This window comes from Trichomycterus rosablanca, chromosome 1, assembly GCF_030014385.1.
Source record: "Trichomycterus rosablanca isolate fTriRos1 chromosome 1, fTriRos1.hap1, whole genome shotgun sequence".
Taxonomy (NCBI): Eukaryota; Metazoa; Chordata; class Actinopteri; order Siluriformes; family Trichomycteridae; genus Trichomycterus; species Trichomycterus rosablanca.
The window spans coordinates 79,693,116-79,813,706 of record NC_085988.1 but is presented as its reverse complement, the minus strand read 5'-3'; the positions used below and the strand labels follow the sequence as shown (position 1 = coordinate 79,813,706).

The following is a 120,591-nucleotide window of genomic DNA, read 5'->3' as shown; positions in this document are numbered from 1 at the left end:
ACAAAGATATGTTAAGAGACCAGCAGCGTCAAGGGATTCATCATTGATTTATTAAAAAACCCTCAAATGTTGAACAGCCTTCCAGAGGACCATGTGAATAAAAAAGCCACGTTGAGACAGCACTCAGATATTGATCCACAATAAAACATGATTTCAAACCAGACTCTTTTCAGTTCAGCCTGCAGTAATTGCAAATCAAAAGAAACATGGTTTTGAAAATTGGAAAAAAATAAAATATGATAAATAATAATTAAAAAACATGAAACAACTTAGTAACTTTTCTGGGTTTCTGCATATACAGTATATATACTGTATATATATATATATATATATATATATATATATATATATATATATATATATATATATACAGAAACCCAGATATGGGTGTAGATATACAGTATATATAGATCAGTATATATATGTACTGATCAGCCATCACCCTGTTCTTCAATGGTCAGGACCCCCACAGGAATTATTTGGGTGGTGGATCATTCTCAGCACTGCAGTTACACTGACGTGGTGGTGGTGTGTTAGTGTGTGTTGTGCTGGTATGAGTGGATCAGACACAGCAGCGCTGCTGTAGTTTTTAAATACCGTGTCCACTTACTGTCCACTCTATTAGACACTCCTACCTCGTTGGTCCACCTTGTAGATGTAAAGTCAGAGACGATTGCTCATCTATTGCTGCTGTTTAAGTTGGTCATCTTCTAGACCTTCATCAGTGGTCACAGATGGACTACCTCTGTGTGGGTTTCCTCCAGGAGCTCTGGTTTCCTCCTACAGTCCAAAGACGTGCAAGTGAGGTGAATTGGCGATACAAAATTGTCCATGACTGTGTTTGACATTTAACTTGTGATGAATCTTGTGTGTAAAACATGTGTAAAACATGACGTTAAAATCCTAATAAATAAATAATAATAAAAGTGTCTCTGAGACTCTGGTTTTGGTAAACTACATCAATAAAGACTAATGGCTTTTTGGTTCCTGTAGCTGCCATGGCCCTTCTTCAGTTTTGAGTTTTTCCATGCTGTCTTGTTTATATGCTGAGCATTTGTGTTGTGACCCAAGTGATCTCTTCTTTCTTCTTTACTCTCTGCCCTTATTTAATGTGTTTTCTTGGTGATTGTATTTTGTGAAGTGCACTGTTGCTGCTCCACTAAAACGGTTACCTATTTTTTCTGTTCTGGGTTTAATATCTATTAATATCTATTATCTCAGTGTGGAAACACCTGGTGCCTCTCTGTAACAAAGTTCTCACCACCCCCATGACAATGCCCTGCACATTTTTTCTTATTCTAACACACCTATTTCAACCCTAATGAGGTTTATTAATTATGTATAGCTGAATCAGGTCTCCTGAGAGCTGGGAGAACACTAAAAACTCCTGACAACATTCTGTCCTTAAAGCATTGTCACACAGAAAAGCATTTTAACAAAAATGTAAATATAAAATAACAAAATAGTAATCTGTTGATGCATGCTCAATAATCCAGGTACACAAATCCACAAAGTTGAATCAGTTCATCTGGACACAAGTTTGTTGTAGAGAAACGTTTCGTCACTCAATCCGAATGACTTCTTTAGTCTCATAAGAAGAACAAAATAGTAAGTTTTTTTTATTTAATGTCTGTGCACACCTCTCCAACTCACCACAATAAACAATCAACCGCACAAGAAGTGTCTTCCAGATTTATTCTATAATTCATGACAAAAAACCACAGACGTCTTGTTAACCCAAAATCATCAGATTGGAGATTAATATCCAGTGGTAGCTCACTGGTAAAGGTACTGGACTGGGGATCAGAAGGTCTCTGGTTAAAGTCCCTTCACCATTAAGTTGCAGCTGTTAGGCTCTTGAGCAAGGCCCTTAACCTAAAACATAAAAAAATGTTTTACATTATATTTAGGGTGGCTCAGTGGGTAGCACTGTCACCTCACAGCAAGAAGGTCCTGGGTTCGATCCCCAGGCGGGGCGGTCCGCGTCCTTTCTGTGCAGAGTTTGCATGTTCTCCCCTTGTCTGCGTGGGTTTCCTCCGGGAGCTCCAGTTTCCACTTACAGTCCAAAAACATGCAGTCAAGTTAATTGCCCTATAGGAGAATTGGTGTGTGTATGTGTCTGCCCTGCGATGGACTGGTGCCCCATCCAGGGTGTTACTGTGTGCCTTGCGCCCATCGAAAAGCTGGGATAGGCTCCAGCACCCGCCGCGACCCTGATTGTATAAGCGGTTAAGACAATGAGTGAGAGAAACATTGTATTCAGTAACAAGCTGCTTTGGATAAAATTGCCTCCTAGCATCAGCTTTAATGTTCTAAGTAGTCTTTATACAAGATTTTGAAAGCTTTCTGTGAGAATGTGTGCCCATTTAGTCAAAGCACATATATGGGGTCAGTCATTGATGCCTAGTTTGGCAATCATCAATTTAATTCATCCCAAAGGTGTTCAGTGGAAATGAGGTCAGGGCTGTTCAGGCCACTGAAGCTTTATACACATAAAAACATAGCTTGTTTTTGCGCAAAAATTTAAACTCAACAGTTTAAAAACACTTGGAAGGAACGTGTTTGCCAGCCAGTCTTGGGGTGTTTTTTACATTTACACAGCTGTTGTTTTTTCAATAAATAATTCCAACATACAAGAAAATTTAGAAAGTTGTTGTGCCAAAGTGTGCATTGTAAATGAGCAGTTGCTGTGCGTGTACAATGCACATTGTAAACTGGGAGTGTAAAAAGTTCTACACCTACGTTTATCTTGGTGGCATGGCATCCTAATTCCTTATTATATTATATCTGATTATAACAGATCACACCACACACTTATCAATAGAAATAAATAATTAGGTCTAGTTTGACTGCAGGTGGCACGGTGGCTCGGTGGGTAGCACTGTCGCCTCACAGCAAGAAGGTCCTGGGTTCGATCCCCAGGCAGGGTGGGCTGGGTCCTTTCTGTGTGGAGTTAGCATGTTGTCTGCGTGGGTTTCCTGGAGCTTTATAAACCCTTGGTATGGGCACAGTGGGGACTGCCTTAACTAACTATTAGGAGAAATGTCCACATACTTTCGTATTTTCATTTATATTCACATATTTGTTCCAAAATCGTTCCAAACAAAGCGTAATTAAAGCTAAATCTGGGCACCATGATTTAAGCCACATTTCCCGTCACAATCTTTGGGGATCTAGTTTTCGTCTATGTCCAATAGATTAAGTGGTTCTTCTATTTTTATGTGGAAAAGGTTTTGTGCGTACCTTGCGATGGACGAACAGCTGATTCTGTCAGTGTTGCCGGATAGACACCGGGTTCACCCCAGCCCTGATCAGGATGAAGCGGTTATAGTGGCATTTGGTGACACTCCGTGCGTGCGTGAGTGCGCGTTCACGACCAGAGCTCCTTTCACGTCACACGGAGACGCCGGTGATGACGAAGGAGCGCACCTTATTTTACTCCTCGCCCCATTAGCACCGCGCCTCTGTACCACCAGGATGCTTCTAATATCCACCGTGCTGGTGCTGATGCTGCTGGATGCAACGATCTGAGCGGCAGAGGAAAACAGGAAATATTTAAACTGCTTAAAGATTTTCTGGAAAACAATCTTTCAAGTCAGTAACAGATTAGAGAGGCTCATCATATAAACTACATTTTATATGGGTTTCGCCCATAAATAGGAAAGGATTTGCAACTGTTGAACATTTGGAAGTGAGTGCGCGTCTTTTACTCACTTATGTCCCGCAAATCGTCGGAGCATGACTACACCCTGCGCAGCATGACCAACCTGATGGGCGAGAGGAGGAAAAAAGCAAAAGCAGGTAGAGGAGGAGATGAAACCGGAGAGCGGACTCTCATCGCGGCTCCGTCCAGCTCCAGCCTCACGAGCCTGACCGCTCCCTCCGCCGCCTCTCCGCACGCCTCCACTGGGGACCTGGAGCGCGCCGCCCGCAAGAACTTCCAGCGGGATGGAGCTCCGGCCTTCGTGCGCGTCCTGGCGCTGCTGTCCGGGCTCGGAGGCTTTTTGGCCGGTTATGATGCCGGGGTGATATCCGGTGCCATGCTGCTGCTCAAGCGGGAGCAGAACATCACGGTAGCCTGGCATGAGCTGCTGGTGTCGGGCGCACTGGCCGCGGCGGCTCTCTCGGCTCTGGCAGGCGCGTTTCTAAACGGACTGTTCGGGCGGAGACCTTGTGTGCTGCTCGCCAGCTTCGCCTTCTTCATCGGTGGCATCGTGATGGCATCTGCTCCCAATAAGGAGGCTGTCCTGGTCGGCCGACTCGTTGTCGGGATCGGAATTGGTAAGACACGATAAAAATTGTTTGGCCATACAAATGAAGCGAATACAAATGAACTTGTCTTGAAGTGGTTTTTTTTACATTTATGCAACTGTTGGTAATTGCACATACTGTACAAGAAAAAGTTGTTGTGACAAAGTGTACATTGTAAATATGTAGTTGCTGTGCATGTACAATCAATGTACATTATAAACTGGTAGTGTAAAAAGTTCTACATTCATCTTGGTGGCATGGCATCCTAATTCCTAATAGGTCTACTGCGGGTGGCACGGTGGCTCGGTGGGTAGCACTGTCGCCTCACAGCAAGAAGGTCCTGGGTTCAGTCCCCAGGCAGGGCGGTCTGGGTCCTTTCTATGTGGAGTTTGCATGTTCTCCCCGTGTCTGCATGGGTTTCCTCCGGGAGCTCCGGTTTCCTCCGACAGTCCATAAACATGCAGTCAGGTTAATTGGAGACACTGAATTGCCCTATAGGTGAATGGGTGTGTGTATGTGTGTATGTGTGTCTGCCCTGCGATGGACTGGCGCACCGTCCAGGGTGTTACTGTGTGCCTTGCGCCCATTGAAAAGCTGGGATAGGCAGTACCGACACACACACACACACACACACACACACCCTAATTGGATAAGCGGTTAAGAAAATGAGTGAGTGAGGTCTAGTTGGACTGCATCAATTACATTACATACAATATATGGAACAGTTGTTGCCTCCTTCCTGTAAAGAAATCCAAAACTGTTATGCTGCAAAAGTTTTTTATAGCTGGTAATAAGCAATTTATGTTTGTAATGGTTTGTAATGGTTGTAGTCAAACTAGCCTTAGTTATATTGAAAAACAGAAGGCACAAGCTGCATGTAAACATAATTTAAGGTGCTATACATGTATATTTGACCCAGCTTATTTTCAGACAACCCTGGATTCGATCCCCAGGTGGAGCGGTCCAGGTCCTTTCTGTGCAGAGTTTGCATGTTCTCCCCGTGTCTGTGTGGGTTTCCTCCGGGAGCTCCGGTTTCCTCCCACAGTCCAAAAACATGCAGTCAGGTTAATTGGAGACACTGAATTGCCCTATAGGTGAATGTGTGTATGTGTCTACCCTGCAATGGACTGGTGTCCCGTCCAGGGTGTTACTGTGTGCCTTGTGCCCATTGAAAAGAAAGTGAGTGAGTGAGTGAGTGAGTGAGTGAGTGAGGTCTAGTTGAACTGCACCCATTACATGAAGTATGTGGAACAGTGGTCACCTCCTTTCTGTGGAAAACACCCAAACTGTCATCTTATGCTGCACAATTTTTTTAAGCTGGTAATAAGCAATTCATGTACTTTGTAATGGTTGTAGTCAAACTAGCCTTATTTATATTGGAAAACAAAAGGCACATGCTGCATTTAAGCATAATTAAAAGTCATATATGTGTATATTTGACACAGATTATTTTCAGACAACCCTGGGTTCGATCCCCAGGTCCTTTCTGTGTGGAGTTTGCATGTTTTCCCCGTGTCTGTGTGGGTTTCCTCCAGGAGCTCCGGTTTCCTCCCACAGTCCAAAAACATGCTGCCGGGTTAACTGGAGATAAAAAATTGTCCAGGACTGATTTTGACATTAATCCTGTAAACTAATAAATCTTGTGTAATAAATAACTACCGTTAAAATCCTAATAAATAAATAAATGTTTCAGATCTTCCAACTAATTTTAATATAAGATTGCAAAATACAGATGAAGATTTATTTAAAATTTTACTCAGTAGTTGCCCCCCTGAACCTAATAACTGGTTGTTCCATCCTTGGCAGTTAAATAACTGCAATTAAACTGTTTTTATGCCAGTAAGGAGGAATTCTGGCCCTGAATTGTTTTAATTTGGCTACCCTGGAAGGTTTTAGAGCATGACCCTTCCGTTAAATAAAATTTAAGTCTCTTTTAAGCCATTCAGAGGTGGACTTGCTCGTGCTGCTGCATAATCTTACTGTGCTTAAGCTGCAACAAGATATGGTTTCATCAAGTTGTCCAGGTCCTGCAAAAGCAAATTAGCCCCAAATCATCACACTACTATCAACATGTTTGATAGTTGATATGATGTTCTCTTTTGACTAAATGGGCTCAGATTGGTTGTTTTAGCTGAAAAGATCACATAGAAGCCGCACAATTTTAATACAACCTCATGGTCATGTGTTCAAATACTTTTCGCCATATAGTATATGTTGGATTGGCTACACTAAATATACACTAGTGGTTGAATTATTATGCGATTGCGTGACAGCTTTTTATGAACTGCTGCCATAAAGAAGGTGTATTCCCACCTTGTGCCAAGTGTTTCCAAGTAGGATCCACCACAACCCTGATCAAGAAGAAGCAATTCTTAAAATGAAGAAATGAATTATTCTTCTTCTTTTAGCTGCTCACATCAAGGGCCGCAACATATTATATATACACCAATCAGCCATAACATTAAAACCACCTCCTTGTTTCTACACTCACTGTCCATTTTATCAGCTCCACTTACCATATAGAAGCACTTTGTAGTTCTACAATTACAGCAGTGCTGCTGGAGTTTTTAAACACCTCACTGTCACTGCTGGACTGAAAATTTCGATTTCCAAAGACATGCAGGAGGTGGATTGTTTAATCTAGGTGTAGTGAGTAAATTATGCCCTACACAAACTTGACACCTTGTCCCTGCTGTCTTCCTGCCTTGTATCCAGTGTTTCTGTGGCACCAGACCCAACTTGGACCTAATCAGGATTAGTTTATTTATATTAAATTTAAATAATGAATGTTTTTGCTCTAAAATGATGGTTTTCTTTTACCGAGTGGAAAGAAAAACAAAATCAGCAGGTTCATTTAGAAATGCATTGATTGTTCATGCACGTCTGTAACGTCTGTGCTTGTGATAATGAGAATCTTTATTGATTAAATGACATCAAAGGTGGTTGGAGGCGCTGATCTATAAACTTCTGCTCAGGGCTATCACTTTGAAACTGAATAGACAAAAGAATATGGACACCCTCTTAATAGAGAGTTTCATTCTTTCACTTAGACCCCATTGCTTACAGATTTACAACATCAGTTATATAAAAGAAATAAACAAATAAAAAATCTATGCTTCTAATAGCTGGTGTAGCCCTACTACTGCTAAGAACCTGGGTTTGAATGTTGGCTGGTTGGGTGTCTGCACGACATGAGTGTCCGAGGGGTAGTGGCCAAAACAGCCTAGCCATTGTGAGGTGCACTTATCAGGGCGCTCTTAGTGCTGGTCCCAGGCCTGGATAAAAATAGGAGGGTGCGTCAGGATTAGCATCTAGTGTAAAAACTGTGCCAAGTCTGATATGCCGACCAGATCTGCTGTGTCAACCGCTATACATACAGGAGCAGCCAAATAATAATATGCTAATAACAGTATTTTAATGGAATGTCAAGCAGAGTAATGTTTGGTTGTCTAATTTCTTTTGGCAATATGGTGTTAATTAACTTGTGCATTGAAAAATATGCACAATTTAAAAAATAAATTTATTTTTAAAAGGGTTTGAAGAACCTGGGTTTAAAGCTTACATCTGGTCACTGTCTGTAAGGAGTTTGGTATGTTCTTTCTGTAAGTTTCCTCACACCTTTCAAAAATATGCCAGCATGCCGCTCAGGTGACGCAGTGGTAGAACACGGTAGCACACCAGAGTTGGGATTTCAAATAGTCAAGTCAAGTCAAATTAATTTATATAGCGCATTTTACAATAGTAAACATACATTGTCTTAAAGCAACTTTACAAAATCCAGGACCAACAGATACAAAAACCATTGTTGAGCAAGCCGAGGGCGACAGCGGCAAGGAAAAACTCCCTTAAAATTACAGGAAGAAACCTTGAGAGGAACCAGACTCGGCAGGGCCCATCCTTCTTGGGTAGCCTGGAGGATCATTTAAATAAATAGGATTTACACAAATCATACCAACACAGAATTAAAATGAACTAAAAGTTATAACTAGCAATAAATAAATAAATAATAATAGAGTTATTATTCAGTCCAGTCTGCAATAAAGTCTGTAGTGAGTTCTTGACATTCTTGGTGCAAACACGCCAGGTGTCTGTCACATCCGGCAGGAGCAGCATTGTTGGCATGGCAGTCTCGACTTCATTTCTTAACCTCGGGCGAGTAAACAGGTTTCCATCAGAACACCCTCGGGGTAAAACAACAGAAACTGTAGTTAAAATTGTAAAATCCAAGTTGAGTAAAATATCAGTTTTACAGAGAGTTTTAGACTCCGGCAGCCCTAATTATTACAGCATAACTAAAAGGGAAAACGAGCAGGTAACAAGATCATGAAGGCTTTCACAGGACATCAGCGCCCACCTTCCCCACCATCATAAAACCTGAATGATCGGACAAGAGAGGCAGAACTACAGCAACCCAACATCCCTGATCACCACAAGTTTCTATGACCAAGAACCCAGAAGCTCTGCGCCTTTGTCTATACTAATCAAAAGCGTATCGAATACATCGTATCAAATACATATATGAAAACATCGTATCGAATCTCAGCTCTGCCATCCGACTGGGCTGGGCGGCCACATGAACAACGATTGGCTGTTGTTCAGGGATGGGAAAGCCGAACTGCATATGAACTCGCCTTGTGCAGGTAAAAGAAGGCAGTCGGTACTGATCACGTGTCGGAGGGTGTGTCAGTTGCGAAGCTCCTCAGTCAATCAGTGAGGGTTGTATCAGTAGAGGTGAAGTGTAACGCAATCAGGGTGATTGGATAGTTTTACTAGATTAGAGAGGAAAATTGGGGGAAAAATCTTTGAAAAAGGGGGAAAAAATATGCCAGCATGTAAATTTGCTACCTTACCGCTAAACTTGAAAGTGGATAAATGGTTAAATGAGTGAAAGCATGGTGCCCTATGATGGATTGCCGCCCTATTCAGGATGAGTATGTGTATTGTGCCCGGTGTTTCTGACTTAAGTTCTGAAGCCATGAATAAAGGATGAAACGTTTGCCAGAAATTAATGAGTGAATATATTATTTATTAAAAAGAGAAAAGTTTAATGGTTTCATGTACAGATTTACTTTATATACAGCAGTAGAACAGAGCACATGTGTGGTTTGGTTTGGTCTGTGTGTTAATTGCTCGTTAATAAGGACTGAGTAAATCGCTAATTGCGCATGGCATCATGGGTGTTAATGATATTTCATGCCTTGACTTTTCACGTATAATCCAGTCCTATTTTTAACTTCTCTAATCAGGCACAAATCCTGAGAAGGGCTGGATATAAAAAGTGCAGGTTTATGCCTCTGCATTCTGCGTTTATGTTGCATCTGGCATTAGCATTTAATAAACCTAAGATGTAGCTTATCATTCATACTGCACATGGTGGCACCTAACTGCACTCTAAATGATGTATAAGGTTTAAACGATGCCACGAATCTTTAAAAAAAAAATGGTCAAACATAGAGCCAGAGAAGCACCTATTTAAAAAATGCAAATGTTAAACAATGATACAAATTAATAATAACATACACCGATCAGCCATAACATTATGACCACCTCCTTGTTTCTACACACACTGTTCATTTTTTCAGCTCCACTTACCATATAGAAGCACTTTGTAGTTCTACAATTACTGACTGTAGTCCATCTGTTTCTCTACATACTTTGTTTGCCCCCTTTAATGCTGTTCTTCAATGGTCAGGCCACAGGACCACCACAGAGCAGGTATTATTTAGGTGGTGGATCATTCTCAGCACTGCAGTGACACTGACATGGTGGTGGTGTGTTAGTGTGTGTTGTGCTGGTATGAGTGGATAAGACACAGCAATGCTGATGGAGTTTTTAAACACCTCACTGTCACTGCTGGACTAAAATATCCAGCCAACAGTGTCCTGTGACCACTGATGAAGGTCTAGAAGATGACCAACACGAACAGCAGCAATAGATGAGCAATCACCTCTGACTTCACATCTACAAGGCAGACAAACCAGGTAGGAGTGTCTAATAGGGTGGACAGTGAGTGGACACAGTATTTAAAAACTCCATCAGCGTTGCTGTGTCTGATCCACTCATACCAGCACAACACACACTAACACACCACCACCATGTCAGTGTCACTGCAGTGCTGAGAATGATCCACCACCTAAATAATACCTGCTCTGTGGGGTCCTGACCATTGAAGAACAGGGTGAAAGCAGGCTAAACAAGTATGAAATGGACAGCGAGTGTAGAAACAAGGAGGTGGTTTTAATGTTATGCCTGTTTGGTGTATACAGTATGTACTTTTAAATAAAGACATGGTTTTGGGGCCAGTAAACACTTTAAATGTGAATGATGTGGCAAATGATGTGGTTTTTGATGCCTAAAATTTTATTTTGTATATATTAGCAATGAACAAAAAGGACAAAAGAAGAAGCACTCAAGTGGCGCAGCCCAATTGTGCTGAGATCTCAAGGTCTCAAGTTTGAATCTCAGTCGGCCAGGCATCTACACATACACAATTGGCTGTGTGTCTGTAGAAAAATGGTCAATGGCTGAAACAGTGTTCTTCATTTCTAGGGCAATTATGATATCTGCTGACTGCACAGGCGCCTGCACAAAGGGCGGCTTATCCCAGATGGCAGTGCATGGCTCCCTGCATGCAGTACTACAGTTTGTGAGACCCTGTCACTAGCAGGTGAAAAGAAGTGGCATCAGCCCTCCTCGTTTAGAGTTAGGAGGTGGCGGCAGCAACAGGAAATAAATAAGCTTAAGTTAGGTTGGATGGGTGAACTGGGTGAAGTGGGTGAAAAAGGGGGAAAATAAGCATGGATGTCTAGAAGGCAGCATATGTTGCTTTGAAAGATATAGATTTAATGGCAATAATGCAGGTGTGTATGAGCACTAGCACTCTCCCATACCCTGAAAAACCCTGGTTTTTGGACTTTACACTGCTAATAAGCTGGATGGTACTATTCTTTTGGCCTGGAGAACGTGTTAAGGTTAGACCATCTTGTCTGATCCCACTGTAGCACAAACTGCTGAAAAAGTTAACAGTGGGTATGATATGATAGGAAGGTGTCAGAACACACAGTGCATCGCAGCTTGCTGAGTTCCCATGCTGACCCTTATCCACCGCCGAAAGCACCAACGATTGGTACATGAGCATTAGAACTGGACCATGGAGCAATGCAAGTGGTGATCTGGTCTGATATTTCATGTTTTATTTTACATGTGGACAGAGCACTGTGATAAGAAGGAAAGAGGCATTGTGTTGCTTTGGGCAAGGTGCTGCTGGAAAACCTGGGACCCTGGCAAAAATGTGGATGTTATGTTGACCATCCACCTATCTAAACACTGTTGGAGATGGTATGAGGAACATGGCAAAGCGATCAAGGTGTTGACTTGGCCTCCAAATTCCCCAGATCTTTATTTCATCTAGCATATGTGGGTGTGATGGACATAAAAGTCTCAACCATGAAGGTCTCAACTCACAATTGACAAAATTTGGTGCCAGATACAACAGGACTTTCAGAGGTCTTGTGGAGTCCATGCCTTAGCAGGTCAGAGATCTGTTAGTCAGGTGGCTTTAATGTTGTTAGGGGTTGCCGGCAGATCATGATCCGCATTATTGATTTGGCACAGTTTTTACGCTGGATGCCCTTCCTGACACAACCCTCCCTATTTATCTGGGCTTGGGACCGGCACTATAATGCCCTGGTTTACATGCAAACTCCACACAGAAAGGACCTGGACCGTCCCACCTGGGGATCAAACCCAGGACCTTCTTGCTGTGAGGCGACAGTGCTACCCACTTAGCCACCGTGCCGTGTAATGATTTCCCATAAGCTTACAGAAATAAGCTCATGATTTATCAACAAATTAAGATCCATCATGTTTTAAACTTGATAAACTGTCTCTCATATACGCTAATGATTTGTCCTTTTCCGACGGCACAGCCGACTGTGCGCTGGCACTTAATTGTCATGTTGATAAGTACTTCCAATTAGGCAGATATTTATGAAGCTTTTGTAATTAATTATTTTGCCCACATATTTCACCATTCCATCTCAATTAACATATTGGCTCTCATTTAAAATGACTTAGCATTTTCTGTTTACCAAAAGGTCAACTCTTGTTTGTCAAGAAAATAAATGTCATACCTTCCTGTCTACTTTCATCACCAGTTTTGGCCCAATTATTCCTGAGCTGCCCTTTGTGGCAGCACGCCAGTGGGCAGGTTTCTAGCAAACCACTGGCACTTAAGCTATGAGAACGAATGACCTTTAGCTATTGTCATGGTTTAGCAAAAAGATATTCACATCAAAGCACAGCCAGATCTTTAGAGTTAGAAGACTTTATTTAATTTCACACTTGAGTCCGTCTTAAAGCACAGATAATAGTGTCTGCTCCACTGCCAAAGTCAATCCTTCTATTATCTTCAAGTTGTGATCGTAATGCTCCCAGTAAATGACCTCTATCAGCTGAAAACAGCATTTGCTCAAAATAACACAATACTAAAGCTAAGTGGAGGTTCTGCTAGGACTCCGCTGGCATTTAAGCCACAATTTTGATTAAAGAAAAGGTTAAGCTGTATTTTTCTTTAACACTTTAACAGAGAAGTTATTTAGATGCAGTCAATACCTTCATCAACATATTTCACCCAGGAGATTTCACTGCAGGGTTATTTGATCATTTACATTCAAGCGTTGTACTTCCAGCTAATAATGAGTTTTTCATTGCATTTTATTTGCATTAGCCACCTTATCCTGGTCAGGGTTGCAGGGGTTCCGGTTCCACCAGGAACACTAGCTACAAGCCAGGAATATTTAGACAAAGTGGAAATGCATCACAGGTCTTCAATCCATCTCTATCCATCACCCCCAATCATCTGTGTAGATGCTTGGCGTTTCGATAACACCGCTGAGATTCAAACCTGGATTGCAGCAGGGGTGGGCTAGCGTAATAGCATAATATTTATTTATTTATTTATTGTAATGAAAAAGAATTGACTGTCTATGGACTTAGACTTGTTGGACGTTCAATTTCAAAACAGTGGTCATTAATATTGACCCGCTACCGCCCCCCCTCCCCCCACATCACAGTTTGTGTGTGTGTGTGTGTGTCTGCCCTGTGATGAACTGGCAACCTGTCCAGGGTGTTTTCTACCTCGCTCAATAAATCAGACCCTCCGCGACCCTGACCAGGATAAAGCGCTGGTAAAACAAACAATGAATAAACAAATGAATTAATGAATACTGAAAATAATAATATTTATTTATTTATTTATTAGTATTTTAGCATCATGTTTTACACTTTGGTTACATTCATGACAGGAACGGTAGTTACTCATTACACAAGATTCATCAGTTCAAGTTTAATATCAAACACAGTCCTGGACAATTTAGTGTCTCCAATTCACCGCACTTGCACGTCTTTGGACTGTGGGTGGAAACTGGAGCACCTGGAGGAAACCCACGCAGACACGGGGAGAACATGCAAACTCCATACAGAAAGGACCGTGACCGATCCACCTGGGGATCAAACCCAGGACCTTCTTGCTGTGAGGCGACAGTGCTACCCACTTAGCCACCGTGCCACCTGATAATAACAATAAGAACAGTAATAATATTATTTTATTATATCATAATTGATATTGTAGGTCTTATTATTATTGTTGTTGTTGTTGTTGTTGTTGTTGTATTTTATAGCTGTCTCTTTTTCTGAATGAATCACACCACAGTAATTTACTTATAGAAACAGTCACCGCTCAGCAGTTCTGATGATGGCAGGGTTTGTATTTTCCACTAGACCAAAATTGCCAAATTGGATATTTTGTTCATGTGTGGTTATGACAGGCTATAATCAGTGAGCTCTCAGTTTTTGCTCGCAATAATAAAATAAAGAGTCACTGTTTTTCTCCTCACAGTTTATTCTGACCTCCAGACTAGTGAGACCGCAGATATGCTAAATTAAATGAACGGAAAAGAACTGTTGTGTAAGAAAAAGCTCCAAGGAGTGTGTTTATTTAAATTAGTAATTCAGCAGCATATAACATAGTGTAAACATACACATGAAATCAAACCATCAACTCTCTGTTTGGAACATTTTATTAATGTACTTCTGAGCAGATTAAATTAATATTTAAATGATTTATTAAATTGTACATTTTAGGGTTACTTAGGGTTACCACATGTAAAACTGTAAAACTTAAAAGTATGCTAAAATTATATAGCTACACACTGTGAATCCAAACCTTTATGGTTAGTAGTGACACTGTTGTTATTTAATTTACACCATTCAGCCATATCATTTAAACCACCTCCTTGTTTCTACACTCACTGTCCATTTTATCAGCTCCACTTACCATATAGAAGCACTTTGTAGTTCTACAATTACTGACTATAGTCCATCTGTTTCTCTACATACTTTTTTAACCTGCTTTTACTCTGTTCTTCAATGGTCAGGACCCCCACAGGACCACCACAGAGCAGGTATTATTTAGGTGGTGGATCATTCTCAGCACTGCAGTGACACTGACATGGTGGTGGTGTGTTAGTGTGTGTTGTGCTGGTATGAGTGGATCAAACAAAGCAGCGCTGCTGGAGTTTTTAATGACCGTGTCCACTCACTGTCCACTCTGTTAGACACTCTTACCTAGTTGGTCCACCTTGTAGATGTAAAGTCAGAGACGATCGCTCATCTATTGCTGCTGTTTGAGTTGGTCATCTTCTAGACCTCCATCAGTGGTCACAGGATGCTTCCCATGGGGCGCTGTTGGCTGGATGTTTTTGGTTGGTGGACTATTCTCAGTCCAGCAGTGACAGTGAGGTGTTTACAAAAGCATTACATTGCAATGTGTTTTTAACTTTTTTTAACTTAGAAAGACCCAAGCTATACCAGAGATTTGTTTACATTGTGAAATTATTATTATTTTTATTATTACAACCCCGAATCAGAAAAAGTTGGGACAGCATGAAAATGCAAATAATAAAAATTACAGAGTTTCTTACATTTACTTTGACTTTTATTTCATTGCAGACAGGATGAACCTGTAGATAGTGGCATTTGTGCATGTAACTCTGTATTGTAGTGCTTGACCATGGTTTGATAGATAGATAGATAGATAGATAGATAGATAGATAGATAGATAGATAGATAGATAGATAGATAGATAGATAGATAGATAGATAGATGATAGATAGATAGATAGATAGATAGATAGATAGATAGATAGATAGATAGATAGATAGATAGATAGATAGATAGATAGATCTATGTTTAATCCCTTGCCCATGTGGTTAAGTGGCCTGGCTATAGAAGAAGCAGGTACGGGTACTGGACTGGCCTGCCTGCAGTCCTGACCTGTCCCCAATAGTGAATGTGTGGAGAATTTTTAAACGGAAAATGTGACAATGACGACCCCGTACTGTTGCACATCTTAAGGCGTGTTTGCAGGAAGAATGGGACAAAATAAAAGCTGAAACACTAAACCACTTGGTCTCCTCGGTGCCAAAACATCTTTTAAGTGAGGTGAAAAGGAACAGCAACATTACAAAGTGGTAAATGCTTTACTGTCCCAACTTTTTTTGGAATGTGTTGCAGGACTGAAATGCAGGAATGGATGTTTATTAATAAATGAAATGAAGTTGAGCAGATAAAACATGAAATATCTCAGGTTCATCCTGTCTGACATCAAATAAAAGTCAAAGTAAATGTAAGAAACTCTGTGTTTTTTTTTATTATTATTTGCATTTTCCATACTGTCCCAACTTTTTCTGATTTGGGGTTGTATTATTAAGGACTGTAGTGATTGCATAGTGAATGTTCCACATCAAAAACTGTGACACTGTTCTTTAATGAAAGACATTGTGTAGCTAAGTTTCTTTGGTAAAAGGGAATAAAGCATGACATGCTCAGTTTTATAGAAAAAAATGAAAATAATGGACTTCAGGTGGTCCATGAGCTCTCTGCTTCACAACTTGTCATTGAGTGACCATTTCTAATATTTGTGTATACACCGACTAGGCATAACATTATGAACACTGACAAGTGAAGTGAATAACACTGATTATCTCTTCATCACTGCACCTGTTAGTGGATGGGATATATTAGGCAGCAGGTGAACATTTTATCCTCAAAGCTGATGTGTTAGAAGCAGGAAAAATGGGTGAGCATGAGGATTTGAGCGAGTTTGACGAGGGCCAAATTGTGATGGCTAGATGACTGGGTCAGAGCATCTCCAAAACTGCAGCTCTTGTGGGGTGTTCCCGGTCTGCAGTGGTCAGTATCTGTCAAAAGTGGTCCAAGGCAGGAACAGTGGTAAACCGGTGCCAAGGCTCATTGATGCACGTGGGGAGCAATGGCTGGCCCGTGTGGTCCGATCCAACAGACGAGCTACTGTAGCTCAAATTGCTGAAGAAGTTGATGCTGGTTCTGTTAGAAAGGCGTCAGAATACACAGTGCATTGCAGTTTGTTGCCTATGGGGCTGCATAGCCGCAGACCAGTCAGGGTACCCATCCTGACCCCTGTCCACCGCCGAAAGCGCCAACAATGAGCACGTGAGCATCGGAACTGGACCACGGAGCAATGTAAGAAGGTGGCCTGGTCTGATGAATCACGTTTTCTTTTACATCATGTAAAAGGGAGACCAACACAATATTAGGAAGATGGTCATAATGTTATGCGTAATCGGTGTAATAAGACACTTCAATAGTTAGAGGCACGCTTTGACTTAGGGCTATAAAGTCAAAATGTCATATAAAATTGTAAAGAAGTAAACATGTTTGTGCTATTTACTTAATATTTTCACAGCTTTAAATCAATATAAACGGCCTAATTAATAGAACCCCCTGGCTGGCAAAGCCACATTTGATAACAGATTTCTGCATAAGTAATACTAGATATGTAAATATTAAAAAGCACCTGCATTAAAAAAAACTACCTTTGAAAACTTCAGTAAAGCCTGTCAACATGGAGTATTGATTAACCTTATGTAAGCAGGCACGGAGGGGTTCCCATGGCAACAGGTGCGTCGTCGGCCAGGCAACAGGAGCGACAGGAAGCAGTGAGCTATGGCTATTCTTAGACGTTCTGCCAGCGAGGGTGGCGCAGCCTCTTGTCATGTGAATCTGATCAAACACGCGTTGTTTGTACTCCTGTGTAAATAACATGTAGACTCGTCACCTGGGCTCCTCGGCCTGCGTCTTCACCCCGGCCTGAGCGGAACAAATGAGTGAGATTGTTTCCTTTAAACTCAAGCACTCAGATACTGAAATATCAATCGCATGTAGCCTGTTAGCATAATATGACACCTCATTGCTGTAAGTGGCTCAGGGTGAGGCTAACTGGCTGCTCTGTCACATCAAAGCCCACTTCAAAGTGCCATTTGATTAGAGGAAGGGGTAAAAAAAACACCTCTAGCTGAAAATATTGCAGGCATGGACGTGCAATGATATGCTTTAAATTTGGGAGGACCTGGGTTTGAACCTTACCCCCGGTCACTGTATGCGAGTAGTTTTACATGTTTGTCCATATCTGAACTGATTTCTTCTGGTCACTCTGGTTTATTAGCATATACAATGTATTTGTAAATGCTTAATGCTATTCTACGACCCCAAATCAGAAAAAAAATTGGGACAGCATGGAAAATGCAAATAATAATAAAAATAGACAGTTTCAAAACAAGAGTTCCTTACATTTACTTTGACTTTTATTTGATGTCAGACAGGATGAACCTGAGATATTTCATGTTTTATCTGCTCGACTTCATTTCATTTATTAATAAACATCCGTTCCTGCATTTCAGGCCTGCAACACATTCCAAAAAAAGTTGGGACAGTAAAGCATTTACCACTTTGTAATGTTACCGTTCCTTTTCACCACACTTAAAAGACGTTTTGGCACCGAGGAGACCAAGTGATTTAGTGTTTCAGCTTTTATTTCGTCTCGTTCTTCCTGCAAACACGTCTTAAGATGTACAACAGTACAGGGTCGTCATTGTCACATTTTTCGTTTCAAAATTCTCCACACATTCTCTATTGGGGACAGGTCAGGACTGCAGGCAGGCCAGTCCAGTACCCGTACCCTCTTCTTCCGCAGCCATGCCTTTGTAATGTGTGCAGCAGGTGGTTTTGCATCGTCTTGTTGAAAAATGCTGGACGTCCCTGGTAAAGACGACGTCTTGAAGGCAGCACATGTTGCCCTAAGATCTCAATGTACTTTTCTGTATTAATGCTGCCATCACAGAAGTGTAAATGACCTTTGCCAGGGGCACTGACACAGTCCCATTCCATGACAGACCCTGGCTTTTGGACTTGTTGCTGATAACAGTCTGGATGGTCCTTTTTGTCTTTGGTCCGGAACACACAGCATCCATTTTTTCCAAAAAAGACCTGGAATGCTGAATCACCTGACCACAATACACGTTTCTACTGTGTGATGGTCCATCCTAGATGCCTTCGAGCCCCAAGAAATTGATGCCACTTCTGGACATGGTAAACATAAGGCTTCTTTATTGCACAGTAAAGTTTTAAGTGTGCAAGGACCCTGGTTAGCAGGTCGAGGCACCTGTGTGAAAGTGGAAAAGCTTTGTGTGCCAATCCACCGAAGCACGAGTAAAAAAAGAAGGGGTTGAAGGACTGCGCACACATCGGAAGGGGCATGAAACAGGCAAAAATACCCTCCTCAAACGCAATCAGGATCCCCAGCAGTGGAAGGCTAATTGGCTACACTAAATCGGGAGAGAAAAGGGAGAAAATGCACAAATAAATAGAAAAAAACTTATGAAATGTAAGTTAGGGATTTTTAAATTTCAATACTACATACAGTGTATCACAAAAGTGAGTACACCCCTCACATTTCTGCAGATATTTAAGTATATCTTTTCATGGGACAACACTGACAAAATGACACTTTGACACAATGAAAAGTAGTCTGTGTGCAGCTTATATAACAGTGTAAATTTATTCTTCCCTCAAAATAACTCAATATACAGCCATTAATGTCTAAACCACCGGCAACAAAAGTGAGTACACCCCTAAGAGACTACACCCCTAAATGTCCAAATTGAGCACTGCTTGTCATTTTCCCTCCAAAATGTCATGTGATTTGTTAGTGTTACTAGGTCTCAGGTGTGCATAGGGAGCAGGTGTGTTCAATTTAGTAGTACAGCGCTCACACTCTCTCATACTGGTCACTGAAAGTTCCAACATGGCACCTCATGGCAAAGAACTCTCTGAGGATCTTAAAAGACGAATTGTTGCGCTACATGAAGATGGCCAAGGCTACAAGAAGATTGCCAACACCCTGAAACTGAGCTGCAGCACAGTGGCCAAGATCATCCAGCGTTTTTAAAGAGCAGGGTCCACTCAGAACAGACCTCGCGTTGGTCGTCCAAAGAAGCTGAGTGCACGTGCTCAGCATCACATCCAACTGCTGTCTTTGAAAGATAGGCGCAGGAGTGCTGTCAGCATTGCTGCAGAGATTGAAAAGGTGGGGGGTCAGCCTGTCAGTGCTCAGACCATACGCCGCACACTACATTAAATTGGTCTGCATGGCTGTCACCCCAGAAGGAAGCCTCTTCTGAAGTCTCTACACAAGAAAGCCCGCAAACAGTTTGCTGAAGACATGTCAACAAAGGACATGGATTACTGGAACCATGTCCTATGGTCTGATGAGACCAAGATTAATTTGTTTGGTTCAGATGGTCTCAAGCATGTGTGGCGGCAATCAGGTGAGGAGTACAAAGATAAGTGTGTCATGCCTACAGTCAAGCATGGTGGTGGGAATGCCATGGTCTGGGGCTGCATGAGTGCAGCAGGTGTTGGGGAGTTACATTTCATTGAAGGACACATGAACTCCAATATGTACTGTGAAATACTGAGCAGAGCATGATCCCCTCCCTCCGGAAACTGGGTCGCAGGGCAGTGTTCCAGCATGATAATGACCCCAAACACACCTCTAAGACGACCACTGCTTTATTGAAGAGGCTGAGGGTAAAGGTGATGGACTGGCCAAGCATGTTTTCAGACCTAAACCCAATAGAACATCTTTGGGGCATCCTCAAGCGGAAGGTGGAGGAGCGCAAAGTCTCGAATATCCGCCAGCTCCGTGATGTCGTCATGGAGGAGTGGAAAAGCATTCCAGTGGCAACCTGTGAAGCTCTGGTAAACTCCATGCCCAGGAGAGTTAAGGCAGTTCTGGGAAATAATGGTGGCCACACAAAATATTGACACTTCAGGAACTTTCACTAAGGGGTGTACTCACTTTTGTTGCCAGTGGTTTAGACATTAATGGCTGTATATTGAGTTATTTTGAGGGAAGAATAAATTTACACTGTTATATAAGCTGCACACAGACTACTTTTCATTGTGTCAAAGTGTCATTTTGTCAGTGTTGTCCCATGAAAAGATATACTTAAATATCTGCAGAAATGTGAGGGGTGTACTCACTTTTGTGATACACTGTACAGTATACACTGATCAGTCATAACATTAAAACCACCTCCTTGTTTCTACACTCACTGTCCATTTTATCAGCTCCACTTATTGCACTTTGTAGTTCTACAATTACTGACTGTAGTCCATCTGTTTTTCTGCATGCTTTGTTAGCCCCCTTTCATGCTGTTCTTCAGTGGTCAGGACCCCCACAGGACCACCACAGTGCAGGTATTATTTGGGTGGTGGATCATTCTCAGCACTGCAGTGACACTGACATGGTGGTGGTGTGTTAATGTGTGTTGTGCTGGTATGAGTTTTTAAATACCGTGTCCACTCACTGTCCACTCTATTAGACACTCCTACCTAGTTGGTTTACCTTGTAGATGTAAAGTCACGATCGCTCATCTATTGCTGCTGTTTGAGGTGGTCATCTTCTAGACCTTCATCAGTCTTCACAGGACTCTGACCACGGGGGGCTGTTGGCTGGATATATTTTTGGTTGGTGGACTATTCTTAGTCCAGCAGTGACAGTGAGGTGTTTAGAAACTCCATCAGCGCTGCTGTGTCTGATCCACTCATACCAGCACAACACACACTAACACACCACCACCATGTCAGTGTCACTGCAGTGCTGAGAATGATCCACCACCCAAATAATACCTGCTCTGTGGTGGTCCTGTGGGGGTCCTGACCATTGAAGAACAGCATGAAAGGGGGCTAACAAAGCCTGCAGAGAAACAGATTGACTACAGTCAGTAATTGTAGAACTACAAAGTGCTTCTATATGGTAAGTGGAGCTGACAAAATGGACAGTGAGTGTAGAAAGAAGGAGATGATTTTAATATTATGGTTGATCTGTGTACATGTCTTCATTTATTTTAACTAATCCATTGATCCTGGTCAGGGTTGTGGTGGGTCTTGTGCACACTAGACAAAATACACCCTGGACAGAATTCACTTATTTTCATATTTGGAGTCATTTGTTGTAACAAGGCGGTTCTAGGATAACTAGGATTTATACAGGATGGACATGCAGTAGCATAAGAGAAATGCTGACATAACTTTACTGGCAGCAGCTCGCATCCAGGTGGTTTCCTCTTAAAGACATAAAGGCATCTACAAAAAAATGAAGACTGAGTTCCAAAAAAAAGATAAAAGTGCACCAGAGAAAGAGCTGAAGGGGAAAAGTGAGCCTGGTTGAAGAATCAGACCTTAAGCCTGGCATTTGAGCCTTAAAAAGATAAGTGTGTGCACAACACAATAGGACAAGAAATGAGAGGAACTACTGATGACCCAAATGACTGGGCTGGCATTTAAAGGACCCAGAACAAGTTATAGTGCATGAACTTAGAGGTTTTGAGACTTCCCCTGAAATACAGATTGACTATCAGTCATCTGAGACTTCTTGCCTCTGCCGGCCCATAATGGCATGGCAGGTGGGCACAATGCAGTAATACAGTTTATATGGCAGATGGTTTGTTACATTTATTGCAGTCAATCCACTTTCTGAGTACAATGAGGGCTCAGGTAGTGCAGTGATCTATTACGTCAGCCCATCACCACTGAGATCTGTATTGAAAACTCAGCAAAGTGTTATCAGCCAACCAGGCATCTACACATACATGACCGAAGCTCCAAGATAAATTGGCACCCTGTCTGGGGTGTATTCCTGCTTTTTGGTTACAAAAACTAACAATAATAAAATAAATCAGGCGCCCAGGTGGCGCAGCGGAATATTCCACTAGCACACCAGCATCGAGATTCTGAACTCCTCGGTCTGAACTCCACCGATCGGCTGGGCGCAATCTAGCAAGCATAATTGGCAGTGCCTGCAGCAGACACGTTTCTGCTAGGGCGGGATGACCGGACTATGTGGGTGGAGTCTTCAAACACTGTGTAAGGACCCTGATTAGCAGATAGAGCGGCGCCTGTGCAGAATGCATGGGTGAAAAAGGGTTCCGCTAAGGACTGCGGGTGGTTCGGAGGAGGCGTGAGCAGCAATATGCACACCTTCGACTGCAACCAGGGATCCCCCAGCAGCGGAAGACAAATTGACTACACTAAATTGGTAGAAAATGCATAAATAAAATAGAAAAAAATAAACTAAAAAATTTGAGTAAAAAGAAAAAAATGTGTACAGTAGACCCTTGAGTTACGAACGGTTTACCATACGAACATTTTGGGTTACGAACGATCTTTTTCAACTTAACGTACAAACAAATTTCGGATTACGAACCCGAAATTCGTGAAACATGTGTCGTCAAGAAAGTTTCCGACTGTCTCTCTATCTATATATATACAGTGAGCGAACATTCGGACAGCGGACTGTGTTTTTCCGGTGTTTTCTTTATATTTTGTAAAATTCAATATTAAAATGGCCTCAAAGAATGTGCAGAGAAAGCGCAGTTTTTTGTTGTTGTATAATTACTCCTGCCAGTAGGTGTCACTGTGTATCAGACAGAGGGGACATTGAGTAAGAGAGTAGAAGGAAGTTCGCTGAGTAAAGTATTCTTTCTTTCGTGCAATTACACCTACAAAATACAACACTATTGAAATAAAGGAGATAATAGAAAAATATGAGAGTTATTGTTGTTTCTGTGTTTCTGTACAGTACTGCTGTGTATTGTTGTTTATTATTGTTTATTACAGAAATGTCTATTCTATAATTTAAGATTAAGGGAAAATATACTTGTATTTATAACAAAAAGACCATTTAAACATTAGAGAGGTTAGGTAAGGGGGGGGGGGGATAGGTTTAACTAACAAACATTTTGACTTAAGAACAGCCCTTCAGAACCAATTAAATTCGTAAGTCAAGAGTCCACTGTATTTATTTTTACATTTCCTAGGCATTTGTTATTTTTATTATAGCGTATGTCATTTATTTGGCTACCACATAAACTCCTTCAAAGGACCAATAAAACCTGCTGTCAATTCTGTAACACAGGTTCAGTGTTTCAGAGATTGACAGGTACATGGTCGCTCTAATCGGGCGGCACGGTGGCTTAGTGGGTAGCACTGTCGCCTCACAGCAAGAAGGTCCTGGGTTCGATCCCCAGGTGGGGCGGTCCGGGTCCTTTCTGTGCGGAGTTTGCATGTTCCCCCCTGTGTCCACGTGGGTTTCCTCCGGGTGCTCCGGTTTCCTCCCACAGTCCAAAAACATGCCACCAGGCTAATTGGAAACACTGAATTATCCTATAGATACCTAGCCGCTAGATGCACAAACCAGTGCATTGTAGTGCCGGTCCCAAGCCCGGATAAAATAGGGAGGGTTGTGTCAGGAAGGGCATCCAGCGTAAAAATTGTGCCAAATCGATGCGCGGATCATGATCCGCCGAGAGCCGACCCCGCAACCGAACGGGACAAAGGCCAAGGAAAAGAAGAAGAAGACATGGTCGCTCTAATCAAGCGAATGTGATTTATTGATTAGCCGCTGTGCTCTGTCTCATAAACCTTGTCTGCTCTGTTCTCATCTCTTTAACCAAAGGACATGTCTGAGTGGAAAACTCTTTAATAATGTCTAAAAGACCACTCTAGCCATGTCCTTCAACTAATGGTTTTTATATTGGAATAAATCATGTTTATAACCCACCTGTACCCTGCGCTGTGCTCTGTTAACTTGGCCTTCAATAAACTTTTCACTATATCAAAACGGATGACTGGGATTTCGCTGTCCAGGTTCAGTTCAGCAATAAGCTGCAGTTGATATATGGCCTCACTTTTCCCTCGCACCTTGTCATTCCATTTATTTATTTTGGTAAATCCACACCCCCGAGTATTTGGAACAATGAACCTATCAGCCATAACATTAAAACCACCTCCTTGTTTCTACACTCACTGTCCATTTTATCAGCTCCACTTACCATACAGAAGCACTTTGTAGTTCTACAATTACTGACTGTAGTCCATCTGTTTCTCTGCATGCTTTTTTACATTTACATTTTCAGCATTTAGCAGACGCTTTTATCCAAAGCGACTTACAATTATGACTGAACACAATTTTGAGCAATTGAGGGTTAAGGGCCTTCCTCAGGGGGCCAACAGTAGCAACTTGGCGGTGGTGGGGCTTGAACCGGCAACCTTCTGATTACTAGTCCAGTACCTTAACCACTGAGCTATCACTGCCCTCAGGACCCCCACAGAGCAGGTATTATTTAGGTGCTGGATCATTCTCAGCACTGCAGTGACACTGACATGGTGGTGGTGTGTTAGTGTGTGTTGTGCTGGTATGAGTGGAACAGACACAGCACTGTCCACTCTATTAGACACTCCAACCTAGTTGGTCCACCTTTTAGATGTAAAGTCAGAGACAATCGCTCATCTATTGCTGCTGTTTGAGTTGGTCATCTTCTAGACCTTCATCAGTGGTCACAGGACGCTGCCCACGGGGCGCTGTTGGCTGGATGTTTTTGGTTGGTGGACTATTCTCAGTCCAGCAGTGACAGTGAGGTGTTTAAAAACTCCAGCAGCACTGCTGTGTCTTGTCCACTCATACCAGCACAACACACACTAACACACCACCACCATGTCAGTGTCACTGCAGTGCTGAGAAAAATAAATAATAATGAAAAGAACATAAAAATGAAGTTTAATTTTAATACTGATGGGATTAAAATTGTTATCAAACTTGGCTGCCTTAATGTGTCAAAATTTAATTCAAATAATGGATGCTCTGTTGAGTGCACCGACCTGGCCGAGAGCTCAAAAGTCGCAACTGGCCATGCCAGAGGACGGAAAGGTTAAGTAGCTTTTTCCTCATTGCCACTTCAGTAGTGAACCCTGATGTCTGATCAAGGTGGTGATACTGGTTAAGGTACTGGACTAGTAATCAGAAGGTTGCTGATTCAAGCATAACTGCTAAGTTGCCACTGTTGGGCCCCTGAGCCCCTCAATTCCTCAAACTGTATTGGCAAAAGTGTTTTGGCAAAAGTATCTGCTAAATGCTCACTCACTCACTCACTCACTCACTCACTCAACCGCTTATCCAATCAAAGACATGCAGTCCAAAGACTGCATGTCTTTGGACTGTGGGAGGAAACCGGAGCTCCCGGAGGAAACCCACACAGACACGGGGAGAACATGCAAACCCCGCACAGAAAGGACCCGGACCGCCCCTCCTGGGGATCAAAACCTTCTTGCTGTGAGGCGACAGTGCTACCCACTTATCTAAAGAAACTGCCAACAACTACTGATTTCAAACATAGAAAAATAAAAAATTAAAGTGAAATTATAAAGCACTCATTTCAAGTCCCTAAAACATCCCAACATCTCACATGAGCTTTTTTAAACATTTGTTCTGATTGTTTTGATAGTAACTGTGTCAAAAACAATGTTATTATTTGCTTTTGTTTTGAGGTGCATCTAATTGTCAGCAAAGATAAACAATATTACATGCAATATTAATATCAATGCAAATATAAATATCAAATTAATTAACTGGGGTAGCCAAAATATAAAGGATCTAACATGCTTAGTGTCAGATGCTTTTCATTTTTACACTGACTCATAACAATTCCCAAATACTTGGCAACCCGGTGCATTTTTAAGTGTTAGTTCGTGGAAATACATTTACATTGTTTTATTAGTGGGGAAAGCATGAAGATAAATAAAGTAATGTGAATGTAACGCTTCATGGGCTATGACAAGACAAGAAGGGGCGAACACACACACAGAGACATTTTAACTAAAGTTTATTAATAACGAGACACGACAGGGAATACACGAGACAGGTTAGAACAAGACAAACACACAAACAATGCTAAGACTGCTAAAGCTAAACACAGAGGAACTAAGCTAAATGCTAATGCTAAGCTAAACTAAACACACATGAATGATGCTATACTTATACTCAGTGGTGGAAAGTAACGAATTACATTTACTCGCGTTACTGTAATTGAGTAGTTTTTTGTGTACTTGTACTTTTCAAAGTAGATTTTACAGCCTGTAATTTTACTTTTACTTAAGTATGTTTTGTACTAGGAATTATAATTTGCTACATTTAAAATAACATCCGTTACTGAGTAAAAAAAAGCGTCTGGGAAACTGCTGCAGTAAATTCTGCGATGGGGAGTCGGATCTTTTGGCTCGGTTCCTTTTAAAGAGCCGTGTATATATATAAATATATATATAACTACTCCCAGAAGCACGACTCGGTTCCTTTATTTCAGTTTAAAGGGCCGTTCAATAGAATCGAATCATTCTACGGCACATCACTAGTGGTTATACAGTTTGAAAAAGTTTTATGTGACTAAAATGACACATTACACATCCCTAACTGTTTTAAATGTTGTATCAACATGTTTTTTCTATTATATTTTAATTAAAAACAACTATTGTGAGATTTATATCCACTTCTCCTGTTTGCATTACACAGAAGAGACCCCCCCATGCTGTTAAAAAAGTAACTAAGTAAGGTTTACTCTGAGTACATTTTAAATGAGTTACTTTTTACTTGAGTAGATTTTTAGACTAGTAACTTTACTCGTACTTAAGTAAAAATTCATTAAAGTAATAGTACTTTTACTTGTGTACAATATTTTAGTCCTCTTTCCACCTCTGCTTATACTAAACCCTAAGCTAAACAAGAACTAGACAGGACTTTTCTTCCTGTAATTTTAAGGGAGTTTTTTCCCTTGCCACTGTCGCAATCGGCTTGCTCAATAGGGGTTTTATGTCTGTTGGTGCTGGATTCTGTAAAGTTGCTTTGAGACAATATCCATTGTAAAACGAGCTATATAAATACATTTGACTTTATTAGAAATTTGACTAGACAGAGCTAAACAGGGCTAAACAGATCTAGACAGGACTAAACAGGAATAAACTCAAGACAAACAGGAACAGAACTGAACAAGGCAGAAATATGACAAACAGACAAACAGGCTAAGGCTAACAGACAAAGACAAAAACAAACGCAAACTGACAGGACAGAATCTAATCAAACAGATAGCAGAGTCACATCAAAATAGTAACCACCAACTGTTCCCCAGCTCCCCTCTTAAATACCCTCAGATGAGGGGCAGCTGGGGCTAATTAGCAGAGGGGACCAATCATGAAAGGGGGTGTGGCAGGAGACTGCTCCCAGATAGAGGGGTGTGGCACATAGCAGCACAGGAGCTCCAGCAGGAGCACACAGAGGCTGGATTTGTGACAGTGAAGGACATTACGTAAATACAAAACACTGCATCACTTAAGAATATTTACTGAAAATGAATGAATAAATAAATAAATATTTTATTGAAGGTTAAGACTAAATACTCATACAAACAATGTTTTTGTTTTCAGAATTTTATATTGAGTTCTAGTAAGGAAATGAGCCTCTAAGCACTCTCTACAGCAGTACAGGAAATGCTTTGTCTGGCATGTTGTCATTTCCATATTCAATTGAAGTTTATTGAAAAATGTTGTTCCTAATATAATGTACTGAAATAATTCTCTTTTTTTTGATGCAGGGATTGGCTCTATGACTGTTCCTGTGTATGTTGCTGAAGCCTCACCACCACATCTGAGAGGGCAGCTGGTCACCATAAACACACTGTTCATCACAGCGGGACAGTTTGTGGCGAGTCTCATCGATGGTGCCTTCAGCTACGTGCAGCATGGAGGATGGAGGTTCGGATTCCTTGTATATTTACTCACTCACTCACTGTCTTAACCGCTTATCCAATCAGGGTCGCGGGGGGTGCTGGAGCCTATCCCAGCTTTTCAATGGGCGCAAGGCACACAGTAACACCTTGGACGGGGCACCAGTCCATCGCAGGGCAGACACACATAGACACACACATACACACACACCCATTCACCTATAGGGCAATTCAGTGTCTCCAATTAACCTGACTGCATGTTTTTTGACTGTGGGAGGAAACCGGAGCACCCGGAGGAAACCCACACAGACACGGGGAGAACATGCAATTTCTCCCCAAAAGGACCCAGACCGCCCCACCTGGGAATCGAAACCAGGACCTTCTTGCTGTGAGGCGACAATGCTACCCACCGAGCCACCGTGCCGCCCTCTTTGTATTTAATATATTTATATTCATCTGTTCTGTAGGGTTGTGTTCTGTATTATTAGCTCTGCAGTGTTGCCAGTTCTGCTGGGCTAAGCACACTACATGACCAAAAGTCTGTGGACATCTGACCACACGTTTCACAACATTTTAAAGTGTATATGTGTCAACTTGAGTCTATTCGGTCAAAGGAGCATTTGGGAGGCCTTGCACTGAGGTTGAATGAAAAAACCTGGCTGGTAACCGACGTTCCAATTCATTCCAAAGATGCTTATAGGGTTGATGGGTTATAAAGGCTTGATGTCAGGTCAGGCTTCATGAAGACTTTTGGAGCTACTTCATACCAAACTTGTCAATTTATTATGAACCTTGTTTGTGCCCAGGGGGCAGAGTCATGAAGGAACAGAGAAGGAACTTCCCCAAATAGCTGCCATATACAGTGCCAATAGAATTATTCCCTATGGAAATCCTCCCCTTTTGTCATGTTATACCATGAAAGTCTTTTTCCAGTTGTATTTACACACATGTAACCCTCATTATCAAAGTAAAAATGACACTTTTAGAAAATGTGATTAATTATTATAGTTAGTAAAATACTTGATTTGGATAAGTAACCAGTCTCTTAGAGTAACCATTATAAAATTCACCATGGTTGGAAAAGTGATTTCAAAAGGGCTCCGTAATAAAGGAGACAATAAACTTTTCAACTACCATTCAGAGCATTATCAAGAAGTGGAAAGTGTATGGCACCACCAACACTTTGCCAATATCTGGTTGTCCTGACAAACTGGATGACCGAGCCAGAAATATATTGATCAAGGATACTACCAAAAGGCCACAAGCAACTTTGAATGACTTACAGGTCTGTGTGGTTGAGATTATTTGGTCTGTACATGTGACAGCAATGTCACAAATTTTACCTGATCTGTATGGCAGGATGGCAAGAAAGAAGCCACTCCTGACAAGTGCCATGCTGGAAGCCATGAAAGATTGTAATGCCATGTGGCAAAAGGTTTTTTGGTCAAATTAGACCAAGATTGACCTTTTTGGACTAAAGCACACCACCAAAAATACATCATACCTACCGTGAAGCATGGTGGCGGCAACATTGTGTTATGTGTACTTTACAACATTGTGTACTAAATTACATGACTGATCACTTTTCCAATGTTATTCGAGTTTTTGATTTTTTTATGATTTTCAAAACACTTTCCTTTATCATCACAAGGATTATGAAGACTTTCTATAGACACTGTACTTGGGCGCATAGCATTTATTATATACAACTGATTTTATACACCTGTTAGAAATAGCAATAACTGAAAAACCTGAACATTTAGGAAGGTTATCCACATACTTCTGGCCATATAATATACATATACACTGATCAGCCATAACATTAAAACCACCTTCTTGTTTCTACACTCACTAACTATTTTATCAGCTTCACTTACCTAAACAGTGGGGCCAAAAAGTATGTAGTCAGCCACTGATTGTACAAGTTCTCCTACTTAGAAAGATGAGAGAGGTCTGTAATTTTCATCATAGGTACACTTCAACTATGAGAGACAAAATGAGAAAAAAAAATCCAGGAAATCACATTGTAGGATTTTTAAAGAATTTATTTGTAAATTATGGTGGAAAATAAGTATTTGGTCAATAACAAAAGTTCAACTCAATACTTTGTAACATAACCTTTGTTGGCAATGACAGAGGTCAAACGTTTCCTGTAAGTCTTCACCAGGTTTGCACACACTGTAGCTGGTATTTTGGCCCATTCCTCCATGCAGATCTCCTCTAGAGCAGTGATGTTTTGGGGCTGTCGCTGGGCAACACGGACTTTCAACTCCCTCCACAAATTTTCTATGGGGTTGAGGTCTGAAGACTGGCTAGGCCACTCCAGGACCTTGAAATGCTTTTTTCGGAGCCATTACTTCGTTGCCCGAGCGGTGTGTTTGGGATCATTGTCATGCTGGAAGACCCAGCCACGTTCCATCTTCAATGCTCTCACTGATGGAAGGAGGTTTTGGCTTAAAATCTCACGATACACGGCCCCGTTCATTCTTCCCTTAACACGGATCAGTCGTCCTGTCCCCTTTGCAGAAAAACAGCCCCAAAGCATGATGTTTCCACCCCCATGCTTCACAGTAGGTATGGTGTTCAACTAAGCATTCTTCTTCCTCCAAACACGACGAGTTGAGTTTTTACCAAAAAACCATTTTGGTTTTATCTGACCACATGATATTCTTCCAATCCTCTTCTGGATCATCCATATGCTCTCTGGCAAACTTCAGACGGGCCTGGACATGTATGTCTTCCATTTTCTTACAATTGCTCTTACAGTTGATTTATTCACACCAACCTGCTTGCCTATTGTAGATTCACTCTTCCCAGCCTGGTGCAGGTCTACAATTTTCTTCGTGGTTTCCTTCGACAGCTCTTTGGTCTTGGCCATGGTTGAGTTTGGAGTCTGACTGTTTGAGGCTGTGGACAGGTGTCTTTTATACAGATAACGAGGTCAAACAGGTGCCATTAATACAGGTAACGAGTGGAGGACAGAAGAGCTTCTTAAAGAAGAAGTAACAGGTCTGTGAGAGCCAGAAATCTTGCTTGTTTGTGGGTGACCAAATACTTATTTTCCACCATAATTTACAAATAAATTATTTAAAAATCCTACAATGTGATTTCCTGGATTTTTTTTTTCTCATTTTGTCTCTCATAGTTGAAGTGTAGCTATGATGAAAATTACAGACCTCTCTCATCTTTCTAAGTAGGAGAACCTGCACAATCAGTGGCTGACTAAATACTTTTTGGCCCCACTGTAGAAGCACTTTGTAGTTTTACAATTACTGACTGTAGTCCGTCTGTTTCACTGCATGCTTTGTTAGCCCCCTTTCATGCTGTTCTTCAATGGTCAGGACCCCCACAGGACCACTACAGAGTAGGTATTATTTGGGTAGTGGATCATTCTCAGCACTGCAGTGACACTGACATGGTTGTGGTGTGTTAGTGTGTGTTGTGCTGGTGTTAGTGGAGCAGACACAGCAGTGCTGCTGGAGTTTTTAAATACGTGTCCACTCACTGTCCACTCTATTAGACACTCCTACCTAGTTGGTCCACCTTGTAGATGTAAAGTCAGAGACGATCACTCATCTATTACTGCTGTTTGTGTTGGTCATCTTCTAGACCTTCATCAGTGGTCACAGGGCGCTGTCCACGGGGCGCTGTTGGCTGGATATATTTTTGATTGGTGGACTATTCTCAGTCCAGCAGTCACAGTGAGGTGTTTAAAAACTCTGATCCACTCATACCAGCACAACACACACTAACACACCACCACCATGTCAGTGTCACTGCAGTGCTGAGAATGATCCACCACCTAAATAATACCTGCTCTGTGGTGGTCATGTGGGGGTCCTGACCATTGAAGAACAGCATGAATGGGGGCTAACAAAGCATGTAGAGAAACAGATGAACTACAGTCAGTAATTGTAGAACTACAAAGTGCTTCTATATGGTAAGTGGAGCTGATAAAATGGACAGTGAGTGTAGAAACAAGGAGGTGGTTTTAATGTTAAAGCTGTGTAAAGCTGTCATAGCTTTTGCTTAATGGATGATTCATGCACTGGGATCTTTCTATAAAATGAATATTTTTATTCTATATATGCATGTCAGTCTTACACTAGAGAATCAGACCTGGCTAGATCTGACGTACGAGGATAAACGCTACTACATTCAGTATCTCTGAGCAGCAGTGATGCGAATAAACATAAACACATACGCTTAACATTCTTCATATTGTGTCTACTGTTAGAAAGTGATCTCAGATTTATTGCTATGCTATTTATTTTTGCATATTCTTTTATACATGTGAGGCAGAATCTAAGCTCATACACCATACATCTAAAATGACTAAAATCAGCATTTAAGAAAAGATAAAGTGCTGTAATGGTCTCAGGTTCCGCTGTGGTTTAGCACATGGACTCAATGTTGTTGTTTACACTGACACCCACCCAGTCACCGCCCTCTCTCTGATTCATCCTTTAGTTCATCATGCCCAGCTGTTCCACATCTACACTAATTAGTTTGTATTTAATACCCTAGACTGTTCTGTTTTTGTGGTCTGGCATTATTGGTTATGCTAATCTTGTGTGATACCACTCCCATGTGTTCTCACACGGCTGGTTCTCCTTGATCTGATTCCTAAGTGTTTTCTTTGACTTTTAATTTTGATGTTTCTCTATAGTTTGGTCTTTTGTTTTTCTATTATTTTGATTGACTTTCCTCTCTGTTTTCTTTCTAAATTCTCATTATAGGCTGCTGTTAGCTGAGATTTGCTCTTGTTAGGATTAAGTGGTTAGGATAGTCAAGTGAAATGTATTTATATAGCGCTTTTTACAATGAACGTCTCAAATCAACTTTACAGAATCCAGGATCAACAGACCAAAAACCCCTATTGAGCAAACCGAGGGCAACAGTGGCAAGGAAAAACTCCCTTAAAATTACAGAAAGAAACCTTGAGAGGAACCAGACTCAGCAGGAACCTCCATCCTTCTTGCGTGGCCTGGAGGATATTTTAAATAAAAAAGAATTTACACAAATCATACAAACACAAAATTAAAATGAACTGAAAGTTATAACTAGCAAAAAAAATATTTTCAAAATTGTTCAGTCCAGTCTGTGATAAAGTTCTGGACATTTTTGGTGCAAACACACCAGGTACCCGTCACATCTAGTAGGAGCAGCATTGTTGGCACTGCAGTCTCAACCTGCAGTCTTTAACCTCGAGAGGGTAAACAGGTTTCCATCAGAACCACCTTGGGGTAAAACAACAGATGATAGCTTAACATAGTGTTCTGTGTTTCCTTTGTTTAGTATAGCTTAGCCTAGTGTAAGGAACAGTTTTGTGTTTAGCATTATAGCAGTTAGTGTAGCATAGGCTAGCATAGGGTTTATTTTATTCAAGTTGTAGTGAATGTACAACATGCATATATACAATATATGGTATGTAAAAAAAATAGATGCAAATTGTGCACTGCAGAGAAGCAGTTGTGTATCTATTCTTATAAACAATATATACAGATATATAAGTATAAATATAGAAACAAGGACCAAACATATATAAAAAATAAAAAATATGTACATCAGATATAAAGTACAATACAACATAAATATAAAATCTGATATAAAATATGTATATCTGTTATCGGATATGAAATATAATGTCAGATATAGGTATGAATGAGTATAATAGTGGTAATATACAAATAATAATAATAGCTTAATTAATAGCCTAATAATAATAGTTTAATTAATGGTATTAGTTTAAAAGTCCTTTTGATTTTTAACAGTTAATGGTTGCTAGTTTTGTGAGCAGAGCTGCAGATTTCTGAAACAACTTGGCACCAGTTAGACAAATCTGACAAATTTAACACCCTCCAGGTGCAAGCGCAGAAGGTGTAACTCAACAATAAGCTAATATGCACACAATTGTTGTCAGGTGTATCTTCATTCATTCAAAGAGTAATTACTTTAAAGTCAGCTTGTGTGCATACAGTTCACATATACCACATTTATATAAACTAATTTACATTTCCTGACATTTAATCTTAGTATGCTACACATTGCCTTTCTCAGATCAGTTAGAATGACTATTATATGTAAATGAAGAATGCGAAATATAAAATAAATAAATACATAACTGTTGATTGTGTGACAGTTGCTTTAAAGTGAGAAATATCGATAATAGAATAATTCTAGAGACAATGATTCATTTCAGCTTTTATTTCTTTCATCACATTTGATCAGAAGTTTACATACACACAGTTGGTATTTGGTCTATTTTGCAAGCCCACACCACTCGAGCCTGGCCGACCGATCGTCTACAGAGACATGATTAGCTATGTCTGAGGGGGAGGGGGGTGGATAGCCGAAGCTCCTAGATGGAGCTTGCCAGTGGAACCAGACCTGCCGCGACCATGACCAGGATGAAACATTTGATGAAATGAAATGAAATGAAAGCCCAGTGTGGCACTGACATAAAATTCAGTGATGTCTTTAATATTTTCATGGGTTGCCATTAAGTTGTCGGTAGGACTGGCTCGATACCACTTTTTCATGTCCAATACCGATACCGATACTGCAAATTGAGTATCTGCCGATACCAATCCGAGTATCTGCCGATACCAATTTAATACCGTCATTTCTCCTCTTAAACAACTAAGCAGTAATAATACATGTCTCAATGCACCAAACTAACTATCTAAATAACAACAAATATTCTAAAGGAATAAATAAAGAACCTACAACATCACTTTTATGCATAACTGCTGTTTTTATTTTCACTTTTACACACACAGAACATTTAGCAGCATTTTTGTCTTGTTTAACAAAAGTGTCTACAATTGGAAGATGTGAATGTCAATCAAACGCAATGGACCAAAGTTAAAGTTCTGTCACATTTTTAGATGATTAAACCCTGCTGGATTTTGAAGAGGACATCTGTGGCTAAACGGGGAACAGTGTAGTTTATTTTATTTCATATCACTGATGGATTAATCGTTGAGGATGTGAGAGATCTTCAAGAGATGCCATTCATTTATTCAGATTAAAGAACGAAGTTTATTTAAAGATACTGAGCAGAAACCAAATTGCCTGACTTAAAGCTTAGTTACCTGGTAAAAAAAAACAATGAAATAGATTTCCTAGACCTCTTCCTTAGGGACAAACTGTTCTGAGAGTGTAAAAAGATCATTAGAAAAATATTTTATTGTTGAAATATAATAATAAGCACACATTACTAATATGGTACCAACATCAGTGGAAAGCATGAACTATAATAAAGAGCAATGTTGTATAATTAGGTTTGCTTTTACTTCATCCTGCTTCCATTAAATGTGATTCCATAAAAAATAAACCACCATACAGCATGTTTTATTTAGATCGATATTACGAGGCTGCAGAAGCTCTATATTTTTTAAGAATTTCTTCAGCCATGATTATTAATATAAGTCATGAATTCTAGTGTAGCAGTATAAAAGTGTTAGGCTTGTTGTGATTCATATGATTCACTGTGAAGCACTAAAGTCAAGCACTGCATTTTAGTGGTTAAGGTACTGGACTAGTAATCAGAAGGTTGCTGGTTTGAACCACACCACTGCCAGGTTGCTGCTGTTGAGTCCTTCAGCAAGGCCCTTAACCCTCAGATGCTCAGACTGTATACTGTAACTGTAATGTAAGTTGCTTTGAATGAAGGTGTCTGATAAATGCAGACAATGTTAATGTATGAGATAACTCATGTGATGGCCGGATTTGCTTTGTTTTGTTGTTGTTGTTGAAAGTAGTCAGTCCAAAATCAGGGCATTTTAAATCTCCAAATTAATAAATAATCCTACATTCTGGTATGTGTAATGAGGGAAATGATGTTGGCCTGTACTATTATTTTTCTTAACATGTAAATAAAATTGTAAAACAACTCATCCGCAACAGCCATTGAGAAATTAAAGCACACTATTCTACTTCATCTACTACTGCCACATCTAAACACACTGTTTAAACACAATAAAAATTGCTTTATAAATAATAAATCGCTCACCTGAGATAAAGAAAACCTATCTTGTCCCGGCTTGGAGATCTCTCACATCCTCAACGATTAATCCATTAGTGTTATGAAATAAAACAAACTACACAAACTTTAACGGAAAATCTCACATCTGCGTCAATTCTAATTGGTCCATTGCGTTTGATTGACATCCACATCTTCCAATTGTAGACATTTTGGATGACACGCTGTAAAGCGAGATCTGTAACGTGATCAACCGCTGGAACGTAAGTAAAACCAAAAATGCTGCTAAATGTTCTGTGTGTAAAAGTGAAAATAAAAACAGCAGTTTTTCATAAGTGTGATGTTGTAGGTTCTGTATTTATTCCTTTAGAACATGGGCGGCTCGTTCCTTAGGGCGATCGGGCAACGCACCACCAAAGGGCAAAAGGGAAGAAATTTTTCTATCACAGCTGTGACTGTTCTGGACAGTCTGTCTTGCCTGTAAATGTCGTAGTCCAATCAGCATCGAGTTGTGTTCCGTACAGTACCGCCCCTTTTGGGGTGATTTCAGTCTGACTGAAAATCGCCCCGGATTGCTCTCATAGACTCTCATGTTAAGGCTCTTTTTTTCAAACTGTAGAAACTGCAATACAATCTGAATGGGTTCCGGGAGGGCTCGCACTTACGTGCTTGCGTCACACGTAACCTACCATTACCTCAGTTTGGAGCAACTCCATCATGTCATTAAGGGAAATGCCATTCAGTCGTCGTAGTAATCAGGATAAATTAGCAACTAAAGAATTAGGGCCACCCAGACCAAATTTAAACATCAAGTATCTACAAAGGGGGGAAAATCATATAAGTTACAAGTAAATACAAGTAAGTAATATAATTTTTACATTGTGAATTGTGATTGCACTTATTGTATCTCCCCAATTGTTTAATTGTACTTCTTTATTTATTGCACATCAGCCCCGATGCCAATCTTTATCCTGGATCTGCTGCACCTAAAATAAAATGCTATCTGATGAAGACTGAATTAAATTGTTAGTGTGCTTTAGTGTGCTTTACTTATTTTCATGATTAATGGTAAAGCTGGTCTCTCTCCATGTTAAAAGTTATTTGTGAGGGCAAACTGACAGATGACTTAAGATGTTAATTATTTAAGCTTTAATTTACCCATTGAACGGGTCACCTTGGCCATCATCGCAACAATTGCCCCGCCTGAGTGATTTGGCAGGAGCCGCCACTGCTTTAGAATATTTGTTTCACAGTCTGAGCATTGTTATTTAGATAGCTAGTGTAACCATGGTGCATTGAGACATGTATTATTACTGCTTAGTTGTTTGAGAGAAGAAATGATGGTGTCAGATTGGTATCGGCAGATACTCAATTTGCAGTATCGGTATCGGTCATAAAAAAGTGGTATTGAGCCAGCCCTAATGTAAACAGTAGAATATTTCCACATTAATACAATATAAAAATGAAAATATTACTATAATGTATACAATACTAATATTACTATACACCCCTGTCCTTTGTTTTTAATACAGGTACATGCTGGGCTTATCATCTCTGCCCGCTCTAGTGCAGTTCTTGGGTTTCCTCTTTCTGCCCGAAAGTCCTCGATGGCTTATTCAGAAGGGTCTTACCCAGAAGGCCCGGCGGGTGCTCAGCCAGATCCGAGGAAACCAAAACATCGACGAGGAGTACGACAGCATCAAGAGCAGCATTGAGGAAGAGGAGAAAGATACAGGAGGTAAAGAGTACATCACAAACACACACACACACATTAACAATCACAGCCATAACACATCTGATCGATCATGACGATTGGTGTGAAGCAGGACAGTTTTCATTCTTCACTCTGAGCTCAGAAATCAGTTATTAAAGGCCTGCATCAGCTGAGATGGGCTCAAAATAAGCACCGGTGCTGGCCAGATTGATCTCATTTCCTGAGCGGAAGTGTTTAGAGTTTTGAACAAAGCCAGTACAGTGTCACCCAGAGGGTCAAGAGGAGTTGTGGGAATTGGATGGGCTGTACGAGTCATTAGTCTGACACAAAGCTCTGTGATAGCACTGATCCTCCTGAGAGGCGATGCTGATAGTCCTGATTTCTGGTGTACAGCAGGTGAAGTTGTCACAGAGACAATAATTTCTTATTGCAGATCCAATTTATTTCATGGATGTTTTCTTACTGTGCTTCTAGTTTCACTATTTTCAACAGTATTTTCTTATTGTTAATTGCTTATGACTCAATAATGAAAGACTATAATTTTTTTTCGTTTTAGAATGAGATTAGATTTTTATTGTGTTTAAACAGATCATGGATCTTTTCTCCAAATCATTTACATTTAATTTTTTTATTCATAGTAGCCAGCTTTTGCAAATAAAACAGCTGAAAACTCAGTGCAAATCAAATATTGTACAGAAGGTTCTTCTTACCAAAAATGTTACCAAAATGAAATGAGGTACTTGAATGCCTTGCTTTCACCCTTCTGACTAGTCGCCCCAGGGATGAAAAACATCCCCACATCATGATGCTGCCACCGCCATGCTTCACTGTAGGGATGGCATTAGCCAGGTGATGAGTAGTGCCTGGTTTCCTCCAGACGTGACGCTTGGTATTCAGGCCAAAAATTTCCATTTTGGTTTCATCAGACCAGAGAATCTTGTTTCTCATGGTTTAAGAGTCTTTAGGTGCTTTTTGACAAACTCCAAGCGAGCAGCCATGTGCCTTGTACTAAGGAATGCCTTCCGTCTTGCCACTCTACCATAAAGGCGTGATTTGTGGAGTGCTGCCTGGATGGTTAATCTTCTGATTTTTCCCATCTCCACAAGGATACGCTGGAGCTCTGTCAGAGTGACCCTCGAGTTCCTGCTCACCTCCCTGGCCAGGGCCCATCTTCCCCGATTGCTTAGTTTGGCCGGGCGGCCAGGTCTAGGAAGATCTTTGGTGGTTCCAAACTTCTTCCATTTATGAATGATGGTGGTCACTGTGCTTTTTGGAACCTGTAAAGCTGCAGCAATTTTTCTGTACCCGTCTCCAGATCTTAGTAATGCTTTTCGTACTGCCACTCAACTGTCAGACCTGCACTTACTTTTTCCACTTGAGATTATTGTTGTTGTCCGGTGAGCTGCCCACCACACAAGCTGTTTACTTTCAGATACTTTTCTTCTGATGTGGTTGTGGCTTTGAGTCTACCAGACATCATCCTTTCAGAATTCCCCTCAGTTTTAAAGTGCCTTTTAATGGTATAGGAGACTGAGCTTATTGCCACCCTGTCTTTCTTTGTTATTTCTCTATAGAAAAGAATAACACTTTGAGGGTTATAATGGTCTGACTCTCTTCTTTTAGCTATTACAATAGCAATATACTGTATCATGCAGTGCAATATTGACAGAATACTGATCTAGAGGGTGTAGTTACACACAGTAACACTATAACCTTACTGTAACAAACGTTCTTAAACTGATAGGTGTGTGATATTAGATGTATGGACAACATATGATCCTTCGTATTCCTAATTCTTTTATCGTGACATAATGTTTTATTATATAAGGGTGCTCAGGCGGCACAACACTACAGTACGAAACAGTACGGTGAATGGACGAACAGCCTAGACACTGGGAGGTGCACCTCTCAGTGTGCTCTTAGTTCTGGTCCCAAGCTTGTATAGGAGGGTTGCATCATGAAGTGGTGGTGACATGCTGTGGTGACCCTTAAGTACAGAAAAAAGACGCTGAAGTATCGAGATTGTAGAAGGGTTTATTTGATGTAAAAATGTATAAGTTATCTACACTAAACAGATCTTTTTTTCTAAAATATTTCTACAGTAGATTATATAAATACATTTTACATAGATTTTCATCATTATTTTTAATATTAGTGTATAGAGAAAATTTTCCGAGGTCACCTAGTGCAGGGTTTTCAATCTGTTTTTTAAACTTAGATTGATCATGAGCCAAAAAAAAAGGGTCACAGAAAAAAATAATAATAATAAAATAAACTTGTATGAGAAGGGTGGGTGGGTATCCTCTTTATGTATACCCATTTTGTTTTTTAGGTGGGCTCGATGACCGTGATCAGAATTAAGCAGTAAATAATAAGACAAATAAATGTATGATGATGTAGGTTTTTTTTACTTTATTGGCATGATTTCCACAGCCACATATTTGCCTGGAATCACAATAATAAAACACCAAGAGCACCATTAACAAGCTAAAACACAACAACTAATTCAGCATTTATTCATTTAGCATTAATAGCTATTAATAAATTCAACCAGAATGAATAGGTGCAAAAAGAGGGAGAGACCAGTATAGATATAGGGAGAACATGCCAAACCTAGAAAAAGTGACCAGAAAGGGGATTGAATGTGAATCCTTTAGACTTTGTAGCCTCCAAAAGGTAATATTGTTGACTGCTTATTCTCAAAGGGCTGTTATAGCTGCAAGTTTCTAGGTTCGATCCTCGCTTTTGGTCACTGTTTGTAACAGGCTTTACATGCTCTGCCCTTGTCCATGCTGGACTGGTTACTGTAAACTGCCCCTGGTTGGCAGAAAGTGTGTGTGTGTGTGTGCGTGTGTGTGTGTGTGTAAGGTATATTTACATTTACATTTTCAGCATTTAGCAAACGCCTTTATCCAAAGCAACTTACAGTGCAGTTACAGTATATATTTTGAGCAATTGAGGGTTAAGGGCCTTGCTCAAGTGCCCAACAGAAGCAACCTGGCAGTCGTGGGGCTTAAACCAGCAGCCTTCTGATCACTAGTGCAGAACCTTAACCACTAGACTACAGCTGCTCCCTACACAGATATATACACTAATCAGCCATAACATTAAAACCACCTCTTTGTTTCTACACTCACTGTCCATTTTATCAGCTCCACTTACCATATAGAAGCACTTTGTAGTTCTACAATTACTGACTGTAGTCCATCTGTTTCTCTACATACTTTTTTAATCTGCTTTCACCCTGTTCTTCAATGGTCAGGACCCCCACAGGACCACCACAGAGCAGGTATTATTTAGGTGGTGGATCATTCTCAGCACTGCAGTGACACTGACATGGTGGTGGTGTGTTAGTGTGTGTTGTGCTGGTATGAGTGGATCAGACACAGCAGCACTGCTGGAGTTTTTAAATACAGTGTCCACTTACTGTCCACTCTATTAGACACTCCTACCTAGTTGGTCCACCTTGTAGATGTAAAGTCAGAGACGATCGCTCATCTATTGCTGCTGTTTGAGTTGGTCATCTTCTAGACCTTCATCAGTGGTCACAGGACGCTGCCCATAGGGTGCTGTTGGCTGGATATATTTTTGGTTGGTGGACTAGTCTCAATCTAGCAGGGACAACTCCACCACCCAATGACCCACCACCCAAACAATACCTACTCTGTAGTGGTCCTGTGGGGGTCCTGACCATTGAAGAACAGCGTGAAAGGGATATAACAAAGCATGCAGAGAAACAGATGGACTACAGTCAGTAATTGTAGAACTACAAAGTGCTTCTATATGGTAAGTGGAGCTGATGAAATGGACAGTGAGTGTAGAAACAAGGAGGTGGTTTTAATGTTATGGTTGATCGGTGTATATACTGTATATGTTTATGTAATCTTGTAAACCACAGTGGGACCAGACAATTTTTATTAATTAAGCATTTTTTGATGCCTTGTTTGTGTTGTTTTTGTCACTGTAAAAGTCAGGCACGAAATGTGGGTCGCTTGAAAAATAGTCTGAAAAATCGTGTTGTAGGGCCTTACTCACACAAACTGGTTTGGTATAAATAGTACAACCCTCTACAAAAGCTTGTGTGCATCATCTTGTGTACCTTATCCTGCCAAATATACTTAAAAAAACAATTTTCCGGGGTCATTAAACTCTTCTTTTTTGTGGTTATTCATTTCATGGGTACTTTGATGATTTTGAGATTTAATGACACACTCTGTTTACAAAGATCAGTACCTATTACTAGTTCTTTTGTGGAGCGAGGCTTTTTAGAAGCTTGCCTCCTAGCGTGAACATTAGAGAAATAGAGGCTGTTATCTTTTTTTCTCAGGGAATAAATAATGTACAGTTGTAGGATTTAATGAAAGTCTGTTAGAGCCTGAGGTCTGCTGAAATTAGCCGGCCCATTAAAGTGCATGATAACATGTGCACACTGTTATGTGTCAGCATACAATTCAGGCCAAATATACTTAATATACACTATATTGCCAAAAGTATTTGCTCGTCTGCCTTCACACGCATATGAACTTGAGTGACTCCCATTCTTAATCCATAGGGTTTAATATGATGTCGGCTCACCCTTTGCAGCTATAACAGCTTCAACTCTTCTGGGAAGGCTTTCCACAAGGTTTAGGAGTGTGTTTATGGGAATTTTTGACCATTCTTCCAGAAGTGCATTTGTGAGGTCAGACACTGATGTTGGTCAAGAAGGCCTGGCTCACAGTCTCCGCTCTAATTCATCCCAAAGGTGTTCTATCGGGTTGACGTCAGGCCAAACTTGCTCATCCATGTCTTTATGGACCTTGTGCTTTGTGCACTGGTGCGCAGTCATGTTGGAACAGGAAGGGGCCATCCCCAAACTGTTCCCACAAAGTTGGGAGCTTGAAATTGTCCAAAATCTCTTGGTATGCTGAAGCATTAAGAGTTCCTTTCACTAGGACTAAGAAGCCGAGCCCAACTCCTGAAAAACAACCCCACACCATAATCCCCCCTCCACCAAACTTTACACTTGGCACAATGCAGTCAGACAAGTACCGTTCTCCTGGCAACCGCCAAACTCAGACTCGTCCATCAGATTGCCAGACGGAGAAGCGTGATTCGTCAATCCAGAGAACACGTCTCCACTGCTCTAAAGTCCAGTGGCGGCGTGCTTTACACCACTGCATCCGACGCTTTGTATTGCGCTTGGTGATGTAAGGCTTGGATGTAGCTGCTTGGCCATGGAAACCCATTCCATGAAGCTCTCTACACACTGTTCTTGAGCTAATCTGAAGGCCACATGAAGTTTGGAGGTCTGTAGTGATTGACTCTGCAGAAAGTTGGCGACCTCTGTGCACTATGCGCCTCAGCATCCGCTGACCCCGCTGGCCTACCTCTTTGTGGCTGAGTTGCTGTTGTTCCCAATCGCTTCCACTTTGTTATAATACCGCTGACAGTTGACTGTGGAATATTTAGTAGCGAGGAAATTTCACGACTGGACTTGTTGCACAGGTGGCATCCTATCACGGTACCACGCTGGAATTCACTGAGATCCTGAGAGCGACCCATTCTTTCACTAATCTTTGTAGAAGCAGTCTGCATGCCTAGGTGCTTGGTTTTATACACCTGTGGCAATGGAAGTGATTGGAACACCTGAATTCAATGATTTGCATGGGTGAGTGAATACTTTTGGCAATATAGTGTATTTCAATGTACTTGAAAAAAAACATGCAACATGTGGCCAAAAGTATGTGAACCCTCCCCTGATTATTTAGTTCAGCTGTTTTAGCTATTATACCCATTGATAGGAGGTAAATCACCTTTAGTAAACGAGTAGTACCTTTTATTTATTGCTGTAGGTTTTATGAAGAAAAAAAATCAATGTTTACAGATTATTAACAAGTTGGTAAAGAAAGAAAGTTCTGGACAGTTTGATGCAGATCTCAGGGGGCTGATTTTCCTGCCAAGCTTAGAAAGCAAGACCCAAACCGACTTCTTACACTGAGAGATTGGCTATAAATTAGAAGCTGCTGGGCTTACAGGCTGCCCTTCAAAAAGAAACTCCTGCTCTGTAATTGGCATTTTTAAGCTCAACCGAACGTCGTTACTGACGCATTAACAAACAACTCAGCAATTCAGAGGAGGCAAACCACCCCCTGCATGTAAGGAAAAGTTGGGTGAGAGACAAAGTACCCAGCGTAAACACAGAAAGACAAGGGAACAAGATGCCAAACTCATTCATTCGTTTGTTGTCGGTTTTACCACCGTTTTATCCTATTCAGGCTTCCAGTGGGTCAGATTTACTGGGCGAAAGGTAGGAAACACCCTGGACATGTTGCCAGTCCATTAGAGGGCAGACACATATTCACATTTATCTCTAGTTAACCTGACTGCACGTCTTTGGACTGTGGGACTTCCCACAATCCAAAGATGTGCAGTCAGGTTAACTTAGGGAAAACATTTATATATATATATACAGTATATGAAATTTGTTGAGGGGGCCCATTTTTGCACTGGGGCCCATGAGCTCCTAGTTACGCCACTGGAATTAGGTAAACTAAATTGCCTAGGTGTAGGTAAGTAAGTAAATGTGTGTCTGTGTGTGTGTGTGTGTGTGTGTGTGTGTGTGTGTTGCCGTTAGATATGTATGATACTGTTTCTGAGTGCTAAGTTGATCCACTAATTCTGTTCACTCTGTTTAGCATGATAATTACAGTGTTACACATTTCTATAACACCGCACACTTCATCATTGTGTTTTTCACTGATGACATTTGCGTGCTCAGAACAGGCTGTAATTATATAATAAGTTACAGGAAGCGTGGTCGTGTAATTCATTTTAGCTAATTCAGTTTAAAAACGATCATTTTCCGTGTCCCACTGTGTCCCACCCCTCATTCCTGGCACCCCAGAGACATGAACAGAAATACATGGCTTCAGTCACTGAATTCTTACCTGTCTATCTGTCCCTGATGGTGAGAAGCACCACTATGTTGTGATGCTGCCTGTGTCCTCTATATGTAAGGCATCCTAGCAATCCTACAGCAATTCAGTTAGCAATCGTTTAGTCAAACTGTCCAAGACGTCGAAGTGTAAAGCAGCTAAAAACACGACTCTGAGTTTGGATGATAACATGACTCTGAGTCGCTGGATGTTAAGGTGTCTGTGCTGTGGATTGTAGCTTCCATTGATTCTATTATTTAATTTATGGGTGTAATTTAATAACTGTCCTGAAATGTGCCACTTTTCTTTAAAAATACATGAAATCTGTGATTTTTGAAGAACTATGTCTGTTAAATTAAGCCAAGTCAAGTCAACTTTATTTATATAGCGCTTTTTACAATGAACATTGTCTCAAAGCAACTAAGCTCATTTTCTTGTGAATTTAGTAGGGCCCTATATATATGGCATTTAACAGTGTTAGCCAGACCTCATTCTAAGGGACTGTCTGAAAACCTAGTGAGCTGACTTGCTGTCTCAGTAGAGAGAATTCTAATAAGACATCGAACTCATCTTGTAAACCACAGTAAGCATTTTTTGATAAGGACAAAATGTGCGTTGCTTGAAAAATAGTCTGAAAAAGCCTGTTGTAGGGCCTTACTCACACAAACTGGTTTGGTATAACTAGTAGTTTTTTTTTTCAAGAATTTAGTAGGGCCCTACCAGTGGCGATTTCTCTAAGACTGCAAGGGAAGCTCAGCTTCCCCTAAAAAAACCATTTAATGTCAAAAATTAAATGGTCAAATATGTACAGTTGTGTTAACATTTCATTGACTACAAATGCGTTAGAACACGTTCATCTTGAAGAAGAGTTCGTTCAGAATCAGCTAATTATCACAAATCAACTGACTCGATTTTGTTAACTCCCGTAGCGTCAATGCATTTGCCCGTAGAAGCTGAGCGTCTCTTCACTTCAGTGGGGCTGCATGGAGGTTTTTTTTTCATTGCTTCGAAACTCGCCGGTCATTGGATAAATGCCATGATTTTGTCCTGCTCCCGGACGCTGAGCGTCTCTGGGGGTGAATGGAGCTGTGGGCGGGTCTGGACGCGGAGCTTCTGCAAGATGATTGGAGGATCAGTCGAAAGGCTGAATCCCGTTTTGACTGACAGCTATTTTGAGATCTACACGTCACTTAATCACTAAATTCACAAGAAAATGCGCTTAGTTGCTTTGAGACAAAGTTCATTGTAAAAAGCGCTATATAAATAAAGTTGAATTTAACAGACATAGTTCTTGAAAAATCACAGATTTCATGTACAGTGTATCACAAAAGTGAGTACACCCCTCACATTTCTGCAGATATTTAAGTATATCTTTTCATGGGACAACACTGACAAAATGACACTTTGACACAATGAAAAGTAGTCTGTGTGCAGCTTATATAACAGTGTACATTTATTCTTCCCTCAAAATAACTCAATATACAGCCATTAATGTCTAAACCATCGGCAACAAAAGTGAGTACACCCCTTAGTGAAAGTTCCTGAAGTGTCAATATTTTGTGTGGCCACCATTATTTCCCAGAACTGCCTTAACTCTCCTGGGCATGGAGTTTACCAGAGCTTCACAGGTTGCCACTGGAATGCTTTTCCACTCCTCCATGACGACATCACGGAGCTGGCGGATATTCGAGACTTTGCGCTCCTCCACCTTCCGCTTGAGGATGCCCCAAAGATGTTCTATTGGGTTTAGGTCTGGAGACATGCTTGGCCAGTCCATCACCTTTACCCTCAGCCTCTTCAATAAAGCAGTGGTCGTCTTAGAGGTGTGTTTGGGGTCATTATCATGCTGGAACACTGACCTGCGACCCAGTTTCCGGAGGGAAGGGATCATGCTCTGCTCAGTATTTCACAGTACATATTGGAGTTCATGTGTCCCTCAATGAAATGTAACTCCCCAACACCTGCTGCACTCATGCAGCCCCAGACCATGGCATTCCCACCACCATGCTTGACTGTAGGCATGACACACTTATCTTTGTACTCCTCACCTGATTGCCGCCACACATGCTTGAGACCATCTGAACCAAACAAATTAATCTTGGTCTCATCAGACCATAGGACATGGTTCCAGTAATCCATGTCCTTTGTTGACATGTCTTCAGCAAACTGTTTGCGGGCTTTCTTGTGTAGAGACTTCAGAAGAGGCTTCCTTCTGGGGTGACAGCCATGCAGACCAATTTGATGTAGTGTGCGGCGTATGGTCTGAGCACTGACAGGCTGACCCCCCACCTTTTCAATCTCTGCAGCAATGCTGACAGCACTCCTGCGCCTATCTTTCAAAGACAGCAGGTGGATGTGACGCTGAGCACGTGCACTCAGCTTCTTTGGACGACCAACGCGAGGTCTGTTCTGAGTGGACCCTGCTCTTTTAAAACGCTGGATGATCTTGGCCACTGTGCTGCAGCTCAGTTTCAGGGTGTTGGCAATCTTCTTGTAGCCTTGGCCATCTTCATGTAGCGCAACAATTCGTCTTTTAAGATCCTCAGAGAGTTCTTTGCCATGAGGTGCCATGTTGGAACTTTCAGTGACCAGTATGAGAGAGTGTGAGAGCTGTACTACTAAATTGAACACACCTGCTCCCTATGCACACCTGAGACCTAGTAACACTAACAAATCACATGACATTTTGGAGGGAAAATGACAAGCAGTGCTCAATTTGGACATTTAGGGGTGTAGTCTCTTAGGGGTGTACTCACTTTTGTTGCCGGTGGTTTAGACATTAATGGCTGTGTATTGAGTTATTTTGAGGGAAGAATAAATTTACACTGTTATATAAGCTGCACACAGACTACTTTTCATTGTGTCAAAGTGTCATTTTGTCAGTGTTGTCCCATGAAAAGATATACTTAAATATCTGCAGAAATGTGAGGGGTGTACTCACTTTTGTGATACACTGTATTTTTAAAGAAAAGTGGCACATTTCAGGGCAGTCATTAAATTACACCCATAAATTAAATAATAGAATCAATGGAAGCTTAATCACTTCAGTCCCATCGCGGATTTTGCGAGTGAAGTCGAAAGACAAACTGCAACCCATTTCTTTGTATTTGCTTGGAGAAATTACTTGACCATTTCCACTGTTCATTGTGTAAATGAAATAGCATTTGTAACACTTATAGCATTTTTTTCAGGACACTGGTCAAGTCCCTGGAAAAGATGCCTACTTGGTACGATAGGCCATTTTCTTTACAAGGAATGGAGGGCAGAATTTATGTATAAATAAATTGACAAATTTTATGATGTAAGCCGACAGTGAGCTTCCCCTCTTTGAAAGACCAGCAGCTGCCACTGGGCCCTACATATATATGGCATTTAAAAATGGCTTCTGCCTTGACACTTTGCCGTAAAAGCCTGATTTATGAGGGCTACAGAGATGTATGTCCATCCAACAGGATTTCTAACCTTCCTGAACAAGGCTCTTTTTCCTGGATGCCCAATTTACTCTACCTACTATTGATGCCGAGTAAATATTATGATTTTGGAGAAACCCATGGTGCCATCAAAGAGACATCTTTTACTGGAAGGTTCATGGTTATTTTAGCAAGATGATGCCAGACCTCATTCTATGGGTCTGTCTGAAAACCTAGTGAGCTGCATTGCTGCCTAAGTAAAGAGGATTCTAATGACATCAAACTCATAAATTAGACAGAGATTACAGCAATTATGTCACCACAGTTTTTGCTTATTAAGCTAACACAGTTAGCCTCAGACCATTTAAACCAATGGGTTAGCATGCCAGCTAACATCTCCCTCAGTGTATAGAAAACGATGAAAATGATGAAATTGTCACAAAAAAGCCTGAATTTGCAAATAAATGACACTTGTACACGTTTATACAAATATATTTAAAAAATCTATGAGAATTCTAAGTAAGTACATTAAACATCAGATACTTCGAAACTTTTACTCAAATAATATTCTAAGAGATTACTTTTACCTTATTAAAGTAAATACCTGGTAAGATATTTGAACTTTTTTACTTTATACACCACTGATTAAATGTTTAACTCTGGAGATTGCATGGACTCAATACCTAGTTTAATCAACCTGTTAGCAACAGTTTTGACAGAAATAGCTAAAGCCAATAATGAGAAAGGTGTCCACATAGTTTTGGTTATACTGAATTGCCAACATTTACACTGGAATTGATATCTATCTACAGATGTCAGTTAATTTCCTTCGCTCTGTCTCTCATTAGTTTGGAATAATCACTTGCATTGGCAAATTAGCAAGAACCCAAATGAGCAATAGTGAAGATTAAAGCTAGAGCAAATCGTGCCTGGTACGACCCGGAGAGACGGATAAATAAACAAGTTTTTAAATCCCTCATCAAGTTTAAAAGCGCAACTGCACACACACACACATTCCCACTCCATCTGGAAGCAGTGGTATTACAGGTCTCCGTTATTACATCTTATGGGTTTTCAATCACCCAAAAGCCATCCGGAAGGATTTACCAGCGAATCTGGTAGCCCATCGAAGCTGAAGCCCATCTTAGCTTTTCAAGGGGCGCAAGGCACCCAGTAACACACTGGACGGTGCGCCAATCCATCGCAGGGCAGACACACACACACACACACACACACACCCATTCACTCATAGTGCAATTCAGTGTCTCCAATTAACCTGACTGCATGTCTTTGGACTGTGGGAGGAAATCGGAGCTCCTGGAGTAAACCCACGCAAACACGGGGAGAACATGCAAACCCCAGACAGAAAGGACCCGGACTGCCCTGCCTTGGGATCGAACCCAGGACCTTCTTGCTGTGAGGCAACAGTGCTACCCATCGAGCCACCATGCCGCCTTGGACAATACATATTTTGAATATTTACATATTTCATTTTTTTTTTTTATCAATTGCTATTCTGGTCTGGGTCCAGTTCCACCTGGAATAACTGGGAGCAAAGCAAGAATACTCTGGACTCTGGTCACCAATCTGCAGGGCTTTGGCCTCATATGGACAAAAGTATTAAGACTTCTAATTTTTTCATTCATTTCACAATTACTAACAGGTGTAATAAATCAGTTATATAAAGGAGGTTGTATGTGTCCAACTTTGCTTTAAAGCAATAGTGTAGGGAAGGCCCTTTCCTGTTCCAGCATGACTGTGCCCATGTGCACAAAGCAAGCTCTATAAACAGAGCCCTGCACGTCCTGCACAGAGCCCTGACCTCAGCCCCACTGAACAGCTCTGGAATGAACTGAAACATCAAGGGAGGCTTTCTTGACCAACATCAGTGCCCAGCAATACAAATACTCTTTTGACTGAATGGGCACAAATTCCCACAAACATCACTCTATTTCAGTAGCATTTGTTTTTGGAATGGGGTGCTCAACAAGCTTATGGATAGATGTCTAAATACGTTTGGCCATGAAGTGTATATAATATAAATAATCTTCCCCCTGTCTTTTACACACCACTATAGGCTCCTGACCACCAGCTTTTCTCACAGTTTAATCTCAGTTCTGTGGAAATGATTAATATTGATAAATGTTAATTACTTCATTGTATCATTTATTGTTTTATTTTCACTGACCTCATCCTGGTCAGGCTTCCTTTGGGACCGGTATCATTTGGAAACACTGGCGGCAATATGGTCTGTAATATGGCCTGGACACAGCGTCAATTAATCTCGGGGAAACATCTATTTATGCTCATACCAACTGTACACCTAGGAGCAATTTAGAGAAAGCAATTTACCTTCTGCATGAATTAAGACTGTGGGAGGAAACTGAAGTACAGTGTTAGCTTAAAACTCAACGTCAGTTGGTTCTGGGATTCGAGTTTTAAAGCTGTTGAGTGTCGTATGGAAAACCTGTTAATGTGTTCCATGGTCCCGTGGATCTGCATATATTTTAGACTAATGTAAAATAAATGGGGTTGTTTATGACACTTATACACTGAAAATAACACAAATATAATATAAAAACACTGAAATATAATATAAAAACAAAAATTAATAAAAAATACAATAAAAGCTGCACTTTACCTTTACTTCTTAAGAATGATTAAGAATGATTAAGAAGCACAATGAGACAATAAAGAAGTACAGTTAAAGTGCAGGTTTTATTGTATTTTCTATTGATTTTGAACAGTTTTTCAATTATATTTGAGTGTTTTATATACTTATTGTACTAAAACAAGCGAGGAATTTCATTAGTGGAGAGAACATATGAACAGTAATAATTAAGAAAAGTTTAGTGTTCCTGTGTCGTTCTTTTAGTACATTAATTCAAGTTAAGCTTTTTTTGTTACGATACGTTTTAAACTCAGAAAAGGTGATTCTCACAGTTTCTCAGAACCCTGAGCTATAATGCAGATTCGTCTCATATTCACACTCTGATGACGTTTTACAGCACCGCTCAAGCCAAGAGCCGAACAAAGCGGCTGTTCATTGTTAATTTGAAATTAAAAAATAATTTTTATTTTAAAACGGCTAAGCCGCTCAGGTGGCGCAGCGGTAAAAAGACATGCTGCAAACCAGGGCTGGATTCTGAGTACGTAGTATCGAATCCAGCTCTGCTTCACCGGTTCGAAGCTGAGTGGCTGTATGGGCAATGATTGGCCAGTTGCTCAGTTGGGGGGCGGGACAAAGAACCGGATGTGGGTCTCTCTCTGTCAGAATGCGATTACGACCTCTGCCGACTGATTAGAGGCGCCTGCACAGGAGATGAGGATGGCAAAAATGCATCCGGCTGCTGCTCATGTTTCGGAGAGGATATGGGTTAGCTTCGATCTCCTCGGTCAGGACAGGGTTCGGCATAGACAGAGAGGAAGCACGATGCAAATTGAACAATTGGATGTGCTAAAGGGGGAGAAAAAGGGGGGGGAGGCTAAACACATTAAAATTAAGGAAAAGTTTAGTTTAAAGGTACAAATTTCTCCACGAAGGGCGTTGAGTTTCAAAGATTTTGAGTTTAGGGGATGTCGAGTTACAAGGTACCACTGTATCTCTATTCAAGTTGGTGTGGGCACCAACTCTACCAGCGGTGCCAGTATACCGGCAAAAATAAAGACGTGTACAGTGTTATATATTACTCTAGTACAGTATGATACAGACAGTGTAAAAATGATACAGGCATTAATGTGACATAACGGTTCAGATGAATCATCATGTAATCGTTTTGTTTCTGACTCATTACTCTTCTGTGGCCTTCTGGCAATTTACACAACAGCTTTTACTTCAGTAGTTTCCAATGACAACAGAACAAAAAACCTTCAGAAAAAGTCGAACGTGACTATTATCCTTCTCACAGACTGTGAGCCGATTATTATTTAATCTTCTGTGAAGGATGTGATTTCATATACTGAAAACAGTGGGAGTAACCACAATATTTCTCTCTGATCTGCTTTGTTTTTTTATGTACTGAATGTACTTACAGAGGTACTAGATTCGAGGAAGTACGCACCGCTCTGCCGGTAAAGAAGTACGCGCTTTCAGTACAGAAGTGTGCAGCATGCACGCAACACCCCTACGTACTACGTCCGCCATCTTACCAACGTCAAGTGATGACGTGAGGACGTGATGATGTAATATCACCATAGTTACAGACCACGAGCTCATTTCAAGCCCCGCTCGCCAAAATTTTGGATATTTATCGTCTTTTAGCGTTAATTTTAACATTATTTAGGGTTGTATGCAATAATACGATTTTTATTTTGTTTATCTTACTTACACTTGTAAACAGAGGACTCTCCGTATTTCTTGTTTCTTCTTCCGCTTCGAACGCCTACGCAGCACCTGTTGAATTATGGGATACATTAGCGGACCGAAAGTGTGCATCGTTTGCATACTCAAACATGGCTGCCCAAGAAGTAGGTCGTCCGGGTACTTCTCGCGGACCTTTTTATGTATACTATGTATTCGGACATACTTACCGCTCTCACATACTGCTTTCGCGTACTATTGAGTATGGAAGTATGCGATTTCAGATGCAGCTACTGTCTCGTGTCTGTTGTAATTAGCAGCCAAAGTTAAACAAGATGTTGTATAAAGCTGTTTTTACTACTGTCCCAATTGAATTGTTTGTTTATTAGAATTTTAGTGTGATGTTTTACACTTTGGTTACGTGTCATGACAGGACGGGTTGATACAGGTTACACATGATTCATCAGTTCAACATTACGGACAATTTTGTATCTTCATTCCACCTCACTTTCACGTCTTTGGACTGTGGGAGGAAACCAGAGCTCCCGGAGGAAACCCACACAGACACGAGGAGAACATGCACACAGAAAGAACCTGGAACGCTTTACCTAAGGAATCAAACCCTGGACCTTATGGCTGTGAGGCAACAGTGCTACCCACTATTAATGTCCTACTTAACAACATACACTCACTCACTCACTCACTCACTTTCTTAACCGTTTATCCAATTAGGGTCGCAGGGGGTGCTGGAGCCTATCCCAGCTTTTTAATGGGTGCAAAGTACACAGCAACATATTGGACAGGGCACCAGTCTATCGCAGGGCAGACACACACACACACACACCCATTCACCCATTCACCCATAGGGCAATTCAGTGTCTCCAATTAACCTGACTGCATGTTTTTGGACTGTGGGAGGAAAACCAGAGCTCCCGGAGGAGACCCACACAGACACAAGGAGAACATGCAAACTGCACACAGAAAGAACCTGGAACGCTTTACCTAAGGAATCAAACCCTGGACCTTATTGCTGTGAGGTGACACTGCTACCAACTATTGATTTAATGAGTCTGATGTCTGACTTAACAACATACTGTACACTATATAGCCAAAATTATGTGAACACCTGACCAGCTTGTTAGACATCTGAATCCAAAAACATATATTTAAATAGAGTTAGCCTCCACATGTGCATCTATAACAGCTTAAACTTTTTTGGGGAGGCTTGAGTGTGTCTGTAGGAACATGTATGTGGTCAGGCACTGATTTTGGACAAGAAGCCTCCTGACTGACATTCTAATTTACCCAAAGGTGTTTAATTGGGGTTATGATAAGACGTAAATGTATAGAATAGAAAGCCTTTATTTTAGGGCTGTGCAATATGACTCAAAGACTCATTTTGATATGCTTTTGAGAAGTGGCGATATACGATACGATACGATACGATATAATGTAAACTTAAAGTACAATGGCAGGTCTATCATTGCAAAATGAAAGCTCACAGTACACAGCAGCACCGCGACCCAGATCAACCACACAGCAGCATAAAATCATAACTGCTGCTTACCTGAGCTTCTCTTCTTTAAATTGAGAACATATATCCTATATCCGTGTGTTGATTCATTAGGGATAGAATCCACTTTTTTCCTTCTTGGAGGCCATCTTGTATGTTTCCAGAATATTTCCAGAATATATGAACCCATATTTAACTGTGTTTATTCTCCTAACTAATGAAAACCGTTTTAGATCTTTTATTCTCTCGGCTTTCACGGTAAAAAAGCTGAAACTAGTAATTTGTTCACTAAGCTGTCACTTATACAACAACCAATGAGAGAAATTCCACCCAAAATCTGAATTCAAAAGCTCTGATTGGTTAATACATCTGAATCTCTTCAACAAATGAACTAAAACAGAGTGAGCAAAACGAATGAATCTTTACCATAGATAAGAGCACAGCTCCCTGATTCGATTCCAATGAACAATTCGTTTGAAAAGAGTCGTTTCTGACTCGTTGACTCAGTGATTCAGTTTGCATGTGTGTGCGTGCATGCGCCCACCCTCTCATACGGAAAGCATTATGCGCAGTGCTTTCGTGCTCTGTTTTAAATGTTCTCCAATGGTAATCTGTGTATTCTACGCATACTCGATATATCAAATATGGTCATTTTCAACATCGTGTAATAAGTAGTATCGAATATATCGATATTTTTGCGATATACCGGCCAGCCCTACTTTATCTGTAATTTACACATATACAAATTTTGAGTAAAACAAAATTATTTCTTAACATAGCCCAGCTTGTTTGGAGGCTGGGGTCAGCGCACAGGGTCAGCAATTGTACGGCGCCCGTGGAGCAGAGAGGGTTAAGGGCCTTACTCAAGGGCAGCATGACAGCTGGGATTTGAAGTCTCAACAATCCTAATGAACACCAAAATAAACTGGAACATTGATTGTAAGCCAGGCCTTCTTGTCCAAAACCAGTGTCTGACCTCTAAATGCTTATTCAAGTAATTGGCCACAAATTTTCACAAACACACTCCAACTCTATGCTAAAAAGCTCTTGGCCCAGTGTACTCATACTTTTGGTCATATAGTGTAAATGCATACACATAAAACATTGATATTATCAATTTAATGGTGTATTAAGTCCTATAATGTCATTTAACATCATGCCATGGCCTTTTAATTACTCGGTTGTGATTGTGGCTGCAGCCGGTAGCTCTTCTGTGTCTGTATAGATAGAAGCAGAATAGAAGAAACAGTGGGTTCTTTTCCACTTGAAATAAAAATAAAAATGTTTGTCTGTATCTTTCAATCAAATTCAGTCAAGCTCAGAGTAGCAGCTGGAAATATGAGAGTTGTGAATCTGCCCTGCAGCTTTTTTAATATCATGTGTCAAAGTAAAGCAGCACGATCCGAGCGACTGCTCATCAGCCAAACCTCTTCAGAACTGCAAATAATCACCGACTCTGTGGCATGATTAAAAAGCTCCGGCTTAACCTAGAAACTTAAAACCTCAGGTGCTTTGGAAGGAAAGACATGCTGAGGATTTTGTGTTGTTGATTTTATTTGTAGTAAAAATGTGTAAATGAAATATCAGAAAACTACTACTGAGGATGTTTAAAAAAAAATTTTATTACTAAAATTCTGGTTAGATATTACTATCAGTTTAACAGAATTAACTATATATACCCACCCACACATAGTCCGGCCCTCACCCTGCAGATACGGTGGTCAATTAGTATCTGCTGCAGGCACTGCCAATTATGCCGGCTAGATGGAGCCCAGCTGACCGGAAGCAGCACTGAGTTTCGAACAGAGGAGTTCAGAAACTCGGTGCTGGTGTGCAAGCTGAATATCCCGCTGCGCCACCTGGGCACCGAATTAACTATATTTGTGTTGATTATTCAACAATAGACACTGTTGCAAAGCAACAGATCCCAATTAAGCACAACTGAAGCGAAGGAGACAAAAAAAAGTCCTGAAATGGAAAAGAAAGAAATACTGGGAAAAAATCTGGTAAATCAGGTGGCGCAGCGGTAAAACATGCTAGCAAACCAGAGCTGACATTTCCAACTCATTTGTTCGAAACTTAGCTCTGCCATCCGGCTGGGCTGGCGGCTACATGAACAACGATTGCCTGTTGTTCAAGGGGGGTGCCGGACAGGACCTCATAACTGATGCAATTACTGCTATAATTGCTGGGTGATTGATGGGATAGTGTAATCAGGGTGTGTTTCTCCGTACACAAAGCTGATCTGCATATCACACCCCCACCCCACCCCCCAGTGCAGGTGAAAAGATGCAGACTGCACATGTGTCGGGAGGGGCGTGTGTTAGTCACAGCTCTCCTCAACCAGGGTGGAGATCAACATCAGCTGAGAGGAAGCATAATGCAAGCGGGTAATTGGATATGACTAGATTGGGAGGAAAATTGGGAAAATGCAAAAAAAAAATGGGAAATCTCTCTGTGTAGTGGGCAAGGGCAATTAGCTATTCTGTATACACATGACCTTCAGTTCCTTAGATAAATCTCTGTTTACATTTTATTGATTTACCATGCTTGACGCTTCACAGTAGGTACGGTGTTGTTGGTTTTAAATGCATTACCTTTTCTTCTCTAAACCTATATTGCTCTTGTGCTGAAATAACTCAATCATTGTTTTAATGACTGCTGAGAATTCTCCTTCAGAAGGTTTTGTTTGGGTGCCCGGGTGACGCAGCGGGATATTCCGCTAGCACACCAGTTTGAACCTTAGCTCTGCTACCAGTCGGTTGGGCGCCCTCTAGCGGGCATAATTGGCAGTGCCTGGAGCAGACAAAATTGGCCGTTTAAATCTGCCGGGAGGGTTAAAGACCAGACTAATGTGGGCGGGGTCTTCGACACTGTGTAGGGACCTTGGTTAGTAGCCGGAGGCGCCTGTACAAGAAGTGGAGGAGCGCAGAGATCAGTGTGTGGCTCTCGGAACACGAATACTGGCCTCATGAGCAAATTCACTGAACGTGTGGATGAATAAGAAGGGGTCGTGTACTGCACACACGTCGGAGGGGGCGTGAGGCAGGCAAATATACCCTCCTTAGACACGACTGGAGTCTTCAGCAGTGGAAGGTGAATTGACTACGCTAAATTGGGAGAAAATTGGTAAAATGCAGAAGGTTTTGTTTATGTAACGAGCAACTCGGATCAGTTGAGCTTTAAGGTGTTGAATTTTAGAGCAGGGGCTTTGTTATTTCTTGGCATGTTTTTCCAATTTTAGTTCAACAAAATTTGGGGATTTCCAAAATTAAATTGATTTAAAATTCATGACAGATCTTGTTTTTGGTGGTTCTAAGGTTACAGTCGACCACCCAGACAAATGACATCCTGTCTGATTCTCATGTTACCCCCTTATACATTTTGTGCCTCTATCCTCTTTGGTCTTTCATCACATCTGTCCTTTTATGAAGGCGCTCCTCTGGCTTTCAGCACCAGCCCTTAATCTTATTTTCTCATTTTGGCCATTTGAAGTGTTTCCCTGCCTGGCACTGAGCACCATCACATCACAATATGCTTTATCTCATTGCTTCAGTAGCAGTCAGCTATCTCTGCTCCTCAGTACCCCTGCCTGTTCTGTAATGTATGACGTCCCTCGTAAATAATGAAACTGGCATGAATCCGGTCTTCATGGTGTGTGTGTGTGTGTGTTTCTTAGCTTTGAAAACAATTACACATGTAAATCTAAATCACTAATCATAAGCCTACATTATTTATTGTAAATGAACTCACACAGCTATGAAACTGAGGTGTAAACAAACCTCAAACAACATCCCACTCCAGGCGGTTAATGGACTGCGAAGCTATTTCCACCTACAGAAAGTCAAACTAAACCACTAACATGTTTGTTACTTGATCTTATAATCAGAAATATTGAACCTCTCTCACCTTAAAAGGTACCATGGTGATGAGTATAAAATTAAATGAAAATATACAGAGAGAAAGAATATTTATTGATACATAAAAGCAATTATGAGAACATAAGTCGACATCATTTTATGGTTAAAATAAAAAACATCAAGCCGCTCAGGTGGCGCAGTGGTAAAACACACTAGCACACCAGAGCTGACATTTCAAGTCAAGTCAAGTCAAATTTATTTACATAGCGCTTTTTACTCAAAACAACTTTACAAAATCCAGGACCAACAGATACAAAAACCCCTGTTGAGCAAAACGAGGGCGACAGTGGCAAGGAAAAACTCCCTTAAAATTACAGGAAGAAACCTTGAGAGGAACCAGACTCAGCAGGGACCTCCATCCTTCTTGGGTGGCCTGGAGGATAATTTAAATAAATAGGATTTACACAAATCATACCAACACAGAATTAAAATGAACTAAAAGTTATAACTAGCAATAAATAAATAAATAATAATAGAGTTATTATTCAATCCAGTCTGTAATAAAGTCTGTAGTGAGTTCTTGATATTCTTGGTGCAAACACGCCAGGTCCCGTCACATCCGGCAGGAGCAGGATTGTTGGCACGGTAGTCTCGACTTAATTCCTTAACCTCGGGCAGATAAACAGGTTTTCATCAGAACCACCTTGGGGTAAAACAACAGAAAATGTAGTTAAAAATGTAAAATGCGAGTTGAGTAAAATATCAGTTTTACAGAGAGTTTTAGACCCCGGCACCCCTAATTACAATTCAGACTCATCGGTTCGAAACTCAGCTCTGCCAAAAGGCTGGGCTGGGCTGGGCGACTACATTAACAATGATTGGCTGTTGTTCATACAGGTTGGGGAAGCCGGATAGGGACTCTCTCATAACTGATGCAATTGCGACCTCTGCTGGCTGGTTGATGGCGTCTGCACAGAGATGGGAAAAGAATGTGTTGATCAGGGTGTGGCTCTTCGTGCACAAAGTTGATCCGCATATGAACTTGCCCAGTTCAGGTGAAAAGATGCAGTCAGCTACTGCACACGTGTTGGAGGGGGCATGTGTCTTGTTCTCCTCAATCAGGGCAGAGATCGGCATCAGTGGCGAGGAAGCGTAATACAATCGGGCTATTGGATGCACTAAAAAGTCGGGAGAAAAAAAAGAAAAAGTGCATAAACAAAATATTAAAAAAAAAAAAAAAAAACATCTGGCAAACTGGCTTGATGTGTAGCATTGTGTGTGTGTGTGTGTGTGTGTGTGTGTGTGTGTGGACTGGTGACTTGTCCGGGGTGTTTCCCCTTTCTCCCATTCAATCTGACCCATCATGACCCTGAACAGGATAAAGTAGTGGTAAAACATGAATGAATTAATGAATGACTAAATGAAAAACATCTAGTTCTCTCAACAAATACAGCCTTGGGAGCTCAGTGGTTAAGGTCTAATCATTGAAGGTTGCCTATTAAACACCCTCCACCCTCCAACACAAGTTGTCACTGTTGGACCCCTGAGCAAGACCCCTAACCCTCAATTGCTGAGACTGGTCTCAGTCATAAACTTGTTTTGGATTAAAGCGTCTGCTAAATGCTGCAAATGTAAATATCCATGTGCACTATCATTCACCCCCCAAGTCTTAGTCTTTGGTGGAACATCCTTTTGCCTTGATATCCTATAATAAGTGATTTCACTAAGTGCTAACAAGCTTCTCACACCTCTCTTATGGATTCTTCACCCACTGTTTTCATACAAAAGCTTCCAGCTTGTTGAGGTTTGTTGGGTTTCACACTGCAACTGCTTAATTAAAATCCCACCAGAGATTTTCTATGGGATTTAAATCTGAAGATGAGGAGGTCACTCCAAGATATTACAGGACTGATGTCTTAACCAAGCTTTGGTTGACTTGTGAGTGTGCTTGGGATTATTGTCTTGCTGGAAAGTCCAATTAAGTCTTTTGCAGTAGTAAAGTAGCATAGAGGTTTTATCTTTTTGTCCTGGTAAGACTGCTAAGGATACATTTTCGGGGTTTCTTTTACAGCCAGGCAGGTATTCTGCTGCGCCATAAGTTTAGAACCTTTAGACAAAAGTACCAATAGTGTCTCTAGGAAAGTTCAGCGTCTTGGAAATGTTCATATATTTACATTTACATTTTCAGCATTTAGCAGACGCTTTTAACCAAAGCGACTTACACAGTGAGCGGAACACAATGAGCAATTGAGGGTTAAGGGCCTTGCTCAGGGACCCAACAGTGGCAACTTAGTGGTGGCGGGGCTTGAACCGGCAACCTTCTGTTTACTAGTCCAGTACCTTAACCACTGAGCTATCACTGGCCCTATACTATACTAACAGACAAACCAAAATCACTAGCAAAGATCAAGTCAAGGCAAAAATAGTCTCCACTGAGTTATCCCAAGCTCCCTTCTTAAATGCCATGAGCTTATTGTTTCAAACGAGGTGCAGCTGTGGCTAATTAGCAGTGGACCAAACACAATCACAGTGAACAGGCGTTGACTTGCCCCTGAAAACAAACACTTCAAACATGTGCTCCTGGAGAGAGAGGCGTGGCACATAAACAAACTTCAGGAGCGTTAAGGCTTGATTCATGACAATATACAGTATATACTATATTGCCAAAAGTATGAACTTGAGTGACATCCCATTCTTAATCTATAGGGTTTGGACGAAAAGTCCTGGCTCACAGTCTCCGCTCTAATTCATCACAAAGGTGTTCTATCAGGTTGAGGTCAGGAGGCCAGTTCTTCCACACCAAACTCGCTCATCCATGTTTTTATGGACCTTGTGCTTTGTGCACTGGTGCGCAGTCCTGTTGGAACAGGAAGGGGCCATCCCCAAACTGTTCCCACAAAGTTGGGAGCATGAAATTGTCCAAAATCTCTTGGTATGCTGAAGCATTAAGAGTTCCTTTCACTGGAACTAAGGGGCCGAGCTTAACTCCTGAAGAACAACCCCACACCATAATCCCCCCTCCACCAAACTTTACACTTGGCACAATGCAGTCAGACAAGTACCGTTCTCCTGGCAACCGCCAAACCCAGACTCGTATATCGGATTGCCAGACGGAGAAGCGTGATTCATCACTCCAGAGTACACGTCTCCACTGCTCAGTCCAGAGGCGGCGTGCTTTACACCACAGCATCCGACGCTTTGCATTGCGCTTGGTGATGTAAGGCTTGGATGCAGCTTCTCGGCCATGGAAACCTATTCCATGAAGCTCTACACACTGTTCTTGAGCTAATCTGAAGGCCACATGAAGTTTGGAGGTCTGTAGCAATTGACTCGGCCTCTCTGGTGACCTCTGCGCACTATGCTCCTCAGCATCCGCTGACCCCGCTCTGTCATTTTAAGTGGCCTACCACTTCGTGGCTGAGTTGCTGTCGTTCCCAATCGCTTCCACTTTGTTATAATACCACTGCGGTTGACTGTGGAATATTTAGTAGGAGGAAATTTCACGACTGGACTTGTTGCACAGGTGGCATCCTATCACGGTACCACGCTGTGGCCATGGAAGTGATTGGAACACCTGAATTTAATGATTTGGATGGGTGAGTGAATACTTTTGGCAATATAGTGTATATTGTATATACTGTATATATCAGTGGCGGCTGCTGGTCTTTTAAAGAGGGGAAGCTCATTGTCGGCTTACATCATAAAATTTGTCAATTTATTTATACATAAATTCTGCCCTCCGTTCCTTTTCAAGAAAATGGCCTGTGATCCTATCGAAGAAATGGGTTGCAGTTTGTCTTTCGACTTCACTCGCAAAATCCGCGATGGGACTGAAGCTCCCAGTGATTAAGTGACGTGTAGATCTCAAAATAGCTGTCAATCAAAACGGGATTCAGCCTTTCAACTGATCCTCCAATCATCTTGCAGAAGCTCAGCGTCCAGACCCGCCCACAGCTCCATTCACCCCTAGAGACACTCAGCGTCCGGGAGCAGGACAAAATCATGGCATTTATCCAATGACCGGCGAGTTTCGAAGCAATGAAAAAAACCCTTCCATGCAGCCCCACTGAAGTGAATAGATGCTCAGCTTCTACGGGCAAATGCATTGACGCTACGGGAATGTATGAGAAGTTCGAGTCAGTCGATTTGTGATAAGTAGCTGATTCTGAACGAACTCGTCTTCGAGGTGAACGTGTTCTAACACATTTGTAGTCAATGAAATGTTAACACAACTGTACATATTTGATAATTTAATTTTTGACATTTTAGGGGAAGCTGAGCTTTCCTTGCAGTCTTAGAGAAATCGCCACTGATATATACTGTATATATATATATATATATATATATATAATTTAAAGGTGACTGCTTGACTATGGATGAAATCAAGTATTTATATTTCAAGAAATTATGGACACATGACCAGTGTTTCTAAGTGGCACCAGGAACCAATGTAAAGGGGATATGTTAGTAAAACTGTGCTGTATTTTATTAAAATTCACTTTCTATGTAATGTCATGTTTGTTTAATAATTCTAAATCATTCCACGCAACAAATATTCAATAAAAGTGAACCTGATTGGGGTTTATACTGTCTGAAGAATTTATATGCCAGCAAGATAAAAGATGACACTATTCAAACCTGACATTTTTTCAACAGCTGGCACGAATCTATAAGGAGCCACAACAGACTGACAGGAGATATGAGAGTAGAAAATAGTAACATAGCTCATAGCTCTCCTGGGTCCATCTGTCTGGTCGGGCCCCGCTTGAGGATCCTAGCAACAAACCACCTTTGGTGCTCCATGCATAACAATCCAGCTGCTGCTGCACATCTGCAGAGACCAGAACCACTGAGACAAAACTCACACAAAAAAGGTGCGAGCCAACCTCATCACGGTGCAATCTGGTGAGGAATTCGGTCCAACTGGAGTTTCATGACAGAGATATTATAATTTAATCAATGACATATTCGTTTCACTCCGATTATATTAGTGCCAGGGCGTTTATACAAGAACAGCTTTTCATCTGTATCGCATCAATGATCTACCTGCCTGTCACACTACACAGCCTAAAATACAATGGTACCCTGAAACTTGGCGTCAGTTGGTTCTGGGAAACCTGTTAATATGTTCCATGGTCCCGTTGATCTGCATATATTTTAGATTAATGTCAAATAATGGGGTTGTTTTTGACACTTATACACTGAAAATAACACAAATATAATTTAAAAAACACTGAAATACAATTAAAAACAGTTAAATACAATAAAACCTGCTCTTTACTTTTACTTCTTTATTGTTTCCTTATGCTTCTTAATTGTGGAGATGCTTGATCTTGGAGTACCGTATTCCTTAACAATTTCAGTACCGGCTCATTCACATGAGAAGCGGCAAAATAGCTATTGTGCTGCTGTGCCATTATTTCCTAGTGTGGCGGTGCACAAAGCTTAACATGACTTATTGTACTAAAACAATTAGTGGAGAGAACTTATGAGCAGTAATAATTAAGAGAGGTTTGGTGTTTCTATGTTTTTCTTTTAATACAGTAAGTCGTTAAGCTTTAAGAGTTAAGCTTTTTTAACAATAAGCATTTTAGACTTTTTTGGAAAAGCTGCTTTTCACAATTTCTTAGAACCTCGAGCTGTAACAAGTTTAAAAGTGAAACAGTGAGGAAAATCCACATAAACACAGATACATGTGGAGCTTTCAGAGCGAATTTGATGGTTATTCCACACAAATGCAGATTCGTCTCATATTCACACTTTGATGACGTTTTACCGCACCGCTCAAGCCGAGCACTGAACAAAGCAGCAGTAGCACACACGTCGAGTTTAAGTGAAACGTCAAGTTTAATTTCTCGATGAAGTGTGTCGAGTTTCAAAGATTTCGAGTTTAGCAGACGTCAACTTACAAGGTACCACTGTATATGGGCAACCGAAAGCAACAGGCCACAGCAGAATGAGCCAACCAAGTGCTGAAGCTTGTAAAATAATTTGTCCTCAATAAGTCACACATAAAATTCAGATCTTCTACTTGAAGCAAAGTCAGTGCGCATTAGGAGATTAATGGACATGGCAGAGCAGCCACATACAAGCCTGAGATCATCATAATCAACAGCCAGCATTAGCTAAAGTGGTTTTAAGCTCCCTGTCTGCAATAATATTGGTCTAATGATAAGTGACATGATATTTTCATGTTTTTCACTGTTGGTATAATAGCCATTGAAGATGGAGAAAGCCAAACATTGTTAACATCATTTGATCATCAAGATCATGCTGGGATCACATGGATTATAAGATTTTGCATAGTTCATAGTGCATGTTGTCCTGGCAGGAAAAGGGGAAAATACCAAATACTAAGAAATTCTACAATTTATCTAAATTAATCAAAGAATTAATAGTAAAAAAAAAATAGAACCATTGTCAACAGTGTTGTTACTGGACAGTAGTAGCTCTATGGTTAAGGTACACGACTAGTGATCAGAAGGTTGCCGGTTCAAGCCCCGCCACCACCAAGTTGCCACTGTTGGGTCCCTGAGCAAGGCCCTTAACCCTCAATTGCTCACTGTGTTCTGCTCACTGTGTAAGTCGCTTTGGATAAAAGCGTCTGCTAAATGCTGAAAAAATATTTCACATGCAGTAACCAGAGCTGAGAGCTAAACTCAACCTGCATTTAAAAAAAGTCAATAATAGTCTCAGGCCAGTGACCAAGGACATCCAACAGCTTGTTCTTGTGTACTGAGCATGCTCCTGTGGTCTGTACTGATTGGATTAAGATAAGAGACATGCACATGTTAGAGCAGCTGAAAGGAAGTGCAGATTGTCCATCAGAGAGAATGAAGTTAGTGTTTTATTAAGAGTCGTTAAACTGGCAACCTGGTTTACTGCAGTACATGAACCTAAGTTAGATGCGAATAAATTATGGTCTGCATTATGACCCACCAGTCATCAAGGAACATGTGATGTTGAGCAGCTTTCTGTCACAACATCATTTTGCAAGCACCACCACTGGTTAAAGGAGCTAGAACTGAATGTCCTGTAGTAACCTCTGTCTTTCATTACTCATAATATTTATTCGATTGATAGATGTATGGTTATTTATTCATTAGTTAGGATTTTAAGATGATGTTTTAGTCATTAGATGAGTCAAACTGTTCAAAGTTCAGCGTCAAACAACATCACGGCCAATTTTGTATCTCCAATTCACCTAACATACTTCTCATGTCTTTGGACTGTGGGAGGAAACTGAAGCTCCTGGAAGAAACCCACACAGACACGAGGAGAACATGCAAACTTCACACAGACCGCTCCACCTGGGAATCAAACCCAGGACCTTCTCACTGTGAGACGGTGCTACCCACCAAGCCACTGTGCTGTCCACAGTGAGGCAGGAGGTCAGAGTCTTTAGGTTAGAGGTCTGAGTCACACGTAAGTCGCACACACAGTGACTTCAGACTCGTTTCAAATGACTCGGACTCGAAAATGACTGCAGTGCACTTCACAGGAACAACTGGGGTGAATGGAATTGGCGCTAATGGTTGAAAGAGCCGCTTTCTGAACCAATCAGACCTTCTGAAATGAAGTCAAATGAAGAAATGCTGTTATTTGCATTTATTCAGTTTGCGTCACACAGATGATGTCAATGAAACGCTTGATTGGCTTTCTAACGAGTTCGTGTTTTACTTCACAACCGGGAAAAGTTTGGAGGTTTTTAATTATAAGCACATTTAAAAATAACGGATTATATTCCTAATGGGACACACGCTTATAAATTTAATAGCATCTGGAAGAACATAAGCTAAGGTAAGCAGTGGTTATGATTTTTTTGCTGTGTTTTGGATTTTGGCCGCTGTGCCGTGATTTATCGTGCTTTTGTTTTGCAATGAAAACAAAACGTATCAGTTGAAGCTTTTAACTGGAACCTTCTTGTTACGGAAATTACATTCATTAGCACAATGACGAGGAAAGTATTATTTGTTTATTTCTACGCTACATTCCAATATATGTTTTGTGTAGATTATATTGACTTGTGACTTGACTCGGACTCTAGCCTAAAGACTCGTGACTTGACTCGGACTCTAGCCTAAAGACTTGTGACTTGACTCAGACTCTAGTCTAAAGACTTGTGACTCGACTCGGACTCTAGCCTAAAGACTTGTGACTTGACTCAGACTCTAGTCTAAAGACTTGTGACTCGACTCGGACTCTAGCCTAAAGACTTGTGACTTGACTCAGACTCTAGTCTAAAGACTTGTGACTCGACTCGGACTCTAGTCTAAAGACTTGTGACTTGACTCGGACTCTAGCCTAAAGACTTGTGACTCGACTCGGACTCTAGTCTAAAGACTTGTGACTTGACTCGGACTCTAGCCTAAAGACTTGTGACTCGACTCGGACTCTAGTCTAAAGACTTGTGACTCGACTCGGACTCTAGTCTAAAGACTTGTGACTTGACTCGGACTCTAGCCTAAAGACTTGTGACTCGACTCGGACTCTAGTCTGAAGATTTGTGACTTGACTCGGACTCTAGCCTAAAGACTTGTGACTCGACTCAGACTCTAGTCTAAAGACTTGTGACTTGACTCGGACTCTAGCCTAAAGACTTGTGACTCGACTCGGACTCAAGTCTGAAGATTTGTGACTTGACTCGGACTCTAGCCTAAAGACGGATGCATGCATGGCTAGATGTAAAATTACAGTTTTTTATATAAGTAAACTCATATAATTAAAGTAATTAAACTTTATTTAATTAAATAAAGTTATTAAATAAAATATAACTATTAATCTTGTCATATTTAATTGCTACATTCACAAATCTTACATTAAAGCGGGTAATTTTGTGCATGAAAAGCACTGAGAACTAAAAACGTTTATAAATCTCTAATTACAGAGGACAAAACGTTCATAAACCCTTTTCTACAGACTTTTTCTTTAAAACCACCTCACTTTTTAAAGCAACATTGACAATATTCAGTTTCTATTTTGCACTCCTGACCATGTATTATAAAGAAGCAGTTGAATTATAAGAAGTGTATCTGTAGTTAAATAAACAATAAAGACTGTAAGGGCAGCATGGTGGCTCGGTGGGTAGCACTGTCGCCTCACAGCAAGAAGGTCCTGGGTTCAATCCCCAGGCAGGGCGGTCAAGGTTCTTTCTGTGTGGAGTTTGCATGTTCTCCCTGTGTCTGCATGGGTTTTCTCCCACAGTCCAAAAACATGCAGTCAGGTTAATTGGAGACACTGAATTGTCCTATAGGTGGATGTGTGTGTGTGTGTGTGTGTGTGTGTGTGTATGTGTATGTGTGTCTGCCCTACGATGGACTCGTCTAGGGTGTTACTGTGTGCCTTGCGCCCATTAAAAAGCTGGGCTATGCTCCAGCAACGACGCCCCTAGTTGGATAAGCAAGTAAGAAAGTGAGTGAGAATGGTGCCCAGGTGGCGCAGTGGGATATTCCGCTGACGCATCAGCACCAAGTTTCTGAACTCCCGAGTTCGAGGCTCAGTGTTGCCACGGCATAATTGGCAGTGCCTGCAGCAGATACAAACTGGCCACCATATCTGCAGGGTGGAGTTCAGACTATATATGGGTGGGTGGGTCTTCATACGCTGTGTAAGGACCCTGATTGGCAGAAGCCAGGAAGCACGGACGAGAAGAGGAGGGCTGTACACGTGTAAAGAAGGCGTAGGCAGCAGCGTGCTCTCCTTGGATGCAAATCTGGAGTCTGTCAGCAGCAGAAGACAAATTGACTGTGCTAAATCGGGAGGAAAAATGGGGAGAAAAATGCATTAAAAAAAAGAAAGTGAGTGAGTAAGTAAAGACAGTAAACATTTACAACAGTTCATCCTGCTGTCCTGCATTGTGACAAAACATATAAAAAATATATAAAATTTTGTTTTATATATTTATATTCATTCACTTTTCATATTTTTGTACATCTGCACATAAAGAGTCCTGTATATATTGAACAAATGGTGCTAGTTTTAATGTAAGTTAATGTGTATATTTTTGTAATTGATGTGTTCTGCCGCTGTGAGGGACTGAGCAGCTAAGCATTTCACTCACCTTTCACACCTGTGTAAATGTGACATGACAATAAAGTGATTTGATTTGAACAAAAAAGCTCAGCTTTTCATGTGTAGAAGTAATAATATTAGATAGTAAATGCAAAATCGAGGGTAGATGCAAAAGCAAATAATACAATAGTTTGGGTGGAGTAGCTTTAAATTACATTTTCAGCATTTACCAGACGCTTTTATCTAAAGCGACTTACAGTACTGTGACAGTATACTGTCTAAGCAATTAAGGATTAAGGGCCTTGCTCAAGGGCCTAACAGTGGCAACCTGGCGGTGGTGGGGCTTTAATCAGCAACCCTTTAATTACTAGTGCAGTACCATTACCGCTAGACTACAACTGTCCTTACTTATTTAACAACTAAGTCCCAAATGGCTTAAGCGGATTAAGATCTACATACCTGTACATTTGCTCAGATCTATGTCTGTAGGCGGTGCGGCTTGTTCATTTCTGAGATCTAATTATGTCCTAAGGCGAGTATGTGCTTTAGTTTAAACTGTAAGATCAACAAAGTCCACCATCAAGTTAATTCAGTAAATGGTTGAGTCATTTACATTCATGCCATTTAGCAGAAGCTTTTATCCGCATGCTTTTATTCAGTCCATGCTTTTGAAGTTTAATGGTTTAAGCTCAGGCAGCAAAATCAACAGGACTGCGGTCGAGACATCCTGACGCATGTTTACTGGCTGGGAGTTAAGAACAGTACCTGATCACTTAAAACGTCTTCTTCTTATGTACAGTAAAAAGCTAAAGCATACGTAGAAACCTGAAAATGCTTTTGTTTACATCTCATTCTAAAACCATAGTAATAAAAATAAAATCCTTTACCTGCCTCCTAGAAAGGCTTTATACAAGACTTAAAATTGCCATAAGTGTGTGTGAAACAGATAATTAATTAATTATTACATTATTAAATTTAGCTTATTAATACATAGTTTTTGTCTATATAAAAGTACAAAGTCAATAAACAAAAACTTCTCTCCTCATTTTAAACAATAATTACATTTGTTAGGGTTACACGTATGTAATGAGCATTTCCTGATGTACTGATGATACTGTGTCCTCACTTGGTCTGTGTGTGTGATTGGTTTTGCAGATGGACCAGTGTTGTGGAGAATGGTGACTTATCCTCCAGCCCGGCGTGCTCTCATTGTGGGTTGTGGACTTCACATGTTCCAGCAGCTCTCCGGTATCAACACAGTCATGTAGGCATCATTCTTCCTTCTTACCAATGTAGTTCATTTATACAATGTGGTCAGATACATTCAAAAATAAACATCATCCATATAAACATAAATAAGCACAGAAAACAAATAAAATAAAACTCTAATTTGATTAATTTGATGGATGGATTGATGGATTGATGGATGGATGGATGGATGGATGGAAAGATACTGAGCAAGACAATAGTAATGGATGGATGGTTAGATGGATGGATGGATTGATGGATGGATGGATGGATGGATGGATGGATGGATGAAAAGTCAACAGGATAATAAAGAAGACTGAATGGCAAGTTGTAAGCGGTGAGTGGGTGCAGCAGGGTAGCATGCTGAAATGTGGGTTTCATTTAGGCAATTCAGTGTCTTTCTACTGCCCTGTGATGAATTGGCAACTTGTCCGACGTGTTTCTATGCCAATGAATCAGATTTATCTCGACTCGATAAAGCGATGGTAAAACAGACAATGAATGAATGAATGAATGAATAAAGGCTGCTGCTCATAAATGCAAGTTTATGATTGATAGTGACCAAGCAAGTCAATAAGTGACTATTTAATGCCCTGTGATGGACTGGACCTTAAATCTAGTCTCAGGTAGGTGATCGAGACACCAAGGGTGTGTTCAAAAACCTAGTGAGCTGCCTTGCTGTCTTACTGCCTGCATAGGCAGCTGCCTAAGTAGAGAGGATTCTAATGAGTCATTGACGAGTTAAAATAGCATTGAAATTTGATCATATTAAGGCATCTAGTATTTCGAACAGTCTCCTTCTCGGGAGTGCGTGTATGATGACGTAAAACGCTGTCTATGTAGAGAGCGCACTAGGTTTTCGAACACACCCCAAGACCCTAATCAGTATCAAATGGTTATTGCAAATGAATGGTCACATGTTGACGATGGTTGGATGGTCCTAATGATGGTTATAATAACATAATTGTACCAACGCACCTACATATCTTGAAAACAAAAAGATATACTGTATATACGTATGGATGTTATACATTTTCTATATTCATTATCTTATCTTATTATATTTTGTACTTGTTTATAATTGCTGTTATTGCTGCTGGTCTCACTGAGAGCTACCAAAGTTGTGTTGTATAACTACAATGACAATATAGTCTCATCTTATCTTATCATTATTGAGATGCTGAACATCTATATTAACACTACAGGCTGATGATGACTCAGCTGTATGTGACTCTCGGCTTAATTTTCATAACCTCTCTTCACTCTCGTCATCTCTCTCGCTCCACCTCGTACGATGAACTACTTAAAGCAAGCTTTACACAGTCTTGGGATGTGTGCCGTTGCTAGGCAACCACTTTGGCATAGGGGAAAGTAAAAACGAAGGTGTGTGTGGGGGGTGCGTGGATGTGTGTTTACTTTGTCTCGCCTGTCATTCTGGAAGGTGAGATGGCTTCGCAGACACGTCTGAAAGAATCTTGATTTGTCTGACACTCGGTGTGAGGGGCAGCCATCAGTCGGGGTAGTGGAACTCTATAAACAACACGAAGCTATTATATGCTAGCTCTGTAACACACACACACACACACACACACACACACACACACACACACACACCCACACACACACAGGCTTTAAAGTGACCCACTAATGAAATATATTATAAAAAATTGTATTATACACTGATCAGCCTTAACATTAAAACCACCTCCTTGTTTCTACACTCACTGTCCATTTTATCAGCTCCACTTACCATATAGAAGCACTTTGTAGTTCTACAATTACTGACTGTAGTCCATTTTTCTCTGCATGCTTTTTAACCTGCTTTCACCCTGTTCTTCAATGGTCAGGACCCCCACATGACCACTGCAGAGCAGGTATTATTTAGGTGGTGGATCATTCTCAGCACTGCAGTGACACTGACATGGTGGTGGTGTGTTAGTGTTTGTTGTGCTGGTATGAGTGGATCAGACACAGCAGCGCAGCTGGAGTTTTTAAATACCGTGTCCACTCACTGTCCACTCTGTTAGACACTCCTACCTAGTTGGTCCACCTTGTAGATGTAAAGTCAGAGACGGTCGCTCATCTATTGCTGCTGTTTGAGTTGGTCATCTTCTAGACCTTCATCAGTGGTCACAGGGCGCTGTTGGCTGGATATTTTTGGTTGGTGGACCATTCTCAGTCCAGCAGGGACAGTGAGGTGTTTAAAAACTTCATCAGCATTGCTGTGTCTTATCCACGCATAACGCAACCAGGGTAATTGGATACGACTAGATTAGGGGAGAAAATTGGGGAAAAAATTCTGAGAAAAAGAGAAAAAGAAATAAGAGATGCTCAGAAGATTTAGGGGGCAGAATTTACTGACTGTTAATAACTCAACCTGAAACACTGGGCGCACAGCAGGAATACACCCTTGACAGGTCATCAGTCCATTGCAGGACAACCCAGAAAACCCAATCCATCTACTGTCATGATGATGAAGGTACCAGGAGAAATCCTACACAGACCTAGGAAAAATAGAACAAGGTCAGCTTAAAGACAGTGACTGGAGGCGAGGATCAAACCCATTTCCGAGGACCTGTGTTGCTGTGCGTCGCCCACTCCACCAGCTGCGTCACCATGCCCTTCTTGTAAATATAAAAGCAAATCTATGATGACAGGATTTCCTATAAGTATACAAACACTGTGGGTCTAACGGTGACAAGTGCAAGCAGACATAGACTGCTGGTGTTAGCTAGTGAGCCTGGGGGTGGCAGGAGGACATGGGTGCCTTTCCAAACTGCATATTCACATACATTTGTACTATTAAGATGGTGTTTATAGGAAGTAAGGTGTAATAACAGCATCACTGTATGTAAACATACAACAGATCTTCATATTTTTGTTGGAAGCCAAAAGCATTTTTTGCTGACGGCATTAAAACATTGGTACAACACTGGAAAATGCATCAGAAGGTGACCATGTAGGAAAGTGATGTCATGTGTTTTTGAAATTCTTAATTAATAGTTGAAAAGTGCAGAAACTGTTAGGGTGCCTGCGACGGCTGGTGAACATACCACCAGTTTCCAGCGTCACAGGCGTTACAGAACAACTAGGAGCTTGGCCTCAAATAGGCGGCCAGCTCGTTAGGGCAAACAACCTGCAGCTGCCGTCTCCCTATTTAAGGGGGCGTCGCCAGGCTGCAGGCATCGCACCTTTTTCCTTTGTTTGGCTCTCTTGCACGCCACCGCTCTCTTTGTAGGGAAAAACCCGGTTACCCCTGATGCTATTAGAGCGTTGGGGTGTGTAGGTCGCAAGGCCGAGGTAAGCCAGGGTTTTGGTTTTCTTCGTTAGGGACAGCCGGTGCGATTTCGTGCAGCCCTCGCGTTGCCGTTTATTTTAGCATTTGGAGCCAGCCACCGTCTGCTAAGCAAGCAGCGGGTTAACGCTGGCCTTACGGCTATTCAGCAGCAGTCCTTAAGCCAAAAGCTTGTGCAGTTTCGCCTAGACCGCTTTGGCTGAGTGGGTTAAGCTACGGCTTCGGCTATCTATCTATCTATCTATCTATCTATCTATCTATCTATCTATCTATCTATCTATTATCTATCTATCTATCTATCTATCTATCTATCTATCTATCTATCTATCTATCTATCTATCTATCTATCTATCTATCTATCTATCTATCTATCTATCTATATGTCCATCCACCCATCTATCAATTTATCTATCTATCTATCTCTATCCCTCCATCTTTCCATCCATCCATCCATCCATCCATTTATCCATCCATCTATCTGTATGTCTGTCTGTCTATCTATCTAGTAGCTAATTCATCCCCTGCACTTAGGACAAAAACACTCAATACCCAAAGGAAACCCACAATGGACAAATACCAAACCTTTTACAGATCACGAGAAGAAAGAGTCAAGAATCAACATGATTCACTGCTCAATTAATTCAGCAGATGTCACGTTACGCATCTTTTAACTTAATGTTTATAAAGGTTACCTAAACAGGTTCATTTCCGAGATTTAACAGCATGTTTACAAACTTATAACAGGGAAGATTTTTACAGGGAACATGCAAGCTGTCTTTAAGATTCATCAGAACACTTTTGGAACAATGTACTCTGATCAGATGAAACCCAAATAAAACATTTATTCATTAGTTCATTTATTTATTATCTGTTTTACCACCTCTTTATCTTGGTCAGGTTTGCAGTGGGTCCGATTCATTGGGCAAAAGGCAGGAAATACCCCAGACAGGTCACCAGCCTATCACAGGGCAGACACCCACTCACACACATTCACACGCACACTTAGGGCAATTTTTATCAGCTGTAATTAACCTGACTGCAGGTCTTTTGACTTGTGGGTGGAGACAGGAGCACCGGGAAAAAATGCAAACTCCATACAGAAAAGACCCTGGCCGCTTGGCCAGTAAATTGGACCCAGGCTCTTCTAGCTGGGAGGTGACAGCACTACCCACTGCGTCACTGTGCTGCCCACATTAAAAGTTTTGAATGTAATTCTGCTCGTCAGGTTTGGCTGATCTCAAACACCATTCTTAGAGTGAAGTACCGACGTGGGAGCATCATAATAATGATAATAACAATAATAAGTTTATTTATATAGGCCCTTTCACAGTCTCAAGGTCGCTTTACAGGAGACGAAGGACAGAAATACTGATTGAAAGAAAAGTCTTCAGGAGGAACTTAAGTGAAGAAACAGTAGAGCAAGGCAGAGTGTTCCAGAGCTTAGGAGCTACAGGACTGATCTGCCACCTATTAAGGAGAGTCTAGTGAGAGGCGTAGACAGGAACCTGCCCCCAGATGACCTTAGGGATCAAGAGGGAATGTATGGATGTAAGAGCTCTCCCCATAATGGGCATTACACATCACTGAAGGAAAAAATGAGGCAATGAAACTAAAGTAACTAAACAGTTTTAACAAGACTCTAAATATAAAGCTAAAGTAACTCAACTGGTTAGATAAAAATAGGTTTTTACATGACCCAGCCTAACTTCTTTCTCAAATCCTGAAATGTTCCAATGGGTTTCAAAAGGGAACATGGTTTTCCAAGAGGAATAGGTCAACATTTAACCATAATGCTATAGAAACAAGCAAGTCAATACACCAGGCATCTTAAATATGTTCATGTCTACAGATTTCCAACAAACTAACTGTTTTTCAGTTTTATTTCTGTCTGAATAATTTTGGCCTATTCATTTAACTTATTCTTTTTTTCTAATTTAAAGTAAATATATGCACTGGAAGTACAACCCCAAATCAGAAAAAGTTGGGACAGTATGGAAAATGCAAATAAAATAAAAACACAGTGTTCCTTACATTTACTTTGACTTTTATTTGATTGCAGACAGGATGAACCAGAGATATTTCATGTTTTATCTGCTCAACTTCATTTCATTTATTAATAAACATCCATTCCTGCATTTTAGGCCTGCAACACATTCCAAAAAAAGTGGGGAGGGGGGCAGTTTAAGCCTAGTAATGAGGTGAAAAAACTAAATAATGATGCGATTTTAAACAGGTGATGTCAACAGGTGATTGTAATCATGGTTTGATACAAAAGCAGCATCCAGGAAAGGCTGAGTCTTTGATGAGCAAAGATGATCAGATGATCTCCAGTTTATTAACAAATGTGTGAGAAAATGATTGAAATGTTTAAAAACAATGAACCTCAAAGAAAGATTGGAAGGGATTTGCATATTTGTCCCTCTACAGTGCATAATATCATTAAACCATTCAAGGAATCAGGAGGAATTTCAGTGTGTAAAGGCCAAGTGTGCAAGCTTAAGCTGAGCATCTGTGATCTTCGATCCCTCAGACGGCACTGCATCAAGAACCGCCACTCAACAATAGCTGATATAACCACATGGGTGAGGGATTACTTTGGCAAACCTTTATCAAGCTCTACAATACAGAGTTACATGCACAAATGATACTTAAAACTTTACTGTGCAAAAAAGAAGCCTTATATTAACCATGTCCAGAAGCGGCGTCAACTTCTCTGGGCTTGGAGGCATCTAGGATGGACCATTACACAGTGGAAACATGTATTGTGGTCAGATGAATCAGCAGTACAGGTATTTTTGAAAAAAATGGATGCCGTGTGTTCCGGACCAAAGACAAAAAGGACCATCCAGACTGTTATCAGCAACAAGTCCAAAAGCCAGGGTCTGTCATGGTATGGGGTCGTATCAGTGCCCTTGGCAAAGGTCATTTACACTTCTGTGATGGCTGCTTTCAAGACATCGTCTTTTCCAGGGACGTTCATGCAATTTTTCAACAAGACGATGCAAAACCACATGCTGCACACATTACAAAGACATGGCTGGGGAAGAAGAGGGTACGGGTAGTGGACTGGCCTGCCTGCAGTTCCTGACCTGTCCCCAATAGAGAATGTGTGGAGAATATTGAAATGAAAAATGCAACAACGACGACCCCGTACTGTTGCACACCTTAAGACGTGTTTGCAGGAAGAATGACACAAAATAAAAGCTGAAACACTAAATCACTTGGTCTCCTCTGTGCCAAAATGTCTTTTAAGTGTGGTGAAAAGGAACAGCAACATTACAAAGTGGTAAATGCTTTACTGTATTAATAAATGAAATTAAGTTGACCAGATAAAACATGAAATATCTCAAGAAACTTTTTATTATTTGCATTTCCATGCTGTCCCAACCTTTTCTGATTTGGGGTTGTATATTAAAATTAACTATAAAAAGTATATTAAAAATATTCACAAAGAAAAGTGTGATGTTATGTGTTGTGGTCGTGAAGAGTGATTCCTGGTTAGATTTTTCTAATTTTCTGCGCTTATTCCTTTTTCAGCCTAGAGGTGCACACAGAGTACCATTGTAATTAGACTATGCTAATGTTTCTGCTTTTCAAGCTCCAAAAAGCACACTCCTCTCCCATAATCCCCTGCTAAACCTGTCCCTGGATTGCTCATTTATTGTCTTTGTTTATTACCTTCTTTTGCTAAACAGCTCATGCTTATCACCACCTCAGGACAAGCTTAGCATATTTACTATAAACTCTTCTGTGAGATCATTGTTATGGATGCTAGAGCATTGTCCACATTTAGCATGGGTGATGCTAACTATGCTGGCTATGTATTAGGTTGTATGCTACACTTAACACGGGTAGGTTGCTTATGTTAGATGACGTACTGAAGGTTTATGAGAAATTAAGTCTGGAATAGAGCTGGGCGGTTCCTGAATCACCTGGGTTAATGATTTAAATCTTTGTACTGAATCAGGAATCACGAGTCCGAAATCTCAATTAACCCGGATCCTATGAGTCCTCTGATTGGCTGCACAAGGCGAGTGAGCAGACTCAGATGATTTGGCTGAACTGGCTTCACTCCAGTCCGTGAATCTAAGTAATAAGTTAAATAATCCAATAAACAAGCGGTTAAACACACTGGTGTTCGTTAAGTGGCTGATTTCATGCACATGCTATTATTATTATTATCAGTAGTAGTGGTATAGATTAGTAATGCAGCATATTTTCTTGTAAGCAAAACAACAACAAAATATAGTTATATTATTATTAAAATGCAAATGCTTACAGGCTACTTTAGTACTGTACCACTTAAGGAGTATCATAGCCCCCATAGCCTGCCTGAATGGGTAAAGTTACCATAGCAATTTGTTGTTGACCATCCCCCTTGAACCTTTGACCCATTAATATACCCATCTGATTGGTAGGAGAGTCCACCCCCTCTCCCCCATAAACAAGATTCCACTTAGAAAAAAAAGTGTCAACTTGTCACTGATAAGAGAAGTGTGAGGTGCCAAGAGACAGTCTGTCTATCTATCTACAGTATCTATCTGTGCATCTATCTATCTGATTATCTATCCATTTATATGTCTGTCTGTCTATCTATCTATTTATCTATATATCTGTCTATCTGTCTATCTATCTATCTGTCTGTCTGTCTGTCTATCTATTATCTGTGCATCTATCTATCTATTTATTTATCCATCTATATGTATGTCTGTCTGTCTATTTGTCTGTCTGTCTGTCTATCTATTTATCTATATATCTATCTGTCTGTCTATATTTATCTATCTATCATCAATCTATCTATATATCTGTCTATCTGTCTGTCTATCTACCTACCTACCTGTCTGTCTATCTATCTACCTACCTACCTACCTGTCTGTCTGTCTGTCTGTCTATCTAACTATCTATGAGTTGAACCTCCATGTCTTTAAACTGGCCTTGCTATGATATTGTGAATGTGTAAGTGTGGACTCACTCACAATGGGTGAATGGGTGCAGATTTTTTTCAGTCTCTTCTGCTGTGTCACATCTGTGTGTGGTGTCGTGCTCATTCTCTTTCATTAGAAAAATGGGTCAGGTCTCCAGAGGCAGCTCTCTTTATCTCACTCAAAAATATATTCAGGTTTTGGATAAAATATATGTACAATGAGCTAATGAGGAGTAGGACGACCCTTTTCATCTGGAAGAGCTTTAATCCTTTTTGGAAATCTTATATCTATGGTTAAGGTCTAAATGGTTTGTGGTGGGACTTGTTGAGAACTTACAGTCAGTATTGACCCTCCATAATTTCCTAAATAGCTTCAGTTGGGGTTAAATCTGGTGGATAGAGTACATCACACTGAATGTGTGTAACTTTATCCTGATGTTTATTAAACCACTATTGGATAATTTTACCAGCAAATAGAAGAGAATAATACTCCAGAAAGCATCAACAGAAAACAATGTTTTTGCACCATAGGGTGCACCATATATTTGCCCGCTGTTATAAAATGCAAAACAATTTTCAAACAGAATGATATTTACCTGATGGCTGCTCATACAATATGAAATCCCCACTGTACTTAGCATTCAGCAACAGACCTTGTGGGTTGAATGCATCATTTTGTTTTATTGGTTCTCTCTTGAACCTTTATTTAACTGACGAAAGTACAAAAACATGATTTTAATGTTTTGGCTGACTAACATGATTGTATATTGTGAATATAAACACGTTTTGTGTTTAATGTCTGAAACACACTTAAGAAACGTTGGGCCAGAGGCAAAATAAGAGTGAAAATGTATAGAATATATAAGTCAGAGTGTGAAATATACAGTGACAATGGGGGGGTCAACTTTATACGTATATTTTCCAGGGCTGGCACCGATCCGATACTCGGTATCGGTCCGATATTGGCCCAAATCACTGGATCGGATATCGGAAAGAAAAAAACGTGTAATCCGATCCGATACTGTTGCTTAATGTAAATAACACTTAATGTAAATAACACAATGTAAATAAGGCCATTGTTTGTGTGTAAAGCAAATAACACACGAAGATACGTTCCATAGCGCCGTTTATTGCCACCTACTCTTGATGACATCATGAACATGTGCCACTGATCTACAACTCATTCAGAATGCCATTTAGAAATTGAAACACACTGATCTACTTCAACTTTTAGCATTTAAAAAAATCATCTACTACTGCCACATCTAAAAACACTGTTTAAACACAATAAAAATTTATAATCTTTATAAATAATAATAAATAATAATAATAATAATAAATCTTTATAAATGATAAATCGTTCTCCTGAGATAAAGAAAACTTCTTGTCCTGGCTCAGAGATCTCTCACATCATCAACCATTAATCCATTATTGTTATAAAATAAAACAAACTACACCGTTCCTGTTTAGCCACAGACGTCCTCTTCAAAATCCAGCAGGGTTTAATAATCTAAAAAGGTGACAGAACTTTAACGGAAAATCAACTCTGCGTCAATTCTAATTGGTCCATCGCGTTTGATTGACATCCACATCTTCCAATTGTAGACACTTTGGATGACGCGCCGTAAGTGAGATATGTCACGTGAACAACAGCTGGAACGTAACTGAAACCAAAAATGCTGCTAAATGTTCTGTGTGTAAAAGTTGAAATAAAAACAGCAGTTATGTATAAGTGTGATGTTGTAGGTTCTGTATTTATTCCTTTAGAATATTTGTTTCACAGTCTGAGCGTTGTTATTTAGATAGCTAGTTTACCCATGGTGCATTGAGATGTGTATTATTACTGCTTAGTTGTTTGAGAGGAGAAATGACGATATCGGATTGCTTTCGGTATCGGCAGATACTCAATTTGCAGTATCGGACATGAAAAAGTGGTATTGAGCCAGCCCTAATATTTTCCATATTCATGCCTGAAAGAATATAATTTCAGACACCCCTAAAGTGGATCGTACCATGTCCCATCTCGTTTGTCTGACTTCACTCCAATTATTGGTCGCATCTTCATTAAGATTGCAAATGTGCAAGCCAGAGACGGTGCTGTATGTTAATGTATGTTAAATATTCAGCTTGTTTAATATACTTTATTGCTTTCTGAGATTCTGAATTAAATTGTGTCAACTGCATATTGATGAATGCTAACATCAGGACGACCTTAAAGCAGGAAGGACTACGTCTATATACAAAACAATAAGTGGGTAATTGCATATTGATGAATGCTAACATCAGCTAGTTTCTAAGATTTGCCTAAAGTTAGAGTTTAGTTAACAAACGACCCACCCGAATGGTTGTTTTACCTCTTCTTGGAGGTCCAAGTATTAATTTGGAGATACCCCTCCCCCCCAGAATTCAAACCATGATTTGAGAAACACTGTTTAAAAACATTCCAATAAGCAGGTGAACTGGTAACAGGGTATAAACAGTGGATCTACAAAAGGCACAGTCTTTGCAAGCAAAAATGTCTGTGGCCTCACCATTTTGTGATGGTCCTCATCTCTACAAGATGAAGGAGGAGAAGAAAATTCTTCCGAGTGGTCAAAGATTTTACCAGTTGTGCCAGATGTTACTTGATGGCTATCGAAAGGGACATTTAACCAAAAGTTTTTTTTTTTTTTTTTTTTTTGCATTTTCATCCCAATCTAGTCGTATCCAATTGCCCGATTGCATTACGCTTCCTCTCTACTGACATTGACCTCCATCCTGGTTAAGGAGAGCCGCAACTAGCACACGCCCCCTCTGACACGTGTGCATCCGACTGCATCTTTTCACCTGTGCGAACCGAGTTCATATGTGCAGTGGCGTAACTAGGAGCTCATGGGCCCCCTCAACAAATTTCATATATATAGAAGCAATAAGCCACTCGAGACCGTGCGTTACTGCTATGATTTTATCACGGGGAAGGTTGTTTTGGCAGGGCGCGAAGCCGAGTGCCTAAAACGTCTTTCCCCGTGATAAAATCAAAAATAAAAAAATAAAAAATGTTTTTATTTACAAAAACACTTACAAAAAGCATTCTTCCGCGACCCCAGGTAGTTCGTTAACAGTGTTGCTAGGCAACATGAGGGCGAACATAACATTCACTTTTTCTTTTCAGTGACGTATTAATATGGAATGATGTGAGGTGTTCATAGGTGTGCGTTTATCGGGGATTTTACAACGGCTTCGAACGGGGCTCAGCCAATCAGATTTTAGGACCGGAACGATCCATTTTATAAATATAAATGCTGTATGCTGATAGCTGATCAGAATGAATTAAAGGTGCTCACTCAGAAGTTTCTGTGGCCTGCCTTGCACTTGCAAAATCATCTACGATAGACTTTAAATCCAAATTCCTGGCTCTGTTATTTTCAATGCACAGTTTTAGTCATTTTAATATTTTACTTTTTTACTTTTTTACTAAGGTCATAATTTCTTCAATTATGAGGAATCCTCTCCAGCACACTCCCTGAACAACAAGCCAATCATTGTTTGTGTAGGCACTCAGCCTGCCAGATTCAAACTGACGAGAACCAAAAGTGTTCTATATGACTTTCTATGACTTTCTATGACTTTCTATATGACACAATGAATGTATGAAAGAATTGCAATTCTTTAATGTTTTATCTTGTCTGTTCTCTCATTATTTAGTCACTGAACAGTTACGGTACAAGTGTGCTATGACATGTACCGTAATAGTGTATGAAAACTTTTGACTTCTTTATTACTGAGGAGCACAAGAATCAAGACATAACAGTTTTATTCATGTTTCTACAGACTTTATACTCTCATTAGCATAAGTGCATGCATTAGCCTCCAACAATATTTAAATAAAAACAAGATCCTGAAAATGTATGCAAACTTGTTCCTTCCTGGATGAGATAAACAGATAAATAAACCAGCATTAATATCAAGACTTAATCTTCATCACTCTGTGATGTTCTTCTAAATCATTTCCCTTTTATTACATTTTCTTCTAACGCTTTATTCTGGTCAGAGTGGCGGCAGGTCCGGTTCAGCCGGGAAACACTGGCCGCAAGACAGGAACACCCTGAGCTTTGGCCATCCAACCCAGGGGCCCTCCACGACATGAACTCAAACCCCACCGCACTGCCCCCCGTTGGCTGCACTTGCCAGGTCGTTATTATTATATTACAATATTGTAGCGGCGATATGTAAGTGACATTGACACCTCAGCCAATCAGAAAGCAGCACCTGGTTAATACATGTGCGTTCGGACATTCTGCAGTTAGTTAGTTTTGTATATGAGACTCGCCGTATGGCCCCAGCATTGAACCTAATAGGTAGTTTGAGTGCTGGAGCTAGGCAGTCTAAAGTGTTGTAACGCTCATTGAAGTTCTGACTAAACAGTTAACTCTACCTTGTCATGTGGCTTTATTCCCACACCTCCACCACCACACGCAGCAAAAGACCCGTAGCATGCCCGCTGGCTAGAGTAGCAAGTGACTAATGTTATATATATATATATATATATATACTGTATATATATATCTCAGAATTTCATATAGTTAATCGTGATTAATCGCATTAAAAAAAAATCTTTGTAAATGTTATAGAAAACAAGGTTTTTTAAGTGAAATGTTACAATTAAAATGGTGAACACAATTTATGCTAAATGTACTTATGTTAAAAACTGCTGGGACAAGAGAAAACTGTAAGGGAGTTTTATTCACTCACATACTAGGCAGTAATACTATCCAGCAGAGACCCTTGACTTCGTATAAATGTCAGATTGTAGGTAAAAATTTCTCCATCAGCAAACATTGTAGATCAGCGGTGCTTTAGGTGGGATAAGGCGTAGTTATTGTAACAGACTTTTCTGTGGTTGTATCGTGACAATGGTTTGATGGACGTTTCTACACGAAGTGAGTGTGTTTTGACCCTTTGGGGCTTCCATAGTTCATGGAATAGCATGCTTGGCTAACGACTCTAGCTGTCCGCTATTCGGTACCGTAACAGAAAAAGTAATAAAAGTGTTCTGCTCCCGACAACTTGTGAATATACCGTGTATTTATTTCTTTATTAAGAAAGTGCATCACTACGACGCTCGGTTACATTTGAGAAACGCTGTCTTAATGAGAGATGCCGTGCACGGTCAAGTCTCAACATGAATATGTTGAGAATATACAGGGGTTGGACAAAATAACTGAAACACCTGTTTTTAGACCACAATAATTTATTAGTATGGTGTAGGGCCTCCTTTTGCGGCCAATACAGCGTCAATTCGTCTTGGAAATGACATATACAAGTCCTGCACAGTGGTCAGAGGGATTTTAAGCCATTCTTCTTGCAGGATAGTGGCCAGGTCACTACGTGATGCTGGTGGAGGAAAACGTTTCCTGACTCGCTTCTCCAAAACACCCCAAAGTGGCTCAATAATATTTAGATCTGGTGACTGTGCAGGCCATGGGAGATGTTCAACTTCACTTTCATGTTCATCAAACCAATCTTTCACCAGTCTTGCTGTGTGTATTGGTGCATTGTCATCCTGATACACGGCACCGCCATTGGATGCACATGGTCCTCCAGAATGGTTCGGTAGTCCTTGGCAGTGACGCGCCCATCTAGCACAAGTATTGGGCCAAGGGAATGCCATGATATGGCAGCCCAAACCATCACTGATCCACCCCCATGCTTCACTCTGGGCATGCAACAGTCTGGGTGGTACGCTTCTTTGGGGCTTCTCCACACTGTAACTCTCCCGGATGTGGGGAAAACAGTAAAGGTGGACTCATCAGAGAACAATACATGTTTCACATTGTCCACAGCCCAAGATTTGCGCTCCTTGCACCATTGAAACCGACGTTTGGCATTGGCACGAGTGACCAAAGGTTTGGCTATAGCAGCCCGGCCGTGTATATTGACCCTGTGGAGCTCCCGACGGACAGTTCTGGTGGAAACAGGAGAGTTGAGGTGCACATTTAATTCTGCCGTGATTTGGGCAGCCGTGGTTTTATGTTTTTTGGATACAATCCGGGTTAGCACCCGAACATCCCTTTCAGACAGCTTCCTCTTGCGTCCACAGTTAATCCTGTTGGATGTGGTTTGTCCTTCTTGGTGGTATGCTGACATTACCCTGGATACCGTGGCTCTTGATACATCACAAAGACTTGCTGTCTTGGTCACAGATGCACCAGCAAGACGTGCACCAACAATTTGTCCTCTTTTGAACTCTGGTATGTCACCCATAATGTTGTGTGCATTGCAATATTTTGAGCAAAACTGTGCTCTTACCCTGCTAATTGAACCTTCACACTCTGCTCTTACTGGTGCAATGTGCAATTAATGAAGATTGGCCACCAGACTGGTCCAATTTAGCCATGAAACCTACCACACTAAAATGACAGGTGTTTCAGTTATTTTGTCCAACCCCTGTATATATACTGTAGAATGAATATACAGTATATACAGTGTATCACAAAAGTGAGTACACCCCTCACATTTCTGCAGATATTTAAGTATATCTTTTCATGGGACAACACTGACAAAATGACACTTTGACACAATGAAAAGTAGTCTGTGTGCAGCTTATATAACAGTGTAAATTTATTCTTCCCTCAAAATAACTCAATATACAGCCATTAATGTCTAAACCACCGGCAACAAAAGTGAGTACACCCCTAAGAGACTACACCCCTAAATGTCCAAATTGAGCACTGCTTGTCATTTTCCCTCCAAAATGTCATGTGACTCGTTAGTGTTACTAGGTCTCAGGTGTGCATAGGGAGCAGGTGTGTTCAATTTAGTAGTACAGCTCTCACACTCATACTGGTCACTGAAAGTTCCAACATGGCACCTCATGGCAAAGAACTCTCTGAGGATCTTAAAAGACGAATTGTTGCGCTACATAAAGATGGCCAAGGCTACAAGAAGATTGCCAACACCCTGAAACTAGGCTGCAGCACAGTGGCCAAGATCATCCAGTGTTTTAAAAGAGCAGGGTCCACTCAGAACAGACCTCGTGTTGGTCGTCCAAAGAAGCTGAGTGCACGTGCTCAGCGTCACATCCAACTGCTGTCTTTGAAAGATAGGCGCAGGAGTGCTGTCAGCATTGCTGCAGAGATTGAAAAGGTGGGGGGTCAGCCTGTCAGTGCTCAGACCATACGCCGCACACTACATCAAATTGGTCTGCATGGCTTTCACCCCAGAAGGAAGCCTCTTCTGAAATCTCTACACAAGAAAGCCCGCAAACAGTTTGCTGAAGACATGTCAACAAAGGACATGGATTACTGGAACCATGTCCTATGGTCTGATGAGACCAAGATTAATTTGTTTGGTTCAGATGGTCTCAAGCATGTGTGGCGGCAATCAGGTGAGGAGTACAAAGATAAGTGTGTCATGCCTACAGTCAAGCATGGTGGTGGGAATGCCATGAACTGGGGCTGCATGAGTGCAGCAGGTGTTGGGGAGTTACATTTCATTGAGGGACACATGAACTCCAATATGTACTGTGAAATACTGAAGCAGAGCATGATCCCCTCCCTCCGGAAACTGGGTCGCAGGGCAGTGTTCCAGCATGATAATGACCCCAAACACGCCTCTAAGACGACCACTGCTTTATTGAAGAGGCTGAGGGTAAAGGTGATGGACTGGCCAAGCATGTCTCCAGACCTAAACCTAATAGAACATCTTTGGGGCATCCTCAAGCGGAAGGTGGAGGAGCGCAAAGTCTCGAAAACCCGCCAGCTCCGTGATGTCGTCATGGAGGAGTGGAAAAGCATTCCAGTGGCAACCTGTGAAGCTCTGGTAAACTCCATGCCCAGGAGAGTTAAGGCAGTTCTGGGAAATAATGGTGGCCACACAAAATATTGACACTTCAGGAACTTTCACTAAGGGGTGTACTCCACCCTGTTGCCGGTGGTTTAGACATTAATGGCTGTATATTGAGTTATTTTGAGGGAAGAATAAATTTACACTGTTATATAAGCTGCACACAGACTACTTTTCATTGTGTCAAAGTGTCATTTTGTCAGTGTTGTCCCATGACAAGATATACTTAAATATCTGCAGAAATGTGAGGGGTGTACTCACTTTTGTGATACACTGTATATATGAAATTTGTTCAGGGGGCCCACATTTTTTTTTGCACTGGGGCCCATGAGCTCGTAGTTACGCCACTGATCCAACCCCCTCAGACATAGCCAATCTTATCTACATATATATATCCAGACTGCGAATGGCAATGGTGGGCTAGTGTAATATCCCACTGCACCACCTGAGCACCTCTTGTAAATCAGTATTCAACAATATTAAACAAGATCTTTCAGTCTGGATTTATCTCTGACTTAGAATGTCACTTACACCCATGATACTATTCACACACACACACACACACACACACACACACACACACACACACACACAAACACAGTTGTCATGACATTTGACAATGACAAAGATCATCTTCTCCCCAGCCATGTCGACTCACTGGAATTTTACTTATTATCATTCTAGCACAAGTCCTCCTGCTCTGTGTGGACAATGGCTTCTTATCCATTTCTGTCTCCACACTCGGCCTGGTGAGCCTCTCAGTGGACCAACAGCAAGTATTAGTGAGGATGTCAAGGTCTGCGACATTAAGAAGGAGGGTGTCCAGAACATTTTGTCCCAGTGCCCAGTGTCCAGCATGATGCTTTGTAAGAGCCTAGAACCATATGCTGTGTGTCCCTTTTCGACTGGACCCTCCTAACACACCTTGCTTTGTGCACTGGGCACAGTCATGCTGGCAGGGTAAATAGAAGTACCTCTTTCCATAAAACATACGATTGAATTTTATTACTGATTTTATTAATCTGGTTTCAAGCCCAGAAATTAGAAGAAGCGTCCAGATACATTTAGTCACGTATTGTAAAACAGCATCTTCACCTGCTTTCTTCTCTTTAATGTCATAAAATCGTCAGTGTCTCTTGTCACCATGTTGAGAGGTCCAGCTGTGAAAATGACATGCTTCATCATGTCTGAAATGCCTTTCGGTTCACTTTACATATTCAGGCGGTCCCTGTTTACCTGCTCTCATCAGGGTTTTAGTCCAGATGGGTTAAAAACTGTTTTACATAACCGTCTCTGCTGGAGGTCTCTCACTTTGACAGATTCAGTTATATGCCATGTGCTTTTTACATAAATAATCACCACAGTCTAGGATTTGTCTCCGTTTGACTGATGGATTTAATTTTTTCCCCAATTTTCCTCCCAATCTAGTTGTATCCAATCACCCTATTGCATTACACTTCCTCTACTGACTGAGGAGAGCCGTGACTAACACACGCCCCCTCCGACACGTGTGCAGTATCGACTGCATCTTTTCACCTGCACGAGTTCATATGTGGATCAGCTTTGTGTACGGAGAGACACTCCCTGATCCCATTATCCCCCTCCCCTGTGCAGGCACCATCAATCAGCCAGCAGAAGTTACAATCGCATCAGTTATGAGGAGTCCCCTTCGGCACCCTCCCTGAACAACAGCCAACTGAGCTGAACAACCAACGAGTTTGAGATGTCAGCTCTGGTGCGCTAGTTTACCGCCGCGCCACCCAAGCACCAGGATTTGTCATGCTTTTGCCTCACAGTAAGAAGGGCCTGGGTTCTATTCCCTAGCCTACTAATTTATTCAAATTATCCTCCAGGCCACATAAGGAGGATGAAGGTCCCTATTGAGTCTGGTTCCTCTCAAGGATTCTTCCTTTTTCCTCCATAATTTTTTATTACAGAGGTTTTTGCTTGCCATTGTCGCCCTTGGCTCGCTCATTAGGGTTTTTTTTATTATTTTTCAGTCAACGTCTATTACAAAAAGTGCTACACAAACACATTTTACCTGGCTTGACCCAGCCGGACAGCCAGGGTCTGTGTGGAGTTTGCATGTTCTTTCTGTGTCTGTGTGGGTTTCCTCTGGGTGTTCCAGTTTCCTCCCACAAGTCCAAAGACATGCAGTCCGGCCAATTACTACTAATAACATTTACATTTTCATTTTCAGCATTTAGTGGACGCTTTTATCCGAAGCGACTTTAAGAACTGTGACAGTATACAATCTAATCATCTGAGGGTTAAGGGCCTTGCTTAAGAGCCCATTAGTGGCAACCTGGCAGTGGTGGGGTTTGAAACAGCAACCTTCTGATTACTAGTCCAGTACCTTAACCGCTAGGCTACAACTGCCACTAATAATTGCCCTAAGTGTGCATGTGTGTGTGTGTGTGTGTGACTTAAGTGTGTATGTGTGTGTGTGTCCAGCGTGTCTCCTGCCTTTTGGCCAATGAATCTGACCCACTGCAATCCTGACCAGCATGAACCGATGGTAAAACAGACAATACATTAATGAATGAATTTGAGGGCCTATTAAGAAAGAAAAGGGGTGCATGGGTGGTGCAGCATTCAATTTACGCTAGCCCACCATTGCTGAGATCCAGGTTCGAATCTCATCTGTGCTATCACTTGATTGGCTATCTGAGGCATTTCACGTTTGCCAAAAATGTACAATTGGCACTTTGAATTCAGGTGGCAAAGCCTGACTGATCCTACCTGACTGCAGGAGGAAATGTGTGATACAGGTTGAAACACTAAAAGTCCAGTGGCAGTGTGCTTTACACCACTCATGCCAACACTTCATCCTGTGCAAGATTTCACTCACTCACTCTCTTAACCGCTTCTCCAATTAGGGTCGCAGGGGGGGGGCTTGCTGGAGCCTATCCCAGCTTTTCAATGGGCACAAGGCACACAGTAACACCCTGGACAGGGCGCCAGTCCATCGCAGGGCAGACACACATACACACACACCCATTCACCAATAGGGCAATTCAGTGTCTCCAATTAACCTGACTGCATGTTCTTGGACTGTGGGAGGAAACCCGAGCTCCCGGAGGAAACCCACACAGACACGGGGAGAACATGCAAACTCCGCACAGAAAGTACCCAGACCGCCCCTCCTGGGGATCGAACCCAGGACCTTCTTGCTGTGAGGTGACAATGCTACCCACTGAGCCACCGTGCCGCCCCTGCAATATTTCAGCTTTACATGAATGGAATTGTCCTAGCTGAGGTTTAAACACTTGACTTGTTGGAGAGTTGGCATCTGATGGCAACACCATGTCACTGAGCTTCTTACTGCTACCAAATGTTTCTCCAATATTTGTCCTAATAAAACAAATATTAGCTTAGCTCATTTTAGCAACAAATGTTGGTAATATACGTCCAGTTTCAGAAGTATTGAATACCAGAAGTATTGAGCTCTTCCATGCTGAGTTTCATTTAAAAGCACAGTTTCCATGGTGAAGACTGGTATCTGTACTTGTTCTTAACAGCCCCCCCCCCCCCCCCCCCCCTCCACACACACACACACACACACACTGATATGTGTGTTTAGTTCAAATGTACTGATTTATCTCTCTTTACTCCCCACTCACTCGGAAGCTTTTAACCGAGAGACTGTGGGCCGCTGACTGAGCCAATTAGAGAATGTGTTCTTGTTACTGGGAGGAGGTTTGATGAGGGGCACGGCAGGATCTCTGAACTCACAGCAGTCTGCCCTCAGGAACCGGGCCTAGGCTTTTATCACCGCTGAATCCACCAGGAAATTTCTTTCTTCTAAATGCAGCTTGATTTTTTACTCTTTCAATGTCATTTAGTCTGATTTCAGTACAGAGTAACCTTAAACTTAACCAAATTTAAACTTAACACCTGTACCACTAAAACAGCAGATGTTCTGAAATAACATTATCCATACAATAATAAAAAGAAGAAGAAGAAGAACGAAGGAATAAAATACTACTACTACTGCTGTTACTACTAATAATGGTAATAATAATAACAATAAAAAGAAGAACAGATGAAGAAGACACTACTACTAATAATAATACTAAGAAGAAGAAAAATACTATTACTACTATTACCAATAATAATAATAATAAAACAAAGATGAAGAATACTAATAATAAGAATAAGAATACTACTACTAATAATAATAATACTAATTATAATAAGAAGAAGAATACTACTACTAATAATAATAATAGAAGAAGAAGAATACTAAGAAGAAGAAGAATACTATTAATAATAATAATAATAATGATAACAATAATAATAATAATAATAATAATAAGAAGAAGAAGAAGAAGAAGAAGAAGAAGAAGAAAAAGAAGAATACTAATAATAAGAAGAAGAAAAAGAAGAATACTACTAGGGGCTCAGTGGGTGACACTGTCGCCTCACAGCAAGAAGGTCCTGGGTTCGATCCCCAGGTGTGGAGTTTCCTCCGGGAGCTCCGGTTTCCTCCCACAGTCCAAAAACATGCAGTCAGGTTAATTGGAGACACTGAATTGTCCTATAGGTGAATGGTGTGTGTATATGTGTGTATGTGTGTGTGTGTCTGCCCTGCGATGGACTGGCGCCCCGTTTAGGGTGTTACTGTGTGCCTTGCGCCCATTGAAAAGCGAGTGAGTGAGAATACTACTACTAATAATAATAAGAAGAAGAAGAAGAATATTAATAATAATTAGAAGAAGAAGAAGCATACTACTACTAATAATAATAAGAATACTAATAATAAGAAGAATACTACTACTATTACCAATAATAATAATAATAATAATAAGAATTATACTACTACTACTACTACTACTACTAATAATAATAATAATAATAATAATAATAATAATAACTACAATAAGAAAAAGATTAAGGTTAAGGTACAGGACTAGTGATCAGAAGGTTGCCGGTTCAAGCCCCGCCACCACCAAGTTGCCACTGTTGGGTCCCTGATGAAAGCGTCTGCTAAATGCTGAAAATGTAAATACTAATGATGATAATAATAGTAAGAAGAAAACTACTACTAATGATAATAATAATAAGAAAAAGAATAGTGTTAGTTTAGTATTAGACTGTATTTTCCACTTCACATCTGATCTGTTGTTGAGTTTTATTTATTTATCATTAAGCATGTGAACGTGATTCACCAATCATCCTAAAAACTGTGTCAGATGTAATCCAAGATCCACCAAAAACAGGTCTGCCATTATCAGTAGCTGCTGGAATATGGATGACTTGGACCCCTGCTTTAAGATTCTTCATGACACAGTAGCCTATAAGTTAATGGAATGGGGTAAAACTTCCTTGACTTTGGGAAGCAGCTTCTGAATCATGGCAAACTTTGTCTTGGTGGATCTAGATTATGTCACGATTCAGTCTCTTGGCGCCTGGAGTTTCACAGCAATGTTGCAAAGATTGTTTCTGTATATGTGTATAAAACTTGTATTAGACTTTTGAGAGTACCACCCAGTGAGCATATAATTGGAATGTTGGTACAGCAGGTACTGAGACTTTAACAGTTGAACACTTTCTTTTTACCCTGTTAGTCTTTGCGAGCTTTAGAGCTGAATATTCTGAGTTTTGTTGAACAATAGAAAGTTCTGTTTGCATTGATTAGCCTGAATAAACCCACAGCTGAGCTCCCGTCCCCCTGCGGGGAGTTCAAACGGCTGCTTTAATTGCAATAATTAGACCGGGAGTCACACTCTGGCTTATAAATCTTGGACACTTATTGTTCTGTGGTTTAAAATGATCCTCACAGCATGACTTCATCATAACCAGATTTTCATTTATTCATGCCTGGATTTTTTACAGTGTAGGATGTTTTCTGACTATTAGCTACAACGTGTGTTGACTAAAGCCTTGAGCTTTTCTTTAGCTCTGGTGTTATGATGGGCTCACACAGTCGATCAGTGTGGGATTCTGGGATTTGGGGATTTTGCTTTTAGTTCTTATATCCAGAGTACAAGCCTAACAGCATCTTTGGCTACGTACGAATCCACATTGTCTAATAAATACATGACAAATCAGTATACCATTAATGTTGTTTAAACATTCTATACTGTTTAAAATGTTCTACATTAAATGTACACTGATCAGCCATAACATTAAAATCACCTCCTTGTTTCTACACTCACTGCCCATGTTATCAACTCCACTTACCATATAGAAGCACTTTGTAGTTCTACAATTACTGAATGTAGTTCATCTGTTTCTCTGCATGCTGTTTTAGCCCACTAGGACCACCACAGAGCAGGTATTATTTAGGTGGTGGATCATTCTCAGCACTGCAGTGACACTGACATGATGGTGGTGTGTTAGTGTGTGTTGTGCTGGTATGAGTGGATAAGACACTGCAATGCTGATGAAGTTTTTAAACACCTCACTGTCACTGCTGGACTCTGAATAGTCCACCAACCAAAAACATCCAGCCAACAGCGCCCCATGGGCAGCGTCCTGTGTCTACTGATGAAGGTCTAGAAGATGACCAACTCAAACAGCAGCAATAGATGAGCGATCGTCTCTGACTTTACATCTACAAGGTGGACCAACTAGGTAGGAGTGTCTGATAGAGTGGACAGTAAGTGGACATGGTATTTAAAAACTCCAGCTGCGCTGCTGTGTCTGATCCACTCATACCAGCACAACACACACTAACACACCACCACCATGTCAGTGTCACTGCAGTGCTGAGAATCATCCACCACCTAAATAATACCTACACTGTGGTGGTCCTGTGGGGGTCCTGACCATTGAAGAACAGGGTGAAAGCAGGTTAAAAAAGTATGTAGAGAAACAGATGGACTACAGTCAGTAATTGTAGAACTACAAAGTGCTTCTATACAGTAAGTGGAGCTGATAAAGCTACAGTGTGTGTAGAAACAAGGAGGTGGTTTTAATGTTATGGCTGATCAGTGTATATTGTTAGTATAATTAATAAGCTGAGCAAATATTTACATAAAGATCAATGTTTCTAAAAGAATATAATTTTCACAAAGAAAATGACTGTGTTGTTAGTGTGTATAACGTGTGTAATCATGCACAATAGCTGCTTTTCTTTAGAGCTGTTGGAGGATTTGGGAAGCAACTAGTCTCTTTTTCACTTTTTTCTGCCCCCCTTAAAAATAAAAACACCATTTTTGTAAGGTTTTTTAGAAACAAAAACCTTTGACTCCCAGTGATCTCCTGTCCTGTCACTGGTCCCCCAGTCTGGTCTTACAAAACTGTAGTGACTGTGTCATGGTTCTACAGTAGAGCACTTTTCCAGCACATACCACATACAACAAAGTCATGATTCCCTGTTCAACCAATCTAATGAAAATTGATTTTTTTTTTTATCTATAAAGTAAACTCTAAGCCAGGCTTTATCCCCAGCCTGGGCGATCCGGGTCCTTTCTGTGCGGAGTTTGCATGTTCTCCCCGTGTCTGTGTGGGTTTCCTCCGGGAGCTCGGGTTTCCTCCCACAGTCCAAAGAATATGTAGTCAAGTTAATTAGAGACACTGAATTGCCCTGTAGGCGAATGGGTGTGTGTATGTGTCCCCCTCCCCCCCCCCCCCCCAATTGGATAAGCAGTTAAGACAGTGAGTGAGTAAGCCAAAAGGTAAAAACTAAAAGCACTGCAGCTTTAAATGGATCTGGCATCCCTTGATCTGTTCTCTTTGTAGACAGGGCTTGAGGGAGAATGGTGTCACATTGGTTGATGTCATATTCAATCCCACGTCCACCTAGCACTCTTGCCTCTTTTAGCTCTTAGCTAATTTATCAAATCAACCAATCATGTTCATGTTCACCTTAACCCACTATGATTTCTTCTGGCTTACCAGATAGCTTACGCTCTGACACTATCCCACATCCCACCTTTACATTATGGATGAATAAGTATAGACTGATGGTAAAAATGGCAATTATGTCTGTTTAAAATAAATTCTACAGAATTAAAATGTCAAGGGGTCTGAATACTTTCTGAATCCACTGTGTATCAGAGTGTATTTTGGGGTGTTATGATGGTGCAGTAATGTGGGCAGGGGCGTGACTACTGGGGGGACAAGGGGGGGCAGGTGCACTGTGGCCCATGGCAGAGGGGCCTCCACGACATAAACTCAAACCCCACCGCACTGCAGCACCCCCCTCCCCCACACTGCACTAGCCAGATCATTATTATTATACTACAATATTTTAGTTAAGTAAAATATTCAGATAACTTAAAGACAATGAAATATCAGAATACCTGCTTAACGTTACTAGAAGGCACTGTCACATGAACTTCTGAGTGAGTACCTCATATATATATACAGTGGGGCCAAAAAGTATTTAGTCAGCAAGTTCTCCTACTTAGAAAGATGAGAGAGGTCTGTAATTTTCATCATAGGTACACTTCAACTATGAGAGACAAAATTAGAAAAAAAATCCAGGAAATCACATTGTAGGATTTTTAAAGAATTTATTTGTAAATTATGGTGGAAAATAAGTATTTGGTCAATAACAAACAAGCAAGATTTCTGGCTCTCACAGACCTGTAACTTCTTCTTTAAGAAGCTCTTCTGTCCTCCACTCGTTACCTGTATTAATGGCACCTGTTTGACCTTCGTTATCTGTATAAAAGACACCTGTCCACAGCCTCAAACAGTCAGACTCCAAACTCAACCATGGCCAAGACCAAAGAGCTGTCGAAGGACACCAGGAAGAAAATTGTAGACCTGCACCAGGCTGGGAAGAGTGAATCTACAATAGGCAAGCAGGTTGGTGTGAATAAATCAACTGTGGGAGCAATTGTAAGAAAATGGAAGACATACAAGACCATTGATAATCTCCCTTGGGGTCAAGATCTCATCCCGTGGGGTCAAAATGATCATGAGAACGGTGAGCAAAAATCCCAGAACTACACGGAGGGACCTGATGAATGACCTGCAGAGAGCTGGGACCAAAGTAACAAAGGCTACCATCAGTAACACACTACGCCGAGAGGGACTCAAATCCTGCAGTGCCAGGCGTGTCCCCCTGCTTAAGCCAGTACATGTCCAGGCCCGTCTGAAGTTTGCCAGAGAGCATATGGATGATCCAGAAGAGGATTGGGAGAATATCATGTGGTCAGATGAAACCAAAATGGAACTTTTTGGTAAAAACTCAACTCGTCGTGTTTGGAGGAAAAAGAAAAACCCAAGAACACCATACCTACTGTGAAGCATGGGGGTGGAAACATCATGCTTTGGGGCTGTTTTTCTGCAAAGGGGACAGGACGACTGATCCGTGTTAAGGGAAGAATGAACAGGGCCATGTATCGTGAGATTTTAAGCCAAAACCTCCTTCCATCAGGGAGAGCATTGAAGATGGAACGTGGCTGGGTCTTCCAGCATGACAATGATCCCAAACACACCGCTCGGGCAATGAAGGAGTGGCTCCGTAAAAAGCATTTCAAGGTCCTGGAGTGGCCTAGCCAGTCTCCAGACCTCAACCCCATAGAAAATTTGTGGAGGGAGTTGAAAGTCCGTGTTGCCCAGCGACAGCCCCAAAACATCACTGCTCTAGAGGAGATCTGCATGGAGGAATGGGCCAAAATACCAGCTACAGTGTGTGCAAACCTGGTGAAGACTTACAGGAAACGTTTGACCTCTGTCATTGCCAACAAAGGTTATGTTACAAAGTATTGAGTTGAACTTTTGTTATTGACCAAATACTTATTTTCCACCATAATTTACGAATAAATTCTTTTAAAATCCTACAATGTGATTTCCTGGATTTTTTTTTCTCATTTTGTCTCTCATAGTTGAAGTGTAGCTATGATGAAAAGATCAGCACCCTATCCTTGCTGTATTCCTGCCCTACACCCAACGTTTCCAGGCTGACAACAAAAAGCCGTTGTTGAGGTTCATGAATGTGTGTTTTACACTGATGTAGGAGTATTACTGTATATTTGCATGCTAAAACACTTGTTGAAATTATACATTTATAAATTAAATCAATTGTAGTCTGAACAATTAAATTGTCGACTTAGTACGGTGGCTCAGTGGGTATTACTGTCGTCTCACAACAAGGAGGCAAAACTCAGAGTGGGAGATAAAGCATTTGGGGCAAGCTGTAGCCTAGTGGTTAAGGTACTGGACTAGTAATCAGAAGGTTGCTGGTTCAAGCCCCACCACTGCCAGGTTGCTGCTCTTGGGCCCTTGAACAAGGCCCTAACCCTCAATTGCTCAGACTGTATACTGTAATTGTAATGTAAGTGCTGGAGCCTATCCCAGCTTTTCAATGGGTGCGAGGCACACAGTAATACCCTGGATGGGGCGCCAGTCCATTGCAGTGCAGACACAAATACATACATACACATACCCATTGTCCTATGGGGCAAGTCAGAGTCTCCAATTAACCTGACTGCATGTTTTTGGACTGTGGGAGGAAACCGGAGCTTCCAGGGGGAAACCCACACAGACACAGGGAGAACATGCAAACTCAGCACAGAAAGGACCCGGACCGCCCCACCTGGGGATCGAACCCAGGACCTTCTTGCTGTGAGGCGACAGTGCTACCCACCGAGCCACCGAGTATAATATAATTTTAATTTTTATTTCTTTAACCACTTATTTGGGTCATGGTCGTGGTGGGTGCAGTTCCAGGGGGAAAATCTGAGTGAAAAATATAAGTGCCTTGGACAGGGAACTAATTTATCCCTCCCTACACAGCTAATCATGTCTGTGTAGATGCCTGGCCAGTCGATAGCACCTGATAGCATCTGAGCCAGGATCTCAGTGGTGGTGGGCTAGCATAATAGACTGTTGCACCACTCGAGCAGCCACTTACTTCTGAAAACAGTTTGAGAAGAAATTTCAGTTCTTCAGTTCAAAGTGTGTGTGTGTGTGTGTGTGTGTGTGTGTGTGTTTAATATTGTTGGTGGACACTTAAACTAATGACATCACTTTAAAGGAGTGCCCATGTGTGATTATGTGGTGACTATTTGATTGTCTTGCACTCGAGTGAAGAGGCTTTGATTGCTTGGAAAAATGAGGAGAAACGTTCAAGGTCAAGCAGAATTTTTTAGTGGGACAGATTTTCTGGTTAATTAAACGTTAATTAGATTTTTAAATGAAGTCTTTGTGAAATTGCTTAGAATCTGTCTTTTTATGATTATATTGTAATTATAATTTAACACTTTTACTGTAAAAATTACAATATCAAGCACATCTTACAGCAGTAAAACAGCCCACATGATCACTAACTCACCTCCATGACCATGGGGACAGTATTCTTCGGTTCATAAGCCTAACCTTTCTTCTGCTAGACAAAACCGCTGATCCACAACGCCAAACAGTTCCGGTTTGATTTATCACTGCATAGAACCGTGTAACAGATCTCTACTGTGCTGTTGTAAATGTACCAGTCGACCCTTCCAGTGATTCTAGGTCAGGGGTGTCAAACTCATTTTCACCGAGGGCCACATCAGCATTATAGTGGCTCTCAAAAGGCCGATTGTAACGTATCCACAGTGTGCTGTGTTTGCATAGTCAAAAGTGGCTGCCCAGGCAGTAGGTCATCCGGGTACTTTTGCGTAATGTTTAATGAATACTACGTATTCAGACACGTGAACCGCTCTCGTGTACTTTTCAGCAGAGATGGGGACTCAACACAGCGACTTCAGACTCGACTCGGACTCGTTTCAAATGACTCGAACTCGACTCGTGACTCGCATCAAATGACTTGTGTACAACCAAAGTCAGCAACATTACGTGTGACAATTATATATATATATGATCCGACATCATTCTGATCGTGTCATTTTCTGCTCCCTAATAACACACCGGCCATCTTAACCCGCAACGCACGCAATGGGTAAATGTTACAGCCAGCTTCCGGTCGCTCCCTACTTAAAATGGTGTAATACCCTACGTAGTGCACTTTACAGTAACAGATAATGTGAATGAAACGCTCCTACGGATTTGGCGCTAATGATTGCAAGAACTGCTTTCTGAACCAATCAGACCTTTTGATTTTATTTTTTAGTAAGAAATGCTGTTATTTGCATGTATTTAGTTTGCAGCGTCACACAGATGATGTCAATGAAACGCTTGATTGGCTTTCTAACGAGTTCGTGTTTTACTTCACAACCGGGAAAAGTTTGGAGGTTTTTAATTATAAGCACATTTACAAAATAACGGATTATATTCCTAATGGGACACACGCTTATAAATTTAATAGCATCTGGAAGAACAGAAGCTAAGGTAAGCAGTGGTTATGGATTTTTTTTTTTCTGTGTTTGGCCGCTGTGCCGTAATTTGCAATTAAAAACAAAACGTCAGTTTAGGCTAATTAAAACGGCACTAGGTAAAATGGCAAAATACAGTTGCCAGTCTGTTGTTGTTGTTTATCTGAACTTACATATTATTTGTTTACTTCTACGCTACATTTCCAATATATGTTTTGTGTATATTATATTGACTCGTGACTTGACTCGGATTCTAGCCTAAAGACTCGTGACTCGACTCGGACTCTAGCCTAAAGACTCGTGACTCGACTCGGACTCGTATTTTGTGACTTGTGAACATCTCTGCTGTTCAGTATGGAAGTATGCGATTTCGGACGCAGCTAATCTCCTCGCTAAGCTTTTGTGAGCAGCTCCTTAGCTTTCACCATGGTTGCAACACAACACTTAAATCTCTGGGTGGCGTTTATGTGACACATCTCATCTGGAGCAAAGTAAAGGTGTTTTTTGAGTCCCAATGGCTTAATTATGTTGTAACACAACTACACCGGTAGAAGGTTTTAGGATCAGCATTATTAGGGAGGGATCGAATATGTGTGACATGGCAGAGAAGCACAGAAGAGCACAATCAGAGAGATGATCAATACTGCAACTAAAATAAAAATAATTGCACTTGTTTACATTGTTATTGTGATGTCAAATGAAAAGAGCAGCACTGTAACATTTCATTTCTTACACATTCAGTCAATTGAAAGAAGTCAATCCACCTACTAACATAACTTTTTAGTTTTTAAAAGATCCATCACTGTCTTCCCTGCAGGTATTACAGCGCCACCATTCTGCAGATGTCTGGAGTGCGGGACGATAAGCTGGCCATTTGGCTCTCCTCACTAACTGCCCTCACCAACTTTCTATTCACATTGTTGGGTGTGTGGCTGGTGGAGAGAGTCGGCAGACGAAGACTTACTCTCGGAAGCATTGCTGGTAAGAACACACAGCATGGTTGACAGTTTACCAATGACAATTCAAAACCAGCAGTACTATTGGCCGGTCAAGCATCCACATACAGACACGATTGGCTGTGTCTGAGGGGAAGGGGGGTTTGGCCTTCTGTTCAGGGTGTATTAAGTTTGTTGGACCCGGGCACTCAGGTGGCACAGTGATAAAACACACAGCACATCTCAAACTCATTGGTTCGCTCTGCTACCAGCAGGCTGGGCGCCTACACATTGGATACAACTAGACTGGGAGGAAAATGGGAAAAAAAAAACAGTTGTACCCAGTGATTCTGTGGAAGCCAACCCCACAGAAATCCGGACCAGGATCAAGTGGTAAGAAAATAATGAAAATTGCCAAGCAACTGTGTCACCGGGAGAAAACCTTGGTGAAGAGCTCAGAGATTAAATGAAAAAAAGTATGCATGTAAATGAAAGTATTAGAAAATGATTTGCACTAAGCACTAATGTGATTTACAGTGATTTAGACAGTTGAACCTTGATTCTTAAACGTAATTAATTCCACAAGGTTGGTTGAAAACGGAATCAATTTTTCTCAAAGGAATTAATGTAAATTGGATGAATCTGTTCCAGACCCTCAATGATTATTCAGTATACAGCATTTTAAATTATTTTTTAGAAAGCCAGCCAATGCCTATATAGAGTTAACAGCTACCCATCTTTCAGCCAGTTATTTAAAATGACAAGTCTGTTCACATTATTTGACAAAAGTGAGGATCTTTTTCTGTTTATAACCCTGCCACTGAAAACAGGCTCTCAGGGTACTAATATGAATCATTATGCCCCCGCTGTAGTTACGCCCCTGTGCAACACGTATAACGTCATGTAGACCCACATCGTTAACTATGTTAAAGCGTCTACAGTCAATTGCGATCCATTTAACACCAGTGTTTGTAATGTTCCCACGACGTGTACAGTTCATGAGCTTTCCATCCAAATTCATCTGAAATAAAGTTAGACCGAGACTGAGCTCATTTACGTGTGACGTGTATCTGTGCGTGCAGATGCCTGACGAGACAAATGCGGCTCTGACCAAAGATGATGTTAAAGCGTCAATTAATAACTGTAATTTTGTCTAGTGATGATTTCTCACGCTTTTTGAAAATTATTATTTAAAATACCCGATATTTCGCAATATGTAGCAGCAGCAGCAGCTGAAGTAATTTCTAACACACGACGCAAACTGGAGAAAGAGCAGGGTTATCGTTATACAGTACAAACACAATGTTGCTGTGTTAAAGCAGCGCAAATTACCACAGAGACACATATTTACGTGGTACAAACATAGCCCAATAAAATTAGTTTGATTAAAAATTGTAATCTTGATTAATTAACACCCTAATTTTAACCTGTATAATAAAAGAGTACTGGTCATAAAATCATGCAAAAAACATTAAACACAATAAATAGATGAAATAAATGAAAATGAACTTTACCTTTACTGATGAGAGTCTTAAGTGGGAGCTTTTGCACAAATGATGGCTTCAGAAATACTCTCTAGATGTTTTCCGTTTATCCAAATCAACAATTTTCTACCTTTAATTGTCTGTGTTTTTAAGCACTTTCACACTATTTGCAAAATCAGCTTCATTGATGGATTTTAGAATAGTGCTGATTGTAAATTTTGCCATTTTAGTCTGAGAAACAATAGACACCAAACACCACTTTTGTTTTTTGCTATGAGTTCTTTTTTCATTTCTATCACGTTTTTTTGCTATCGCTACCTATCTTTGGTCCCATCCTGGCTTATTTAATACAAATATTAAATAAAAATGTTTACACAGCAGCTTTTTGTACCAAGAATAAGACCAACAACTGAGACATTTGTTTCTCAAAAAAAGGATATTCAAGAACTAAATTGTTTGCTATGGGAGACATTTAAGAATCAAGGTTCCACTGTATTGTGATCAAAGATTTTTCTACATCACTACACATGACAGGCATGATGTATTTGGGTTAAAATTTAAGTGAATTCTTACAGTAGCTTTACAGAGTGTACTGTTTCCACCCATGTCAATATCCTAATCTGAGCACAGTCACTGTATACACACCTACCCATTATTTATTTTATTTATCTTTGAAATTCATACTTCAGTTGTACCGGTTCATCCTGTGTAAATATCCAGATGTTATCTAAATACTTTCTCTATGTAAATACTTTTTCTTCTTCTTTTTATCTTTTTTGAAGTAACAATAAAGGTTCTTCTTTTCCTAAAGTATGCTTTAAAAGTAAGCGCATTAGCAATGCAATTAAAGGAAACTATTTTCTGTGGCACTTCAAATTGTGCTGGGATGCATCCTGTTTGCTTTAAGTGATCCTGAGTTGTGTCTAGAACTGTCCACCTGTTGCAATTTGAATTAGTTAAATATTTTGGAAAGGCAAACACCAGGGTCTATCAGGGCCCACAATTTACACTGCATTACTAGAACAAAAAACAAGCCATGAAGTCCAAGGAACTATTTCTGTAACTCTGTGGTCGACTTGTTGCAAGGCTTTTATCAGGGCAAAGATAGATAAAAGCTAGCTAAAATTATAGTTAAGGCTTTGAGTGTTCCTAGGACCACAGAGACCTTAACAATTTGGAATTTAAAGAAGCTTGGCACAACCTTGAACCTTCTAGAGTTAGCTGTCTAGCCAAATTGACTTTTGGGTAACAGAGGCCTTGGTCAAAAAGGCGCTCGGGTGGTGCAGCGGTAAAAATATGCTAACACACCAGAACTGGGATTTCGAATACATCGTATCGAATCTCAGCTCTGCCATCCGACAATTGACTGTTGTTCACAGGGTGGGATAAGCCGGACCATAATTGGTGTAATTACGACCTCTGCTGTCTGATTGATGGCGCCTGCGCAGAGTTGAGGAATAATGCTGATCAGGGTGTGGCTCTCCGTGCACAAGGCTGACCCACAGGTGAAAAGATGCAGTCGGTACTGCACACGTGTCGGAGGGGGCGTGTGTCAGTTGCGAAGCTCCTCAGTCAGCAGTGGAGGGTTGTATCGGTAGAGGTGAAGCGTAAAGGAATCAGGGTAATTGGATACTCTCTCAAAAGTCATGTGTAAAGATGAGAGAACCTGTTGGACCTACATCCATTTGGCAGAACCTCAAAATTAGGCTTTAGCAAGATTTTAGTCATTGTTAAAGTGTTGAGAATCCCTGCAGTAGGCATGAACTTTTTACATTTCTGTTCACAGGTACATGTTTAAGTCTGGGTCTCCTGGCTGTTGGGTTCCTGCTGTCTGCCCAACACTCTCCCTTAGTCACACTCCACCACACTGACCCCTCGCTGGCCAACTCCAGCTGCTCCACCTATCTGTGAGTATACTACATGTCTTCCAGGCAGCTCAGACACTGACTGTTTGTAGAACTCATGACCAGAAGGTTCTAGGATTATTATGATTTAAATCATAAAACCAATATTGCTCTTTGGCATCTTATTAGTTTCTCATTAATTCTGTTTCTCACTGTGCCTTGTTTTAATTGTGTTGTTAATTGCTGAAGCTGGTAATTATTGAAGCGTACATATACCTGTAATGGACGTGTATGTTGTGGCAGTTTTGCAATTTCAACGATTTTTTTTTGTCTGTGACTGCGTAATTAGAAAACATATTTGTTGGGGGGGGTACATTGGGTAAAATGTAGCAGCTATTTCGCTTCAGATAGCTTTTCACATTTGATAGATAGATAGATAGATAGATAGATAGATAGACAGACAGACAGACAGACAGACAGACAGACAGACAGACAGACAGACAGACAGACAGAAAGATAGATAGATACTTTATTAATCCCGAAGGAAATTAAAGCCTCAGTAGCAAGTTACATAAATCAAAAGTCAAAAGTTATAGTACACACTACAGAGATTCACATTATACAAACAAGAATCTGTATAATCACAACAACACTCAGACAACACACTACAACAGGACCTGAGGGTACATATGGAGGTGTTATTTCAGTTAACATTGTAAGGCTGGTATAGATTATAAGTAACAGCTGTAAAATATAAATTATAAAGTAAATTATAAAGTGAATTATAAAGTGAACCACAGTGCAAATAGAAGAAAATAGAAGAAAATAGAAGAAAATGTGCAGATTAATGTCCAAAAGCACTCTCCCTTCGTCACACTTCACCACACTGACCCCTCTCCAGCCAACTCCAGCTGCTCCACCTATCTGTGAGTATATTACATGTCTTCCAGGCAGCTCAGACACTGACTGTTTGTAGAACTCATGAGCAGAAGGTTCTAGGATTATTATGACTTTAATCATAAAACCAATATTGCTCTTTGACATCTTATTAGTTTCTCATTAATTCTGTTTCTCACTGTGCCCTGTTTATTATAGCTTTTCACATTTGTAGTAGGGGACATACAAATTTATGTATGCTGGGGGTTTGGCATAGGAGTCTGTCATACTTGTGTTGCAAAAACAAAGAGCTTTGGGTGAAGTTGCTAAAATCCTGACCAACAGAAGTGATTAGCAGCTAGAGAGGCGCCTGTGCAGATTGAATGGGTAAAAAAGGGCGTGAGAAGCAATATAACCACCTGGACTGCAATCAGGGATCCACCAGCAGCGGAGAACAAATTGACTACGCTAAATTGGGAGAAAATGGGAGAAAATGCCTAAATAAAATAGAAAAAAGAAGAAGTGATGGAAATAAAGTTCAGCCCAGACTTCTTTATATATTTTTGTTTATGCATTTTCTCCCCTTTTTCTGCTATTTAGCACATCCAATTGCCCGATTTCGTTATGCCTCCTATCCACCAATGCCGATCCCCACTCTGATTGAAGAGAATGAAGCTAACCCACGCCCCCTCCAACACATGCGCAGCAGCCGTATGCAATGCGGATCAGCACTGTGTACGCAGAGACACTGGGGGAGGGGTCTCTTTTTCCCGTCTCTGTGCAGGTGCAATCAATCAGCCAGCAGAGGTCAAAATTGGATCAGTCATGAGAGAGTCCCTATCTGGCTTTAATATCCCACCCCTATCTAAACAACAGGCCAATCGCTGTTCAGGCAGAGCTGAGGCTCGATACGATGTATTCGAGATCCCAGCTCTGGTGTGCTAGCGTGAGTTTTTACCGCTGCGCCACCTGAGCAGCCAGACTTTTTTTTATGCACTGTTTTCTCATATTACAATCCACTTGTTTTGAACAAGCTGACTTTTTGACATTGTTAAATTATCAATCCTGTCAGATAGTTGGCTTTTTTATAATAATACAAATATTAAAATATTTTCCAATGTGACATCAACATAATTGGACTGTTTTGTTCATCTGTATGATTTCTGTTGTCAGTAATTCAGAATGTCAAAAAATAATTGGGTTGTACATTTTCTTAAATCTGATCCTGAATGAAATACAGACCCCGATATGATGGTCATTATCAGCCTGTTGCATTTGCATGTCCAACCACATCTGGTCTGCAATCTTATCTACACACTAATTGGAACAGAATGGTTGTAAAGTCAAGTTGTCCTCCCAATCTCATCTCCCAGAGATGAGCTCTGAGATGAGAAAGTGTTTCCTGTTCATTGTTCTGGTCATAAAAGAAAATAACACTCGTCCCCAATAGTGCCAAAAAATCATTAGGAGGTAAATGATTGTCTCTCAAAACTCACCAAGACTGGCAACAAATTCTGGCATTTTTAGTCGTCTACATACAGCACAACTGAATCAGATAATCAAGGGGATGATTAGTGAACGAGTGGCATCAGGTGTGATGGTGCTGCACTAAGATTGCTGGCTGGAATGGTCTGATAGGCTCAATCATACATTATGAATTATTTATGACTTTAATACTGAAATATATTGAATAGATTAAACTCTCTTTTTACTTAAATGCTCATGCATAAAAAGCAGTTTTATGCATTTTGAAACGTTCAGTGCAGATAAATCTGGCAATTACAGGTGACAAGTCAGCACACTTACACATACTGTATACACCGATCATCCATAACATTAAAACCACCTCCTTGTTTCTACACTCACTGTCCATTTTATCAGCTCCACTTACCATTTAGAAGCACTTTGTAGTTCTACAATTACTGACTGTAGTCCATCTGTTTCTCTGCATACTTTGTTAGCCCCCTTTCATGCTGTTCTTCAATGGTCAGGACCCCCACAGGACCACCACAGAGCAGGTATTATTTAGGTGGTGGATCATTCTCAGCACTGCAGTGATACTGACATGGTGGTGGTGTGTTAGTGTGTGTTGTGCTGGTATGAGTGGATCAGACATAGTTTTTAAATATCGTGTCCACTCACTGTCCACTCTATTAGACACTCCTACCTAGTTGGTCCACCTTGTAGATGTAAAGTCAGAGACAATCGCTCGTCTATTGCTGCTGTTGGAGTTGGTCATCTTTGAAATCTTAATTAGTGGCCACAGGATGCTGCCGACGGGGCGCCATTGGCTGGATATTTTTGGTTGGTGGACTATTCTCAGTCCAGCAGTGACAGTGAGGTGTTTTAAAACTCCATCAGCGCTGCTGTGTCTGATCCACTCATACCAGCACAACACACACTAACACACCACCACCATGTCAGTGTCACTGCAGTGCTGAGAATAATCCACCACCTAAATAATACCTACTCTGTGGTGGTCTTGAACACTGAAGAACAAACAGCATGAAAGGGGGCTAACAAAGCATGCAGAGAAACAGATGGACTACAGTCAGTTATTGTACTGTAGAACTACAAAGTGCTTCTATATGGTAAGTGGAGCTGATAAAATGGACAGTGAGTGTAGAAACAAAGAGGTGGTCTAAATGTTATGGTTGATCAGTGTTTATGCAGTTGAAGTCATACGTTTACATACAATCCACTGCTGACTAAGGAGCACTGAGGAGGACTGAGCTTCGCAACTGACACACGCCCCCTCCGACATGTGAGCAGTACCGATTGCCTCTTTCGACCTGCACAAAGCGAGTTCATATGCGGATCAGCCATGTGCACGGAGAGCCACACCCTGATCAGCATTATTACTCAACTCTGCGCCATCAATCAGCCAGCAGAGGTCGAAATTTCACCAGTTATGAGGAACCCTGGTCCGGCTTGTCCCACCCTGTGAACAACAGCCGATGTAGGCTGCCAGCTCAGCCGGATGTAATGGAAATCCCAGCTAGCGTATTTTACCGCTGTGCCACCTGAGCACCCCTGTAGGCAATATTTTAAGGACTACCTTTAAGGCCTACTTGCCTCTGTGCCTGACATGGGGAAAAAAACAAAAAACGAAAGAAAAGACAAAAGAAATCAATGAATCGTGGGCCTCAGCAAGTCTGGTATATCCTTGGGGTGATTTCCAAATAACTGAAGGTACCATGTTGAGACGTTTTTGTTCTCCTGGAAGTGAACATACTTTGAAAAAAACAAAACAATTCAATCTAAGAACGACAGCGAACAGCCCTGTGAATATGCTGGAGGAAACCAGTACAAAAGTATATCAACAGTAAAACCTGTTCTATATCAAAATGACCTGAAAGGCTGCTCAGCTAGAAAGAAGCCACTGTTCCAAAACCAGTATTAAAAGTCAGGTTACAGTTTACTTTTTAATGAAATGTCCTTTGGTCTGATGAAACAAAAATGGAACTATTTGGCCTTAATGACCATTGTTATGTATGACAGAAAAGGGAAATATAGCCGCTCAGGTGGCGCAGCGGTAAAATACACTAGCACACCAGAACTGGGTTTCTGAATGCATCGTATCTAATCTCAGCTCTGCCATCCGGCTGGACTGGGAGGCTGCATGAACAACGATTGGCTGTTGATCATAGGGTTAGGGGCAGGCCAGATCATGGGTCCTTATAACTGGTGCAATTACGACCCCTGGCTGATTGATTGCACAGGGTTGAGGAATAATGCTGATCAGGATGTGGCTCTCCGTGCACAGTGCTGATCGGTATATATGAACTCGACTCGTGCAGGTGAAAAATGCAGACTGTACTGAGCACATGTCGGAGGGGGCGTGTGTCAGCTGAGAAGCGTCCTCAGTCAGCGCTGGTGGGCTGAATCAGTGGAGGATGCAATCGGGGTAATTGGACACGACTAGATTAGGGGAGAATATTGGGGGGAAAAGGTTGGAAAAACAGAAAATTACAAAAAAAAGGGAAATATTGAAAGCCAAGAAATAACACCACAACTCTGAAGCATGGGGGCGGTAGCATCATGTTGTGAGGGTGCTTTTCTGCAGGAGGGACTGGTGCAATGCACAAAATAGATGACATTATGAGGAAGGAATTTTGTGGTGATAATAAAGCAACAACTTACGACATCAGTCAGGAAGTTTAAGCTTGTGCACAGATGCATCTTCTAAATGGACAATGAGCCCTAGTGTACTCAATGAGGGCGCTCAGGCGGCGCAGCAGGATATTCCGCTAGCACACCAGCGGCGAGATTGTGAACTCTTCGGTTCAAAACTCAGCGTTGCCACCGGTCAGCCAGGCGCCATCTAGCGGGCATAAATGGCAGTGCCTGCAGCATACACGGTTCTGCTAGGGCGGGAGGACCGGACAATGTGGGTGGGGTCTACAAATGCTGTGTGAGGACCCTGATTTGCAGAATCCATGGGTGAATCCATGGGTGAATCCATGGGTGAATCCATGCACAGTGATAGCTCAGTGGTTAAGGTACTGGACTAGTAATCAAAAGGTTGCCGGTTCAAACCCCACCACTGCCAAGTTGCCACTGTTGGGTCCCTGAGCAAGGCCCTTAACCCTCAATTGCTCAAAATTGTGTTCAGTCATAATTGTAAGTCGCTTTGGATAAAAGCGTCTGCTAAATGCCGAAAATGTAAATGTAAATGAAAAAGGGTTCCGCTGAAGGCTGTGCATGGGTCGGGGGAGGCGTGAGCAGTGGTATACCCACCTCTACTGGGGGAATCGCTTAATAACAACAAAATAAAAGTAATGTGGTGGTCATCATAAAGCCCTGACCCTAATCCTATAGAAAATGTATACGCAGAAGTAAAAAAGCATGTATAAGCAAGGAGACCCACAAACCTGACTCAATTACACCAGTTCTGTCAGGAGGATTGGGCCAAAATGTCAGAAACCTGTTGTGAGAAGAGTGTGGAGGCCTGGCGAAACTTTTGAGCCAAGTTAAACAGTTTTAAAGCAATGGTACCAAATACTAACCCTGTGTACGTAATATATGAGCCATGGGAGTGTGATGAAAAACAGCTGAAATAAATAATGGTATTAAATATTATTTATACATTTCACATACTTACAGTATGTTAGTGATTCTAATTGACCTAAAAGAGGGGATGTGTAAAATTAAAATGAGTTTAAATTAACGTGGCTAAGGTGTATGTAAACTTATGACCAACTGTATACACTGACCAGCCATAACATTAAAACCACCTCCTTGTTTCTACACTCACTGTCCATTTTATCAGCTCCACTTACCATATAGAAGCACTTTGTAGTTCTACAGTTACTGACTGTAGTACATCTGTTTCTCTACATACCTTTTTAACCTGCTTTCACCCTGTTCTTCAATGGTCAGGACCACCACAGGACCACCACAGAGTAGGTATTATTTAGGTGGTGGATCATTCTCAGCACTGCAGTGACACTGACATGGTGGTGGTGTGTTAGTGTGTGTTGTGCTGGTATGAGTGGATCAGACACAGCAGTGCTGCTGGAGTTTTTAAATACCGTGTCCACTCACTGTCCACTCTATTAGACACTCCTACCTAGTCGGTCCACCTTGTAGATGTAAAGTCGGAGACGATCGCTCATCTATTGCTGCTGTTTGAGTTGGTCATCTTCTAGACCTTCATCAGTGGTCACAGGATGCTACCCACAGGGCGCTGTTGGCTGGATATTTTTTGTTGGTGGACTATTCTCAGTCCAGCAGTGACAGTGAGGTGTTTAAAAACTCCATCAGCGCTGCTGTGTCTGATCCAATCATACCAGCACAACACACACTAACACACCACCACCATGTCAGTGTCACTGCAGTGCTAAGAATGACCCACGACCTAAATAATACCAACTCTGTGGTGGTCCTGACCATTGTAAAACAGCATGAAAGGGGCTAACAAAGCATGCAGAGAAACAGATGGACTACAGTCAGTAATTGTATAACTACAAAGTGCTTCTATATGGTAAGTGGAGCTGAGTGTACAAACAAGGAGGTGGTTTTAATGTTATGGCTGATCAGTGTAAATGTGTATCTATATATTTTTAAAAAATTATCAAATTGTTTGTTGGCGAGTATTTTTAAAAAATTCGTTAATAAGATGAACACTGGCACTGTGCATACGCTTGGTGTCACATCAGGTGTGTATTTTCGCTGAGCCCTCCATCAGTGAGGTATAGGTCACTCTCGGTCAGTGCTCTTTCTGTCCCTGGTATATTAATGTCATTGTAATAGGGCATCTGCTGAGCGTGACCCTGAGACCTGAAATCACGGAGTCTTGTCATCTCATGGACTGAGTGGCCTCTCTCTATGCCAATTTACTCTCCTATTACCCAGCTACTGAAACAACACTGGTGGTTTATTATGCGCTAATGGAGGTGGAAAGACCTATCGTCGGGAAAATAAGCCAATCTGAGCATATAGACAATGCTTTCTCTTTGATCTCTACTCATACCGAGCACGTTCCTGATACATTCCCCCTGTTTTCAACAACACAAATCACTGTGTGTCTCATCCTAATCAGGATCAGTCAGATTCACTCAGGGATTCGGCATAAAAGATGTACGTATACAGTTCCTGATGAAAGTTTGCTCAGTTCTGGTCAAATGACATACACTATATGGACAAAAGTATTGCGACACCCCGTCTATTTATTGAATTCATGTGTTTCAGCCACAAAGTTTGATAAAAAATGTAATAAATCAGTGTTATAAAGGAAAATTATATGCTTCTATCTCTTGATGCATGCTCAATAATCCAGGTACACAAATACACAAAGGTGAATCAGTTCATCTGGACACAAGTTTGTTGTAGAGAAACGTTTCATCACTCATCCAAGTGACTTCTTCAGTGTGAGCTGGTGGTGAATACTCCAACCTTATATGCAGACGATTTGCATAATGACTGAAGCCGGCCCATTGCATAACAATGGATGAGTGACAAAATGTTTCTCTACAACAAACTTGTGTCCAGATGAACTGATTCTAGTTGATGATATATGATATGATACATATATACTGATATATGCTTCTAGTTTAAGGAAGGCTTAACATGGCTGTGCACAAAGCAAGATCTATACTGTACATGAAGACATCATAGACAGACAGACAGACAGACAGACAGACAGACAGGCAGACAGGCAGGCAGGCAGGCAGACAGACAGACAGAGATATATGGAGATGCGATTTAATTCGCAAGTTCAAGCAGAGATGTTTGAGTCTGAGTCAAGTCTTGAGTCTTTAGGCTAGAGTCCAAGTCATGTCACAAGGTTTAGGCTAGAGTTTTAGTCAAGTCTTGAGTCTTTAGGCTAGAGTCCGAGTCAAGTCATGAGTCAATATAATACACAAAAAACATATATTGGAAATATAGCTTAGAAATAAACAAATAATCTGTAAGTTCAGATAAAAAACAACAACAGATTAGCGACTGTATTTTTCCGTTTTACTTCGTGCCTTTACTTTCCTCGTCATTGTGCAAATGAATGTAATTTCCATAACAAGAAGGTTCCAGTTAAAAGCTTAAACTGATACTTTTTGTTTTCATTGCGAATCAAAAGTGCACGATAAATCACGGCACAGCGGCCAAAATCCAAAACACAGCAAAAAAAAAATCATAACCACTGCTTACCTTAGCTTATGTTCTTCCAGATGCTATTAAATTTATAAGCGTGTGTCCCATTAGGAATATAATCCGTTATTTTGTAAATGTGCTTATAATTAATAACCTCCAAACTCTAAACACGAACTCGTTAGAAAGCCGATCAAGCGTTTCATTAATACATCATCTGTGTGACGCAAACTGAGTAAATGCAAATAACAGCATTTCTTACTAAAAATTAAAATTAGAAGGTCTGATTGGTTCAGAAAGCGCTCTTTCAACCATTAGTGCCAAATCTGTAGGAGCGTTCCAGTCACCCCAGTTGTTCCTGTGAACTACGTAGGGTATTCCACCATTTTAAGTGAGATTCCAATCCAAATGTAATGAAAATGTTCAAATGAAATAAAACTGTGTAGGGAGTAGGGAGCGACAATATGTAATTGTCACACGTAACTAAAGTTAACACATGCTGACGCTAGGGACTCTTGTTGTTTACCAGTCATTTGAAACGAGTCCGAGTCGAGTCTGAAGTCTCTGTGTGTGTCCCCATCTCTGAGCTCGAGATGTCAGCACTGGTGGGCTAGCATGATATATTTTGAACAGTTTCATTATGCAACATTCATATATGCACTGCAGATACAGTTTATGGGGAAAAGTGTGAAAAGAAATCTATAAACTGAAATATTCATCCAAAAATTGTTTTAACATTTTCCTTTGCCTTGTAGTTCTAAGAGTTCAGATATTCTGAAGCAGTTTATTTAAGTGCCTGCATTTCAGTAACAGTTGATTTTCGGAGAGTCGTGCCCTCCTAAAAGCACTGACTTGCTCGCTCTCACTGTCGCTCTTTGGACCCGTTCTAGGTCTTGTGAGCCGTGCATGCTGGATCCGAGCTGTGGCTTTTGCTACCAGCAAAACAGCACTGCGGTGTTCGCCTCCTCCTGCGTGCCAGTCAATCAGGCCTCCACAGAAAGAGCGGCATGGGGCAGGTGAGTCATAATCAGCTTCAGAACATGTAAGCCAAAGTACGTTTTTCTGCATATTCCTCTGAAGCTTAGCAGCATGATGGGCACATTCGCTACAGAGCAAAAACATGTTTCATATTAATCTTTTGATTAAACAGGCAAAAGTTAAAGTCATTAGCAAAGCATGGGGTAGAGGTGAGAATACTCTTTTAAACTACACCAATCAGCCATAACATTAAAACCACCTCCTTGTTTCTACACTCACTGTAACAACACTACACTCTATTAGACACTCCTACCTTGTTGGTCCACCTTGTAGATGTAAAGTCAGAGACGATCGCTCATCTATTGCTGTTGTTTGAGTCGGTCATCTTCTAGACCATCATCAGTGATCACAGGACGCTGCCCATGGGGCGATGTTGGCGGGATGTTTTTGGTTGGTGGACTATTCTCAGTCCAGCAGGGACAGTGAGGTGTTTAAAAACTCCAGCAGCACTGCTTTGTCTGTCCACTCATACCAGCACAACACTAACACACCACCACCATGTCAGTGTCACTGCAGTGCTGAGAATGATCCACCACCTAAATAATACCTGCTCTGTGGTGGTCCTGTGGGGGTCCTGACCATTGAAGAACAGCATGAAAGGGGGCCAACAAAGCATGCAGAGAAACAGATGGACTACAGTCAGTAATTGTAGGACTACAAAGTGCTTTTATATGGTAAGTGGAGCTGATAAAATGGACAGTGAGTGTAGAAACAAGGAGGTGGTTTAAATGTTATGGCTGATTTTATGGGGATGTCTCTACAAGGTTTGCACACATAGATTTGGGCAGTTTATCCCATTTTTCAAATCTTTGCTACTAAGATGCATCCCTATGGCATGATGCTTCCACAACCATATTTCCCAGTAGGGATGGTATTTACCATAAATGCTACATCATTTGAGGGACATTGGTAGCCTATGTGGGTAGAGCTTTGCCATGTAGCCACTGTTGGGCCCTGCATGATGGCTGACCCTGCGCTCTGAGCCCAGCTTCCAAACAAGCTGGGATATGCGAGGAAAGAATTTCATTGTACTGCACGTCTGTATATGTACAGTATAAATGACAAATAAAGGTGTTCTATGCTACACCATAATAGCAACCTGGTATTGCTGGGGGTAAAACCTGTGCCAAGATAACCTTAACAACTGAGCAGATATCACCTTGTAACACATTCAAAGTAAAGAGTTGTCTCAAGAAGTTCTGTTTGGGCTTCAAAACCTCTGTTTTGGATTTACACTAGGTTCACAGTGAGATTTCTTACTATATCTTATTTCATCTTCACTTTATCTTCCATTAAAAATACTGGATTTTTTTCTCTCGGTTGCCAAAGTGGATAATTCAACACTGCTTATTTTATCTGGGCTTGGGACCAGGACAGAGAGCACAATGATTATGAGTGCACCTCCCCACGGACAACATAGCTAATTGAGTACGACCAGCCTTTCTCAACCGGGGTGCCGCGGCACCCTGGGGTGCCGTCTGGCTTCGTCAGGGGTGCCGTCGAAAATATTCTGATAGTAATGGGTCGTTCACGAACGATCCGATTCTATCGAACGGCTCTTTCAAATAAACAAAAGGAACCGAGTCGCGCCTCTGGGAGCCGCTATATATATTTTTATTTCTGTGCAGTTCTCATCGACTGTAATCCACCCATTCTGCTTCCATCAGTAGAGGGAATCAACCAGTCATAATAAGAGCTGTTTATTGTCGAAATTCAAATCCAAAAAAGGAGTGCGGAGAGCGAGTGACAGACAGACACACACACACACACACAGAGAGAGAGAGAGTGTGAGAGAGAGAGAGACACACATACACACACACACACACAAACTGATCGTTATTACTACCTCATTACTGTAAATATTATAATTTTTATTGTTATTATTTTGCACTGTTTTTATTAATATTTTATTCTATTTTATATTTTTTTGCACATGTAACTGTTTTGTATATATTTGTTCTTTCTTATTGTTATATTTTATTATTTCTCTCTAACTTGCTTTGGCAATACGAATGTCTTTATTTGTCATGCCAATAAAGCTTCTTTTGAGTTTGAGTTGAGAGAGCCGTAAACGATCTACAGAGAGAACATGCAGAAAAGAAGCAGTGCTCTTAGTATAATGACAAATAATTGAGAAATAAACTATAAACTTGTTTAATTGTGTTAAATCTGATTCGTTCATGGCGCAAACTGAGCTTTTCAAGCCTAACTTGCATCAAGAGCAAGTACAGGGATGCGACTGAGGGCTCTGGACCAGGAGCTCCGTGTCTGCCTCTCATCCATCCCTGCCAGAATAGGGCGATTGTGTGCATCATCCCAGGCTCAGGTTTCCCATTAAGGCTCAGGTTTCCCTCCCTCTCTAAATGACACCTTATGGTGTGTGTGCGTGTGTGTTAGCAGTCCGAGGGATGCAGACCTGGGTGACTTGAGATTTTGCATACTTTTAAAGGGTGCCGTGACTGAAAAAAGGTTGAGAAACACTGGTGTAGACTCCCAACCGTTCAGTAGCACAGCTGAGATTCAGTAATGGGCTGGCATATTTTACAACTGCACCACCCGAGTGCCACTGAAAATACTGCCATTATTAGCTGAATTTGCAAACACGTATTTATGGAGGGATTGAAACTTTCGGATCGAACTTTTAGACATGTAGGGTAGTGAGTAATGTATTTGCTTTAACTGTAAATTGTTGCTTTGAACTTCTTTAGTTAAGACAAAAAGCAGAAGTAGCTCAGCGGTTAAGGTACTTGACTAGTAATCAGAAGGTTGCTGGTTCCACCACCACCACCACCACCACCACTGTTGGGCCCCTGGGCAAGGCTCTTTTTCAATTGCTCAAATTGTATTCAATGATAATTGTAAGTCGCTTTGGATAAAAGCTTCTGCAAAATGCCAAGAATGTAACGACACTGACATGCAGTTGAATTGTACTACAGGTGCTCCAATTCATCCCAGTCTGCAGGACACAGTCTTTGGGCTTATAACTTCTGCCCAACCTCTTACTCCTGGCTGGTTCTTTTGGGACTCATCCTGTACTTGGCTTTCTTTGCTCCAGGTATGTGGAAAACAAAAATATAATAATTATGTATGAGATTAAAGTGATGTGTTTATGGTTTTAATTGTTCTTTCAGGACTGGGCCCAATGCCATGGACGGTTAATTCTGAAATTTACCCACTGTGGGCAAGAAGCACAGGCAACGCCTGCTCAGCTGGAGTAAACTGGACCTTTAATGTACTGGTGTCACTGACCTTTCTCCATGTGGCCCAGTACCTCACCTACTATGGTACGATTCCTATTTGAAACTATTGCAAAAATTACTGCTTTGCTATTATTTTCAACTTGATGCCAAAATCTGCATTTACTTTATATTGATGAAATCTACACCGACTAGGGATAACATTATGACCACTGACAGAAGGCAAGCTGGTGGAGCCAGTGTGATGCTTTGGGCAATGTTCTGCTGGAAAACCTTGGGTCCTGCCATCCATGTGGATGTTTCTTTGACATGTACCACCTACCTAAGCATTGTTGCAGACCGTGTACACCCTTTCATGGAAACGGTATTCCCTGATGGCTGTGGCCTCTTTCAGCAGGATGATGCGCCCTGCCACAAAGCAAAAATGCTTCAGGAATGGTTCGAGGAGCACAACAACGAGTTTGAGGTGTTGAGTTGGCCTCTAAATTCCCCAGATCTCAATCCAATTGAGCATCTGTGGGATGTGCTGGACAAACAAGTCCGTTCCATGGAGGCCCCACCTCGCAACTTATAGGAGTTAAAGGATCTGCTGCTGACAACTTGGTGCCAGATACCACAGCACACTTTTAGGGGTCTAGTGGAGTCCATGCACAATATTAGGAAGGTGGTCATAATGTTGATCATGATCGGTGTAGATTATCAGTAAGAATGAGTTTTTGTGTTGACAAGGTTATTTGGGTTTTTTTCCCTCATCGATTTGATGCATTATTTGTGTTATGAAAAATCTGACATTAAGGGGAAAAATATATTGAACTGTATTTAATCTGTTGTTAATGTGATCTAAAATAACTTGTTCCAAAAAGCCTTTTTCGGAACCTGTTAATGAGCTGCTTAGTTTACCTGTCTTGTTTTCATTTTTATGGTTTTGGTTGGGTTTTCTGAGTTTAATTAAGTGATTAACATAATTTAATTCTTGTTTTTAATATAATCCTGCAAGCTAAGAAAAACCAAAGTGATTAACAATTAAGCCCAGACAATTGAAGGTGAAGGGTCTTGATCAGGGCCCCATTAGGGCAACCTGGTGGTGCTGGGGGTTAAACCAGTGCCCTTCAGATTATTAGTCAAGTGCCTTAACAGCTGAGCAGAAAACAACTTGTAACATAAACCTTGAAAATAAAGAGTTATCTAAAGAAAAGTTCTGTTTAGGCTTAAAAACCCAACTGGATTTAGACAAGGTGAACAGTGAGATTTCTTACCATATCCTACATCTTCTTCACCTTATCTTCCAGGTGCATTCTTTCTGTACTCAAGTCTGGCTCTGCTGGGGTCCTTCTTCATTTACGGCTGTCTCCCCGAGACCAAAGGCCGGCGGTTAGAGGAAATCGAGTCACTGTTCGAGAGCCGCCTGTGCTCCTGCGGTGCCTCAGACTCAGACGAGGGACGGCAGGTGGAGTATATTAGGGTCAAAGGATCGAATTACCACCTGTCGGACAATGACGGCTCAGACGTGGATTAAAGCCGCAGAAGGAGCTCAGTGAACGCAGCGTGAGTCGTCTCTCAGCTCTGCACAGGGCTGATGAGGAGAGGAGAGAACGAATCACTTTTCAGCCTCACCCCAACACGACACCAGGCCCATCTGTAGCAGTCAGGCTGTATCTATTACAGCGGTCCACTTGAAAGGAAAATAGAGGCGCCACACCAAAATACAATCGCAAACACACTAACAAGCAGTGCCAGGCCACTTATTGCTGGATATTGTGGTAAAAGGTTACACCCTATTTTTGTGCTCGTTTTATTAAACAAAGATGTTCACTGTACAATAAATAGTCAATGTGGCAGTCTTATGTGTTTGTGGAGATGCTAAGCTTGGCACTGTCACCTGATTCTCTCTTTGATTTTCAGTTAAAGCATACCTGGTCAAATTCTGATTTAAATATTGATATGCTTTAGAGTCTGCTATCCATCGATTGTACTGGTAGCTTTGATAATGAGTTGAAACAGAAAAAAACCTTAAAACTCTGCATTAATAATTCTTTAATTAATCTTTATTTCAGAACACATTCTGCCTAAACTAATCAAACGCAAACAACTGTATCTTATATGTCTTTGATAACACATTAATTAACAACATGTATACAATAAAAGCTTGTGGATTATTGTATCTAATATTTGATAGAACCGTCCTAAGCAGTGATAATGTTTTCTGTAGCTGCTGCTACATTTGCAAAGCTGTAACAAGGATTTTAAACCGTACTGGGATTTCTTTTGCTATGCATTTCCCCCCCAAATTTTCTCCCATCTGGTCATATCCAATTTACTCATCGTATTCCACCTCTACTGCTGCCGCCCTTTACTGCTGACTGAAAATGGCGGTAACAAACACACGCCCCCACTGATGTGTGCAGTAGCCGACATCTTTTTCTCACCTGTGCCAGGCAAGTTCATACGGAGATTGGTATCGTCACACACCAATCTCCTTTATCAGCCGTCTCATTGTGTAGGCGCCATCAATCAGCCAGCACAATTTATAGTTGCAGCAGTTATGAGGAATCCCCAATGGCCCTCCCACCCTTGGATGAGCCAGTTTTTTGTTTGTGTAGGCACCTGGCCTGGCTGATCGCAGAACTGAGGTTCAAACTCTCAAGTTTGAAATGTCAGCACTGGTGGGCTAGCGTTTTACCGCTGCACCACCTGGGCGCTCTCATTCTGGGATTTCTTGCATATACAACCTCTTCTACACATCAGCCAACTTTTTAAACACAATCTAAACACAATCCACATTTCATTGCCAAACCCCCATTATTCTCTTTCTCCAAACAAAGAGATCATTTCTTTTTTCTGGATTTTCCCCATTATCTTGGCACGGTGGCTAAGTGGGTAGCACTGTCGCCTCACAGCAAGAAGGTCCTGGGTTCGATCCCCGGGTGGGGTGGTCCGGGTCCCGTGTCCAAAGACATGCAAGCGAGGTAAATTGGAGACACTAAATTGTCCAAGATTGTGTTTTGTATAACCTTGTGAACTGATGAATCTTGTGTAATGAGTAACTACCGTTCCTGTCATGAATGTAACCAAAAGTGTAAAACATGACGTTAAAATCCTAATAAACAAACAAACAAACAAATCCCCACTATCTCCCAATCTAGTAATATTCAGTTCCCAATTATGAGTCTGTTGCTGCTTGCACAACCACCGATTTGATCAAAAAGAGCCGGATCACCACACGCCCCAATCTGTGTCCAATCTGCTGCTTTTTTATCATCTGCCAGTGTTGGTTCCTACACAGTGCCGCACTGCATACAGAGATACAGAGATACACACTAAGCTCCATGTGATATCTTTGTATTTTTGCTGCTTCTCTTATTTTTGCTCATTCTATTTTGCTAAGCAGTGCTTACTCTGCTCTTGGTGTGGTCTCTCCAGGCAACCCACTCCTAAAAAGAGCAGCAAGCGCACTGCGTTTCTTCATTTTTACTGTAGACTGATGAACAGGTAGATATTTTAAGAAAAGCTTTATCCAGCTTTATGCTTCTCTAAATTACCAAGATCATAGAAAGGTGTTCTGATAAGGACATAATGAATCAAAAAATAGCAGACTTTGTGTGCTGTGTTTGAAGAACAGGGTAAATTTAGAAGACACAATCTCTAACCTCATTTCATTAACAGGATTATGCATAAATTGTCCTTTAAAGATCAATGTGTTTAGACATTACACATGCAACTGTGTGTTGTTAGTTTGGGCAAAATGTGTTGATTATTTTGACTTTAGAATTAAAATTGATTGATACAGATAACATGTTTCTATGGGCAACCTGTTTATTCACAAAAGAACAGTAGAAGTGTTGGAACTGTGTTTAGGGGTGTAAGTCTCATTCCATTCTGTAGTATTCCTTACCGGTGTGCAATGATGTCTCATGTTTTATTCTTTTTATTTGTATACAAGTCAAACAGGCTTATATTCATTATTTGACCCAAGTTTATTTGTCTTCCTTCATAGCCTTGTGTACAAATAGCAAACAGCTTTGAATCTCATAGCTCTTGTCCATGTAACCGAGTGGAAAATGTTTTGACAAGTAGCCTAAAATCTAATGTCATGTTTATATTGTATTACTGTGAGTATACACTTTGGTAGTTTGGTACACTTAGCTTAAGTGCCAAGCGACGTATTGTGGCTGTGTGTAAAACGAAACAGTCTCTAGGTATTGTTAGTGACCACGTCAAACAAACGAAGGCTGTTTTTACTAGCTAATATGCTACTGAATGTGTACTGTGCTTTGTTTACTGTTAGCACAAATTAATACATGCTTGTGTTTTCAGCTTTTACGCTAACGTAAGTTCAGGTTTTTTAAAGACAGAAGCACACAACAGAGCAACAGACTGCCAGTGAGATTTTAATCAGGTATGATCATATTGGTTCTTGTTATGGCAACAAGGGACAGTAGAATTGATGAAAATACAGAACATTCATACAGGTTTATCACAACTTTGAGTCTTTTATGAGTGCCAGTGCCAGGCAGACGTTTTTAGAATGTATCTAGTGTCGAAGAGCCACAAGTGATCTCATAATAAGAACATACTTCACATCTGGAGGGTGTATTGTGCTCAGATCTTGAGCTTTCGAGTTTGATATACCCTGGCTGGGCGTTTATACAGATACAGAATTGACTGTGTGTCTGTAGAGGGAGGAACAACAGCTGAACCAAATGTTCATTTTATTTAGGTTTGCAACAAACTATAATTGCACATTTTTCATTGAACTGGTCAGGGTTGCAGACTCCATGGAATCCAGGGGCACAACGCAGGACGCCAATTCATCCCAGGGCTTCAGCCGCCTCTGCATATATAGCCAATCATGTCTGTAAGTAGACCACTGGGAGATTCAAACCCTGGAGTCCAGACATAGCGGACTAGTGTTATTTACTGCTGCACCATCTGAGCGCCGCTATCATGCTGTCTACATTCAAAACAGGCAAAGGGTCTGTCCGAAAACCTAGTGAGCTGCCTTGCTGCCTACTTAGGCAACTGCCTCAGTAGAGAGGATTCTAATAAGACATTGAACTTATTAGGCAGATTATTTAGACGCACTACTTAGACAGCGATTGTAGTTTGTAGTTTCATATTTGTAGTTTTTTTGTGAGAAAAACTGTGGCGCACTGAATGCTGGGATTGCCTTCACCGCTAAAGAAGCATCGGATGCTCCATTGTTATTCAGACAGATTATTGCTTTGAAATAAGGCACCTTAGGAGGCAGCATTTTTAGGTATCTAAGAATTTAGACACGCCTTCTTCTCTGGAGCGTGTAGGATGACGTAGAATGTGTCTGTGTAGAGAGCTCACTAGGTTTTTTGGACAGACCCTGTGTGTTGACAAATGTAGCAGGGGGATTTCTGGGCTGCACTCTAAACCACATTCTTATGTAATTAATATCACTATTCAAGAAACTAATTAAACATACACGTGTTTGCCACATTAGTGTGCTAATTGTGGTGTAGACCTTTCTTTTCTTTCTTTTTTATTTATTTATGTACTTTCTCCCCTTTTTCTCCCTTTCTAGCGCGTCCAATTGCCCGATTGCATCATGCTTCCTCTCCACCAATGCCGATCCCCGCTCTGATTGAGGAGAACAAAGCTAACCCGCGCCCCCTCCGACACGTGGGCAGCATGCCGTATGCATCTTATCACCTACACTTTGACGAGTGCAGTGCAGCTCAGCACTGTGTACGGAGAGACACACCCTGACAGCACTCTTTTCTCATCTCTGTGCAGGCGCCATCAATCAGCCAGCAGAGGTCGTAATTGCATTAGTTATGAGAGAGAGACCCTATCCGGCTTAATCCCACCCCCCTATCTGAACAACAGGCCAATCGTTGTTCATGTAGCCGCTTAGCCCAGCCGGGATTGTTTTGAATACTCGATACGATGTATTCGAGATCCCAGCTCTGGTGTTCCAGCGTGTGTTTTTACCGCTGTGCCACCTGAGCAGCCTGTGTGGACCTTTCTAATAACTACTGTTACTTTCGGAGCTTTCTTTCTTTTTCTTTTGACTGGTGTGAATATTTTAAAGCAAGTTTGTTTCCACTTTAATAAGCCTACATTTTAAGTCTCTTTGAAGCCAAATTGTCTCATGTGGTCCTCTCCATACGTGTGTTCTTACTGCGAGATCACATCTGGCTC

The 120,591-nt window shown here is 41.1% G+C and overlaps 1 protein-coding gene across 1 annotated transcript; it reads left to right on the top strand.

Moving 5' to 3' along the window:
- Window positions 1–3,716: 3,716 nt before the first annotated feature.
- On the top strand, window positions 3,717–116,253 carry LOC134324972 (proton myo-inositol cotransporter-like). Its single transcript, XM_063006943.1, has 10 exons — window positions 3,717–4,281; window positions 28,110–28,269; window positions 37,761–37,966; window positions 69,109–69,217; window positions 98,277–98,440; window positions 101,665–101,785; window positions 111,076–111,201; window positions 114,160–114,278; window positions 114,355–114,507; window positions 115,710–116,253. Exons 1-10 carry the CDS (start codon window positions 3,717–3,719, stop codon window positions 115,934–115,936), a joined length of 1,950 nt encoding a protein of 649 aa, XP_062863013.1. The 3' UTR covers window positions 115,937–116,253.
- Window positions 116,254–120,591: the final 4,338 nt, after the last annotated feature.

Excerpts from the sequence above, each read along its gene's own strand:
- LOC134324972 (XM_063006943.1), top strand. The coding sequence starts at position 3,717 with ATGTCCCGCAAATCGTCGGAGCATGACTACACCCTGCGCAGCATGACC. Across the intron at positions 101,786-111,075 it reads TCCAGCTGCTCCACCTATCT|GTCTTGTGAGCCGTGCATGC; the intron begins GTGAGTATACTA and ends GACCCGTTCTAG. Across the intron at positions 114,508-115,709 it reads CCAGTACCTCACCTACTATG|GTGCATTCTTTCTGTACTCA; the intron begins GTACGATTCCTA and ends CTTATCTTCCAG.